Below are 137,616 nucleotides of genomic sequence, written 5' to 3'. Positions count from 1 at the left end.
TTTGAGAATGTTTTACCTACTTTTGAAGAACCTAGAGGCTGGTTATCTTGTGTGTGAGTGCACGTTTTGCTTCTCATTGTATCTTAGGGTTATTTACTAAACTGAATATTGTTGGAAATTCAAAGTGAATTCCAAATTTTAGGGCAGAACAGCAGAAGTGAAAACAGCTGAATTGCAGAATATTTCTCAATTCAGGAATTTTATTTTATAATTTGAAATTCACTTTTTTTTTTTACAATCTTTATTTGACTTTATTTGAGTTCAATCATATATGGAACAGTTACATAATAAACATAAGCTGGGTTACATAAATTAAATAAACTTCCATACACCAAACTTCCATTCTGCACATGAACAGGTAACGTTTTTCTCAGTTTTGTTCCTCTCCTTTTCTTTCCCCCCTTTCTCTCTCCTTTCCCACTCCCCCTTGTCTCCCCCTGCCCCCCCTGTATTTAACTCACATACATTATTTTTTTGTGTGTGTGGGGGTAAATAACATTGCAACGTTATAACGTCTGGTGAAAAAATATCTCTTCTATCACATTAAAGCAGCGATATCACTTCTGAGAATATAAAACTTTTAGGAAACTCTCATATTGGCTGTGTTGAAATTTAATTGAAATCAAGTCATTCAAAAGATATAAGAGAAAATTGTGTCATTGTTCCTCGTGTGACACTGGTGAGGTGGCTATATTACTACTGTGCCAAGCCATTGCCAGAGACCAATTGTTTCCTTGGTGCTCAATCCAGTGCACATAAGCAGCAATGTGTTGCAGAGTTCAACCTCACCGAATAATTAGTTTTAATGGACCACTCTAGGCACCCAGACCACTTCAGCTTAATGAAGTGGTCTGGGTGCCAGGACCATTTTTTTTATAAACATAGCAGTTTCAGAGAAACTGCTATGTTTATAAATTGGTTAAGCCTTCCCCCTAATCCTCTAGTGGCTGTCTCACTGACAGCCGCTAGAGGCGCTTGCGTGATTCTCACTGTGAAAATCACAGTGAGAGCACGCAAGCGTCCATAGGAAAGCATTGTAAATGCTTTCCTATGTGACCGGCTGAATGCGCGCAGCTCTTGCCGCGCGTGCGCATTCAGCCGACGGGGCTCCCCGCCCAGCGCTGGAAAAAGGTAAGTTTTACCCCTTCTCCCCTTTCCAGAGCCGGGCGGGAGGGGGTCCCTGAGGGTGGGGGCACCCTCAGGGCACTATAGTGCCAGGAAAACGAGTATGTTTTCCTGGCAGTATAGTGGTCCTTTAAGCGCCTTATTTCTTTAATTGTGTGATGTGCAGGCGTGTGAGCGCTGTGCAGTGCCCTGTGTGCTGTGTGTAGTATACACATAAGGCATTGTGAAACCACTACAATGTAAGGTATGTTCGATAAGAAGGAGCAGCAGCACCTCCACCACTGCTACCACCCTTAAGAAGAATTGGATGTGTGGGACAGCTTTATTCTCAGAGTGAAACGAGTGAGTGGATAATTAATAAAACTAACTTCACTCACTTAAAGGGACACTATTGTCACCAGAACAACAACAGCTTAATGTAGTTGTTCTACTGAGTATAAATCATTCCCTTCAGGCATTTTAATGCAAACACTGCCTTTTCATGGAAAAGGCATTGTTTACATTGCCTCTAGGGACACCTCCAAGTGGCCAGTCCTTAGATGGACACTGGAGGGGCTTCCTGGCTCAGGGCTGCATAGTAAGCAGCCCTGCCGTTCAGCATCCCCACGCTCTGTATGGAGACGCTGAATTTTCCTCATAGAGATGCATTGATTCAATGCATCTCTATGAAGAGGACCTGATTGGCCAAAACAGTATTTGGTCCCGCCCCTGTGCAGATTTTAGCCAATCCAATGCTTTCCATATGGGAAAGCATTGGATTGGCTAATAATCGACCATTTTGATGATGTTACAAAGGGGGGAGAGCTAGCACCAACAGACCCGTGGGGCGCTGGAAATACGGTAAGTTTTAAACTTTTATAGGGGGGCTAAATGGTGGGTTTAGCACTAGAGGGTCAGGAATACATGTTTGTGTTCCTGACCCTATAGTGATCCTTAATAGTGACCCTATAGTGATCCGCAAAAAAACAACAACTTAGAATTTTCATAGAGATGTAGGTTTATTTAAAAAAGTACAGTATAAAAAAAACAGCATCCCCCTCTACTAAATCCCAGTCCCCACCTCTACTAAACCACAGCACCACCCTCTACCACCTTGTGCCAAATCTGATCCTCCGCTGACACACACACACATACTCACAGACACACACACACACACACACATTGACAGATACACACATAGACACACAAACTAACACATACATACAGACACACACACACACACTGACAGACACACACACACACACTGACAGACACACACACACACACACACACTGACAGACAAACATACATACTCACTGACAAACACACGCACACTCACTGACAGACACACACATACTCACTGACAGACACACATACATAGTGACAGACAGAGAGACACATACTCACAGACAGACACACTCATACTCACATATAGACACACACATACTTACTGACAGACAGACACATACATGCAGCCACACACACTGACAGACACACACACATACTTTTCTTTATTTCTCCCTACCTTTTGGGGCCGATGTTGGGCATCTCCCTTGGGTCCTTCTATCTGCTCCTCACTGCTCACTTTAGTGATGCGTCCGGCTTCACTACAGACGGCAGTGAGGAGCAGGAACTCTGAGCTCCATCGCTGGCCCTTCTCCCTGGCCGGATAAGTGATAGCAGAGTAGGCACCTGCAATGTGGGGAAAGCAGGTGCCTACTCTGCTATAACACTAAGCATGTACTCGCGTCTCGCCGGGCTGCAAAGACGGGCCACAAGTTTGACATGCTTGCAGTACACTAATAGGCTGTCAGGATAATGCAGAGTTGTAATATGCAAATATAGAACATTTTAAAGGATAGTATGCATTACTGGTCCTTAGAGGGGGCTAGGCGTAACGTAATACAGAATGTATAGTTAAAGAACAGTCCAAGGTCAAGTGAGTACAGAATAGCAACAACTTGATTAAACAAGCCAATGCCAGGATTGAAGAGATCAGAGAAGACAAAAACAAGTCAAAGTCAATAACTAGGTAATTGGAGAAAAATAAGACAATTCTCAAACTATAAAAGATAATAATAGGGCACAAAGCTCCTTTTGGACTGAGGTTACATTGACCTAGCTTCTGATATCATCAAATGATGCCAGAACGTAATAGATGTGCAACACTGTAATGACGCAGTACCTGTGTCATTTGGTCTATATAAGGTGGTATGGTTACATTGTTCCCGAAACTAAAATGAAGCTTGACGTCATGATTATGATGTTGGATCATAGAAAGATAGTTTGCGTCATTTTCTATGCTGGAATGGTGCATTGTGTTATTGAAGCGGTGAACAACAGAGTTCCAGCATCAAAGTTGAAACTGGAATCATGCACAACATGACAAGGAGTAGGTAAAGGACACTGGTGAGATGTGGGTACCAGGACATAGGTGCCGTGTCACACACTTTTGATTTGTCAAATCAATTTTCCCAAATGGTCACATGAATGAAATTAGTTCCAACCAAAACATCATACGGACAAATTTCAGTTAATTTGAAATAAAAAATAAACAAAACTATCAATTCATGCCAACCAAATGTTTCTAGATATTTATAAACTGTTGAATAAAGATAAAAAAGTAAAAAATGTCTAGTAGTATTTTCTCTTATGGAAGTGTTCCTTGGTTTAAACGATATTTGGACATTTTTGGGGGGTTGTGTCCAAAACACTCATGTGAACGGATGTGTGCTGTAAGAACTCCCAACATAACTCACTATTAAGAACTGTAAAACTTGCTATGGGTAACAAAAAATGTTCCACAGCCTCTCAAAAACCTCTTGATCTAACACAACAGAAGAGAGCTGGAGATCTGGACAAATATTTTCGGGACAAAAGCAGAGTCCTAATGGAGGAGGCCGAACACACCCTTCAGGCGCCAGCTATACCATGCGACTCACAGACTGGCATTATAGCCTTTTGAAACCATCACCTGAGAACAGAGAGCCAGAAATTCACACTATCCTACAAAACTTACATCCCAGTTAAAATATGGCATCAATGCTGGCTAAACTGGAATCTTCAGTCCAGGAACAAATCTCCTTGTTGGCACAGGACATACGCCACGTGGGCCTCAGGGTTAGGGATCAGGAGGAATAAATTCAAGCACAACTTCAAAACAACAGCATCAACTTTCTACAGATAGCCGCATAACATAGAGACAATACACATAGATTACATGAGACACATAGATGACAATAATCTCAGGATTCAGGGGCCTAGAAAAATTGACCAGACCACAAGAAGATCTATTCCTTACTTTACAAACTCTGTTCAATAAAATTTTACACAGACCCATTGATACACTGGTCCTGCTGGACAGATCCCATAGAGCCTTTAAACCATGAGGACTCCCTAAAGACACTCCTAGAGATGTGATCTGTAGGATCCATTATTTTACCCTCAAAGAAGAGAGATTCCGCAAGGCCAGATCCTCTCTGGTCCTACGATCTGACAACACGGTATTACAAATCTTTTCAGAATTATCCTGGACCACCCTCAATGGCGACTCTAGGAATAATATATAGAGGGGAAGATGTTACAGTCAAAAATAACTTCCACCACTAAATTATACAAGTATAAAAATACAATTTGTGTGTGTGTGTGTGTGTGTGTGTAAGGGGTGACAAAGTGTGTGTGTGTGAGTGGTGACAGCCTATGTGTGTGGGTGACAGTGAGTGGGGGAGGATGACAGTGTCTGTAGGGGGAGTGACAGTGCATTTGTGTTTGGAGCGTAACTGTGTGTGTGTGCGGGGGGCTGGCAGTGTGTGTGGCAGGCGAGGGGGGTGCCACCGTGTGTGTGTGTGTGGCAGGGCCAGACTGGCCAATCCGGGAAATATCCGAAGGCTAGACAGCACTGATTATAAAGCTTCTGTAATTTAATAATTTTCCTCTCAGACTGTGCCAGCCTGGAGTAAAGAGGGAGGAGCAGGGGTCTGGTATTTTGGAACCTACTAAGGGCATACAATTCCATCCTAAGAAATGGGGTTTGTTCCTTTAAATGATAATCTCATCACTTTCTTTGCTAATTCTGACACATTATTTTGTTCTCTCTATCTTGTTCAGTTATTTGTTGCCTAACTATAATTCAGTGTTTGTTAAAATGTTTATTGTATAAGTTCTTTTAATTTAAGATATATATATATATATATATATATATATATATATTTATGTTTTTTATACTCATGTCTATGTTTTATTATGAGATTTATTATGAATCTAGTCCGGGGCTTCTATATGTCGTATACATACCCTATGTTGCTCCTGGGGTATTTAAACCAGGATCTACGGTTGCTATTTTGTCTTGAGAAAGTCCCGTGGGAGGGATGAAACACGTAGACTCGCTACAGCTGATCGCTTGATCTTCTGATCTGCTGTTGCTGGGAGTGTTCTGTGAGCTATTGTGAGCGGCCGCTCTTGTCCTTCCGAGACTGTATATATTCAACGATCCTATTTTTATTGCAGCGGTTGTTACTCACAGTTTATATGGTTCTGGTTTACAGAAGTTTGGGGTGTAGATAGTCATCTTTTGTTCCTGTCGGGGGTTTGCTTTTATCACACTTTTTAGAAGATCCCGACCGCGGTGCAACAGTTAACTCCTTACTAACGGATCCTGTCTGGGACTGCCGTTTTTTTTTTATTCAATACCGTCCACCGCTCATCCTACTGGTTATATCCTCTCCAGGATTTTATCATCATTTTTTATATACACCTCGTTGGGGGCCCACACCGAGGCAAGGTACTTTCTGTGTTTATATATTTGTTTTTTTATTTCACCTACATTGTAGGAATTTGAACCACCAGATACTTTGTTATACACTGTGTCTATGGTGGTTTTATTTACCTATTTTTGTATTTATATTTGTAAGGCTGTACTTGCTTCTTTCTGAATAACTCTCTATCAACCAGCATTAGATCAGTGCGGTCATGTTTTTATTTATGATTTCATTTATTCACATACAGGGAGTGTAGAATTATTAGGCAAGTTGTATTTTTGAGGATTAATTTTATTATTGAACAACAACCATGTTCTCAATGAACCCAAAAAACTCATTAATATCAAAGCTGAATATTTTTGGAAGTAGTTTTTAGTTTGTTTTTAGTTATAGCTATTTTAGGGGGATATCTGTGTGTGCAGGTGACTATTACTGTGCATAATTATTAGGCAACTTAACAAAAAACAAATATATACCCATTTCAATTAGTTATTTTTACCAGTGAAACCAATATAACATCTCAACATTCACAAATATACATTTCTGACATTCAAAAACATAACAAAAACAAATCAGTGACCAATATAGCCACCTTTCTTTGCAAGGACACTCAAAAGCCTGCCATCCATGGATTCTGTCTGTTTTGATCTGTTCACCATCAACATTGCGTGCAGCAGCAACCACAGCCTCCCAGACACTGTTCAGAGAGGTGTACTGTTTTCCTTGCTTGTAAATCTCACATTTGATGATGGACCACAGGTTCTCAATGGGATTCAGATCAGGTGAACAAGGAGGCCATGTCATTAGATTTTCTTCTTTTATACCCTTTCTTGCCAGCCACGCTGTGGAGTACTTGGACGCGTGTGATGGAGCATTGTCCTGCATGAAAATCATGTTTTTCTTGAACGATGCAGACTTCTTCCTGTACCACTGCTTGAAGAAGGTGTCTTCCAGAAACTGGCAGTAGGACTGGGAGTTGAGCTTGACTCCATCCTCAACCCGAAAAGGCCCCACAAGCTCATCTTTGTTGATACCAGCCCAAACCAGTACTCCACCTCCACCTTGCTGGCGTCTGAGTCGGACTGGAGCTCTCTGCCCTTTACCAATCCATCCATCTGGCCCATCAAGACTCACTCTCATTTCATCAGTCCATAAAACCTTAGAAAAATCAGTCTTGAGATATTTCTTGGCCCAGTCTTGACGTTTCAGCTTGTGTGTCTTGTTCAGTGGTGGTCGTCTTTCAGCCTTTCTTACCTTGGCCATGTCTCTGAGTATTGCACACCTTGTGCTTTTGGGCACTCCAGTGATGTTGCAGCTCTGAAATATGGCCAAACTGGTGGCAAGTGGCATCTTGGCAGCTGCACGCTTGACTTTTCTCAGTTCATGGGCAGTTATTTTGCGCCTTGGTTTCTCCACACGCTTCTTGCGACCCTGTTGACTATTTTGAATGAAACGCTTGATTGTTCGATGATCACGCTTCAGAAGCTTTGCAATTTTAAGAGTGCTGCATCCCTCTGCAAGACATCTCACTATTTTTGACTTTTCTGAGCCTGTCAAGTCCTTCTTTTGACCCATTTTGCCAAAGGAAAGGAAGTTGCCTAATAATTATGCACACCTGATATAGGGTGTTGATGTCATTAGACCACACCCCTTCTCATTACAGAGATGCACATCACCTAATATGCTTAATTGGTAGTAGGCTTTCGAGCCTATACAGCTTGGAGTAAGACAACATGCATAAAGAGGATGATGTGGTCAAAATACTCATTTGCCTAATAATTCTGCACTCCCTGTATATATGCGTTTTATACTAATAAATATATTTCTACTTCTATACTTCTACTTTATTATATTTAGGAGCTCACATACTGTTTTGACCTATGAGCTTACACTCATTCTCAGATGCTTGTGGATGTATGTAGCTGCCCACACTTTATTTTACGTTATTCATTACACCTACTTTCACTAGATTTATACCGCTTCTATTTAACATATTTATAAATGATCTTGACATAGGCAGTGAAAGTCATGTTTCCGTGTTTGCAGATGACTCAAAACTTTGTAAAGTAATAAAATGTGAGCAGGATATTGCTTTGCTGCAGCGGGATTTGGATAGATTGGGGGACTGGGCACTAAAATGGCAGATGAAATTTAACGTAGAGAAATGCAAAGTTATGCACTTCGGGGTCAAGAATGCACAAGCAACTTACACTCTAAATGGTACTGAATTAGGGATAACCACACACGAGGAGGATCTGGGAATTGTTATAGACAACAAATTAGGCAGCAATATGCAATGTCAATCTGCAGTTGCTAAGGCCAGTAAGGTTTTGTCATGTATAAAGAGGGCATACATTTTCTGGATGAAAATATAATTTTGCCTCTTTTTAAATCGCTGGTAAGACCACACCTTGAATATGCTCTGCAATTTTGGGCACCTGATCCTAAAGAAGGATATCATGGCACTAGAAAAAGTGCAGAGATGAGCTACAAAATTGATAAAAGGAATGGAGCATTGTAGTCATGAAGAAAGGTTAAAAAAAATTTAAATCTCTTTCATTTGGAAAAACAACGCCTCAGAGGGGATATGATAACATTATACAAATATATTCGGGGCGAGTACAAACCATTATTTGGAAATCTATTCATAAACAGGGCTATACATAGGACATGAGGTCACACATTTAGACGGGAAGAAAGAAGATTACATCTAAGGCAAAGAAAAGTTTTTTTTTTTACAGTAAGAGCAATAAGGATATGGTTCTATCAGAGTCCATACAGATGTTTAAATTGCAATTGGATAAATACTTGCAAAAACATAACATACAGGGATATAAATTCTAATTAGTCGGGTAATAGCTGCTTGATCCAAGGAGACATCTGACTGCTATTTTGGACGCAAGCCTCCTTTCAGCTATGTAACTATGTAACTATGTAACTATGTAATACAAACCCTCTTCTCCCTTAGGTCTGAATTGAAGATTATGCTAGCTTTAGTGTACAGATAATCTTAATTTTAATAATGACAGGAGGCTTTGTATTTTGCTTAATCTTTCTTTACTAACTCCATAGCAGCAAAGAAAAGAGTGACATAACTTTTAACCAATCACAATATAGAATAGGGTATAAGAGGTGTGACCTATGACATCATTTCCTCTTTAAAATTGCGACATCACAAGGTAATAATGTAGAAATAACAGAACATTAGAAAAGTCCATAAAATAAGAACTGGAAACTCAATCAGAATAAATTGAACCGGAACAGGTAGAATGCAGATGAAGGCATCCCATTTTCAAATGATGGTCTCCCTAGACCTGATGATAAATCTCCTGATGCGATGATGACGACATCTTGTATGGAGACTTTAAAGATTCCGTATAACTTCTGCTTAAGCTGAAACGAGAGTATAAGGTGCGTTAGAGTCCAGAAATGATTGTCTAAAAACAATGAGTGTCTGTCCCGTAATTCAACTCAATATTGACTAATAAAATGTGAATAGACTAAACGTCCTCCCCTAATGGTGTTAAATAAGTATCCCATCCCAAACAGTATATATATAGAACCATAAGTGAATGAAAATAAGGCATTGAAAACAAGTGTTACCGAGTAGGCATTATACCCCCATATGAGAGAGCCAAGTGTCATAAGTAGAGGTGAAGATGAAAGGGAGGGAAGAACGAAAGAGAACAGGGAGGGAAAATACTCGCCTCCTGTCATTATTAAAATTAAGATTATCTGTACACTAAAGCTAGCATAATCTTCAATTTTATCACATGACAGGAGGCTTCGTATTTTGCAATTTCAACGCTGTGAAAGAAAAGAAAAAGCTGGGTTATCAAGAGGACGAAAGTAGAATGTCCTAAAGGTAGATTCTCTGGTCCAGTCCGCTGCTCGTAAGATGTCCGAAAGGGACGCGCCTGCCGCATAAGCGGAAGAGGCCGCCGCCCCACGCACGGAGTGTGCTCCGAAAGCTTGGTCAATACCGGCAAGGGATAATAGCCATCTAACCCATCTGGCCAGTGTAGTGACCGAAACCGGACCATAAGGGCGGACGTAAGAGATGAGAAGCTGATGAGTGGAAGGCTGCCGCAACGTCACGGTGGCTTCCATGTATTGACGGAGGGTTGAGACCACGCAGAGTTGAGGGTCAGAAGGGAAGAAAGGGTAGAAAACCGAGTGAGAGTTGGACTTAGTGCGACGTGAGATCTGAAAGGTGACACCCGCCGGACAGAAGGTAAATGCGTTGGCGTCGAAGGCGCATACGTCCGATACCCGTCGGAAAGAAACCAGACAGAGCAGGAGGGTGAATTTTGCGGTAAGCTGGCGGAGTGACAGTTCTTCGTTGGGAGGCCAATTACGTAAGAATTGGAGGACCACACCAACGTCCCAAAGTCTAGAGTATTTGGGTTCCGGGGGGCGCCGTAGGCGCATGCCGCGGAGCAGTCTGCAGATGAGCGGGTCCTTACCCACAGGAGTCCCCTGAGTCGGGGTATGAGCCGCTGAGATGGCCGACCGTACCACATTGATGGAACGGTATGATTTTCCGGCAGTGAAGAGTGAGGTCAGGAAATTCATGATGGAGTGAGTAGGTGATTGAGGTCCCGTCCCACACACCAACTTGTCCAGGAATGCCATGCTGATAAGTAGCACCTCCTTGTTCCTGGTGCCCATGAATCCCATAGCAGATCCTTAGTTTCCTGCGTTATTTCCTCGGTTCTCCAGGAGCCCAGGAAAGAGTCCAGGCCACAAGGGGCAAGCGTTCCTGCAGGACTAGTGGGTGAGGTAGGCCCAATGGGCTCCTGAGGATGGTTGGGGCCTCTGGTAGGAGGAGGGGATCTTCGATTGAAAGTTCCAGAAGGTCCGGGTACCATGGCTGGCTCTGCCAGAACGGCGTGATGAGAATTATTCTCACTCCCTGTAGACGGATCCGGTGAAGGACCCTCGTTATCATTGCGAAAGGAGGGAATGCGTAGGCACCGTCCCTTGGCCACTGTTGGAGAAACACGTCCGTTGCGAGGCTCTCTGGGTCTGGGAGCCAGCTGAAGAAAACCTCTGTCTGTCGATTGTTGCGGGACGCAAATAGGTCTATGGAGAGAGGGCCCCTCTGTGCATCCAGTAGCGCGAAAATATGAGGGTCTAGCTGCCAATCGCTGGCGTCCCACCAGTGGCGTTAGTACCAATCTGCCATCGTATTGGAGTCTCCTGGTAAGTGCTCTGCCAGCAAGGTGATGTTGCGTGGAAGGCAGTAGTCGAAGATCTCTTTCGTGAGATCCGCCAGTGCTCGAGAACGAGTGCCTCCAAGGCGGTTGATGTATCTGACCACTGAGACGTTGTCCATGCGGAGTAGGATGCAGCAGTTGGATCGATCCTTTGCCAGGCTGTGAATGGCGAAGGACCCAGCCAAGAGTTCCAGGCAATTTATGTGCATCGAGAGCTCTTCTGAAGTCCAGACTCCTCCTGTGGAGGTGGTTCCCGATTCCAGCACAAAGTCTGGCTGGTTCCCGAATATGGCCCTGCCATTCCAAGCCTGCATGCAGTTCAGCCACCAGTGTAGTTCTTCCCGAACCTCGGCCGACATTGGAACCGGTTGGTCGTATGTTGGTTGCCTGCGAAGGAAACTTGCCTTGAGGCGCTGCATGGCCCTGTAGTGCAGGGGTCCGGGAAAAATGGCCTGGATGGATGCGGAGAGAAGGCCCACAATCCGTGCCAGTAATCGTAGAAGTATGGTAGTCCGACAAAGAACTTTTCGGATCTCCCTGCGGATTGCCGTAATTTTGGTAGCCGGGAGGTGGAGAGTGCATGATGTGGAGTCTATTACGAATCCGAGAAATTGGACTGATTGAGACTCAATGCGGACTTGGGACGGTTGACGACAAAGCCCAGAGAGTGCAAAAGGTGTAGTGTGTTTTCCGTGTGTCTCCGCAGAGTCTCTGCATCCTCGTCGAAGATCAGGATGTTGTTGAGATAGATGATGCATCTTATGCCTTGGGATCTGAGCTTTGCCACTACTGGCTTCATAATCTTGGTAAAGCACCACGGGGCCGAACTGAGGCCAAACGGGAGACAGGTGAACTGCCAGGGAATCCCGTGCCAGAAGAAGCGGAGGTAGGGACGGCTGCTTCACTGTAACGGAATGGTAAGGTACGCGTCTTTGAGGTCCAGATGAGTGAACCAGTCGTCGCGTCGAAGCAAGTCCCGGAGAAGATGTATACCTTCCATTTTGAAATGACGGTATACCACGTGAGAATTGAGCTCCCTGAGATTGATGACAGGGCGAAATTCGCCGGTTTTCTTCCTGACCAGGAAGATATTGCTGTAGAAACCGGTGGCATCCGGAGCCGGTTGGATGGCACCCTTGGAGCGAAGTTCTCGGAGTTCCGCGTCTATGAGGCGGGCATCTGCCCGTGTAGTCTGGATCGGACGTGGAGGGGCCAGCTGGAGCGGGGTCGAGTCGAACTCTATTCGATAGCCCTGCACCGTCTGGAGTATCCACGCGTCTGAAGATAGTTCTTCCCAGTTGTGGAAAAAAAGAGAAACACGACCTGCGAAATGACAGGAGGTTAGAGACAGAGTAAGATTCTGACTTACCGTTGGAGAATCTTGCCCGTGAGCGTCCTCGGCTGCCTCGGCCACGATCAGATCCCCTGAATTGGTGGAATCTATGTCGGGTAGATGAATCCGGGTAGTACATTTGCTGAGTCCTTGTTGTACGGGGGCCAGATGGCCAAAAACGGTTGGCGGCACGGCCCCTCTGCCATCCAGCCCTTCCAAAAACACCACGGGTATGAGAGCCGCGGAAGACTTTCCGCATCGAAGATTGTGCCTTGTTAAGGGACGTGAATATGTTGACCCTTTTATTTAATTCCTTAAGGAAGGCCTCTCCAAATAATTTACCCTGTGCTAAGGGTCCTAATTCCTTGTCCCCCAGTTCGACCAGTTTTTCGTCGATACGGTAAAGTGCTGCTCGGCGCCTCTCTGAAGAGAGCGCTACGTTGGTGTTCCCTAGAAAACAGAAGCACCTTTGTGCCCATTCCCGGGTATCTCGTGCCCATTCACGCACCGTATCTGGGGTAAAAGTATCAGCCCTCTCGTAGGCTTCATCCGCCATATCCATTATTATGGCTAGTGGCCCAATGGCGTCTAGCAGTTTGTCTTGCGCTCCTTTGAAACCGCGCTCTATGCCCTTGCGCGGATCCCGACCCCCTCGGGACATAAATGTAGTCATGAGCAGGTCAAATTCGGGGGTGTGCGTTATTTTGTCTGGGAGACTAGGCCGAGGGCATTCGGATCTCATACGGTTTCTAACCTCCTTGTCCAGCGATTTTCTGAGCCAGAAGTGCATAAACCTTGCCAGGTGCTCAGGTGGTGACCATTCTGCCGAACGGGGGTGCCGGATGTTTCATGGGTCAAACATTTGGAGTCCCGAATTATCGAGGAAAATCTCCATGCCCTCCTGTGGGTTATCCATGGGTGTTGCCATGGAGTCCTGGGGCTCACCCAGACCCTGTTCCCTTATACAGTAAGGGTCAGAGTTGGCCGTGGAATCCCTGTCTGAGTCCCCTTGGTCGGAGGCTGCCGCCTGCCATTCATCCAGCACAGCTAGTGCTTGAGTGGGTTCTACATCTTCCTCACCTGAGGAAAGTTGTGTGAGCTCGTGGGTTGCACGAACCGTGGCTTTCCTGCGATCAGCAGGGGCTTTCCCTTTAGCCTTGCGTGGGGTTACATTGCCCTTCCAATGGCGCTTTCGCCGTTGTGAACGCTCCTGGAGGAGTCGGAGTCTTCGGAGTCCGCTTTATAATGAACCCGTTTAGAGATGGGCTTGGGGACTTCAGAGTCTGTCTGGAGCGACTTGGAAGCGGCTTGTTCCATAGCTGCAGCCACGGCTGCTGTTGTCATGGCCTGGAGGTCTGAGGTTTGTGATTCCTCCATTATAAGGAATGAGAATTCGGGGCTCACCCGATAAATTGCGTGAGGGCACTTAGGCACAATAAGTGGAGAGGCCTGGGGACTGGGGTGGTATAGTATCAGGACTAAATAACCTGAGGTTAGAGACCAGTAGGTCGTAAAGAAGAGAGGGCTGTTTACTGGGGCTCACCCAGGTAATAGGAATCCTGCCTAAACAGGACCGTTTAGCAGCATAAAATGGGGGCTCACCCCTGCCAGAATAAGGTGTAGACCAACTGGCTAAACCAACCCCTAAAGTAAGGCACTAACCTGGTCCCACTGAATGAAAAGATCAAAGATATTCAATTGCTTGCAGGATTGCTGGAGCAGAAAAATCAGGCACTGTTTATCTCTTTAAGATGGCCGCCGGACTGACAGCCTTAGTGTGGGGAGGATAGTACCTCCCCTAGTTTGGGCGGCAAAACTGACAGTTCACCGTTCGTATAATTAAACTGCCGAACGTGCGAACTGTAAAATGGATGTGAATGCCTTAAAAAGGCGAACGCGTCAAACTACCGAACGAAGCGTTCGGTAGAAAGAAACGAAAGTCAATGAGCGATCGCATAGAAGAACCGCGGCATTCGCATAAAACAGGCGAATGCGCAAAAACTACCGAATAACGCGTTCGGTAGAAAACTACCGAAATTTTTGTGCGCGAGCGCACAGAAAAGGCGTTGGCAGACATGGAGGGAAAATATAGACGGCGGTGAAGCCGTGAAAGACACCTAGGGAGCCAGTCAAGGTCCCATGGTATACAGATAGGGTATGAAAATAACAGTGTAAATATTAAAAGGTACAGTAATAGAACAAATGCATGAATACAATATGTTAAGTATAGAGAACACAAAATATAGTACTTAGCTTGTGATTGAGCAGCAAAGAAAGAGGAAATGATGTCATAGGTCACACCTCTTATACCCTATTCTATATTGTGATTGGTTAAAAGTTATGTCACTCTTTTCTTTGCTGCTATGGAGTTAGTAAAGAAAGATTATGCAAAATACGAAGCCTCCTGTCATGTGATAAAATTTAGAATTCTCCTAAACTATTCGGCCAAGAAATTGTTACTATGAACCAAACAGAGATTCTTTTCCCAAGGCAACAACAAACAACCTACATCCCCCAAATTAAAAATAAACAAAACAGGTTAGTACATTCTACAGAAGATATTGCAGAGACATATCAGTATACAATTTAGAAACTACAGAGAGATCACCACACAGGACATAATTACATACTCACAGGATAAATTCCATACTGTGCTGACCCCCACTCTGGTTAACTGTCTAGATGAACCTTTCACAGAAGATGAATTAGGCCACGTCATTCTCTCCACCCTCACAGACAAAAGCCCAAGGCCAGACGGTTATTCCAACACATATAACCGAACTTTTATGTCAGACCTCAGAATCCATTTCCTTAAATCTAGAGGCTAGAGGCTAGAGGCTACGTTCACACTAATGAAAAAAATGAAGTGTCTATTGGGCTATGAAAGACAGAGAAGGCACAATGAGGTCCCTTTAAATAATAAAAAGAAATGACTTGAAAATCAGTTTATTGAATATACTTATAAATAAAGGGACTATGCAAAATTATTCACTAAAATGCTAGCCATGAGGCTCTGACCTTTGTTGTGTGACCTAGTCTCCACCCTGATCAAGCCATGTTTGTCCCTATGTGAGAAGCTAAAGACAACACTACCAAATTTATAAATTTCATCCATTTGGCACAAATCTCTTAAATCCCATTGATCATGATATCAATTGATGGCGAAAAAGCTTTCGATGGGGTGGACTGGTCATTCCTCATGTCGGCGTTGAAAACATTAGGATTCCACCAGACCTGACTCAACTGGATCTCTTCTATTTATTCCAATACCATGGCCCAACTTAAAGTTAATGGGCAACATTTCAAGTGATTTGCAATATGCAAGGGAATTGACAGGGGTGCCCCTATCTCTCGTATTGTTCATATTGACCCTTGAACTGTTATTACAGGTGGTGAAGACTCTCCCAGACATATTGGGATTCCAGGGCTCACACCATAACTGCATGTATCGGCATATGTCAATGTGATAGAATTTATCTTGATTCCAAGGCTCAAGCTTATAGGTGTCATATAAGGATATCCTATATTACAATTGGCTAACTTGGACTCAGGAAATGCTTGATGCTTAACACGACACTTAAGACCATATATGTCTAGTTCCGGGAGCAGAGAGCCCCCACCTGAGATGTCTCTTCTCTAATCTTTTTATTCTTTTTTACCTTGGAACTTATTTGTACATGATGTTCATCCCTATGTCTTATCTGTACTCCCTTTCCATTACTGTTCTATGAGTATTTGCACGTAAGCACTTACTTTTTAATGTAGAAAACTCAGCTGATGAGTAAAACAGCAGAGGCTTATTTTGAATACCAACAGGTGTCTGGTGTCTAATTCTCGCTTCTCCATGTGCACTTGTAATAATAATTTGGGCTTCCTCTGAATATAACAAAGATCATTATTTGGATCCACAACAATTTGGTGCTGTGAACCCGGGATCAGACAAATCCAGTTCATCCGGACCCAGAAGGGTTGGCTCGGAGCCCAGGCGGTTAATCAGCTGCAGAGGGTAAGAAAACGCTTTTATTTTTCTACCTATAAATGATTTTGACTCTCTGGTGCTCTTTGAGACCCCTGTCTGGGTGGGTAAGGATTTTAAAAACGTCTGATCTAAAGAACTTGTTTTCTGTGGTATTATGGTTATATTCAGGTGGATGTTGTGTTATGTCTTGTGAAAGGAATCTTGAGATAGTGGAATATATCTGTGGGTTTTAAGTTATTTTTATAGTTTGCCTTGTCATTTGTTCTATAATTTGAGTTAGAATCCTCCAAGGGCAGATCTCCTGATCTATGTTTAAAATAACGAAGACAAGACTGTGAAAATTCCACTGGAGTGGTTGTAAGTGTTTTAAATACACTGTTTTTGTACAGTTGTCTTGTGTAAGGACAGGGCCGGTGCAAGGATTTTTGCCGCCCTAGGCAAAAGTAAAGTTTGCCCCCCACCCCCCATGTAACATCACAATGCCCCACCCATATGATCTGCCATGTTAACTAACGCCAGTACTGCAGTGCCGCTGTGTTTACATTAAAAGGCCTGCAGGGACAGGCTATAGACACCAGAACCACTACATTAAGCTGAAGTGGTTCTGGGCACTATAGTGTTTCTTTAATGTGAGGTAAATTAGAGATTAGTGCCACAAATAATATACTAGATTGCCTACTTACAACCAGATGAGGATGCTGATGGGCTCTAGCTGCAGTCTGGCTCCACTGGTCTGGTGTAGAACAGACTCTCTGGAGGCTGTTTGTAACTGTGGTCACAAAAATCAATGTTCTGGGAGAACGGGAAGCAGCTCCATTTTTTTTAAGGCCCTTTACACAGCTCAAGGTCTGGGTCCCAGGGTCCACCTTCATGTTCCACCAATGAGTTTGTTCAAAGGGGGTGGAGTAGGGGATGTCCTGATATGTGTGTAAGGAATGCATTGTGTGAATCTGTGTTTGTATGTGTAAGGGCTGCAAGGTGTGTTTCTGTATATCTACGGGATGCAGTGTGTGTGTCTATAAGGGGTGCATTGAGTGTGTGTAAGGGGTGCATTGAGTGTGTGTAAGGAATGCGTTGTGTGTTTCTGGGTGTGAGGGATGCATTGTGTGTAAGGGTTGCATTATGTGTGTGTGTCTGTGTGTGTAATGCATTGTGTGTTTTTCTGTGTGCAAGGGGTGCATTGTTTTTGTGTGTAAGGGGTGCATTGTGTGTGTGTGTGATGGATGTCAATCTCCCCCCTTGTCACTCTTTTCCCCTCTCCCCCCTTGTCCCTCTCTTCTCCCCCCCTTGTCCCTCTCTTCTCCCCCCCTCCCTTGTCACTCTCTTCTCCCCTGCTTGTCACTCTCTTCTCCCCCCTCCCTTGTCACTCTCTTCTCCCCCGTTGTCACTCTGTTCTCCCCTCCCCACTCTCATTCCTCCTCCCTCCCTGTCAATTCCCCTCCCTGTCAATTTCTCCCCCCCACCCTGTAAATTTCTTTCCCCTCCCTTTCAATTGATTTCCCCCCACCCTCCCTGTCAATTTATTCCCCCCACCCTCCCTTTCAATTTATTCCCCCCCACCCTCCCTTTCAATTTATTCCTCCACCCTCCCTGTCAATTTATCCCCCCTGTCAATTTATCCCCCCTGTCAATTTATTCCCCCCTCCCTTTCAATTTATTCCCCCCACCCTCCCTGTCAATTTATTCCCCCCCTCCCTGTCAATTTATCCCCCCCTGTCAATTTATTCCCGCCCCTCCTTTTCAATTTATTCCCCCCACCCTCCCTGTCAATTTATCCATCCCCCCTATCAATTTATTCCCCCCCACCCTCCCTGTCAATTTATCCCCCCCTCCCTTTCAATTTATTCCCCCTCCCTTTCAATTTATTCCCCCACCCTCCCTGTCAATTTATTCCCCCCTCCCTTTCAATTTATTCCCCCCTTCCTTTCAATGTATTCCCCCCTCCCTTTCAATTTATTCCCCCACCCTCCCTGTCAATTTATTCCCCCCACCCTCCCTGTCAATTTATTCCTCCCCCTCCCTTTCAATTTATTCCCCCCACCCTTCCTGTCAATTTACCCCTTATCAATTTATCCCCCCACCCTCCCTGTCAATTTATTCCCCCCACCCTCCCTGTCAATTTATTCCCCCAACACTCCCTGTCAATTTATTCCCCCCTCCCTTTCAATTTATTCCCCCCACCCTCCCTGCCAATTTATTCCCCCCTCCCTTTCAATTTATTCCCCCCACCCTCCCTGCCAATTTATTCCCCCCCTTTCAATTTATTCCCCCTTCCTTTCAATTTATTCCCCCTCCCTTTCAATTTATTCCCCCCACCCTCCCTGTCAATTTATTCCCCCCCTCCCTTTCAATTTATTTCCCCCACCCTCCCTGTCAATTTATCCCCCCACCCTCCCCTACCTCTCTTGTAGCGTGGCCGAGCCCTGTATGGTCCGCGGGTACAGGGAGCTTTTGTTTCCTGTACCCGGCCGGACTAACAGGAAGTGCACACTCAGTGTGCACTTCCTGTTAGTCCGGTCGGGTACAGGAGACAGATGCTCCCTGTACCCGCGGACCATACATAGCTCGGCCACGCTACAGTGAGGGAGTGACAGGAGGGAGCGCTGAGCGCTTCCCTCCTGTCAGCCCCTCTCCTCGTGCTGGACACACCAGCACGGGCAAAGCTGCAGCCACCTGAGGCTCTCTACAGAGCGCTCGGGCGGCTGCAGCATGACGGGGGCCATCGCTCCTGGCGGTACCCCTTCCCAAGGGGCTCCCTAGGCGGCTGCCTAGTCCGCCTAACAGGTAGCGCTGGCCCTGTGTAAGGAAGTAATTAACCCTTACACGTTTTAAGATGGGTAGCTCTGAAAGCACTCATGGGGGATTTATGGCTTTGACTATTGTCAAGCATCACAAAGGACAAGGAGCAATTAAGAATATTAAGAAGTTACTTTAAAAAGCTGGCATGCCCTCAGAGGGCACTCTAGACCCACATATATGGAGAGAATTTATGGCAAATTACAGAGGTTGGTTAGAAGATAATGACTTAGTAGAAGTTGTCCAAAAATGACATGATACTGCTGTTGAATTTACTAAATGTGGTTGTAGAGAAACCACCAGAAAAGGTGTACCATATTATCAATGTTTTGGACCTCTAGGGTCCCAGAATGGGCAAGAAGGAGGGTAGTCCACCAGACTTAAGGGAACCCCTAGTTGCCCTCATAGACACCCTAGTTGGGCCATTGAGAGCGTATACCATGAGAAGAGACAGCCGAGCTCAGGTATTCAATACTGGGAAGAATATAAGCCCCGGACACCCAGTGAACAACTGGCAATAATACAGAAGCTGACGGATGTTGAAACTGCCCCCTTAGCTCTAGTCCAGTCTCTATCCACCATTCAAGCTACTTACCAGTGTACTTGGATGGATTCAAAACAGATTGTTATCCTAAAAGCTGGCCCCATGTGGGCTAGAATAACTACTAAATATACTGATGCCTCTGCTAATCTACTAGGCAGTGATATACTTAGTGCAAATATCCAGTATAGCCCCACTGGAAAAATAACATTATCTGTGCCTTTGGAGGACAAACAAATGATATCTCTTTCAAATGTTCTGGCAACTCTCACTATGCCCAGCCATGTGCCAGAACCTACCATTGACTTGTCCTCAATCCCTGATTCCTTATGGGCTACAGGGAAGACAGATACAGGCAGACTCACTGTGCCCGCAGTCAAAGTGAATCTCCTGCCCGGAGCCACCCTTCCCTATCAAAAACAATAACCCCTAAGCCCAGCACAGGAAAACGCTATTAATCTGTGCAAGAGTTTCTGCAGGCAGGGGTAATTGTCCAGACCACCTCCCCTTGTAACACACCATTGTACCCAATTAAGAAAAAGCAAGAGAAAGGGAAACCTGTGGTCTACCATATGGTTCATGATTTGAGGGCAATTAATGCTGTAAATGAACTCATTGTCTCTAATGTTCACAACCCACACACCTTGTTGGCACAGATACCACCTTACTATAAGGTATTTACTGTTATTGACTTGGCAAATGCATTTTTCAGTGTCCCCCTGGATCCCGGTAGTCAGTATTTATTTGCATTTACACATTAACACAAGCAGTACACTTGGACAGTATTGCCAAAGGGCACACAAAACTCACCCACTATGTACAGCATGGCTATGGCACAGATTCTTAAAGAGTGGAAAAGGCAGAATATTGTAATTTTATTGCAGTATATCGGAAGATGACGTCATATTCCAGCGCCGGCATCCTTATGCAGTGCGCGAAGGAGCTGAAGAGGAAGCACTCAGGGGAGAGTGCTCCCTCGGGCGCCCGCCTGCCTGCCCGCCCGCCGGGTAACACCACTGGACCCCAGGGAATCCCCTCAGCACTCCCACAGGTAAGGAGGCTGGGGGGATTAAATGTTTAAAAAAAAACGTGTGTGTGTGTGTGTTAGAGTGTCAGTGTGTGTGTTAGTGTTAGAGTGTGTGTGTTAGTGTTAGAGAGTGTGTGTGTTAGAGTGTGTGTGTGTGTGTGTGTTAGTGTTAGAGTGTGTGTTAGTGTTAGAGAGTGTGTGTGTTAGTGTTAGAGTGTGTGTGTGTTAGAGTGTGTGTGTGTGTTAGTGTTAGAGTGTGTGTTAGTGTGTGTGTGAGTGTTAGAGTGTGTGTGTGTGTGATAGAGTGTGTGTGTGTGATAGAGTGTGTGTGTGTGTTAGTGTTAGAGTGCGTGTGTATGTTAGTGTTAGAGTGTGTGTGTTAGTGTTAGAGTGTGTGTTAGGGTGTGTGTCTTAAGCACTTACCTTTCTCCAGCGCCGGACTCCCTGGGTGCTGGGGATCTCTCCGACCTGGTCCGCCTCTCAGCTCCATTTGCGCATGCGTGGCAAGAGCCGCGCGTGCATTCAAACCGCCCATAGGAAAGCATTACTCAATGCTTTCCTATGGACGTTCAGTGTCTTCTCACTGTGATTTTCACAGTGTGAATCGCTGAAGCTCCTCTAGCGGCTGTCAATGAGACAGCCACTAGAGGCTGGATTAACCCTCAGTGAAACATAGCAGTTTCTCTGAAACTTCTATGTTTTCAGCTGCAGGGTTAAAATTAGAGGGACCTGGCACCCAGACCACTTCATTGAGCTGATGTGAGCTGGGTGTCTGTAGTGGTCCTTTAAGTGTATGTGTATAAGCCCTGCGATCCCTGCGACCAGGTGCCCGCCGCCATGTGTTGTGGCCCCAGCCCACGCAGGGTGGGAGGGCCAACGGATCAGTTTTAGCACCGGGGCCCCAAGGGTTGTGTGTACGCCACTGATGGTAAACAAAGACCAATAGTCAATACTCCACCAGTTTGGACCCTGTTGCCAGGGGTGCCCCCTCATGTGTTAGGGCTGTTACTGCCCTCCTGGACAAAGCCACTGATATTGTCTTAGATAACCCAGTGACAATATGCCTTGCTTAAGCCACCTAATGTTACTCTGAAAAGGTGTATGGTGTTAAATCCATCTACATTACTTCACCTGGATTTAAAAGAGGTGATGGAGATTGTGGGAATGGTACTTGTACATCTGATCTTTTTGTAAATTCACTTTCACCAGATGAGTTAGCTAATATACCAACAAGTAGGTGTTTGATGGCCATAATAATGCCTGACCACCTGCCATCGATGGAAAGCCGAGGACCCCTAAAGGAGACCTCGTGAAGCTAAAAAGATCCAAACGCCAAGCTTCCTCAGGATTATTTGCCCATCCTGAGTTTGTGGTGATATTAATATTGACTAAATGATCCGAGTCCACCTACGCTGATGTAGCGTGGGACAGGTTTAATACTACAATGCATAAGCAAATGTGCCCTAGCCAAGGTTATTATGTCCATACACATAATACATGACAAGGTACTCTTGACACACCACATTCATGCTTCAGAACACAAAGAGGAGCACCCCTCTAAAGGGAAAGTTTGACACATATATATTGATGCCATAGGTGTGCCAAGGGGGGTACCAGATGATTTTGCAGTAAAAGGAAAGTTTGAGTCCATTTTCCCAACCGTCACTGCCAATAATAATAATATTTTGATTTGCATTTATTATATCTATCGCAACCAACAATGTTTACCTGTCACCATGACTTGTTGTGCCTATACCCCAGATAACACAGGTCCATATGGTAATGTAAGCTTGTCTATTTTATGATGTCCCTCTGAAGAACTAAGAAGACTTTAAGAACCGTTACTTCATAGGGTTTTGTGCCTTTGGGCTAACCTGTCTTCTGAAACTAACCAATACAGTTTATCTTTTTTAGAATCTAACATTTCATAGGGGGGACTGATGTAGAATTATTTAAAAATCTTTATTGCACCTGTATTGAATTGTTGTACTAACTCCATTTTAACCTCACATTATGACAGACCCTCCATTTTGTCTACATTACATGACAGAATTTCCTAACAGCATTTAGTATAATGAATAGAGACTGTATTTTCTATAAAGACATAGCTGACTCCGGAATTATTGAATCTCCTGTAACATGCAACAAAGTATAACCAAGGCCAGAGCCAAGGACATGAGAACACTGTACTAATGAAATGTTCTATTCATAAAAGAACCTTGCACCTGATCATGAGACTGACATCACTAACTACGTAAAATGACGCCCAAGCCCCCCTTTCCACCGAGTAAACCTCATGCTGGGAGAGATGGCGCTTGAGCCATCTGTTCACACCCGTGTCCAGAACAATACTACCTCCCGGTGGGAGGACACCTAGCTAGTCACTCAAATCCCTGAGCCAATTAATAATATTGATGGGTGGACACTGATATAGCCACTTAACATTTAATCCAATTAATGATGTTTATTTGTTATTATCTGATATTCAATGATGATGTCATTTTGCCTTTAAAAGGGTCTGTATACCCGTTTTCTAACCAGATGCCATTAAATTTTCTGAAGTGCTTTTAACCTGAACTCCATGTGTCAGTGTGAACTTACTTCTGCGTATACGCAATTTTAATCATCTCAGATTTGGACAGGAACAGATAAACAAATATGTTTAAATGTCTATCTGTTCCTGTCCAAATCTGAGATGAATAAAATTGCGTATACGCAGAAGTAAGTTCACACTGACATTGGTGGAAGGAGTAAGCGGGGGTGGGCAAGTAAGGGAGCAGACAGGTGATGTAGCAATGGAGGATACATCAGAAATCAAGACTAGACAGAAATGCAATGGAGGCTGCGAATAGCCCATGTACAACAACTATTAACTGGCCCTATGCTTTCCCTAGAGAAAAATAATAAAAGGCTAACATGCTCATCTTGTCTGCACAGGCCTCGAACGTTTCACTCCGTGGGTGTCCCGCAGTGGCTAGCCCACCACATCTCCCACACCAGACTTGTGCCCGTGGAGACAGACGCTATCCCTGACTCTCGTTCTTTATTTTATTAATTTATATCTAACATCTCAAAATGCAATTCCTACTCATATCACAAATATACATTATCACAATTTTATGTCTCGCAAATGGGATAAAATTTATTCTACTCTTCACTGATAATGTATTTTTAAAACATACAAAATAGACAAATAACATTGTCTTCTGCAAAATAAATGGAAAAGATAATGGAGATTTTGTTAAGCTTATAATTGGCTATACATTAATTCACATTTCTTGTTCTCCAGTTTCTGGCTGTTAATGACAATGTACAATGTAATAGAGCAGCAGAAAATGCTAGCAGAATGCTTGGTTGCATAGGGAGAGGTATTAGCAGTAGGAAGAGGGAAATGCTCATGCCATCGTACAGAACACTGGTGAGACCTCACTTAGAGTACTGGATACAGTACTGGAGACCATATCTTCAGAAGGATATGGATACCTTAAAGAGAGTTCAAAGAAGGGCTACTAAACTGGTTCATGGATTGCAGGATAAAATTCACCAGGAAAGGTTAAAGGATCTTAACAGGTATAGCTTGGTGAAAAGACGAGACAGGGGAAATATGATAAAAGCATTTTAAGTACATAAAGGGAAACAACACAGTAAAAGTGGAGACTATATTTAAAAGAAGGAAAACTACCATAACAAGAGGACATAGTCTCAAAAATAGAGGGACAAAGGTTTAAAAATAATATCAGGATGTATTACATTACTGAGAGCGTAGTGGATGCATGGAATAGCCTTCCAACTGGAGTGGTAGAGGTTAACTCAGTAGAAGTGTTTAAGCATGCGTGGGATAGGCATAAGGCTAAGCACTTGCTGCTAGTAACAGATCTAGAATTAATACACTATAATGCCCAAAGTCTCAATTCCTATGCATATGCAATAATAAAATATTTGGGCTTACAACAAAAATTATGTTAGTCAGTCTTTTAATCTTGGAGGCAAACATTATCCAGTAAAAAAACAGATTGGAACACACTCCCACCTTATTCATTTGTTAATAGTTATGCTTATAATGTTAACTGGTTCCTTTTCAATTAGATTAAGACATTTTTTTTTTCAATCCTTAATTGTATCACCATTTGTTCAAGAAATCTTGGTTTATTAGAACTTTCTTTTAGTAAATGTTCTTTAAGATAACCCTTCTTCCAGCATGTTATCAATCTTTGTATACAAAGGTCAAACACACTTGTTACTTACACGTGAATCGATAGACATATATATTCATTCTACATATTAACCATCACTTGTCACAGACACTTTCCTGATATAGGGAAACTAATAGCAGGATTATTTTAGTAATTGTAACTTTTTTGTTCATAATATGTGGGAATTACGGAAGACAGCATGTCTTAGGATAGGATGAGCGTAGTAGAAGTAGATCTCGTCAGCCTTGGATGGCCAGAATTGACACGATATATGTGCGGATATGACTTCACTAAGGGCAGAGTGAGGGCAGGAGGAGGCGTGGGTACTAAGGACAACCTTCTTTTGTTCTAGGGGCCATCTTCTTTTAGGGCATTTCAGCTTGCAGTAGCTTTACACTAAATTATAGCTTAATAAAAATAAATCAGAGAAGCAACATTCTGTTAGGCAAAATACTAAACTATGGACAGACTTGACGGATTAAATAAGACAAATTAAAACATTATACATTTAACAGCCCGTGAAGCTGTCTCTATACTTTGAAACAACACGATGCAAAATAACTTCATGGAATGCAACTAACCTCCCCCATCATTCACCAGCCATTATCACAAAACACAACAAATATATATAACGCTACGGAATCTGTTGGCGTCATATAAATGACAATAACAATATTCAAACCCTAGAAACCTCTCATACGACACATCACTCCTATGTAAATAGCAAAATACACAATTAGAATATTTTCTAGCAAAAATTACATTGCTAACACCGATGAGACAGAAACTGAATGCCACCCCCCCCTCACTCCCCCCCCTCGCGTCTCACAGAAGGCAAGGAGGGAGAGGCGGGGGAAGTGGGAGAGAGGAACTAAGCATGAATCTCTTTAACCATGTCAATGCTGGAAGGACAGTAACAAGACAGAAGGATAGCCACGTTACAGTTATTGCAAAAGCAAAGAGACACAAAAACACAACATTCAGTAATACTCTCAGTGAAACTCAATACAAAACCCCCACCCTTTACCAGGGTAATGGTTAGAGATCGAAGTACAAAAACAATTATTATGATATACATACATTCTTAACCCTTTGTGATCTAGTTCTTCCTCAACCCAACCTTCCTGCTGAATAGCATTGCTACTCTGTACCAGTAAGCTTGCTTTCTTCTCTGTCAGCAATCTACGCCAGCTCTCTGGCTGCAATCCACCACATGAAGGCACAGCAATTTTACACACTTTAGCAATCTTTTCAACACCTTTAACCATCTCCTCTCCCTCTCTGTCTTCAACTAAATCACATGCGAGCCAGCCCTTACTGGGCTTACTCAATTCCTGCCCCATATTCCCCTTCCCCCTATACAGGCGTCCCAGATATAGGGAAAGAAAAGAAAAATGAACCAGAACGTCTACAATGCTCGACTGCCACTCATGAAGGGTGGGTCCCCCTCAAGCGCATCTTCCCAAAACGTAGACCAGTCACTGAATCCGCCTACCCGGGGTGGTAGACACGGATTGGAGTGAGGTGAGAAGTGTGTGACCAATCACTTCTCTATCAAGAGAAATAGGAGTGGATAGAGTAATAATACAGGAAGTGTAGGAAAGGTAAAAAGTAAGGAGAAATTTTAGAGACAGACACAGGAGTTTGAATGACTCCTAATTAAACAAACAGGACAACAATACAATTGAAATACAGTGCATGCATCACAGTTCAAATAAAATCAACAGTAATTCCTTTCCTTTACTCGTGTGACCGAGGTCACCTCCCTCAACCTCGTAGTGTCCCCGCTCGGAGAACGACTTCCTCAAGTCTCACTACCAGCGGCCACAGGAAACAGCAACCATCTCCGACCCGAATCCTGTATAGCCTCCCTCGTTACAGCAGTCCACTAACAGTGGCCACCTCTATCCTCACTCCCGTAGTGCCCCTATGAACCCACTCATAAGTCTCACTACCACGTGGTGCTGGAGACAAGCAATGCCTGCTTGAATCCCCCTCTCCACAAATAAAAATCAGGAATGCCCCCAACTCAGCGCTCAAAGCTGGAGGGTTCCACCGCTCTGCAGCAGAGCTACGTGCACAATGAGGCTAGCTAGGCTATCAAAGTGACACAAGAAGGATCACAGGAAATTATGAGTCTACACAATCTCCACAGTTCCAACACACCTCTTTTTCCATACAGCCACAGCCACGAGGCTCCTAAAAGAGGTAAACAGGCAAAGAAGACCCCCAGGAAAACTTCCACAGGTCCACCCCCCTTTTTCCCTACAGCCACAGCCACGTGGCTCCTAAAAGGAGTAAACAGGCATCAGGACTCCAGGCAAATCCCCCGGGTCCACCCCCTCCTTTATCCCAAAAAGGGGCAACAGACAAACACAGGACCCCCAGGCAAACTACCACAGGTCCACCCCCCTTTTATCCCAAAAAGGGGAAACAAATAACACTCAACCCGGGCACTTAACTAAAACAGGCCAATTCAAACACACCCAGGCAACAGATAGACTAAATGCAGGTAAACAAGTGAGTAACGAGACACCGGGCAAGATATTACCTGTCTTTGATGTCCTCCCGGGAAGCAGTCACAGACACGTGGACGGGTCAATCAAAGGGGCCGGAACATACCGGTGGCTCTGCAGAAGTCTCTACCGTGTACTTGGAGGTGATCAGTCTCCCTTCCTTCCCCCCGGATTCCCCCGTCCAACAGCGTCTTCCTTAGGACGGCTCACCGGCCAGACATAGCCCGGTGCCCCACGTTGGGCGCCAAATTGATGTAGATTAATTTAGAAATAAACAAATATGTTTAAATGTCTATCTGTTCCTGTCCAAATCTGAGATGATTAAAATTGCGTATACGCAGAAGTAAGTTCACACTGACACATGGAGTTCAGGTTAAAAGCACTTCAGAAAATTTAATGGCATCTGGTTAGAAAACGGGTATACAGACCCTTTTAAAGGCAAAATGACATCATCATTGAATATCAGATAATAACAAATAAACACAAGTCTGGTGTGGGAGATGTGGTGGGCTAGCCACTGCGGGACACCCACGGAGTGAAACGTTCGAGGCCTGTGCAGACAAGATGAGCATGTTAGCCTTTTATTATTTTTCTCTAGGGAAAGCATAGGGCCAGTTAATAGTTGTTGTACATGGGCTATTCGCAGCCTCCATTGCATTTCTGTCTAGTCTTGATTTCTGATGTATCCTCCATTGCTACATCACCTGTCTGCTCCCTTACCTGCCCACCCCCGCTTACTCCTTCCACCAATGTCAGTGTGAACTTACTTCTGCGTATACGCAATTTTAATCATCTCAGATTTGGACAGGAACAGATAGACATTTAAACATATTTGTTTATCTGTTCCTGTCCAAATCTGAGATGATTAAAATTGCGTATATGCAGAAGTAAGTTCACACTGACACATGGAGTTCAGGTTAAAAGCACTTCAGAAAATTTAATGGCATCTGGTTAGAAAACGGGTATACAGACCCTTTTAAAGGCAAAATGACATCATCATTGAATATCAGATAATAACAAATAAACATCATTAATTGGATTAAATGTTAAGTGGCTATATCAGTGTCCACCCATCAATATTATTAATTGGCTCAGGGATTTGAGTGACTAGCTAGGTGTCCTCCCACCGGGAGGTGGTATTGTTCTGGACACGGGTGTGGACAGATGGCTCAAGCGCCATCTCTCCCAGCATGAGGTTTACTCGGTGGAAAGGGGGGCTTGGGCGTCATTTTACGTAGTTAGTGATGTCAGTCTCATGATCAGGTGCAAGGTTCTTTTATGAATAGAACATTTCATTAGTACAGTGTTCTCATGGCCTTGGCTCTGGCCTTGGTTATACTTTGTTGCATGTTACAGGAGATTCAATAATTCCGGAGTCAGCTATGTCTTTATAGAAAATACAGTCTCTATTCATTATACTAAATGCTGTTAGGAAATTCTGTCATGTAATGTAGACAAAATGGAGGGTCTGTCATAATGTGAGGTTAAAATGGAGTTAGTACAATAATTCAATACAGGTGCAATAAAGATTTTTAAATAATTCTACATCAACCCTACCCCCAACTCACTCTTGAGGAAGTACCTACATACCCATAGACCCCATAAATATCTACCCGAGTAATTAATGCTGTAGCCTGTTCCCTTGCAAAGGGTTTAAATGCCACTTCACAGGCCCTAGAAGAGCTACTTATGGACAACCAGGCAAATAAGAAGGCAATCCTTGAGAATAGAGCAGCCATTGATTTTACTAATTAAGAAAATTTGTTACTTTTTGCTATTAGCTATATTTGTTATAATGTCCATTTTTCTAACCTTTAGATTTTTCTCATGTCTACTAACCTCTCTATGTTAAAACAAACCTACTGACCCGCCGACGGGCGCTCAAACCCAAAACCACCCGCTCATTGGAGCAACCCTAAGAATCTGGCACTCAGCCAGGACTAAGCTTACATTATCTACCAACCCTGGCCCTCTGACCCCGATCACACATAACCCAGACCTAGCCGGGGACCTTACACCCCAAGATATCAAGGCCTTTGGAGACTCGGATTGGACACACATGCACCAGTGGTGTACAGAACACTCGCTGAAGCAACTACAAGACCTGCTGCTGGACAAGACACCAACGGGCTTGGAAAGATTCAGATACTTCCAGGTCAAAACCTTCTACCAATCCCAACGTGGAAGACATTTATTCCATAGACCCCTGACAGAATTTGAAAAACTCTGCACGAAACGCACACACATGATCAAAGGTATCTCGACCCTATACGCAATGCTCCTGACCTCAACCCCACCTGAACCCCTGAAGCACATAGCGCGCTGGGAAGAGGCCACGGGAGTCACGCTGTCGGCCCCCCAATGGACGAAAATCCATATGCTAACACACCAAAGCTCTATGTGCACCAAACAACAGGAACTCAATTATAAACTGCTGACCAACTGGTACAGGACACCGGAGAGAATACACAGAATGATCCCGGATGCCCCAGCGACCTGCTGGCGGTGCGAAGGTGAAGTGGGAACAGACCTCCATATATGGTGGTCATGTAGCGAAATAGCCCCGTACTGGTGGCAAATCCACACCCAGATCAAGGAAATCCTAGACACGGACATCCCATTCCAGCCCCTACAGATGCTTCTCCACCACACCCCGATGCCCCTCTCGAAATACAAAAAATCACTCACCAAGCGCCTGTTAAATGCAGCCAAAAGGCTTATCCCACTTCGATGGCGGACTACCCGAGTGCCCACCCTCCAACACTGGCTAGACAAGGTTGAGGAGATCCGCGGAATGGAACAACTCACGGCCTCACTCCGTGGAACAACAGAACGCTACCTACAGACCTGGACCCCATGGCTCACGTTTATCTCTGGGGACCAGTCTGAACCATTAAGACACACGGCCAGGACCGGACGTGAAACGCAGACGGAGGCGGGGCTGGCGATTGCGGATACAGGCCTCTAGACCACGGGCGTGGTGGGCCGGACTCTGGGGGGATGCGCGGGGGCGCCTTAGCACCAGAGGCAGCGATACCAACCTAACCAACCCTGTTCCCCCCCTACCTATACCCCCCTCATTCCCCACCGCTTTATACTCTACCAACTTTCTCAACCAAAACACTACACACCTCCATGGATACTACATTAGTCACCTCACTTACTGAATATACCACTGCTCAACATCCGACATAGACCGCAATACCGCACCTGAAAACAACACTTATACCGGATTGCCGGCTCAGAGCTACACCCACTTACAGCGGATCGCGAGCCCTATAACAGGGCCGCCCGACCTGGGGCATAGGGCGAACAGGCTAAACACAAGAGGCATAACGGATATCAAGACCCAACAGACAGAAGCAATACCCTAGCCCATCAACAAAAAAGATGGCGGTAGGACCCGACATAAGCCCTACCACGTAAGGGAACCTAAGCCCTACGGCAGACATAGACGTGAAAGGTGACACATGAACCGACAGGTAGTGACTCAGTTCGCCAAAACGAGACGGACACGAGACATGGTCCAAGGGAAGATATACAGATGCTCAGTTGAGGGGAAGTTTATAAACATATAGTTTGGAAGATAAGGGGGAAAGGAAAAGAAAGGTATAAGATAAGACAAGGAAAGAGCACTTCATGTGGTTAGCGCTGCTACCTAGATTCACGACGCCTACTTGTAAGCTATACTAATTACTGAGAATCTGACACACGCATGAACACGACACACTGGTTTTTGATTCGAAACGCAAATGTTATCTGTTATATTTGTATTCACAATGTACACTGTATACTCCCTTATAAAAATGAATATGGAGAGGGAAAAAAAAACCAAAAAAACAAACAAACCGCAAAGTATCTCTCCGCCTCTGTTCGAACGTGAAGCTTGCACTGTTGTAAACCGCTCAATGTCTTAAATGCCATTTGCTTTCTGTACTGTTCCATATAAAACTACAATAAAATAATGATTGACAAAAAAAAAAACCCTACTGTTGGTCGTACCTTAACTTACATTCCAGTTCCGACTTTGTAAGGGTTTTATGATGTTACCTCACCTAACAAATGAAGGAACTCTCCTCCGCTGATTCTGGTGGTCTATCAGTCCAAGGGAACCGTGGTGAAGCAATAAATGAAAGTCCCACAGGCTTTGGCTAGCAGGCCTGGAGATACCTTGGACATTTGGGTGACCCTTGGATCAAAAGAGGGGATTGTGATAGAATTTATCTTGATTCCAAGGCTCAAGCTTATAGGTGCCATATAATGATATCCTATATTAAAATTGCCTAACTTGGAACTTCAGGAAAGGAAATGCTTGATGCTTAACACAACACTTAAAACCATACATGTCTAGTTCCGGGAGCAGAGAGCCCCCACCTGAGATGTCTCTTCTCTAATCTTTTTGTTCTTTCTTACCTTGGAACTTATTTGTTATGTGTGCATGATGTTCATCCCTATGTCTTATCTGTACTCCCTTACTATTACTGTTCTATGAGTATTTGCACATAAGCACTTACTTTTTAATGTGTAAAACTCAGCTGATGAATAAAACAGCAGAGGCTTATTTTGAATACCAACAGGTGTCTGGTGTCTAATTCTCGCTTCTCCAAGTGCACTTGTAATAATAATTTGGGCTTCCTCTGAATATAACAAAGATAATTATTTGTATCCACAACATCAATGACCTTCTATTTACACTATCCCACCACGAACAGCCCTTACCCCATTTAGCAGTGGAACTGTAAAAATATAGCACTATGTCTAATTCCAAAATCAAGATAGATAAAAGCAAAATTATTAACTTAATTGTGCCAACACATATTACACCTGTCCTGCAAGATAAATTATGTCTTCGGTGGGCGCCTCAGTTCATAAAATACTTGGGTGTCAATCTTACCCGACGAGTCTCAGACCTTTACTCCACTAATTTTCCACACTTACTGGTAGAGATATCCAAAGATCTCACAAAGTGGAACAAACCACATTTCAGGTGGCTTGGTAAAATGAACATTCTTACTATGAACACCCTCCCCAAAATATTATATTTAATGTCGACGCTATCTGTTTCTATCCCTGTGTCCTTTTTAAAACAACTTCAATCTGTATGTACAAAATATATTTGGGAAAATGGGAGACCACGTATTAATTTTACTACTCTTACCCGACCATGAGACAGAGGTGGGGAAGGCCTTTATACATGAGACTATATCACAAAGCCATCACCTAGGACATATAGTGGATTGGTCCACTAGGGCAAGTTGTAAACAACAGATAATCCTAGATCAAGCCCATACAAAAGTCCCACTCCCTGCACTCCCATGGCTGATAGCACACACTTGTCCGATTGATGTTGCCTTGACACCCCACAATAACTCTTGTTAAAATAGCCCAACACCCAGATATCCCCCAGATAAGCGGTATCACATAACCCTCTCTTCCCAACTGGACTCAAGGGCCTTACATTCCCCCCCAGGCCCACAACACATGCATACACTCCTTTATATTATGACAAGACAATTGCACCATTGTCGGACCTCTCCCCAAATACCCACCATACTCTCCTACATATTTCAGTATGAACAGCTGAAACACTTTGTACAAACACCGCAGATCCCTTCTACAGGGCTTTGTGCATTTGAAGCTCTATATTTTGGCACCAAACTAGTCCCAAAACCTTTATCCACATGCTAGAAACTGTTACAACTATCACACGCACCTTCACCTTCACACGCACCTGGAATGACCACATAAGATCTTCTATAGCATTTCTCACTCAGGGCCAGCGCTTCCTATAAGGCAAACTAAGCAGGCGCCTAGGGCGCCATATAGGAGGGTGCACCCTGCATACTCATCGCTGGCCCTAATGCTGCAGCCGCCTGAGCGCTCTATAGAGAGCGCTCAGGCGGCTGCAGCACTGCCTCTCTCCTCACCTCCCCTTCCCAGTGCTGCACTTCCTGTCAGTCCGGCCGGGTACAGGAAACAGAAGTTCCTGTACCGCCAACTGGAGAGTAGCTCGGCCATGCTACACAGGGAAGGGGAGGTGAGGAGAACACAGGCAGGGGGGAGGTGAGGAGAACACAGGGAGAGGGAGGTGAGGAGAACACGGGGGGGAAGAAGAACACAGAGAGGTGGTATAGAAGAACATAGGGAGGGGGAGAAGAACACAGGGAGGGGAGGAGTGAGAAGAACACAGGGAGGGGGTGAGAGCACAGGGAGGGGAGGAGTGAGAAGAACACAGGGAGGGTGGGGGGAGTGAGAAGAACACAGGGAGGGGGGTGAGGAGAATGGGAAATGAGGAGAACACAGGGAGGGGGATGTGAGAAGAATAGAGGGGGGAGTGAGTAGAAGGAGAGATGAGGAGAACACAGGGAGGGGGTAGGTGAGGAGAACACAGGGAGGGGGCTCCCTGGTGGACTTATGTTGGTGGACTTTTGGGTGGGACTTATGGGCATACTCACCGTCAGGCCCTGGGGCCCAGACCTTGAGCTGTGTAAGGGGCCCCAAAAAATGGAGCTGCTTCCCGTTCTCCCAGAACATTGAATTGTGACCACAGTTACAAACAGCCTCCAGAGAGCCCATTCTACACCAGACCAGTGGAGTCAAACTGCAGCCAGAGCTCATCACCCTCCTCATCTGGTTGTAAGTAGACAATCTAGTATATTATTAGTGACACTAATCTCTAATTTACCTCATATTAAAGGGACACTATAGTCCCCAGAACCACTGCAGCTTAATGAAGTGGTTCTGGTGTCTATAGCTGGTCCCTGCAGGCTTTTTTAATGTAAACACACACTGTGTGCAGCACTGGTGTTAGTTCATATGGCAGATCATGGGTGGGGCATTGTGATGTCACATGGGGGGAGGGGCAAATTTGTATTTTGCCTACGGCATCAAAAATCCTTGCACTGGCCCTGTTCTCACTCACACCCCAGTGTTTCTTTATTGGAAGCAAAATATAAACTGATATCTAGATGTTACCATATCCCAGTAGACATCCATAGAAACATTCCTACAGTTAGAGCTTGTTACTGGAGATGCAGAACATAAGAGTGCACTCTCCACCATATATGGTGGCCCTGTGCTAATATACAATCTTTCTGGAAAGATTTACAAACATTCATTAAATAAGTCATGGGTGTTCAGGTGCCACTAGATATCTCCTTTTTTTTTTTTTATAAACTAGACATTGTACATAAAAAAATACAAATACTCCATAATCGTCTTTATCCTTACGGCAGCTAAATTAGCGATCTCCACTTTATGGAGATCATCTACTGTACCTTCACTGACTCATCTACTCAACAAAATCAAACATTATCGCACTCTGGTAGAACTGAGATGGTCTTCTTTAGGCAACTACCCTTGTTACAGAGCGATATGGCAACCCTGGATATCATATATGACATTAAGAACTAATGAACAGTAAATAATTCCCAGGGACACATGATAGGTACTCCATCACGAGATGGAAGGTGCCTACAGGGTACAGCACACATGACATTCTTACCCATATACTGATACGCTAACGCAGGTATAACTGCATGACATGCTATCTCTGTGAAATGTTTCCTATTGTATTGTACATGTAACAGGTTATCCTCATTTCTATTATGATGTGTTCAACTGTGCTCACCAGTGAAGTTGCTCCTAAGAGAACTGGTGTGAACACGCCACGACCCTCTATATTATACTTGTTTTACATAATTGCAAAGATCATCTAACCATGGCGGACCTGAAATGCCACATTAGAGTTGATCCCTAGTCAGTTGCACCTGATACCTGAATTGACTTTTCTTTTCCTGTTTAATATGTTTTCTACTCCCCTCCCTACTGCTTTCCTCTTTCCCCTACTTCTTTTTCTCATCTCTCCCTATTTTCTGTTTCTCTCTCCCCTCTGTTTTATCCTACCTTTCCCAATAAAACTCTGTGTTTTTGTTGACAACAGTCGATATTTGTGAGACATTGAATGATATCTTGTACCAATGCAGAACTTCACCCCCCCCCCCCAAACAACCAGTGGATTCTCGCTTATGTATTATAACATGTATGCATGGGACCAGGGACGGATTTAGATGAAAAGAGGCCCTAGGCTATTCCACTTATGAGGCCCTTTCACCTCCCATTTTTAAGTTTGTAAATTACATGAGAGACAATAAAATACATCATTACTGGGATATATATCAATATGTTAAATAAAACATGTTGTGATTGGTACTAACCTTTATAAAAAATGTGGCACGGATAATAAATAAAAAAAAAGTCGAGATGAGGAGAGGGGGGGTCAATTGTGAGAGGGAGGGGGGTGATGAGGAGAGGGGGGGTGATTGTGAGAGGGAGGGGGTGATGAGGAGAGGGGGGGTGATTGTGAGAGGGAGGGGGTTATTAGGAGAGGGGGGGTGACTTAAAAAAATACCTTAAATCCCTGGTGGTCCAGTGGGGGCTGCCTGGTGGTCCGGTGGGGTCCCTGGTGGTCCGGTGGCCCTCATTTCCGGTCTGCAGCTCCGCAGAGCTGCAGACCATGGATCTCGCGAGACCCAATCAGAGCGTTGCCGTGGTAACCCGCGGCAACGCTCTGATTGGGAGGTGCACGTGAGATCCATGGTCTGCAGCTCTGCACATTGCAGAGCTGCAGACCGCCAGTCTCGGCGATCGCGGCAGGAGGGGCATTTCAGTCTGCCCCGGGCACCCCCGTAGTAAGTGGCACCCAGGGCGGACCGCCCCCCCCGCCCTCCCCTTAGTATGCCACTGGTCATATCAAATGCGTAGAATTTCTCCTTATTTTCGGTTCAGTGTTTTAGTGTTCACTGTTTTTAGAATAGTGTAATTGTAATTTTGCTAACAATTTGAATGTATGCCCCTCTTGATCCTGAGGCCCTAGGCTGAAGCCTAGTTTGCCTCTAGGAAAATCAGGCCCTGCATGGGACCATATCATTGAACTGGAAGTTTTCTCTTGTAACTTGTCAATGTAATACTGTAACTGTAACCTTTGTTGATGTATAAGATATAACACTTATACTTCCTACATACGTCTTGCTGTATTGATGATTTCACTTTTGCTAAAATAAATAAAATACATTTTAAAACAATTTAAAAAAATAAGATTTGGAAGTGATTTGGACACAATTATTTTAGAAACCAGAGTATTAGAGGTTAGTTTCAGTTTCAGTTAGTTTCAGTTTCATTTCATAAGAAATACAATGAACAAAAGAGTGAATATAAACTGTCCCTTTCTGTCTAAAGAATTCACAGTGTAAGAAATGGAGCAGGTAAGCTGAACATAGCTCATCCCCCTCTTAGATATGTGATGTGTTAAACAGGTGTGTCTGCTTTATATATATAATAATTATATTTATATACAGTATGTCTGCTTTATATATATAATAATTAATAATATTAATTATATATATAATAGTGTGTCTGCTTTATATGTATAATAATAATAATAATAATAATAATAATAATAATTATTATTATTATTATTATAATAATTAATAATGATATATATAATAGTGTGCCTGCTTTATATGTATAATAATAATTATTCTAATAATTGATAATAATGATATATATATATATAATAGTGTGCTTTATATGTATTACAGGAATAAGAATTATATTTATTTCAGGAATAATAATGAACTCATAAGGTGTTTTTAAGTAAATCAGTCATGCAGTTTTTGATTTGAAATCAGTTTTTTGTTTGAAATCAGTATATTTGAAACAAAATATGTGTGTGTGTGTGTGTGTGCGCTGCTGAACCATTTGTGTATTGATAGAGGATCAGCACAGCAGTTTCATACATCTTTCAGCCTTGGAAATGGAAGAGTTCTATATATTGGACTTCTCCCAGTTGGATTTTCATGTCGGTGTCGGTGAAGTGTGAAAAAATAAATATGTGATTAATAGGGAGTAGTGATGTCGCGAACATAAAATTTTCCGTTTGCGAATGGCGAACACGAACTTCCGCAAATGTTCGCGAACAGGCGAACCGGGCGAACTGCCATAGACTTCAATAGGCAGGCTAATTTAAAAACCCACAGGGACTCTTTCTGGCCACAATAGTGATGGAAAAGTTGTTTCAAAGGGACTAACACCTGGACTGTAGCATGCCGGAGGGGGATCCATGGCAAAATTCCCATGGAAAATTACATAGTTGATGCAGAGTATGGTTTTAATCCACAAAGGGCATAAATCATCTAACATTCCTAAATAGTTTGGAATAACGTGCTTTAAAACATCAGGTATGATGTTGTATCGATCAGGTAGTGTAAGGGTTATGCCCGCTTCACAGTGACAGACCAAACTCCCCGTTTAACGCACCGCAAACAACCGCAAACAGTCCATTTGCACAACCGCAAACTCCCCATTTGCACAAGGTTGGATACCAAGCTAGCCATTTCCCGTTCCTTGTCCTCACTGATGTCATTGAAGGTCTCTTCCTCCACCCAGCCACGTACAACGCCAAGGGTCCCCGAAAGGTGACAACAAGCCCCCTGTATTTTTTTTTTAAATGTACACTACTGTTACACCAGATATGAGTTGCACTGGTGTGACACTGTGCCCTGGCAGGCCCTGAAACACACACGTGTGAAGGAAACTGACTGCTATAATTTCACAGTCAAATTTCTAGTTTTTTTTTTAATGTACACTACTGTTACACCAGATATGAGTTGCACTCGTGTGACACTGTGCCCTGGCAGGCCCTGAAACGCACACGTGTGAAGAAAACTGACTGCTATTATATTACAGTCAAAAAAGTTTTTATTTTTTAAATGCAAGCTATTGTGACACCAGATATGAGTGGTGGCACTGGGCAAGTGGGCACAGTATACGCTGTGAGCCTGACACACACGCTGGCAGGCAGGCAACTGCAATTAGATAACACAAAAAAAAAAAAAAAGCAGACTGATGTTCTAGCCCTAAAAAGGACTTTTTGGGGTGCTGTCCTTACAGCAGAGATCAGATGAGTCCTTCAGGACTGTAGTGGACACTGAATACACTAGCCTAGCTATCGATTTCCCTATTAAATCAGCAGTTGCTACACTGTCCCTCCTCTCACTAAGAATGCAGCTTCCGGGGAGCGGGGCATAGCTGTCATGGAGGAAAGACGCACTTCGTGTGAGCTCCCTCAATATCTCACTTTAAACAGCTATCAACAAGCGAATTTCACCCCAGAAGGGCATGACCCAGCAATGTTGCTCCTACCTGACCGACCCGACATGCTTAAAAGCGGTCAGCAACTCGACAGAGTCTTACTTACCTCCGCGTGGCAAGTGTGGCCTGGTGCTCACCGGGTGGGAGAGGGATGCCCAGGAGCAGCTACTTCCCAGCAGGAGCTCCGTTACCCCTCCACCCCTCGGACCGGTGGGGGTTATCCCGGTGAGAGGCCACCCCTGAGAGGCTGTCTGGAGCTAATGGACACACAGAGCACAGCCGCCCAGGCTGACATACTCATCTGCGACTCTCCCAATATGGCGGCAGCAGCGTGTCCTCCTGTTACCAGCCAAGCATGGCAGGATATTGAGTCTAAGCTGGACAGACTCTTTGATCAATTTTGGAAGCAAATAACAAGCAGGAAGCCCCAACAAGCTCCACCACAGCCCCAACAAGCTCCACCACAGCTAAGCGAAGCAGTCCCCATTAAAATCCACCAACGCAAAAGGCGTTGAAGACGGGACCGGAGGCACAAACAGAAATGCAGAGCCTGCCCCACATCAAGCACTCGCCTCCACCTTAAGCCACCACAATCCCGCACCGGACGTGAAGCACCACCGGGACAGATCCGACCACCCGACAAAACAAGCTTCCACCACCTCAAGCCGCGAACCCAGCACTCAGCCAGAGACTTGCCTTTGTTGTTCCTGGTATCAGGGACTTCCAGGGTCTGCACCTGGTGCCCAGAAGGGATCGGATGAGCACAAGCAGTAAACAGCAGCCTGCCAAGCATGTCCCACTATAGCCGATCCACACCATGCCTTTGATCACATGAACTGCTCTCTGCACATTAACTAATCGTAAAGTAGCAAGCGTTTAAACATGTCATTATTTCACCTCCTAAAGAGTTTATTGTCGTAGTTCCTTACATGCCTTTACCTTAACCGTTCATGTATTATGTTATTCACTAGTCTCATCTCATGGGGCGACTCACACTTGATTTATAACCAATGGTGGAGCTGCTGATATAAATACACAGTTGATAACGTGCAAGCTACACCCTAAACATGACAGCCATCTTTCACAACAATGTACTGCTATATACTCATACCCTCAGTGCAACTAGCCATGATATACGCACGTTCAGCCTAGCATGCTCAAATATAACACACTTCTGTCTAAAATGAATCTAAAATGGATGCTGTCTAGGAGGTGGGAGGGTCTGGGAGGGAGGGTCTGCTGCTGATTGGCTGGGATGTGTCTGCTGACTGTGAGGTACAGGGTCAAAGTTTACTTAATGATGACGAATAGGGGGCGCACCAAACATCGCATATGTTCGCCGTCCGTGGCGAACGCGAACAAGCTATGTTCGCCAGGAACTATTCGCCAGCGAACCGTTCGGGACATCACTAATAGGGAGCTAACTAAAAGAAAATAACAATGAGAGGTGTGGAAAAGGCTTAAAAATTATCCACCTCACTATGACTACTAGGACCTAAATATTTGCTAAATACATTCCAAGAGTAAAATAAAAATGTAACTTCTATTGGTATAAATAAAAACTAAATAAATATATACAAGTAAAAAAACAAAACAAAAAAATGTACATACAGAACTAATGGCATAATGTAATAAGTGATTAATAGGTTTTTTATTTTGTATGTAAACCTGTGGAACGTCTAGAATAATTCACCATCTCATTGTAATCATGTGTCACACAAGGAAAAGACATTTTTTTTTTTTTGAAGCTGCTCAAAACACTTCTTACACAAGGAAATTCAAGCTGCAATGTGAAGACACGCAACCCGGCACGGGTGAATTCCAAAATTAACCCATTCAACAGTTTACAAAGTTTACTATTGGGAAAATCAGGTCACACTTAGGAAAAAACCCTTAATTAGTAAATACCCTAAACATTGTAGTAAATGTTATAACCAGGATAAAATATAAACTAAAGTGACCAGTGATGTGTATTTACCCTTGAACGGCCACCACAGGCCATTACCAAGTGCTGTAACAACCATTTACAAATCACCTGTTTTACAGTGCACGTTACAGACAACCACAGCAGATGCGCTTAAAGGACCACTATAGGCACCAATGCTCAATGAAGTGGTCTGGGTGCCAGGTCCATCTGCCAGGTCCATCTAGGATTAACCCTTTCTGCTGTAAACATAACAGTTTCAGAGAAACTGCTATGTTTAAATTAGGGTTAATCCAGCCTCCAGTGGCTGTTTCATTGACAGTCGCTAGAGTCGCTTCCGCGCTTCTCACTGTGATTTTCACAGTGAGAAGACGCCAGCGTCCATAGGAAAGCATTGAGAATGCTTTCCTATGGACTGGCTGAATGCGCGCACGGCTCATGCCGCGCATGCGCATTCAGCCGATGACGGGGAAAGGAGGCGGAGAGTCCCCACCGCCTATGTTTATATAAAAAAGGGTTAAACCAAGCTGGACCAGGAACCCAGACCACTTCATTAAGCTGAAGTGGTCTGGGTGCCTATAGTCGTCCTTTAAGGGATGTCAATACTGTGATAGGCTCCCAGGGTGGTCAATCTACCTAGGGACCAATGTACTTAACATTGCATTGTTAGGGTTAGTGTTCGGGTTAGTTAGGGTTAGAATGATAGTTGGGTTTAGTTAGCGTTGGTCAGGGCCGATCTGCTAAACAGGGAACAATTAGTGTTCGGGTTAGTTAGGGTTCCAGTTAGAGTTACATAGGGTTAGGGCTAGATAGGATTACGGTAAAGGAAGTGTTAGAAAGAAAGCGTCAATGTTTGGTGGCACTTCATCAATCATTGTCAGCAAATACTTTCTTTTGGAAGCAAGTAAAAAGGCCTGTCAATATCTACTAAAATATACGGTGGTTGTAATGTTTTCAAATGCCTTTTTTGTTGTTGTGGCTTTGCCCTGCCTGGCAGAGTCTTGACGTGTTACAAGCCCTGCTACATCCCTGACACGGTTGTTATAAGCTGATGAGGGTAATGATGTTTTTCCACACTGAAAGGACGATCACTCACGTTTCAGACTGAATGTGTGGAGAAGCTTTGCTCTTCTCAGGGTAGATAGGGTGAGTGTGTCTTCAATTGCCCATCCACTTTTTTCTTTCATTTTTGAAAAATCCTCTTTTCCAACTCAAAATGACTCCTGCTGTTGCTGGGGGAGGCTTTTTTTTTTTTAATTAAAGGGACACTATAGTCATCATAGCAACTACAGCTTATTGGAGTATTTCTGGTGTCTATTAGCTGTCCCTGCAGGTTTGTTACTGTAAACACTGCCTTTTCTGCCTTTACCTTACAGCCTAGGGATACCTCCAATGGACACTTCTCAGGCGGCCAGTAGAGGTGCTGCATGACGCTCTGCATAGAGGCTCTGTACCTTTCCCGTAGAGATGCATTGAATCAATGAATCACTATGAGGAGATGCTGATTGACGCAGCACTGCGTTTTGCCACACATGCACAATAGCCTCCCAATGCTTTCCTATGGGAAAGCATTGCATTGGCTGAAATAATCAAATCTGATGATGTCAGTCAAGGAGGTGGATCATGGGTTAGGCCAGACACGAGGATGCCAATCTGGCACTGGAAAAAGGTAAGTAAATCACCTTTCTAACCTGTGGTAAGTGGGGCCTGACCACCTAAATGGTGGTTTTAGAACTATAGTGTCAGGAATATACATTTGTGTTCTTGACACTATAGTGCCCCTTTAAAACATGATTACAAAAGGGAAAAAAATGAATAATTATCAAACTGTCTGTTAATGGTTTTTCAATGCTGATTTAATAATATCAGTTTGACAACTGACAATTGGCATTGCAAAAATATCTGATATTGTTTAGTCTTTATCTTGTGGTTATTTTAATACTAATATGTACCTTTCCCCACCCTTTTGGCTCCTCCCATAATGTTTCCCTGTGAATGAATTTCAGACCATCTGAACGAACACCTTTTATTCAGGTGAATTGATTCGGACGAACCAAATTATTCTGTAGTGCACACGTCTAGATATTTCTAAGCTGCTATATAAAGTGAAAAAGTAAATAAAACAACGCCTTGGAGTTTATTGCCTCATTAAAGTATACATTGCTTTAAACAAGACTGGGAGCCACTTGATTAGAGATTACCGGTATATTCAGTTTCGTTTCGTCAGAAATAGCTCACTATTATGAAACAAAAGACTGAATATTTACTCTCCCTTGGCATAGCTGAATAATTCATAGAGGAAGGAGCAGAACAGGTGAGGTCAAAATATCGCTCCTCTCTCTTCCATACTGTATGTGATGTGTTAAACCGGTGTGTCTCCTTTATATCTCTTTCAGGGATATTAACGTAATATATACTTAGAAGGGTTTTGGAATTCATTTGGGGCAGTTTTTTACTAGAGACAGCCTAAAGTGAGAAATCCGTATATTTGATGCACAGATATGTATGTGTTAGTTAACCCTTTATCTATTGCCAGAGAGTCAGCAATGCAGTTTTCATACTTATTTTATTCCTGGAAACAGAAGGGTTAAATATATTCTTTATATTTCTCACTTGGGTTTCCATGTTAGTGAATGTGATGTGTAAATAACACAGATGCTTTTGAATGGTTAGCATGTTAGCAGTTGATGCATCGTTACATGTATTAAATGGATTTTTGCTAAAAAGGGATATTTTTTCAACAATAATCCCCCATTCCATTGCCTGTGGTTGTGTATCTTATATATATATATTTTTTTATGGGTTGTGCTCATGAGCGTCCGCAGGAATTTTTCCAAGAGGGGGGCATAATTGTAATGACATCCATGCTTGGTCCCTTTTTGACAGTGTCAAAGCCCCTCTTTCCTTTAACCCCTTAAGGACCAAACTTCTGGAATAAAAGGGAATCGTGACATGTCACACATGTCATGTGTCCTTAAGGGGTTAGGGGTTAAACCACTCTCAAATAGTTTAACCCCAAAGGCTTCCTCCAGCTCCAGATCTCCAGGTCGCTCAGTGGTATTCTGAAACGGAGTGTCAGGAAGTGCAGATTGACGTCAGGCATGGGTGCTGCAGATTGGCTAGAGTGGTCAATTGCTGCTCTAAGTCAATCGCTAGTTCCCGGTTCATAAAAATGTTTAACTTTGTTATGAATGGGGAGCTACTGATGTAAACCCCCGGACGTATTTTTAAATGCACAGTTTTCAGATAGACCCTAACTGAAACCTCTCTCTATCCTGCTAAGAGCCTGGTATCTCAATAAATAACATTGACTCGTTTTCGTTTTAAAGGGATAATTGTTACACATCAGTAGTTCAAGAAGATCGGCATTTAAATATCATATATATATATATATATATATATATATATATATATATATAAAACGTGCTAACCGTACACAGGGTGTATTTGGCAACACTATTTAGTGAATATACTTTTATATTAATTAGTGTGCTGTAAACTTACCTACGGATTTTATGTTAAAAGGTACCCTTTATGTGAATGGTGTTCCCATCCCACTCTATTCTCCTTTTTGTTAAATCATCACTTTGTTTATACAGCCCTAGTCACACCCCTCTGAATGTAACATGCTCAGCCTTCCTAAACACTTCCTGTTAAGATAGATCTAATGATTAAACTTCATTTATTGCTCAGTCTGTTTAGTTTAAAATATCTTATCTCCTGCTCTGTTAATAGCCAGGGGAAGTGTGGCTAGAGCTGCATAAAAAGAAAGATAAGTGAATTAACTTCCTAAATTACAGAAAATTGACCAGGGAGACTGCAAGGATATGATCTATACACCAAAACGGCTTCATTAAACTAAAGCTGTTTCGGTGCCTACAATCCCTTTAACGTTAAAGGTTCAGCATATAAAAAAATTATTGACATTCTAGACGTGTAATTTTACAATTAGGACTTATACGTGAATATATATTCTCAGTTATTTTTCTTTATTTGCTCTAATTGTGTAGAAGTTATTATGAGCAAAACTGTAAAAACATTTAAAGAAAAAAATATTTTCTTATATTTGTTTCTCTACTACTGTTGTGTTAAGTACACATATATAGTATCAGAAGAAAGTCCTGTCTGTCTTTTAAAGGGACACTATAGTCCAGGGATAGGCAACCTTCGGCACTCCAGATGTTGTGGACTACATCCCCCATAATGCTCTTACACCCATAATTTTGGCAAAGCATCATGGGAGGTGTAGTCCAAAACATCTGGAGTGCCGAAGACTGCCTATGCCTGCTATAGTCACACCTCCCTGCATGTGACTTGCACAGCCTTCCATAAACACTTCCTCTAAAGAGATCCCTATTTAGGCTTTCTTTATTGCAAGTTCTGTTTAATTAAGATTTTCTTATCCCCTGCTATGTTAATAGCTTGCTAGACCCTGCAAGAGCCTCCTGTATGTGATTAAAGTTCAATTTAGAGATTGAGATATAATCAATTAAGGTCAATTACATCTGTTTGAAAGTAAAAACCAGTTTTTTTTTCATGCAAGCTCTGTCAATCATAGCCAGGGGAGGTGTGGCTAGGGCTGCATAAACAGAACCAAAGTGATTTAACTCCTAAATGGCAGTGAATTGAACAGTGAAATTGCAGGGGAATGATCTATACACTAAAACTGCTTTATTTAGCTAAAGTAATTTAGGTGACTATAGTGTTCCTTTAATAAAAACATTTTTTTTTTTTTTTTTTTTTTAAAGTATGTCCACTTAAATAGAAAGATTTAAAATTACAGTGGAAGAAAAGTGTAGCAAAAGTGATAAAAAAAAAACCACATCAGTCGTGTCTGCACAGAAGCTTGAAAAACATTTGATGAAAAGGGTAAACATTAATTTATAACACGTTATACCTTTATATGTGAGTCGTTCTCACTTGCTCACCTACTTACAATTAAGTGCTCTACAACCATATACCAGGGTAGAAGACGTAACACTGCCTCTTGCATATGGACCTAATGCTATGGATTCACAATGGATGACACAATCAGTATATTTACATTACAAATGATTACATTGTTTTGTTTTCTTTTATGTTTTTCTTCTAAAGGCTGTCTGAAATAAAACACATTTTAACTGCTCAGAACCTCATAAAATATTTCCAAAGACACAATATTGTGTTACCCTGACAGAGCATAGAGTGTGATCCGTGACAGCACCTTAGAGGAGACTTACATTCAGGTATGGAATTTACCGTAACAATCTGTCTGTGTCATGTGATTTCATTGAATCTTATTGGCTGTTACAGTAATCTCAAGTGTTTAAATGCCAGGTGTTGCAGGTACATTCCACAGTGCAACTGGTCTGCCCTCTGCTTTAATTGTTGACAATAATTAATTGTTGGTAATACTGTTAACATTCTGAAATTTTATTTATAGAATTGTATTAGTGTTAAAAAGGTAGGACTACATATTAACCTGCAACCGCAAACAAAGAGCAGGCATTAATGGGTAAATAACTTTATAGGGATTCTATAGTGCCAGAAAAAAAACCAACTGTTTTTCTGGCACTATAGGCTCCTGCAGTGCCATCCTTGCTCTGGGATTAAAACCTCTTCAGTCACTGATCTGAATGCAGTGCCGATGTCCCTCGGCAATGGGTCAGGCTCCGTCCACGCTCCTTCCCCACTGACGTCAGCCAGAGAGCTAGTGCGCATGTGCGGCAATGTCCACGCTCTCATTAGGATTTCCCCATAGGAAAGCATTATTCAATGCTTTCCTATGGGGAAAATCTGACGGTGTAGGTGCTCATGCAGAGCGTCAGGATGTCCAGCGTCAGATAATGGACCAAAGGTCCGTTTCGATTCCGGAAGTCCATCCAGTGGACAGCCACTAGAGACGAATTAACCCTCAAAGGTAATTATTGCAGTTTCTCAGAAACTGCAATAATTACCACTGTAGGGTTAAGGGACATGAGACATTGCACCCAGACCACTTCAATGAGCTGAAGTGGTCTGGATGCCTACAGTGTCTTTCTTTCTTTCTTTCTTTTTTTTTTATTTAAGATTTTTATTGTGCACATAGATTTTAACATATAAGCTTGTGGTGCCCCAACAACAGTCCTCAAGCACATATATTTGTGTTACATTAGGAGCAATATGAAAAACTTGCACATTTTTTTTTTATAATTATACGAGATGTTCAAAAAGCATCTGTGTCATGTTGCTTAGGGTTACAGGTTAAAGATGCATGTTGGTAAGCTCGCTGTGTGATTGTGTGAGTGTTTTTGTTTGGTCTGGAGGCTGAGATTTCCACGGGTTCCAGGCTCCAGGGCTCAGAGTGTCGATGAATGGTGCCAGTCCCTGTGTCTGTTATAGGCTCAGGTGGTGCTCGTGTGTGGGTGTTTTCAGAGCTGATGGTTGCAAGTATGCCAGTGTATGTAGTAGCCTATGCCTGCTGTGCGCTGCCTGTCGTCGAGTTGAGCAGTGAAAGGGTGCCAGTTAGTCAGGTGTGTTTGGTGTGGTATGGCAGGTGTATAGTGGTGCTCAAGGACAGGTGTGGTTAAATTATGGCACTTCAGGTTGGGGATCAAGTCCCGGGTCAGCCGACCCCTCTGCTTGGTGGTAGGCTTAGGTTGCATAGTGCGTTTAGATGGCAGAGTTCATGTGGGTTCCCCCCCAGTGCCCTGGGCAGTCATGAAGGCCTGCATCCTCTGGTCTTGAACTAGGGATCTCTCATGGAAGGCCAAGTTCTGCCCTTGTGGGGGGCCGCAGCTTGTCCCGATGGGGTGACTCTCTCTAAGGCGTTGGGTCATCTGCTTTTGTGACCGATGCTCTGGGGCTGTTCCCCTTGTGGTCTTCAGCCCAGGTGGGACCTTCGTGAGAGACTGGGAGCTTGTTTTATAGGGATTGCCCAGGGGGGATCTGCTCTCCGCCCGCCCTCTTAGTCCCGCTTACTTGTCGCTGCCAGTGCCGCTGGTTTCATTGTGGATTCTGCAGGTTTATCCTGGAGGCAGTCGTAGAGTGCCTGCTCAGTTCGCAGTGAGGGCGCCCTCTCGCCCTTTAGGCGTGCACATGTCTGGAAGGCGTCGGCCATCTTGTGATGAGCTGCCCCGCTTGCACTGCGCTGTAAGGCTGGTGCTGGAGCCGTGCCGCAGCCCTGGGTTGTCACCCGTGGGGACCGGGATAACCCCCACTGGTCCATAGGGGGAGGGGGACAGTGATACACCGATCGGAGACCTGGGGGAGCGGCCGTCTCGCCCCAGCTCAAGCTCGGGTAGGCCTCAAACCTTCATCTGGCAACTCTGATGCCGTGTCGGGTCGAAAGTGGTACCATCGTGATCTGCACCGGCTTGTGAGTGGTTTGGTAACCATTGTGGGTCTGTGCCCTTTTGTGGCTCGGGTTTAGTTTCAGTTTAGCCGCTCAGACGCGGGAGCTCAGGCAAAGCATGTCTCATCCGGCCAGTGGTCAGGCTCCGCCCCCTACAGTGTCTTTCTTTAACTATTTAATTCCTCTCTATGTTTTTACTAGCTCTGCTGCAATCACCAAAACTTTCTATTAGGCATCTTAGTTTAGCCTAAAAATATCCCCTAAATAAGATGACAATTCAAGGAAAGATGGCATATTGACACTTCAAAGATACGCATGCATGATTTAGTTTAATTTGACTCCCGCTCTCACAAATTGAAATGGTTAATCTGTGCTTTATGCAAAAAAATAAAAAAAATTTATGTATATATGTATGTGTATGTGTGTGTATATATATATATATATATAAAAATAGGACATAACAATATAAAAAGTAGAATTGCAAAAACAAACAGTAAATGAAACTTAGGAACTCTTAAATCACAAAATCCAGTATGTTAAGGTGATATCTGTGGGAAAACCTATAATATTTGCTTTCTTGATGAAACAGTGATAGAAACAGAGATTTGAATGACCATTTTATGGGAGCTTACAGTCAAACCTACCAGGCTCAAGCAAACTTTAGCAGGGATGTCTTCTAAAAACTATACAGAAGCTCCAATTGAATTTATATAGTACAATTGACTTTCTACCATTTAAAGTCAAACTGTTTGAAAACTGTGCTCCGTTAATTTGAGAGAGCTTATCAATATTTATGAAACTGCATATATCAAGTCCTCTAGAAAATGGAACATGATTTTTTTTTTTTTTTATCTTCACCCAGAAATGGATAACTTTTTGTGCAACCAATATGAAGAGAAGATACGGCCTTGTATTGACCTCATTGACTCGCTGAGAGCTCTTGGGGTGGAGAAGGACCTGGGTTTACCAGCGATCGCTGTTATTGGGGACCAGAGCTCCGGGAAAAGCTCAGTTCTTGAAGCTCTGTCCGGAGTCACTCTGCCAAGAGGCAGCGGTAAGTTGCTCCCTTCTTGTAGATCAATGTCTACTGTTACAGCTTTATGAGTGATGCACAAACTGTGGTGCACCCAAAATAACAAAATGTACTCAATGTAAATAAACATATTAAAAGGAAATTTCCATTTCAATTTTAGTAAGTAGTTTGTTTTAGAAGACACAAATAACTAGTAAAACTGACAAATACAGACAATGCTGGTTAGACTAAACATAAATTCAGAATCAATCAATGGAAGGTTGCAAAGGAAAAGTCCTGTTTATTAATCAAGTGTAAGCTATGCAAACTATTTATTTAAACTTACTATTAAGCCATTTTAATGTTTTTTGAACTGTTAATTCATATTTTTAAAGCAAATTTTCAAAAACACTTTAGTTATAGTTTCCGAATTCTTTTGACCACTCAAAAAAGACAGTTTAGAGTCCATGTGGAAATGTACTCATCGTTAATTGCCTGGGTTTTACCGTGTTCTGATTCCTTCCTCGATCGTTGAAATAAAATACTTAAGACTCCAAGAGTAATCACTAACTTGTTTTTTTTACTTTAGAGTTCTGAGTAGGTAGGAGTGAGTCATGGGTCACTAACCCCTGGTTGCAGTTTTTTCTCTTTTTAGCCTACTCTTTTTATTTTTAATTTATTGTTATGTCATGTGTACTTTATTAAAATGGAATTGGTGGAATGTGTCTTGATGTCTGTGAGTTGGGAGGCCAGTTAGGAGGATGTGCAGTAACTTATGAGAAATATAAATCCGAGTTAATTTCAGAGGACATTGCCACCAAAATCAAGTAGCTTCTAGTCATCTCAAGTTTAAAAGCAAGACTCTTTTTTTTAAATTTGTGTTTTATTGGTTTCGTACACATGGGTATACACTTATATCAATAACTAAGAAATAATATAACATTTATATAATAAAAGTAACAGTTGGTGCGAAGCAGCCCAAACATTTTCGTACAAGAAACCTGGGTAGCCATGTAATTGCACTATGCAGTATGTAGCACAAATTCAGTATACCAGGGCTGGTGCTCCCTATAGGCAAACTAGGAGGCTGCCTAGGGCGCTGCTTAAGGGGGGGTGCCAGCCCTGACAAGTCAGATAATTTTGAGTATGCCGCCGTACATTTTACCAGGCACTCAAAAGCACTTACATTGTTGCTCACTAGCACCCGGTAGAGCACAGGTCCGGCGGCATACAGATCAGTCCGCTCAGCCAGGTCCCCCTCCTCCCAGGCATGCATTGCAGCAGTGCGCAGGCGCTTCAATTCTTCGCTCCCGCCCCTTCCCCTGTACGTGGGGAGAAGTGGGTGAGAGCATAATGTGCAGAGAAAGGAGAAAATGCGCAGAGAAAAGCAGCCAGGTACAGGGAATGAACAGTAATGAAGGTAAGGTATGTCAGAGAATGTGTGTTAGTCTGCTTCAGTCAGTATGTTTATATATGTCAGTGTCTCTGTCTGTATGGGTCAGTGTGTCTGTCTGTATGGGTCAGTGTGTCTGTCTGTGTGTGTCTGCATAGGTCGGTGTGTGTGAGTCTGTGTGCATCAGTCTATATGGGTTAGTGGGTGCATGTCAGTTTGCATGGTCAGTGTGTGTCTCCTTGAGTCAGCATGTGTGTTAGTCTGCATGATTAGGTGAAGCAAATGGGCGGCAAATTTGTTTTTGCCTAGGGTGCCAAAAATGCTTGCATCGGCACTGAGTATACCTAACTAAACTGAAAAGCAGAACAGGGAAACATTTGGAACAATGTTATTGAGGACAGCACAAAGAGGCCTAGTATAAGAGCTATACTATCATTGCCGAGCACTTCATAGCTGCTTACGGTTTGGACGGGGTCAGTGAAGTGCCCTCTCCTGTGTCCCTCCATGCTGCATCTTTTTTCTTCCTAGTTATGGCTGCTGCTGGGTATTTAGCAGTTGCAAGTTCCCCAGGAGTGTCTCAGGTTCCTGATCTGATGTAAAGGTGAAAGTCTTATCTCCATGTGGGACTGTTAAAGCTCCATCGGAGCCCCAGAGATATTGGACTGATCGGTCTCTCAGCATCCTGGTTACCGGAGACAATTTGGTTTGACAGCGAAGGAGATGTCCTCAAATAGTGTCACCACAATGCCTTCAAATTCTACACTTCCCAATGCCCTGGAGCGTGCCATGATCGTGGAGCAAATCACTATATTTCTGGTCACTACAATTATGTCTCTGGTGGTGTCAGCTGGAGCTGTGGCAGCCTTTCGATTTTGGAATGCTGACCGAAGCGTGGATGGGTCCACACCTCCTATAAGGCCCATGGAGGTAAGCAGCCTCTCGGTGTAGGGCAGTAGTGCCTCCCAACGGACCTGTTATGGGACTCCCCTTAGGCGGACATTCAGATGTCTGTGCCAAGACGCCATGCAGACCTTTGCAGTCTCTGAACCTGTTGGGTAGGCCCCTCCACATGGGTCCCAGGGGCCTGGAGCCAGTCATCCCTCGCTCTCTCTCTCCTACACTCCTTTACTCTTCTGGGTTATGACACCCCTTTCTTTTTGAGTGTCCTAGATATCTACTTTCCACACCTTGTATAGTTCTAGGAGCAGCCTCTTTATGTTCCCTTTCATTCAGGGCGTTGAGTCTTCATCTGACTCAGATTCTCGGTCGGCTTCACTTTGGTTGGGAGAAGTAGGAAAGTGTGCATCCTTCTGTGAGTCCTCCTCCATGGCTCGTGCTGCAGGTGCCATCTTGGGAGTCTCTCACAGTGCAGGCCTCTCGAAAGAGAATCTACTATCTGTCATTTGTGGACTCTCAGGTGCGCACATCTATGTTTACGCCCCATTTTATCATCTAGGAGGGCAATAGAATAGGTTCCCCTTGCAGCAACCATACAGGATAAAACTGTCTATTACGGTGCTGTGCAGAGTTCCACGGGAACATGTCCATTCAGTTTCTTAGTCAGCCATGCCCCCCTCAGCCTACTCCTTTTATGTGCCCCAATTGGTATAATAAATGACATCAAAGGAAACATAGGCCTCAATGTAATTTGTCTGAACCTAAAACAGGAATTATTATTTTCTATTAGAAAAATAAACTTCAAATAATTTATCCAAAAAGGTTACCATTAACGATTATGAGAATTAGTTACAGATAAATCCTTTGAAAAATATTTTCTAACAAAATGGGCTAATTTATGATTCAAATTAAATCGAGGCCATAGTTCTCAAAAGTTTAGCAAAATGTGGTCACATGATTAATCATACCGCTGGAGATGCAGCCAGTTTAACTGCCTTGGGGCCTGTAAGCTTGAATGGCCTATCAAGTGACAACCACTCTAAAGGTCATTCAATGAGCATCTCTGATAAAGGATCCGATCAGGTGCCACAACCCTTTATATGCGCATCGGACCAGGCCCCTGTCAGTTAGACTGTTCCCCTGTGCAGCCGTGCTGATTTTGGGGGAAGTCACTCCCTTCCAGCACATGCAATAGAGAGACAGTCCTACCCAACTCCCATCAATACCAGCTATTGGGGTGTCTCTCCAACAGACATTTGAACCGCAAATCTAAGAGTCCAGGGCAGCCTGCCGACTGCCATCAGCTCTTGGCAGGCTGCGACTCCCCAAGCCGATTCGTCGGTTTCATCCCCTGGCCAGGAATACCGCAAGCTGTGACAAAACAAGAAACAGACAGCACACAACCAGCCAACAGCAACATATACATTTCACGGGTGGGAAAGTTAGGCTCCTTCAAAACTTCCTCGGCATCTGGTGAGTCCCAGCCCCTTGGGCACCCTTATATCAGCCCCAATGTTGCTACAAAAGTACCCCCCTTGGCCAGCCCCTTAGCCTATCCAGCAGTCACGTTCTCCCTTCCTTAGTGTCCAGGGAGATTCAAGATGGCAGCAGCAAGTACTTACAACAGTTTATTCACAAACTTCAGGGTTAAAATCATATCATGCCACACCACCTCCAGCTTTATAACTTCTCTTCCTGCAATCCAATACAGTCCTTAGAGCTTTGCCTAGTGCTGGATTTCAGGTGAGAAAAAAACGAATTGTATTGATTTTTTAAATAATGTTTAATGTTTAATGGTGAGAAGTGACCAACAGAAGAAAAAAATAAGGAACATTGAAAAAAAATCTAAATGTATGATATATTTCATATTTATATAACTAAATAAACACATCATTTTTTTATTATTATTACTGTTCCTTTTTTTTCTTCTGATGGTTACTTCTCGCTTGTACCAAATGGTGCAAAAATGTACCTATCATTGTAATGTAAAATAAATAAATAAATATATATAGAGCCCCGCAATTATGGAATAACCTCAGGGACACAGTCAAATCTTCATTCAATCTAAAATCTTTTAAGAGATCTATGTCAATATACCTCAGCACAGAATGCACCTGTCATGGTTGAATATCACCTGTTATATGTAAAATTTATATATGTGTGTGTGTGTATGTATATATTTATATATATATATATATATATATATATATATATATATATATATATAATGTATTTTTTGTAATATTGTATCCTTTTGTATCAATGAAATGTTTTGTGGACCCAGGACATATTTGAAAACGAGAGAAATCTCAATGTATCCATCATGGTAAAATATTTTATAAATTAAGAAATATACATACATATATACATACATACACATATATATAACGTATACTAAGGACATTTTTTTTTTGCTCTTTTGGTTCGTCCAAAACGTTTGTCCCAAAAGGACTCCATGAACAAAATGTATCCAAACCAAAATGCCAGCTGGACAAATTTAGAATAGCCCAGAACAAATAATTTTTTTTCAGATGAACAACATTTTTTGTTTGTGCATAAAAAGTCAAATGGTTGGGGGATGGGTATGTGAATTTGACTGCAAATATAGATTGTTGAATGTGGGCAGATATGCGACTGGGTCAATTGGTAACTACATGGGTAGTGATAAGTAATCGGGGAGGTGTATGATGGGTACGTTTGATAGGATGAGTAGTAGAGTGAATGTGATTGGGTGATGCTATGTTACAGGTTGGGAGTATGTGACAGATTGTATAACAGATGGGGACTGTTGAGAGAGGCATGATGGGTTCACATTACAGCCACCAACATTGTTAACAAGATAGTTTGGTAAGTTACTGTAAAGACAATCCACGTGAAGTTCAGACAGGATACAATAATTTATAAAAGTTGATTAAAAGCTAAAATTTCCATAAGCAACAATGGGTGTACTTAAAGGGACACTATAGTCACCAGAACAACTACAGCTTATTGTATTTGTTCTGATGAGTAGAATCATTATTGTCATGCTTTTTGCAGTAAACACGGTCTTTTCAGAGAAAATGCACTCCACTGGCCACTCCTTAGATGGCTACTAGAGGTGCTTTCTGGGGCTGTGCTGCACAGTGTGACTCCCATTCAGTGTCTCCACCCTCTGCATGCAGACACTGAACTTTCCTCATAGAGATACATTGATTTAATTAATCTCTATGAGGAGATGCTGATTGGCCAGGACTGTGTTTGACTTGTGCTGGCTGTGCCCCTGATCTGCGTCCGTGACAGTCTCAGCCAATCCTATGGGAACGCATTTAATTTGCTCACAGAATCACTTCTAAAGATGTCAGTCAAGCAGGCAGATCAGGGACAGAGGCAGCAGCTCCAGACTTGAATACAAGTAAGAGTTTGCTATATTTAGGGAGGTAAGGGGGGGGGGGGGGGGTGGTGACAGATGGTAGTTTTAACACTGTAGGGTCAGGAATACATGTTTGTGTTCCTGACCTATAGTGTTCCTTTAACATGAGGCTTGTTTTGGAGCTACTCATACTGATGTCAAACTTGGTAAAGAAGTAATTTACCAATAACTCACAGGTTGCGAGCTACTACCCTTACTACTAGTACTACTTGTACTTCTCAACTATGATGCACTTTTTTTTATTTTCCTTTACAGCCACGATGTAAGTGCTGGCAACAGAAACTATTGGTATTTCTCATTATTTCTTTTTTTTTCTCAAAGGTATTGTTACTCGTTGCCCCCTGGAACTGAGGTTAAAGAAATCAGGAGAAGGCTCAGACTGGAGTGGTACAATTCGTTATGGGGATCATGAGAAACCTCTTTCAAGTTCAACAGAAGTGGAAGATGAAGTCAAAAAAGGTTCCTATTTTTTATTATCCAGTTCTAAAACATGACACCGATTAAAAGCCAGACCGAGAGAACAACCAACCAAGTCATAGAATTTTAGGGTGTTAGGGTGTACCCCTTCTCTGCTTATATAGCAATATTGCTGCCTATGACTGGCTTTTATCTGGGTTGCTATAATTTATTCATAAAGAGTCAGCACATCATATGGTCTAGATAGACCTTTCAGCACACTGTATAACATGCTCTACAAAACATCAAAAAATGTTTAAAAAATAAAAAAAACACTCAAACTCAGAAGACATTTTTTTTTAAAAGTCCTTCCAATTATAAGGGAGATTCAAATTTAAATGTCATCAACATTTATTGACAGATCATCATTTTGAACATTTGTTTTAATTTATTGTATTTAGCCCAGGACTGCATGGCGGGTGCTGGTAATGGCGTCAGTGATGACCTAATAAGACTGGAAGTTGTCTCTCCGAATGTTCCCGATTTAACACTGATCGATCTCCCTGGCATCGCAAGGATCGCCTTGCCTAATCAGCCTAAAGATATTGGAAAACAGGTATATCCTGCACTTTATGTAAACCTTTATTTAGTACACTAGTAAGTAAGTAATATACATTTTCAAAAATATTGTAGTTACCATTTCTTATTTACAAATTATCAGCTACAATAAATATAATACAATGTAGTACATATGTGCCATATTTCATGATCTTATTATTGATTTTAACTCAGGACACAGGCTATGTCACTCTACTTACCCTTTTACGTAAAGCTCATTCCACGCCCTATTAAAACAGCACAAAATGTTGTCATTATTCACACTTCTTCCCATTCATACATTCTTTTCTTGCTACACATATTTTTACTTCCTGTTTAATCCATATGATGTTTTTCTTTCTCTAAATTCTTATGCTACATTTTCCTTTAATTGTTATTTTTTATCTTGTTTCCATCTTTTCCCAAGTTTTCTGTACTTCGTTCCATCTATATTTTCTCATACTTTGATTGACTACAGCTTCTTGTGTGCAGATACCATTCTCTATGTCCTCTCTACATTCTTTGTCAGTTCTCAGATTCTTATACTGATTGCATCTAATTGTGTGTCTAGTGCCTATCCCTTTTCACATTTTCATAGGTCGGTTGTTCCTCACCCTGGTTTTATTTTTATCCCAATCCCAATTGCAATAGAACTTTCGTTCACCTCACTTTTATGATACTTCCTTGATCACTAAAGACAGCCATATGGCAAAAGCTAGACATCAATCAGAGGTTTGGCTTGAATTTCAGTTATTACCAAATATGTCCCAGCCAAGATCACATAAGGTGATTAGAGATTTGCATTTTAAAATGAACATATCTGAAGATGGCATGCTGATATTGTTGGATCAATGGAAACTGTGGTGTACTAACATGTCAACCATCATTCTGAGAATCTAAAGCAGGGAGAGCGGGAGATGGAATCTAGGTACTGGATATGACCAGGTGGCAGGCCATGATGGGCTAGTAGCCTAATCTTAGGGCATCCTTAATTGAGAAGGTTATCTGTCAAAATGTTTTATTAAAAAGTGCAATCAAAGCACCATAGCATTTTATTGCTCTTTGCATAAAGAATGTTTCAAGGACCCCCCAGGTCCTCTCTGCTTGCAAAATTCACACCAGCTCAACTAATGCAACTCCTTCATTTACACACATCACACAGTAAACCTATGCTGGCCTACAGTGTATGGCTTATGGTCTGATTTCCGTTATCATCATGTGGTAGAACAGGATGGATGCTTTTTGACAGCTTTTTGGTCTGGGCAGAGCAACAATAACACTGTATGTAGTGTTTTTGCAAGTAATAATTAGATTTTATAACTGTGACATTTGTGACCTTTGTTTTTAAAACTCATGTGTACCCTCCATTTTTACTCAGCAGATATTTCCGTAGTCTAACTTGATTTAGTTTATATACATCATGTGTATGAGGTTTTTGTTCCCAAAATCCTTACTTACATTTTAAAACGAGTCAGTAATGAGGAGGCAAAGTGTGAGGGGTGATGGTACAAGAACAATTGGAGGGGTCCTTGGCACCTCTCACAATGGCAAGCCATACAGGGGCCAGTGCCAGGTGGTCTAATGGCCAAAGCTTTCTAATGGTCTAATGACACTTCTCAGTTGAAGTGACAATGACTTTTTAAAGTGACCATGGATTTACTACAACTCGTTGTTACCCGTGTTTTAAATCTGGAGATTATTTTAAGGTAGTATATTCTCTGTATCCGCAACCTTCTAAGAAGTGTCTTTGCTGAATATTGATGATAATTGTGGATACAAACTAATGTAGTATTGGATGTTTTGTAACTATATCCTTTTATTTTAATGACAAATATGCAAACACACACACATCACTTTGTTCTAGAACTGCTACACTATAAAAATGTTATCAATTGCACCCATGAATATTTTACTTTTTTTTTTTAATTGTAGATCAAGAATATGATCACCAAGTACATCAAAAGACAGCAGACAATAGCTTTGGTCGTGGTCCCCTGTAATGTTGATATCGCAACAAATGAAGCTCTTGAGATGGCTCGAGAAGTGGATCCCAGTGGTGAGAGAACATTAGGTAAGAACACATATTTCTCGATATATGAACAGCAATACGTTTATTTCCTGATAATTCCTATCTGCAACAAAGATTGTGTTTAGTGTACATACATTTCTATAAAGGAGTGCACATTTATGGACTATTTAGAGTAAATTCATGTGATATGTCTGCATTCCTCCACAAAAACAGCAATTGCAGCTTGATTTCATATGATGGCTTCACTTCTGCCTACAATTTCCTTAACACGTAATGGTCATTAGAGGAATGTATATGCCTCTGTACAGATATTGCTGATTAGAAACAGGTCTTCAAGAATTGACATCAATATGTACCATTTAAAGTAACACTAACGCATTGGGAATATGAACCTGTATTTATAATGCCTTAGTGTCTCTATGTACAGTTGCAAGAAAAAGTATGTGAACCCTTTGGAATGATATGGATTTCTGCACAAATTGGTCATAAAATGTGATCTGATCATCATCATCTAAGTCACAACAATAGACAATCACAGTCTGCATAAACTAATAACACACAAAGAATGAAATGTTGCCATGTTTTTATTGAACACACCATGTAAACATTCACAGTGCAGGTGGAAAAAGTATGTCAACCCTTGGATTTAATAACTGGTTCAACCTCCTTTGGCAGCAATAACTTCAACCAAACATTTCCTGTAGTTGCAGATCAGACGTGCACAACGTCAGGAGTAATTCTTGACCATTCCTCTTTACAGAACTGTTTCAGTTCAGCAATATTCTTGGGATGTCTGGTGTGAATCGCTTTCTTGAGGTCATGCCACAGCATCTCAATTGGGTTGAGGTCAGGACTCTGACTGGGCCATTTCAGAAGGCGTATTTTCTTCTGTTTAAGCCATTCTGTTGTTGATTTACTTGTATGCTTTGGGTCATTGTCCTGTTGCAACACCCATCTTCTGTTGAGCTTCAGCTGGTAGACAGATGGCCTTAAGTTCTCCTGCAAAATGTCTTGACAAACTTGGGAATTCATTTTTCCTTCGATAATAGCAATCCGTCCAGGCCCTGACGCAGTAAAGCAGCCCCAAACCATGATGCCCCCACCACGATACTTCACAGTTCGGATGAGGTTTTGATGTTGGTGTGCTGTGCTTCTTTCGCCACACATAGTGTTGTGTGTTTCTTCCAAACAACTCAACTTTGCTTTCATCTGTCCACAGAATATTTTGCCAGTACTGCTGTGGAACATGTTCTTGTGCAAACTGTAAACATGCAGCAATGTTTTGTTTGGACAGCAGTGGCTTCCTCTGTGGTATCCTCCCATGAGATCCATTCTTGTTTAGTGTTTTACATATTGTAGATTCGCGAACAGGGATGTTAGCATTTGCCAGTGACTTTTGTAAGTCTTTAGCTGACACTCTAGCATTCTTCTTCACCTCATTGAGTAGTCTGCGCTGTGCTCTTGCAGTCATCTTTACAGGACAGCCACTCCTAGGGAGAGTAGCAGCAGTGCTGAACTTTCTCCATTTATAGACAATTTGTCTTACTGTGGACTGATGAACAGCAATGCTTTTGGGGATACTTTTATAACCCTTTCCAGCTTTATGCAAGTCAACAATTCTTAATCGTAGGTCTTCTGAGAGCTCTTTTGTGCGAGGCTTCATTCACATCAGGCAATGCTTCTTGTGAAAAGCAAACCCAGAACTGGTGTGTGTTTTTTATAGGGCAGGGCAGCTGTAACCAACACCTCCAATCTCATCTCATTGATTGGACTCCAGTTGGCTGACATCTCACTCCAATTAGCTCTTGGAGATGTCATTAGTCTAGGGGTTCACATACTTTTTCCACCTGCACTGTGAAGGTTTACATGGTGTGTTCAATAAAAACATGGCAACATTTCATTCTTTGTGTGTTATTAGTTTCAGCAGACTGTGATTGTCTATTGTTGTGACTTAGATGATGATCAGATCACATTTTATGACCATACTTTTTCTTGCAACTGTATATATATTCAGCACCCTCCCACCAAAACGGCAACACTTTACACTGCAGGGCTAATGGGACAGGACCCACTGCACCCAGGCCCCTCTATTGAGCTGAAGTGGCCTATGTGAATTTAATGGTCTTTTAAACTAATTTTCCTAACAAAGATAATAAAGCAATACTTTCAAGGAAAAATGGACAGTCTGTACTGTTGGCATCTAAACCCTTATCCTGTATAAAATACTTTTTAGGTGTGTTTAAAACTACAAGGGACCCTCCTCTAGATCCTTCTTCCTTCCACTTCACGTGTTTAGAGACAAGTGCATTTTCTCTGTACCATAGAGTCACAGACTTTGCAATCCATGTGCAAGGACAATATAGGGGTTATATCCAAATATTGTTTATTTAAAATCCACAATCAAATGTAATGAATTATGCAAAATCTGGCAGAAAAGCAGTATTAAATTATAATAACTTACTGATGGACATAAATGGACACTCCAGACCCCTTAAGTCATTTAGCCTCCTGAAAAGCTTTATGTGTGAAGAGTTTTGACACTTTCATGAATTTACTTAGTTACATCCCCCTCCCCCTCAACGTTCAAGCAGACAACAGGTGCTGTTACTTCCTGGTTCTGTCAGCTTACTTGCACTGAATTCAAGAGGCAGCAAATGCCCAGTGCACCTGCCTTGCAAATACTTCTCATTGAGCTGCATTGGGAGTCTGTGATTGGACAGCCACGGAAAGTCTGGGCGGGGTAAGAAGGGGAGGGCCTGCAAAGGCTGCAGACTAGAGAACTACAGGTTTTGCAATGAAAAAAATAAAACTAAATTATTAAATGTATGCACATTTTCATTTATACATACTAAACAGTGGATTTATATTTATTTTATATCTGGGCAGTGGAGTGTCCATGAGATATGGGCTCATTTTGCACCTCGTACAGAAAAGTTACTATCTCTGTACCACCTGTGTCTATAGAATGTTAAACGTTCTGCAGCTACCCAGGCTTGTGCCCCAAAAGGTCCATTTAAAGTGAAATGTAAACATTTGCTAGCTTCTCCATTTACTACGAAATGATTGGAGCAACATTGGCAGGTGTCAGGGTACCTGAAGCCTCTACCTCTAAGAGAGGTAGAGACTTAGAAGTTTATCCGTCCGGACGGCATGTCTCCTCGGTTCCTCGCGGTTCACCCGGTCTTTCAAACGCCGGCCGCGAGGGAGCCACTTCCTTTTATAGCAGGAGGCCCAGAGGCCGACGTCATGACGCCAACCCGGAACGCCCTGTCACTCAAATCTGTGGAGACGAATCAGGACTCGCCGGAGGCGTGTCTTCTCTCCCTAACCAGCATACTTAACAGTGGCTATCTCATTTACTCATTGCCCTGTCGTGGTTCTAGTCTGCCTAGTCATACAGTGCTCTGATATTCTCTTGCCTTTTGGTTCTGACCCGGTTTTGGTATTTACTCTCCTGTCCTTCTGTTATCCTTGACCCGGCTTGTCTCTCGCTTACCTGTCTTCTCGTTCCCTCGACCTCGGCTTGTCTCTGACCATTCTATTGTAGTTTTACGTTAAGTCCGGCCATTCTAAGGACCGGTATACGTATCTGCTACTCTTTGTACTCTGCGTGTTGGATCCCTGACCCGATCCTGACATTACGACAGGGCCATGGATCCTGCAGGTACAAATTGTCAGCTTGGTTCTCCTGATCCTAGGTTTGACGCCATGGATCATAGGATGGATCAGATGGCTCTAGCACTACAGGCGCTACTATCACGTCCTATTAATCCACCTGAGGAGATGCGTAATACGTCTGCTTCTTCTGTGGGTTCAGGACTAGAGGTAGCTAATGTAGGTGCTTCTTCCCGAGTTACCCCACCTGTACGTTATGCTGGTTCTCCTGAGAGGTGTCGGGGGTTTTTGAACCAGATCAGTATCCATTTCGAGCTACAGCCCCGCTCCTACCCTACGGATAGGGCAAAAGTGGGATTTATTATTACCTTACTCATTGAGAAAGCTCTGAGATGGGCTAATCCGTTGTGGGAGAATGATAATCCATTAGTCTATAACTATAATGCCTTTGTAGCTGCTTTTAAAAGAACTTTTGATCCCCCTGGCAGGAGGGTCAATGCAGCCAGATTACTGTTGCGCCTTAGACAAGACAACCAAACACTTGTGGATTACGCACTAGAGTTCAGGTCTTTGGCGGCAGAGGTAAAATGGAATGAACAGGCTTATATAGACGTATTTTTAAATGGATTATCCGATGTAATACTTGATGAGGTAGCGACAAGAGAGCTTCCCGAGAACCTGGAAGACTTAATTTCCTTTATCTCTCGTATTGACGAACGTCTAAGGGAGAGGCAGAATACTCGAGATAGAACCGGTAAATCTTCCTTTAGACTAGCACCATCATTTCAAATTTCTGAAACCCAGACTCCACAGGTTTCAGAACCTATGCAGTTAGGTCTTACTCGTCTGTCAGAGGAGGAGAGACAGTACAGGAGAAGGGAGGGACTATGTATGTATTGTGGAGTCAGAGGTCATGTACGTTTGAGCTGTCCCAGTCGTCCGGGAAACGCTCGCACCTAAGTTTCTCTAGAGGACAGACCTTGGGTGTTTCGATTTTGTCCTCTACTCATAACTACAAAGAACATAGACTCCTATTACCGGTCTCTTTAACTTGGGAGAAGGGAACCTTAGAGACTATGGCATTGATAGATTCCGGCGCTGCTGAGAATTTTATCGACCAAAAGTTTCTCACCAAACACGCTATCCCATCCCAGTTAAGGAAGACACCCTTGGCTGTTGAGGCCATTGATGGTAGACCTTTAGTTGAGCCTGTGATCTTCCGGGAGACCACACCTCTTAACTTAACTACTGGTATTCTACACAAGGAGGAAATATCCCTACTACTCATTTCATCTCCTTCTGTTCCCATAGTCCTGGGATACTCCTGGCTTAAGAGACATAACCCCTTTATAGATTGGAGATCAGGGGAAATAGTTTCGTGGGGTCAGGATTGTCAAGAGAATTGTTTAAAGAAAGTGTCACCTCTCTGTAGTGTCAACGCACTTAATAATGCTACCGACTCTACCAAAGTACAGATACCGTCCTTGTATCAAGATTTAAAGGCAGTATTTGACAAAGGAAAGGCTGATACCTTACCGCCACATAGGCCTTTTGATTGCAAAATTAATTTACTTTCTGGTACTATGCCCCCCAGGGGTCATGTATACCCTTTGTCTACGAATGAGAACTTAGTTCTAGAGGAGTATATTCGTGAAAACCTAGACAAGGGCTTCATTAGAAGATCCTCCTCTCCTGCTGGGGCTGGATTTTTTTTTGTTAAAAAGAAGGATGGTTCTTTAAGACCTTGCATTGACTACCGAGGGCTTAACAAGATAACCATTAGAAACGTATATCCCATTCCCTTGATCACCGAGCTTTTTGATCGATTAAAAAATTCTAAGATTTTCACTAAGTTAGACCTTAGAGGTGCTTATAATTTGGTGAGAATTCACGACGGAGACGAGTGGAAAACTGCATTCAATACTCGATATGGGCACTATGAGTATACTGTAATGCCTTTTGGCCTCTGCAATGCCCCGGCGGTATTTCAGGACCTTATTAATGAGGTTCTTAGGGAGTTTCAAGATGACTGTGTGATTGTATACCTTGATGATATACTTATACATTCCAGGGATATTGAAACTCACCACGGACAAGTCAGAAGGGTTTTACACAAACTTCTTCAGCATGGCTTGTACTGCAAATTAGAGAAATGCAGCTTTGACCAATCCCAAACTACCTTTCTTGGTTACGTGATTTCTGGAGAGGGGTTTGAAATGGATCCGGAGAAGCTCCAATCCATATTAGATTGGCCTTTACCCAAGGGTCTCAAGGCTATCCAGAGATTTATTGGTTTCTCCAATTACTACAGACGTTTTATTAAGGGATACTCCTCTATCATTGCTCCCATCACCAATATGACCAAACAAGGGGCTGATACTAAGAATTGGTCTACTGAAGCACTTCTGGCTTTTAAGACGCTCAAGGAGCTGTTTGCTTCCGCACCAATTTTAGTTCACCCTGATACTACACTACCTTTCCTACTCGAAGTTGACGCTTCTGAGACAGGTATAGGTGCCGTCCTGTCCCAAAGGTTGGGTGTAGATAAACCATTACACCCTTGTGGATACTTTTCCAAAAAATTGTCGGGTACTGAAAGCAGATATGACATTGGTGACAGGGAACTACTAGCGGTTATAATGGCCTTAAAGGAGTGGAGACATTTATTGGAGGGTACTTTGCATCCTGTTACTATTTTGACAGATCATAAAAACTTATCCTATATTGGAGAGGCTAAACGACTATCATCTAGACAGGCGCGTTGGTCCATATTCCTCACTCACTTCAACTACGTACTCACATATAGGCCAGGTTCTAAGAATTCTAAAGCCGATGCCTTGTCTCGCCAATATGAACCTGCTGCCGTGTCTGAGCCGGTTTTGTCCTCTATAGTACCTAAGTGTAACATTATCGCTAACACTACTCTCAAAGTCCATTCTCCGCTACTTGATCAGATAAGGAGCTTGCAGCATCTGGCACCTAGACTGACTCCGGCTTCCAAACATTTCGTTCCTCCTGAACTCCAATTGGAGCTCTTACAATGTCTTCACGAGAGTAAGGTGGCTGGTCATCCGGGGGTTCGCAAGACGTATTCTTTGATCTCCAAGGATTTCTGGTGGCCTTCATTACGGAAGGATATTAAGGATTTTATCGGAGTTTGTGAGGTCTGTACTAGAACTAAACTACCGCATTCGCTTCCTTGTGGTCTTCTACAACCTCTGGTAATTCCTGACAAACCTTGGTCCTGTGTGGCAATGGACTTTATTGTGGATTTGCCTGTTTCTAAAAGGCACACTGTTATCCTCACCGTAGTCGATAGGTTTACCAAGATGGCACATTTCGTACCTTTGCCTAAACTCCCGACTTTTCCTGAATTGGCGGAGATCTTTGCTAAGGAGATTTTTCGTTTGCATGGGATTCCTTCGGAGATCACTTCTGATAGAGGCTCCCAATTTGTTTCACGTTTTTGGAGATCATTCTGTTCTCAATTAGGCATCAAATTGAATTTTTCGTCCGCCTATCATCCTCAGTCTAACGGAGCTGCCGAGCGTACCAACCAGAAAATTGAGCAATACCTACGTTGTTTTGTTTCCGAACACCAGGACGATTGGGTCGGTTTGATTCCTTGGGCGGAGTTTGCGCACAACAATCTCGTTTGTGACTCTACGCATTCAAGCCCCTTCTTCATGAACTATGGCTTTCATCCATCTATTCTTCCCTCGGTTTCTCCTTCCCAAGGAGTGCCGTCGGTTGATGTCCATGTGGCCAATTTGAGGAAGTTGTGGGATCAGACTCGACAGATTCTTCTACACAATTCTATGCTGGTTAAGAAACATGCTGACAAACGTAGAAGGGCGGCTCCGAATTTTGTTCCAGGCGATAGAGTTTGGTTGAGTACTAGGAATATTCGCCTTAAAGTTCCTTCCATGAAATTCGCTCCTCGTTATATTGGTCCCTACAGGATCTTGACTCGAATTAATCCAGTGGCGTATCGTCTAGCTCTCCCAGCCGCTTTACGCATCCCGAACTCCTTTCACGTGTCATTGCTGAAACCTCTAATCTGTAACAGATTCTCCTCCACAATCGCCCCTCCGCGCCCTGTTCAGGTGGAGGGTCAGGAGGAGTATGAGGTTAACTCCATTATTGATTCTCGTGTCTCCCGGGGGAGAGTACAATATTTGGTTAACTGGAAGGGTTATGGTCCTGAGGAGAGGAGTTGGGTACCACAAGAGGATGTTCATGCTCCTCACCTTCGCAGGGCATTTCACTCCCGCTTTCCATCTCGCCCCGGCTCCTTCCGCCCGGTGGGCGTATCTGAGAGGGGGGGTACTGTCAGGGTACCTGAAGCCTCTACCTCTAAGAGAGGTAGAGACTTAGAAGTTTATCCGTCCGGACGGCATGTCTCCTCGGTTCCTCGCGGTTCACCCGGTCTTGCAAACGCCGGCCGCGAGGGAGCCACTTCCTTTTATAGCAGGAGGCCCAGAGGCCGACGTCATGACGCCAACCCGGAACGCCCTGTCACTCAAATCTGTGGAGACGAATCAGGACTCGCCGGAGGCGTGTCTTCTCTCCCTAACCAGCATACTTAACAGTGGCTATCTCATTTACTCATTGCCCTGTCGTGGTTCTAGTCTGCCTAGTCATACAGTGCTCTGATATTCTCTTGCCTTTTGGTTCTGACCCGGTTTTGGTATTTACTCTCCTGTCCTTCTGTTATCCTTGACCCGGCTTGTCTCTCGCTTACCTGTCTTCTCGTTCCCTCGACCTCGGCTTGTCTCTGACCATTCTATTGTAGTTTTACGTTAAGTCCGGCCATTCTAAGGACCGGTATACGTATCTGCTACTCTTTGTACTCTGCGTGTTGGATCCCTGACCCGATCCTGACAGCAGGTCCCTTTTGTGCAGAGGCTTTGCTGTACCTACATCACCAATGCAGGTCTGTCTATGGTGAATCTCTTAGTTTAGTTCCAACAAAGTGACATCTGGGGAGAGAGATAAGATATTTTGAATTGTGATGAAGCTTGTCGTAGCAGCTATCGTAAATATATCACTCTCAATAATTCTTCTATCTGAATATTTTTACAGGAATATTAACAAAGCCTGACTTGGTTGACAAAGGCACAGAACAGGACGTAGTCAATGTAGTGCTAAACCAAACGTATGTCCTGAAAAAGGGTTACATGATTGTCAAATGTCGCGGACAGCAGGAAATACAAGACAAACTCACTCTCCAGGAGGCTTTGAAAATGGAGACGTCTTTCTTTGAGGAACATGAATATTTTAGGTAACATTCATATGGCTATTTGTGTCAAAGATACAAATTACAGAACCGAACATGAAAAACGTTATTTTTTATTTTTATGTCTTCTTATTTTACTGTTTTGAAGAGCAAACGTAAACTAGCCTCAAATAATAATTTTGAATAAGCCTAGAATGACCGCAAAGAACAGGTTTCCAGAAAGAACTATCAAAAATTATCTTTGGTCAGTTCCTCCAACAATGGGTGACAGTTCCGGACTACTGTGTGATTGGGAGGACTGAGGCAAATGCAAATTGTAGGTGGGCACCACTTCATGTGTCACACAACATACTGTGTGATATCACACATCTGATTACATCAGGGATGGCAAGTCATCCAGGACACTCTTACTCTTACGTTTCCTGTGATGCAGAAAGTATTTCTTAAAGATTATAAACCAGAACTATTAGAATAGGTATGCCAAATACATATTATCAGAGCAACACAAAAATACAGCTTTAAATCTTACAGGAGTACTTAACATCACCTAAAAAGAGAGAGGTGGGTGGTGGTGTTAGTCACTGTTAGTCACATTATATTACTAAACCATGTTTAAGCCAATCCTGTAAAATGGTATCTTGGTGTGTGCTGCTCCTGTACCTTAATGTGTATTTTTGTATATATTTAGGTCTTGACCACTGACCCACACATACATTTAAATACCCCATAGCCCACTGCTCCTTAAAGAAACCAGTAAGGGCAAGGGCCACAACTTTATTGAACAACATTCACAAACTAGCCAACATTAACCACCAGTCGTTTGGGGATTACTAAGTGGACAGATCATCCACCCTACATCCAAGAGTCCTGCTTAGCCTACATTCCACCATCAGCCATCAGTAGACTGAAACTCCCCAAGTCCAGATTGGGCAATAAACTGCAACTTCTACTTTTGTGCTGGCCATTATATCCACCCAGCTATGTAACAACAACAAGAATAGACAACAAAAATACCAAAGCAGCAATGACAATAGAGTGTGGGTGGATTGCAATTACAGTTAGCGTTCACTCAACTGTCCTGCACTGCCTGGAAAGTCAGTCCCCTTGCTGACCCACTATCAAAAAACTTGGGGGTTTGCAATAGCACTACTATTTAGAAATACATGTTCGTGGTCCTCCATCGATTCCCTTTTTTCTTTTTTTTTTTTACAAGAAAAGCTAATGGCATTGATAAAAATGGATATGTTTTTCCTTTCAAAAGTTTCTTTTTACATTCCCTGTACAATATCCATCTATTTCGTAAATTAATTCACTTTTTTCTTTAATGTTTTGATTTGTAGACCAAACGTGTGAGAATACAATAAGATTATGTCTCTAGTATTTGCTCTCTGATTAACCGTTGAATATATCAATGTTTTCTTATAGATGTCTTTTGAGTGAAGGATATGCCACTATCCCTCTCCTGGCTGAAAAACTTACTACTGAACTAGTGGAACATATACATGTAAGTAATTCATCCAACACAAGGACTTGGTTTGTCAATATCAGTGCTACAATAGAACATACATGGCTTGGGCCACATAAAATTGATACAACATATGGACCAAGATATAAACCATAAGGAGAGCATTAATAAAAACAACAGCAAAATGCTCTCCTGGCAGGAAGACTAACTCATATCAATCTCAGGCAACTCAGGACTTGTGTGTCCCAGTACAGCAGCAATAAAGAGGAAACGGATTATGAGAGAGAATGCGTGTCTGTATGTGCAATTGATTGTTACATTCCAGAGAAACTAGAATTCTAAAAAGCAATATATGTGGCCAAAATGGCAGTGGTTGCTGTGAAACATTTAGGACACTGGATGTGACCACTGGGATTTCACTCTGCCCACTTTGACTCTGTGTGCTTTTCCTTATGGATTTATTATCTTCAAAACAAATGTGTGGTCCAAATACTCTGAGGGTAATAGAACCATATAGATTTATATTCCTATTCACAAGTAAAGACACTGGATCATTTTATAGATTCTGAGGCTAAATGTTGTATTACAGGTAGTTGTAATACAAAATGTAAGACTCAAGATGTCACCATAGGATCAGATACTTATCACACTTTCCCAGAATTAGAGATCAGCTTATCTACTAAGCAACAGAAACATCAAAATTAAGAAACAACAAAATGTTTCTGTTTAAGATGTTTATTAGATTGCTCACTAAATTGGCTATTCCTAATGATAGGAATCCCACATAAGGATACCACATTAGGGGTAACCTACTAAAGAGCTGAGAAAGACGAAAAAAAACCATTTTATTAATTTTCATACTTTAGCTGTGTTTAGTAGGTAGCTCCATAATTTGGTACCCTAATGTTACCATGTTTAAGAATATCAAATTAGGGAGGTATCTGCTAAACAATGCCCTAATTTGGTATCCTTTGAAAATATAGGAAGCATTTTTCACTGCACAAAAACTTCTGAGATTCTAATTTTTCCAACTAAAATGACATGCTGATATCTAGGACAAGAGATGTGTTTTACTTAAAATTGTTCAAATGTAATGTTCAAATGTACAGTATAATTCATAGTTTTTCCCCTTATCTTTTGTCCAGGTAAATCTTCCCAATTTAGAAAATCAAATCAGAGCTAAACTTGATGAGGCAGAAGAAAAATTGAAAAGGCTTGGGACTGCTACCCCTGACACAGATTTAGAAAAACGCTCTTTTCTCATAGAGGCAAGTGAAAGGCATTCCTTGAAAGACCTACTGTTACATTGTAGTTTGTCCATCTCAATGAGATGTTATAGCCCTAACATTTTAGTTAAGGACTACAGTGCACTGCACAAGTATCCACACCTTTTGGATATTTTTAGAATGTTTGCTTATTTATGTACACAACATATGTAATGTAACACTGGTGTGAAATATTTATTTTTTCCATATCGATCACAAATTAAAATTCACATGTTAATTTAATATCCAGCTATTCCAAAATGTAAATTTCATAGCTGATATTTTTTGACACTAATGGCTGCTGGTGAAATTGATGCAGTTATCACCTCATTGCGATCTGTTCCGACACCACGTTTACCATTATCTGATCAATAAAAGATCCTATACTTTTCGTTAAACTACTTACAACTTAGCAAATTCAACAGCTCAAAGGACTTCTAACCACTAATCAATGGCCCCCAAAGATTAGATACATTCTTTTCATCAAAGGGAATCCAAAGTGACACTTAAAGGACATTTCGGAACCCTTAAAGGGACACTCCAGGCACCCAGACCACTTCAGCTCATTGGAGTGGTCTGGGTGCCAACTCCCACTACCCTTAACCCTGCAAGTGTAATTATTGCAGTTTTTTTAAAACTGCAATATTTACCTTGCAGGGTTAAGTCCTCCCCTAGTGGCTGTCTATTAGACAGCCACTAGAGGACACTTCCTGCTTCATAGCACAGGTTTTCTGTGCTAGAGCGTCGCTGGACGTCCTCACGCTGTGTGAGGACCTCCAGCGTCGCTCTATTCCCCATAGGGAAGCATTGAAATTCATTTTCAATGCTTTCCTATGGGGTGCGCTAATGCGCATGCGCGGCATTGCCGCGCATGCGCATTAGGTCTCCTCGGCCGGCGGGCGAGATCAGTCTCGCCCACCGGCCGACGTAACCAGAAGGAGGAGCGGCGGGGGAGGAGGAAGCAGCGACGTGGGACCTGTCGCTGCCCCTGGTAAGTGACTGAAGGGGTTTTCACCCCTTCAGTAACCGGGGATTGGTGGGTGGGAGGGAGAGGGACCCTCCAGTGCCAGAAAAACGGATCGTTTTTCTGGCACTGGAGTTTCCCTTTAAAAACTTTAGCTTGCTGAAATGCTTTATATGTGAAGAGTGTGTCCTCTGTTTTCATTTGACAAAAAGTACAGATTTCAATAGAAATTTACACTTTTATAAATTACTTTTATTGATTTCATGCAGACAACACATTCTGTTACGTCCTGGTTGTTAAGCTCAGTGGCGATAACCTCAAGAGGAAGCAACTGTCAAAGAGCACCGGCCTTGTAAATTGTGCTGCATTGAACAGTCTGTGATTGGACAGCCATAGAAAGTCTGGGTGGGGTTAGAATGGGATAGATTGCAAAGATCCGATATTAGATCAATATGCACTTGAGTGCTTGCTCGTTAAGATAATTGAGGGTGAGACTCTGAAAGTCAGAAAATATTATTAACCAGTTACAGACAATGATTTGAAATATACCATATTGTAAGAAAATGTTCTTGACTTAAATCCATATAAAACAAGGACAGTCCAAGTGTAGATTTATTAGGACACATGGAGAAACATTCTGACTCTACAATTAAGCCTTTAAACAGGCTTGATAGAGACTCTATGACACTGGCAACCACGAGAGGCGCTTCCGTAAAAATAGTGGGGTAAAACTCAGAGATAACATCTGTTTGGCGCACCATGGCATTTTGTTGCGCATGGGCACTAGCTTCCCAATGTTTTCCTATGGGAAAGCCTTGGATTGGCTGAGATCATCATTCTTGGTGAAATCAGCTAAAAACACAGAGAGGAACAACAGAGACCAGCACTGCAATGGAGAAAAGGTAAGTAAAACTTACCTTTTTAACCCTGGTAGCCGGGATCCAGTCACCTAAACATTGACTAGGGCACTATACTGTTACACTATACACATTTGCATTCCTAATGCTTTAAAGGAACACTATAAGGTCAGGAACACAAACGCATATTCCTGACCATATAGTGTTAAAAACACTCTTTAGGTCCCTGGCTCCCCTCAAACTCTTAACTAAGCACACAACTCGCCTTATTTTAAGCACCTCACCCTCGATCTTCCTCCTTGGTTGACATAATCGGACTTGGTAATCTTAGCCAATCCAATGCTTTCTCATAGGAAAGCATTGGATTGGCTGAGATTGTCAATTCTGATGATCTCAGCCAAGGAGGTGGAGTGAGTGCGGAGCCAAAAGCCTCCCCAATCAGCATCTCCTCATAAAGATGCATTGAATCAATGCATCTCTAAGGGGAAAGTTCAGTGAGGGGGGGAGGAGAAAGAGACTGACAAGGAGGGAGGAGGGGAGAGAAAGAGACTGACGGGGGGGGGAGGAGAAAGAGACTGACGGGGGGGGGAGGATAAAGAGACTGACGGGGGGGGAGGATAAAGAGACTGACGGGGGGGGAGGATAAAGAGACTGACGGGGGGGGAGGAGAAAGAGACTGGCGGGGGGGAGAGGAGAAAGAGACTGACAGGGGGGGGAGGAGAAAGAGACTGACAGGGGGGGAGAGGAGAAAGAGACTGACGGGGGGGAGAGGAGAAAGAGACTGACAGGGGGGGAGAGGAGAAAGAGACTGACATGGGGGGAGAGGAGAAAGAGACTGACAGGGGGGGAGAGGAGAAAGAGACTGACATGGGGGGGAGAGGAGAAAGAGACTGACATGGGGGGAGAGGAGAAAGAGACTGACATGGGGGGAGAGGAGAAAGAGACTGACAGGGAGGAGGGGAGAGGAGAAAGAGACTGACAGGGGGGGAGAGGAGAAAGAGACTGACATGGGGGGGAGAGGAGAAAGAGACTGACGTGGGGGAGAGGAGAAAGAGACTGACATGGGGGAAGAGGAGAAAGAGACTGACAGGGAGGGGGGGAGAGGAGAAAGAGACTGACAGGGAGGAGGGGAGAGGAGAAAGAGACTGACAGGGAGGGGGGGGAGAGGAGAAAGAGACTGACAGGGAGGGGGGGGTGACATCCATCACACACTACACCCCCTGTGAACAAACTCATTGGTGGAACATGAAGGTGGACCCTGGGACCCAGACCTTGAGCTGTGTAAAGGGCGTTAAAAAAATTGAGCTGCTTCCCGTTCTCCCAGAACATTGATTTTTGTGACCACAGTTACAAACAGCCTCCAGAGATCCTGTTCTACACCAGACCAGTGGAGCCAGACTGCAGCTAGAGCACATCATCATCCTCATCTTGTTGTAAGTAGGCAATTAGTGATGTACCGAACTGTCCGCCGGCGAACAGTTCCTGGCGAAATTAGCGTGTTCACGTTCGCCACGGCGGGCGGACACATGCGCAGTTCGATCTGCCCCCTATTCGTCATCATTGGGCAAACTTTGACCCTGTGCCTCTCGGTCAGCAGACACATTCCAGCCAATCAGCAGCACTCCCTCCCTTCCACACCCTCCAACCTCCCTCCCAGCATCCATTTTCGATTCATTCGGAAGATGCATGCTTAGTGAGAGGAGGGAAAGTTTAGCTGCTGCTGATTAGATAGGGAAATTGATAGCTAGGCTAGGGTATTCAGTGTCCACTACAATCCTGAAGGACTCATCTGATCTCTGCTGTAAGGACAGCACCCCAAAAAGCCCTTTTTAGGGCTATAACATCAGGCTGCTTTTTTTTTTTTTTTCCTGTGTAATGTAATTGCAGGTGCCTGCCTGCCAGCTTCTGTGTGAGGTTCACATTGGATACTGTGCCTACTTGCCCAGTGCCACCACTCATATCTGTTTTAACAATTGGTTAAGCTTTAGATTTAAAATAAATAATTTTTTTTCACTGTAATAGAAGAGCAGTTGCCTGCCTGCCAGCTTCTGTGTCAGGTTGGATGCCTTGCCCATTTGCACAGTCAGTGCCACCACTCATATCTGTTTTAACAATAGCTTAAGCTTTAGATTTTAAAGAAATCACTTTTTTTCACTGTAATAGAAGATCAGTTAGTTGTCTGCAAGCATCTGGGTGTCAGGCCTACTTCAGCGTGTGCTCTGCAGACCTGTGCCAGCGTGCTTTGACAGTTGCCAATCATATCTGGTGTCTCTTTAGCGTGCTTTTACAAATAAAAAAGGTTTCCAGTGTAAGCTAATAGCAGACAGTCAGTGTCCTTCAAGCGGCTCTGTCAGGCCTTCCTTCAGCGTGTGCCCTGCACAACCCTGCCAGCGTACTTTGACAGTTGCCACTCATATCTGGTGTCTCTATAGCGTGCTTTTACAACCAAAATTTAGTTTCCACTGTAATAGAAGAGCAGTTGCCTGCCTGCCAGCTTCTGTGTGAGGTTCACATTGGATACTGTGCCTACTTGCCCAGTGCCACCACTCATATCTGTTTTAACAATTGGTTAAGCTTTACATTTAAAATAAATATTTTTTTTCACTGTAATAGAAGAGCAGTTAGTTGTCTGCAAGCGTCTGGGTGTCAGGCCTACTTCAGCGTGTGCTCTGCAGACCTGTGCCAGCGTGCTTTGACAGTTGCCACTCATATCTGGTGTCTCTATAGCGTGCTTTTACAACCAAAATTTTGTTTCCACTGTAATAGAAGAGCAGTTGCCTGCCTGCCAGCTTCTGTGTGAGGTTCACATTGGATACTGTGCCTACTTGCCCAGTGCCACCACTCATATCTGTTTTAACAATAGCTTAAGCTTTAGATTTTAAAGAAATCATTTTTTTTCACTGTAATAGAAGATCAGTTAGTTGTCTGCAAGCGTCTGGGTGTCAGGCCTACTTCAGCGTGTGCTCTGTAGACCTGTTCCAGTGTGCTTTGACAGTTGCCAATCATATTTAGTGTCTCTATAGCGTGCTTTTAAAACCAAAATTTGTTTTTCACTGTTATAGATTGAATAGCAGTTACTTGTCTTCAAGCGGGTGTCTCAGGCCTACAGTGTGTGCTCTGCAGAACTGTTCCAGTGCACATTGCCAATCATATCTGGTGTCTCTATAGCGTGCTTTTAAAACCAAAATTTGTTTTTCACTGTTATAGATTGAATAGCAGTTACTTGTCTTCAAGCGGATCTGTCAGTCCTTCCTTCAGCGTGTGCTCTGCAGAACTGTTCCAGTGCACATTGCCAATTTACGTTGCACTCATTAGAACCAAACACAGTGGGGTGATTTCACCAAGGACCACACGACGGAACAGGATCTGATTTTTAGGGTCCTTCAAATTGAAAAGGAGGATCCGGTATTTATTCTTATATCTGCTGTCAGTACACAGGAAAAGTTTAAATATTTCTTGTTCTACGTTCTCTGCAACTCCACGCACCGACTCATCCAATACGTGAAGATCTGGGGTTTCTCTGACTCTCCTCAGTAGTGTATCAAACAGAGTCTGCACTGTGGTAACACGGACATCTTCAGGACATAACTCAACTATTTGCAGATAGGCAGTCTGCAGCTTCTCTTTTTCACCTGTTCTCTTCTTTCTCTTATGCGTATTCTTGTCTATATGCAGGTGGTCTCTTGCCTTTCTTTTAACCAATTCGTTCCTTCCATATGGTTTCAAAAGATCTCTGGCATCATTACTTTCTTTTTTTTTTAGTCAATCTGATTTTTATTAAGGCATATAATATGGGGTATAAAAGAGAAGACGGAGGTAACGTTAAAGCGAGTTACATTATAGGGTTGGTACAACAATACACAATGTTAACGTACATATCCAGATTATCAATGCCTAATTTTTAATTTTTGTAACGTAATAATAGTAAGGTTGCGTCAGACGGTTAAACAGTTGCAAATTTTTAGAACACATGCTAGGACTATGTTAAATTAACAGAGTTAAGTTAAGGCAAGATACACAGGCTGGCCCGTGACACAGTACAACGTCTTTTATGCAGGGCCGTCTCATGAGGTACTATGTGAGCAAACTAGATGATTATTAACAAGATCAGCTTATTTGTAGTAGTTTCAGCGGCTTTTCTGCCTAGCCCAGTCAGGGCGGCTGAGAAGTGAAGGCTATTCTGCGGTCGAATATGGCGTGTAAATGCGAGCGTAATAAGACAATAAAATAACGTACCCGTATATACCCCGCTTATATCTGTGGTGCAAGGCCTATCCAACATTATAACAGCAAACGTAAGTTAGCAGAAACAGGCGAGGGATCGCTACACAGAGTAAGGGACAATATAGGAGCAAGGGGCAGCAGAGTGGTTTACATTGCGTTAACAACTAAGGTATCACAACAAGCACTTGTTAATCGGAAACAATAGTAGGTTAAAGTGATTAGCAACCTCAGTGTGAGGTTAAGCTAACGTGAGATGCTACTGAGCAGCCTTGAAATGTGCCCCCTTGGAGGGGATATGATATGCGTCGCTTACGGCTGGTGCAGTGTACCCTGGAGAAAGTCTCATGCAAAAGTCCAAAGTTCTGTTGGTCAATCTATGTTCGCTGTGCTGCGGGTTGAAGTGATGGCTGTGGGCCGTAGTCCGCTGAATACTGGGTTGCCTCACCCGATGCCCATTCTGGCGGCCTTGTGTGCAGGGCTGTGTAGACGTGATCTGGGGGAGAAGCTCAGTCCAGGACTGCTGCTGATGAGGGGCAGTGGTCGTCGAGTGTGGGGGAGGTGTGAGGGCGGTCGGGTCTCCCCACGGCCCCAGGCTTTTAGTGGGGTCTGCATCCTGGTTCCACGAACTCGGGTGCTACAAGAGGCCCAGTTCTTCCCTGTGAGGGCGCTTCGGAGAACCCTGGTGTTACGGCGCCGCCAGCGGCGGTTAGGCCTCCGGCGATGTGGCTGATGCTGTGGAGTTATCCTCCTGGTGACCCCCGGCCCGGGTGGGCGGTCGGCGCTCAGCTTTGGCGTTAAAGGGTGTGTAGTGCCCGTGGAGGGCCCTTTCCGCCCCTGTTTCCCCGGCCCACATGCTGTACCTCCGTGTTGTACGCGGGGTGTTGCAAAGAGTCTGTCCAGCTTGTCCATGAATTGTTGGAAGATTAGATCCAGGCTTGTGGCTTGTACGGGTACCAGTTCTGTACGGCAAGGGGCTTCTGCAGTAGTGCTAGGCCCGGAGCCCGAACCAGTGTGGGCTGATGCCGTCCGTGTAGCCATGGGTGTCGCTTCAGTGGGGACCGGGATAACCCCCGCCGGTCCGTAGGGGGGGGAACGGGGTTTCCAGCTTTGCCTTGCCGTGTTCGTCTGCAGCGGGAGAGCGGCCGCCTCTCCCACCGCCACCATGCTTGTAGGCCGCAAACCTGCGTGGGTCGGGCCCGGAACATAGGGCCACTCGCTTGGTGTCAACATGACGGGCTCGGTGTCCTCTATCACTTGGGAGCACCGGGTCATCGGTTTGCTGCCTCTGGTTACCGGGAATCGGCTTTAGGTAAGTTGAGACGCGGGAGCAACAGCGACATGCGTCCGCTCCCCTCCGCAGTCAGGCCCCGCCCCGGCATCATTACTTTCAACGCAAATAACGTCATCATAGTTAGTCTCCTCATTATTCACCGGGAAGAGAGTGTTTGCACGGACTACCCACAGCATGCTCTTGCCATTGCCTACTCCACCTTCAACGACAGGGTGCAAGTCCCAAGGAGAAGGATCATTCACTTTATTATCTGTCTTTATTTCACAAGTAGTGCCTGGAACATCCTCATGGGTCACTAGATGTAAATCTGGACTAATGTCAACCCCAGGGTCTGGAAAATCATCAATTTGAAATTTTTCGAATAATCCCAGTGGGCTGACATATTCTTCCTCCTCTGATGGTATTAAAGTTTGCAGAGATTCACTATGGGGTGGTGTCAAGCATTTTGGAGAACAATTAAGCATCTCCATCCCAATACGTTTCAGATGTCCTATCAGCTCTTCCACCCTATGCGATCCTATGGGCAGGCTACCCGTGACGTCATTACTCACGGCCCTATTTCACGCGGACACTCTGTGTCAGTGTGTATCATGGTCTCTGTGGACAGGGAACAGTCTCTATTCTGCTCTGTGTCAGTGTGTATCAGGGGTTTTGAGGACAGGTGTCAATCCATATCTGCCAAGTGACCCTATGTAGGGGGTACAGTCCCTATTCTGCTCTGTGTCAGTGTGTATCATGGTCTCTGTGGACGGTGAACAGTCTCTATTCTGCTCTGTGTCAGTGTGTATCAGGGGTTTTGAGGACAGGTGTCAATCCATATCTGCCAAGTGACCCTATGTAGGGGGAACAGTCCCTATTCTGCTCTGTGTCAGTGTGTATCATGGTCTCTGTGGACAGGGAACAGTCTCTATTCTGCTCTGTGTCAGTGTGTATCAGGGGTTTTGAGGACAGGTGTCAATCCATATCTGCCAAGTGACCCTATGTAGGAGGAACAGTCCCTATTCTGCTCTGTGTCAGTGTGTATCAGGGGTTTTGAGGACAGGTGTCAATCCATATCTGCCAAGTGACCCTATGTAGGGGGAACAGTCTCTATTCTGCTCTGTGTCAGTGTGTATCAGGGCTGGGCTTTGAGGACAGGTGTCAATGTTAGGTGATTTCTGCCCTTTATGGATTAAAAGCAGACTCTGCATCAACTGTGCAATTTTCCATGGGAGTTTTGCCATGGATCCCCCTCTGGCATGCCACAGTCCAGGTGTTAGTCCCCTTGAAACAACTTTTCCATCACTATTGTGGCCAGAAAGAGTCCCTGTTGTTTTTAAAATTCGCCTGCCCATTGAAGTCAATGGCGGTTCGCGCGGTTCGCCGGTTCGCGAACATTTGCGGAAGTTCGCGTTCGCCGTTCGCGAACCGAAAATTCCGGGTTCGCGACAACACTATAGGCAATCTAGCATATTATTCGTGGCACTAATCTCTAATTTACCTCACATTAAAGAAACACTATAGTCCCCAGAACCACTGCAGCTTAATGTAGTGGTTCTGGTGTCTATAGCCTGTCCCTGCAGGCCTTTTAATGTAAACACGGTGGCACTGCAGCACTGGCGTTAGTTAACATGGCAGATCATATGGGTGGGGCATTGTGATGTCACATGGGGGGGCGGCAAACTTTACTTTTGCCTATGGCGGCAAAAATCCTTGCACCGGCCCTGCCTGTAGGGACAGGCTATAGACAACAAAACAACTACATTAAGTAATGAACAAAGTCTGTGCAAACCAATTTAGTTTTTTACCGTCATGGCTGGTAGCTTCAGGTAATCCTAACATTAGGCATAGTAGCTCGGGAAATGTCATGGAGCACTCCCTCAGTCTTGGGGTAATAGATGTTAAATGCTGGATTTTCTCAATCATATTAAGGCAGTAATACTGGACATTTAGCTATCTGAGCTGTGTGGGAAGAAATAGAAGTAACTGGTGTATTCTCTCCAGTAATTTCCAGGCAGAGTCAGGCAGAATCAGTAGGAAAAGGCAGAGTCAGGAACAGTCCGTGTCCCAGCGAATATTCACCATTAAAAGCTTATCAGGGACTGATATATATCTGATCAAATATTATCAGTTTTCGAAAAATATTGGAAATCAATAATATACTTTCTATTAAAATGATAAGATTCTGCCTTTCAAGGACATTTACCCAGGACATAATCTTGGAAAAATTGCCTTGGAATAAAAAGACAGATGAAATATCTTGAATAATGCATTTTTGCCCACTGGCAATAACCTATATAAGCCTCTTCACGCTAACAGTAGTGAGGGAGGACAAGGAAACTAATAACTGTGAAAAAATGATACTTACCATTAAATGTCATCTTTCTTAAAAGGCCAAATAAAACTCTCAAATTGCTAAAAAAAAAAAAAAAAAAAAAATGAAAGCCATATCGCAAAAAAGAAGCGACAAAACAATAGAAATGTGATGCAATAAAAATAATCCACCTCACCACAGGTGAACTTGCATAGCAGGAAAAACCCTGATAAAGAATTTCCCATGTTATTCAATTTAATTCCGAGCACTCTGATTGTTCGGATTCTATGCACTCTGACAGGGAAGTCTAACTTATTTCGAAATTTGCATGGCCTTATTTCACCCCCATTAAATTGAATAGATTCCATTCGCCACCTATGGGTGGAGGATGAGGGGGGACAATAGAGACCCCTCCTGATAGCTGCCCAGTCACCAGTGGCTGCTCACTGTTAGGTGGACATGCCCCCATTCTTGGCATGGTGAGTGGGGGCAAGGGGGAAGACTAAACCTCCCCTTGTACTAATGTGGGGGTCATAGTGCCTCCAAAGGCTTTTATCTATTTCATTTTTTTTAAAAAGGTTGATAAATGTGTTTTGGTAGCACATTTATCAGATTTATTTTTCTCTATCTACCAACCTATTTATTGGGTTTGGCTACTAAAAAAATCTGTCCAAATCTAGTCAATAATTTTCAACAGAGTTTTGCACCCATTGTACAGAGCTACAGGATTTTACTGGCGCTATATAAATAATAATAATTAAAATAGTAATATTGTTGAAATAAGACCATAGTTAGAAGAGAAAAACACCTAGGGTAAGCTTATGTGACATCTGACTTCTCATTAAAGGAACACTCCATTGTCTAAATAAAAATAAATACACAATCTCTGTTAAATAGATATACCATCAATGTAAGCATGCATTTGTTCAGTGAGGGTATATCTATAAACAGCTTAAAAAAGTTAGATCTCTTGTATTTAGCCTTTGCAAGTCTTCCCCCTACGAACCCCCGCCCCAACTTTCTGTGGCTGTCCAATCATAGACTTCCCAATGCAGCTCAATGAGAAGTCTTTGCAAGGCAGGTGCTCTGGGCAATTGAATTTAACTCCACTGAACTGACTAAACCAGGACCGGCTTTCTGCTCAAGGGAATGTGGGTGTTAATAATGTTAATTTACAAAAGTGCCTGTTTCTAAAAATGAATAAAAGAGGACACACTCTTCGCACATAAAGCACTTAAGCAAGCTGGAGTGCTTTAGGGTTACTATTATTATTGGTATTTATATAGCGCCAACTCATTCTGCAGCGCTTTACAATATTATGAAAGGGGGTGAATTTACAATACATGAGAAAATTACACAGTGACATAGGAATAATAGGTAGATGAGGGCCCTGCTCAACCAAGCTTACAGTCTAGAGGAGGTGGGGTACAAATACATAACAGGGCTGCAAGGGTGACAGCCACCAAACAAGGGGGAAAAGTATCAGAGCTGGAGGTGAGAGTGGAGTATGGCTCTTTTAGGAGAGCGAGTGACAAATTTGGATAAGTATAGATAAGTTACTCTGGGAGTCCATAAGCATTTCTCAACAGATGTGTTTTGAGGGACTTCTTAAACATTTGAAGACTAGGGGAGAGTCTGATGGGGGTGGGCAGGCTCTTCCAAAAAGAAGGGAGCCACCCGCGAGAAGTCCAGCAAGCGCGAGTTAGCAGTAAGGGTGCGAGCAACAGACAGGAGAAGGTCACTGGCAGAGCGGAGAGACCAAGAAGGGGCTTATCTATGAATCTGTGAAGAAATGTTAGATGGGCTATAGTTGGTTAGAGCTTTATAGGTAAGGGTTAGTATTTTGAATTGACACATGATACAGTAAGCCAGTGTAAGGATCCACAGAGGGACGAGGTATGGGAGGAATGACGGGTGAGAAAGGATGTAAACCAAAGACTCTTTTAAGTGGTGGCTAGTAGACTTATCCTAATTTAGGCGATCATTTTTTCGTCCAATTTCAAAAATATAAACATAATATTTGTTATGTATATATTTTGCAGTACACTAATAGGCACATTTTCTTGCCGTTTTGATTTTAAAACGATCACATGGAAAAACATGTTTCTGCTGTGTTTCCCATAAGATGCTATATGCTCAAGTAGCCTAGATGTTTTCTAACTGTATTCCACCTGTCCTGGACTTGTGCCTGAGAGATATTTACATCATTTGTATGTTCCTCTAAAGCTATTTGAATTTGAAATATAAAAAGGTATAAATAAATGATCTATCTATATGTGCATGCATGTATATATCAAAGTACAATTTAAAAATTGCTTAGAAGCTGAATAGTGTTTTGTACATAATTTAACCCAAGTGTCTGATTAGTTATGGTAATTTTCTTCTAGAAAATTAATCTTTTTACAAGTGAAATCAAGAATGCAACAAAAGGAGAAGAAGAGACCATAAATGGCTGTTTAAAACTTTTCACTAACATTCGAAGGCACTTCAGTTATTGGGAAGCTACTCTACAAAAATCTTGTGCAAAATGTAAGTACTAGTTTGCAGACAAAACAAGAACAGCAAAGACAAAAAGCTTATAAGGGGGCCCACCCGGCCCACCCAGCAATGAGATCAAAATTTATATTCAATACAGATAAAGGAACAGTGCACACATAAAAATGCAGTTTTAAATGTTATAAGGCTACTTAAAATCACGTCAGCAAAGAAATATTGGGATCCAGTTCCACCATATGGCCATATTGTGTAAAGTATAAATTTGAGGTTTTGGATGGTAATGTCACTTTAATAATAATTTTCATTTCGTCATTTTGCATTATATATATTCACAATGTTCTTCGACAGATTATTATAATACACTTTAGTTTATTTAGCACTAGCACTATTTAATTTGGAATTTAAGCTGGAATTTGTAAAGGACCCACCGATATTGGGGTACTGTGAAGCAGTGGTGGGCTTAACACAATATGGCCATATGGTGGAACTGAATGTTTGTTTGTTTGTTTGTTTGTGAGCTGTTCATTTATCTGTATTAAAAACATAAACAGCGTCAAGCACAAATGCAGAGTTAAAGCAGCACTGTCATGCCGAACTTACCTTTCCCATATCACTTCCTGTTCTTCGTTTCTTTGTAACTGATCTAGTTTTCTTTAAAACATAAGACAAAGTAGGGACTATTTTGTCTTATGTATTTTTTCTATGCTTGATCAGCTTTAACCCACTTCCTGTGGGTGAAATAAATTTTCCCACAATACTCACCCTTTCCTCCTTTCACTATTCCCAAACGTCCTGTTATATAGACACAACGCCGACAAAACTGTCGAATTTCGTCTTAACAGAATGAGTATAGTTTGTCCATTCGTGTTAGGTCGGCATTCGGTAGTTTTAGGTCGGTTTGAAATTTCATGTGAATGAAAGCATCCACTCCCAGGGATGCTTGCTGCTCCTGGGATGAGGGATCGACAAAGTCCTCTCCCGGTTACACTGTCTGCCGCCGGGGAGAGAGACCGTCTCCACTCCCTGTAACTCACCATGCCGCTGGGGACGGTGGACAATACTCTCCTCTCCATGTGACTCTGTCTGCCACTGGGGAGAGAGACTGACTGTCTCTTTTCCCAATAACACACTCTGCTGCTGGGGAGGAAGGACGACACCTTCCGCTCCCTGTAATGCGTACTGCTGCTGGGGAGTGAGACCGATTGTCTCCACTCCCTGTAGAAAACACTACCGCTGAGGAGAGAGACCGACTGTCTTTTATCCCAATTACATACTCGACCGCTGGGGAGTAGGACCGACTGTCCCTACTCCTGGCAACTCCGGCTGTAGCTGGGGATCTGAGCCGGCTGCCCAGCATCCCTGTAGGGCGGTGTAGAAACTTCGGTCGCATCTCCACCTGCCAGTTGGGGTTCCTCACAGGACCAGTCTATGAGGTCTTCTAGTTCGGGTACCTCCGGCTGCCACTGGGGAGAGAGGCTAACATCCTCTGATGTAAAGTCAATTAAATCGGTGGGCGCCTCTTCATAGATCAGTTGCACCACCCCTGCCAAACGGCTGCTACAAACCTCCTTTCGCTGGAGACTTCCTCCCCCCATTTAAGCCATCAAGAACGTGTGGTTTTGCTTGGCTTGTCTCTCGATGGTCACCTGGTTCCAGATCGCCTGGAAGGTCTCCATCGACACAATAGGACCATACCAGGCCAGTCGCTGCCGCACCTCGAACAGCAACTCTGAGCAAGAGTCAGAGGACACCATACTTGCCTGCTCCAAGTTTGTGGGACCTCTGGGGACCTCTGCTTCCAGGGGCGCTGCACGAATGCTAGTGTTGCCCTCAATATAATCCATGTTACCGGTGTCTCTAGGATGCTTCTCCTCACCCTAGGAAGCCATCTCACCGCTCCTACCAATGTGACAGACCTATTGGCACCCTGACCGGATAACTCCGTAATCACTGCTTCCTATGTACTTGCGAGCACCATAAGCACTGTACTGGAACACCATAACCACTGTAAACCCCACAAACCGCTGCAGATTGGTTGGGGTCTCACTGTCCTCCATCCACCCTGGACCCAATACCAGGATCCAGCTTCCAGTGGGTAGACCTCTCCTGGTTCAGAGAGTGTAGCAGTAACAGCTCTTATAAGGTCTAGTGATTATTAGTGATGTCCCGAATAGTTCCTGGCGAACATCGCTTGTTCGCGTTCGCCACGGATGGCGAACATATGCGCTGTTTGGTCCGCCCCCTATTCGTCATCATTGAGTAAACTTTGACCCTGTACCTCACAGTCAGCAGACACATTCCAGTCAATCAGCAGCAGACCCTCCCTCCCAGACCCTCCAACCTCCTGGACAGCATCCAATTTAAATTCGATGTGAAGCTGCATTCTTAGTGAGAGGAGGGACAGTGTAGCTGCTGCTGATTTGATAGGGAAATTGATGGCTAGGCTAGTGTATTAAGTGTCCACTACAGTCCTGAAGGACTCATCTGATCTCTGCTGTAAGGACAGCACCCGAAAAAGCCCTTTTTAGGGCTAGAACATCAGTCTGCTTTTTTTTTCTGTGTAATGTAATTGCAGTTGCCTGCCTGCCAGCCTGTGTCAGGCTCACAGCATATACTGTGCCCACATGCCCAGTGCCACCACTCACTCACTGGTGTCACAATAGCTTGCATTTGAAAAACACAAAACTTTTTTGACTGTAATATAATAGCAGTCAGTTTCCTTCACGTGTGTGCATTTCAGGGCCTGCCAGAGGATGTAGATAACAGGGATATGTCTCAGTCAGGCAGCATTACACACATGGATGCACGGTGTGATGATAATGATGTTGTACCCACTGCTGCTTCCTTTGCTTAGTTGTCAGATACAAGTGAAGTGGTTGATGATGACGTCTGTGGATGTCACGTGGGTGCCCGCTAGAAGAGAAGAAGAACAGGGGGAAAGTTCAGATGGGGAGACAGAGAGGAGGAGAAGGAGACAAGTTGAAAGCAGGGGGAGGTCGTCGCAAGGAGCTAGTGGCACAGTCAGACAGCATGAATCGACACCCGGGGTCAGCCAGAAAGCACTCCAAGCAACGCATGCTGTTGCCACCACCAGAATGCCGTCATTGCAGAGCTCAGCAGTGTGGCATTTTTTGTGTGTGTCTGCCTCTGACAACAGCGATGCCATTTGCAACCTGTGCCAAAAGAAACTGAGTTGTGGGAAGTCCAACACCCACCTAGGTACAACTGCTTTGCGAAGGCACATGATCGCACGTCACAAATGCCTATGAGTACAAGCAGCACACAAACTCAAAGCCGCCATCCTCCTCCTGGTCCAGCATCTTCAGCCACGTTACCCACTGCTGTCCTCCTTGCCCCCTCTCAACCATCTGCCCCTCCGTCTCTCGCCTTGTGCAGTTCCTGCTCATCTGCCCACGGTTAGGTGTCTGTCAAGAACATGTTTGAGCGTAAGAAGCCAATGTCACAAAGTCACCTCTTTGCCCGGCATCTGACAGCTGGCTTGACTGAACTCTTAGCCTGCCAGCTTTTACCATACAAGCTGGTGGAGTCTGAGGCGTTCAAAAAATGTGTAGCTATTGGGACACCGGAGTGGAAGGTACCCGGCCGAAATTTCTTTGCACAAAAGGCAATCCCCAACCTGTACTCGATTGTGCAAAAGGAAGTAATGGCATGTCTGGCACACAGTGTTGAGGCAAGGGTCCATCTGACCACTGATACCTGGTCTGCAAAGCATGGTCAGGGCGGGTATATCACCTACACTGCACATTGGGTAAACCTGCTGACGGCTGCCAAGCATGGAATGCGTGGCTCTGCAGAGGAGTTGGTGGCAGGCCTGCTGCAACCTCCACTACTCCTCCTACTCCATCCTCTTCCATAACCTCCTCGGCTGAGTCCTCTTCTGCTGCTCCACATCAACGGCACCCCCCAGCTCCCCAGGTACTGTTCCACATCCCGGATATGGCAGTGTCATGCCGTCTTGGGGTTGACTTGCCTGAAAGCAGAGAGTCACACCGGACCAGCACTCTTGTCCGCCCTGAATGCACAGGTGGATCAGTGGCTGACTCCGCACCAACTGGAGATCGGCAAAGTGGTTTGTGACAACGGAAGAAATTTGTTGGCGGCATTGCATTTGGGCAAGTTGACACATGTGCTGTGCATGGCAAATGTGTGTAATCTGATCGTACAACGCTTTGTGCATAAGTACCCAGGCTTACAGGGCGTCCTTAAGCAGGCCAGGAAGGTGTGTGGCCATTTCAGGCGTTCCTACACGGCCATGGCGCACTTTTCCGATATCCAGTGGCGAAACAACATGCCAGTGAGGCGCTTGATTTGCGACAGCCCGACACGTTGGAATTCAACACTCCTAATGTTCGACCGCCTGCTCCAACAAGAAAAAGCCGTTAACGAGTATTTGGATGACTGGGGTGCTAGGACAGCCTCTGCGGAGCTGGGATTTTTTTTGCCACGTTACTGGACGCTCATGCGCAATGCCTGTAGGCTCATGTGTCCTTTTGAGGAGGTGACAAACCTAGTCAGTCGCACCGAAGGCACCATCAGCGACATCATACCATTTGTTTTCTTCCTGGAGCATGCCCTGCGAAGAGTGCTGATGAGCGTGAAGAGGAAGAGTTGTGGTCACCATCACCACCAGAAACAGCCGTGGATGAGCGTGAAGAGGAAGAGTTGTGGTCACCATCACCACCAGAAACAGCCTTATCAGCATCGCTTGCTGGACCTGCGGCAACGCTGGAAGAGGATTGTGAGGAAGAGGAGTCAGTGGAGGAATGTGGCTTTGAGGAGGAGGAGGAAGACCAATCACAACAGGCATCCCAGGGTGCTCGTTGTCACCTATCTGGTACTCGTGGTGTTGTACGTGGCTGTGGGGAAGAACATACCTTCAGAGAGATCACGGAGGACGAGGAACAGGACATAAGTAGCTCGGCATCCAACCTTGTGCAAATGGGGTCTTTCATGCTGTCGTGCCTGTTGAGGGACCCTCGTATACAAAGGCTGAAGGAGAACGACCTGTACTGGGTGTCCACGCTACTAGACCCCCGGTATAAGCAGAAAGTGGCAGAAATGTTACGGAATTACCGCAAGTCGGAAAGGATGCAGCAGTTCCAAAATCAATTAAAAAGTATGCTTTACACAGCGTTTAAGGGTGATGTCACAGCACAACGGGAATCTAACAGGGGAAGAGGTGAAAGTAATCCTCCTCCTCCCACGACCATGCCGGCAAGGACAGGACGTTTTACAGACGTGTTGTTGATGGAGGACATGCAGAGCTTTTTAAGTCCTACGCATCGCCACAGCCCTTCGGGGTCCACCCTCAGAGAACGACTCGACCGACAGGTAGCAGACTACCTCGCCTTAACTGCAGATATCGACACTCTGAGGAACGATGAACCCCTTGACTACTGGGTGTGCATGCTTGACCTGTGGCCTGAGCTATCCCAATTTGCAATAGAACTTCTGGCCTGCCCCGCTTCAAGTGTCCTGTCAGAAAGGACCTTCAGTGCAGCAGGAGGTATTGTCACTGAGAAGAGAAGTCGCCTAGGTCAAAAAAGTCTAGATTACCTCACCTTTATTAAGATGAATGAGGGATAGATCCCGAAGGGTCTGACAGTGGGCGATACATTCGACTAAAAAAGGCTTGATGAGGGGGACGTAACAGGGTGTCGCGGCTGCCGGCCCGCTGCGTGATATTTAAATCCCTAGCTCACCCCAGTACCTTGCCCTGTCGTGGTTTCCTGTTCCTGGTTTCCTGAGAGTGCTTTATCATTGTGAATCTGATTTCCTGGTATCCTGATCTTGGCTTTTACCTGGTTATTCTGAATTCTGGTTTCCCTGACTTGGCTTGTGTAAACGGTATTGTGTATTTTCTGGCTTCCTTGACCTCGGCTTTCCCTTTGACCATTCTCTGTCTCTAGCGTATTAGTCCGGCCATTCTAAGGTCTGGTTTACGCTCTGTCCTTTTATTTTCCTTTTGTTGCCTATGTATATGTTTACATAGTTTCTGCGTGCTGGACCACACTAGTAGTCGTGACATTGGGATTAAACTGATAAGAATAGTACTAATTAACACACCACTCCTATCTGGTGGCACATTAGATTGCATGCGCAGTACCCCAAATTTGAAGTAGGAGGACCGACCAAGCATCTTTTTCCATCTCCCGGTTCCTAAAATCGATGCCTTATATACACGTCCCCTGATAGGGGACGTAACAGGGATTAAACTGATAGGAATAGTACTACTTAACACACCTTATAATAACGCAGAGAGAGGCAATGCAGAGAGAGGAGTCTGAAGAAGAGGAGTCAGAGGCGGAAGGTGGCTTTGAGGAGGTGGAAGTCCAAACACAGCAGGCGTCCCAGGGGGCTTGTTGTCACCTTTCGGGGACCCTTGGTGTTGTACGTGGCTGGGTGGAGGAAGAGAGACCTTCAATGACATCAGTGAGGACAAGGAACGGGACATGGCTAGCTTGGTATCCAACCTTGTGCAAATGGGGAGTTTGCGGTTGCGCAAATGGACTGTTTGCGGTTGTTTGCGGTGCGTTAAACTGGGAGTTTGGTCTGTCACTGTGAAGTGACCTGATGTTTTAAAGCACGTTATTCCAAACAATTTAGGAATGCTAGGTGATTTATGCCCTTTATGGATTAAAACCAGACTCTGCATCAACTGTGTAATTTTCCATGGGAGTTTTGCCATGGATCCCCCTCTGGCATGCCACAGTCCAGGTGTTAGTCCCCTTGAAACAATTTTTCCATCACTATTGTGGCCAGAAAGAGTCCCTGTGGGTTTTAAAATTCGCCTGCCTATTGAAGTCTATGGCGATTCGCCCAGTTCGCCCGTTCGCGAACATTTGCGGAAGTTCGCGTTCGCCGTTTGCGAACCGAAAATGTTATGTTCGCGACATCACTAGTGATTATACTCAGGGGAGTACTGTGATATAGCAATCACCAGAGTGAATATAGTTCTCCAATCCCCCAAACATGAGCCAAGAGTTCATGAATGGGTAAACAAATCTCTGTTTAATGGGAGCCACACTTGGACTTATTTGACAATCCCCATGCAAGGGGTACGCCCACAGGGACCTTGTGGAGGACAATTTGCAACTTCACAGACCAATAACAATAAGGTTACAAGGCACGACACTCCCACACACAGCACACAATCTTTCGCCTCTGCTTGGGAGACAATTGTATCAGTAACTGTACAAGCACAGAAAAAAAAAAAACACTTTTTTAAAACACCCTAAAAATACATAAAACCCCACAAATGTTACATCCCTGATAGCCCTGATCTGGGTGACCAACATCCAAAAATCACCCAGATCAGTTCAGGGTTTCAGGAATTTCCTGGAAATCTTTTTGACCAACCATGCACATGGTCCCATGCCCCCAAAAAGTTCCAGAGAATTAGTGCTAACGGTCAGTCTCTCTGTCTGGAGTACAAAAGTACATACTTCACATGAACAGAGCCTTTTAAAGTCACAGGGTAAGAGGCTGGCCAGCAGGCTCCTCCAGGAACCAGTGACAAGGTTCAGTACGTAAACCCCCCCAACAAAAAAAAAAATTAAAAATAAAGCCCAACCTACCCCCCTCACCCTTAAAATAGAGAGGGGGAACAATAAAACTAAATACCTGTAAATAAAAAAATATATACTTACCATTTGATGTCTTGTTTTTTCTAAAAACTTATCTTTTCAGCCCTAGAAAAGGCCAAATTAAACTCCAAAAAGCCTGTAGAACTTATAAATAAAAGAAGGCCCGAGGGCAAAAAAAAAAAAACACGCTGAAAAAACAAATCCGGACGCTAGGAAAAACAATCCATCTTCATTCAGCGACTGCGCAGACTGAGCTCCGCAGGCTTATAAAGCCTTTCCATGCCCTGCAATTTGACTCAGAGTGCTCTGAGTCTGGGTAAATAGTGAGCCTTACAGGTAAACAATTAGGTAATCCCCAGTCATGTGAAGTGCACTTTTCTCAAGACAAGAGCCCAGTGTGGATACAGCACTTCCTCTATTGGAGTAACAACCACTCTCACAGAGACTTGGGGAAGATCCTTGCAAAATGACTTCAAGTGGTAGAATTGTGAAGCGACCAGCGTGCTGCCGAGATAGCAGTATAATAAGAACAGTGACTTGAAGAAAGGGCAGAATAATTCCATAGTCACTGTTGACTAGGGTAGTCTACCCCAATGTCCAAGATAGTATAGTTATTACAGTATAGTATAGTTATTTCTTCTGTTTATTTGTTTTGTTTGTCTGCTTTAAAAAAAAAAAAAAAAAAAAAGTATTGTCACTAAAGAGAAGTAGATGTGATGAAAGGCTGGTTGACATTACAGAAAGGTGGCTGTTAGTACGAACTGTCATTTGTAATGCTGCTGCTGAAGATGGTGTCTCACCTCAATTAAGCTCTGCAATAAAGACGTGTTGAAACCAGCTCACCGTGTTATATGCATTTCATGACACAAAACGCGCACAACACCAGCAGTGGTCCCACTCTTCCCACAAACACATTGTTCCCACACAAAACAAACACAGGCTACCAGCATTCCCACACACAAAATACATATCCTACCAGTGTTTCTACATACAGCCTTTCAGTTTACCAAAAACAGACCTCCTACCACTCTCAGATTTGGAGGGACAGTCTTGATTTGGGCTGATGTTTGGTTTATTCTCTGTTTCCTCGCCAATAGATTCATCAGTGAAATGTCTTTATCTTTAGACATGTTTCTGCTGTGCAAACTGAGCTCAGGGCATTCAGCCCTTATAAGAGTGCTTCAGCAGCGCTTTGTACATGAAATGCTCTGAACTGGCCTAGTCAATGCAGTTACTTTTTGCATTGGACCCCGGGTAACCCGACCAGTTACCTCCACTAATTCCTTCCTTCAGCCATTCTAGAACCACTTAGAATAGTAAGAGACCCATTTTCCCCCAGTAACTGGACAACACCAAGTTCTGGAGGTACAACACAATTTTATTGGTCACACACGGCTTTTATGCATAACCCCATGCAAGGGATTTACCACACAACCATACAGGGTCCCATCCTAGGATACTCCCCCCCTCCCCAGGGACCACTGAACACAGGGATTCCCACCCCAGCCACCAAGGTGTCTTCTTTCCAAGAGCCTCTGTGCCTGGGAGTTCAGGTGCAGAAAAAAGGGCTGTCCCTTTGTCTCTCAAGCACAGAAAAGCTCGCCCATGGGAAAAAAGCTGGTCTCTTTGTCCCGCAGGCTCAGGAAAGCCTGCCAAACTTGCCAGTGCCCAAAACATGCCCACACCAATCTCAGTGACCCTCACAGTGGTCCTTCTATTGTTCACGAGGTCACGGTGTGAAACCCAGACAAGGTAAGCGTCTCCTTTCGAGGGTATGAATGGTTCCCCTAGCTGGCGTTCGGCTGTTCAAATGGTGACCACCCAGGGGAGCACTCATTAATTACTTACCTTGCTGTTTCAAACCTAGGTTGCGAGTGTGAGCGTTCTCATTAATTGGTGTGAACGTTCTAATGGCGCGCCGGGGAGGCCCTCATTCGTGAGAAGAACGAGTCGGGAAACAATCACAAATGCTCCTCTTGGCTGACGTTCATCTAACGAACTGGTGGCCACCCAGGGGAGCACTCATTAATTGTTTCCCTTGCGGTTTGCGGTTTGACACTTATGTTGTGAGGAGGGAACGTTCTAACCTAACATTCTAAATGAGATATCGGGGTGGTCCCCGTTCGGGAGGGGAATGGATTCCCTTCGTGGGAGCGGGCACAATACACGAAAACATAGGCAAATGCACATAATATAAAAAGGAATCCACAAACAGGCAGGGGTTCTGCCACACTTGTCAATCTGCTATGCATGCACCTAAGGCTGACAACCACCATTTTGGTAGACCCCTCCCCACTTTCCATATTGAGATAGTGATAGGGAGTCTGGTGCATATCTGCTTTAAAATCAGTTTTGGATTGCAACAGCAGTGGAGGAGATATTAGAAGACTAACAATTTAGGTTATGGGCATTGATGAGAATACTGGCTTTGTGGTAGCAAACTGTGTAAATCTAACTTTGATTGTATTTCAGTTCCACGTTCATTAAGAGATGATATGGATACTTATGAGTCTCAACATCGTGGCCGAGAACTTATTGGATTTGTAAACTTTAAAACATTTGAGGACATTGTACGGAAACACATCAAGACCTTTGAAGAACCAGCTATCCAGAAGCTGAAGGAAATCACTAGTGAGTTTTATTTAGCTTTCAGGAAATTTAAAAATGTCAGTATTGGTCTTAAAATAACTTTTTTTTTCCTAAAATCAATAGATAATGTAGTAAAAATAATACCAGAAAATAAACATGATACCGCACTCCACATATAGTATTCACAAAAAAAAATTGTTTTTGTTATTCATTGATAAAGTATTGCCACAAACTGTCAGATCTGAAGGTATAGAAACAAAAATATATAAGCGTAAACAAATGGACTTGGAAAACTTACCATCAGAAGACAAAAAGTGTCAAATAAATAAAGTACACATCTAAAGTGACTAGTGCTTCAACATACCACTGTGGTGTGTGTGTGTGTGTGTGTGAATACATAAAGTGCATTAAAACGTACAATGTACAAGAAAAAACATTTTCTAATACACACAAAACACATATCCTGATACCTCTCCTAAATACTCTAGACAGACTAGAGTTCCCCAAATCATAATTAAACACTCTATTCTGTGAAGTGTCTAAAATATGGGAATGCAGAGAGTTCCTAGTGAAAACTGTTCAGTTCATGGTTATAATTGATGTACCCCATAGATATGTAGTAAAAAAGTCGATGAAAAAAAATTGAAAAATAATAAAAAAAAGTGTGTGTGTGTATATATATATATATATATATATATATATATATATATATATATATATATATATATATATATATATATATATATACAAATAAGCAATATACATATATAAGTCACTGATTAGTCTATTGAATTCTATATAGTAGCCAATGCCATTTTGAAAGAGGAGCCAATGTAATGTTTGATGTATAAGAGGAGCAATTGGAGAGAAAATAAAGCCTGGCAGCAGCATTCATTATGGAATGTAGAGAGGCAGTATGATTTCAGGATGGACCAATTAGGAAAGAATGACAGTAGTCAATGTGAGAAGTATCAAGAGTATGGACCAGCTCCTTGGCAGCATCTTGTGTAAAAAAGGGGCAGATTCATGCAATAAAGGTGGAATTAGCAGAAATTGGTAACAGACTATTAGACTTTTGAACAGTCCTTCAAAATGATACATTTTAGATTTTCAAATGTTTTGGTGCTGAAGAATTTCAGTTGAAAATGTTTCAGTTTGATTTTTTTTTTTTATGTTTTTTTATTTTTGGATAAATCTGAAACTTGCCAGGAAAGCCCTAAGATGAATAAAAACCTTGCCCATAGTGTTCCTTTAACAAAAAAGGAACAACAACTCTCTGTAAATTAAAAGTTGGTATTGGCTACTATTGAGCTATTCAGTTTATTCCGAATTTGGGTGAAGTTTGATAACAAATTTAAAAACTCAAAAGGACACCCAATAGGTTGAAATTCTGCCAAATTTCAATTTAGACCAAACTGGACAGAGTGGGCACTTTCCTTCAGGCGTCTTGGTTTCAGCACTTTCTGAAGCTTAGGTACACTGATGTGGAGAAGAAACTACCAGGAGCTTTGTTCAGTGTCATCTGCAGTCCAGTAGCCTCCTATGCTTGATAGTAGAGCTGCAGGAATAGTTATAGAGTGTATAAAACGCAGTTCTGTCCCAGCTCCTCCAGTGTCTGTTTGTGAGGCTGGGCAGGAAGTGGGAGAGATCACTTCCTCTCTCCTCACTAACAGCCTCTCACACAGGAAGTGCCTTGTAGGAGCAGGGCAAGACCTGGTGGATGTACAGTGTAACCCAGTGGCGGACCCCGGCGACCGGGTAGCAGCTGCCATGCTTTGCGGCCCCGGCCCGTGCAGCAAACCGCCGGGGCCGCATGTTAAGGGGTTCATCGGGTGGCCCATGATATCAGGGCCACCCGATGGACATGGATTGTAAGGGGGCCCGGTCTGCGCTGGGCACTTTAAGAGCGCGACCGGGCCCCCTGTGATTACGTCATCATGGCTGGGAGGAAGTGACCGCACGTCACTCCTCCCAGCATACTGAGAGCCCGCGCGGGAGGAAACCGAAAGGAGAAGGGAGTCAGAGTGGGAACTCTGACTCCCATCAGGCTGAGCCACCACTGGACCCCAGGGAAAGTCACACATGGTAGGAAACATTTTGTGTATTTGTGTCTCTGTATGTGTGTATGTATGTGTGTGTCTCTGTATGTGTGTATGTCTGTGTCTCTGTATGTGTGTGTGTATGTATGTGTGTGTGTCTCTCTGTATGTGTGTATGTCTGTGTCTCTGTATGTGTGTATGTCTGTGTCTCTGTATGTGTGTATGTATGTGTGTGTCTGTGTCTCTGTATGTGTGTGTGTGTCTGTGTCTCTGTATGTGTGTGCCTGTGTCTCTGTGTGTGTGTATGTGTGTGTGTCTGTGTCTCTGTATGTGTGTGTGTCTGTGTCTCTGTATGTGTGTCTCTGTGTGTGTATCTGTATGTATGTCTGTGTATGTATGTGTGTGTCTGTGACTCTGTATGTGTGTATGTGTGTGTCTGTCTCTGTGTGTATGTGTGTGTCTGTCTCTGTGTGTATGTGTGTGTCTGTCTCTGTGTGTATGTGTGTGTGTCTCTGTATGTGTCTGTGTGTGTCTCTGTATGTATGTGTCTGCGTGTGTGTCTCTGTATGTATGTGTCTGCGTGTGTGTATGTATGTATGTGTCTGTCGGGGGTGTGTGTATTTGTTTGTGTCTGTATGTATGTGTCGTGGGGGGTCCACAGTCAGGGGGGAGTGGGTCAGGGTAGGGGGGGCCACGGATCAGTTTCGCACCGGGGCCCCATGGAGTGTGTGTACGCCACTGGTGTAACCTGCATCTCTGTTATCAATCATAGGAAGATGACTAGACTTAGAAGATAGAGAGTACTTTGAAAAATAACCCTACAAAAACGGTGCAATCTGGGAACACGTAAGACCACTGAGAAGAGTATTGCAGTAGTCCAGGTGAGAGAGAACAAGAGCATGGACCAGCACCATAGCCGCATCCGGGGTTAAATAGGGGCAAATGCGCACTATGTTTTTGAGATGGAAGCAACAGGATTTGGCGATTGATTGGACATGAGGGATGAAGGAGAGGTTGGAGTCAAAAAGAACACCCAGTTAGCGAGCCTGCGAGGTAGAGGTGATGGTAGCGCCGTTGACTTGGAGGGAGACAGACACGGGAGTAGTAATACTTGAGAGAGGAAAGAACAGAAGTTCTGTTTTTGACAGGTTGAGTTTAAGGAAGTGAGCAGCCATCCATTTGGAAATTGAAGAGAGGCAGTCAGAGACACGAGTCAAGATGGGCGGAGAGAGATCAGGAGAGGACAGGTAGAGTTGCATTTCATCCGCATAGAAATGATAACAGAAGCCAAAGGAGCTGATGAGTTTACCAAGGGAGGCAGTGTAGATAGAGAACAGTAGGGTACCAAGGACAGAACCTTGGGTGACGCCGACAGAGTGTGGTTGGGGGGGGGGGGGGGGGGGGGGAAGTGGTAGAGTCAGAGAAAGAAACACTGAAAGAGCGCTGGCAGAGGTAGGAGGAGCACCAGGAGAGAGTAGTATCCCATAGACCAAAATTACGGAGAATGCGAAGAAGCTGTTGATGATCGACAGTGTCAAAGGCAGAAGAAAGATTCAGATGAACTGTAAGGCTGCCAAAATCAATGTACTGCAAAATATAAATATTTTCTCAATTTGTTATCCCAGAAATCTACTTTGGAGAACATAAGCAAAAAAAGAAAAAAATGCCATTCTACCTGTGTATGATTTACTGAGAAGAGTGTAGGCTTAAAAAGTAACTTTTAATAAATAAATCTAAAATAAAAATAAAAATATAGAAAATAAAAATAATATGAACAGCAGGAGTGAGTGGAGACTATACAGCGTGTAAAACTCTGTTACTACGTATACAAGCTGTAAAAGTGTATACATAATAACACTAATGCTGAAGCAATACTGTTTTGCTAAAATATAACATCAGTGTATTCCCAAGTTATAGAAGTGATACTGTATTATATATCACTAATAAAATTAAGAAAAGGGGTAGTAAATAAATAAATCATTCTATTTAGTTTTATCTATTATATTATTAATGAATAAGTAATATATAAAAATGTATTTTATTTTTACTGATCTGCTTTTTTCCATCTATTAGTTATTTCTCCGAAGTATTAGATGAAGAAAACAAAAAGAATTAACCTAGGACCAAAATTTAGATATCACAAGATAGAGGGCACAAAAAAGGGGGGTAACCCCTAAATGGTGAATATCATAGAGAATAAACCAAAAAAGAAAAAAAATGCCATTCTAACTGTGTATGATTTACTGAGAAAATTGTAGGCTTAAAAAGTAACTTTTAATAAATAAATCTAAAATATATTAAAGAAAAATAATAATATGAACAGCAGGAGTGAGTGGAGACTATACAGCGAGTAAAACTCAGACTACTTATACAAGCTGTACAAGTGTATACATAATAACACTAATGCTGAAGCAATACTGTTTTGCAACAATATAACATCAGTGTATTCCCAAGTTATAGAAGTGATACTGTATTATATATCACTAATAGCTGTAACAAGAGGGGGGAGATAAGGCAACTGCTAAACCAGTGCTGTCAATAGTTAAAAGATTTATGGATAAGTAAATCCCTACATGATAGTACAACTAACGACACGGGTTAACTCCACATCCAATAATTGATAATGTTCTATGGTGCTTAACCTCAGAAAGATCAAAGATAATGGTTCAGCTAAGACAGATTTCTGACAGACGGCGATTAGCCAGTTAAATATCACAAAAGCTGCCTAGATCATAGCAGCGTATGGATAATAAATTAAAGGTTGCTGTCAAGCAGTAAAGTATAAAATAAGGGGTTGCTGACCTGACTCCGTTTTTTCTGCAAGATACCTAGCAGTATATTCTAGTGTAACAACGGCTGCCTGCACTGAATGATGTTATCTTATGCTTGACCACAGCGGAGCACAAAGTAGTAGCTCACCTGTGAAGGACTGCTGACAGGCAGCAGTTAACCGGTTAAAAATCACACAAGTTGCCTAAGTGCTAGCTGCATCTAAATAATAGGTCAAAGTATAAAGAGAGGGTTTACAAACAGTTTTGTAACAGGTTGCCTAGGTAGAAAATATACAGACAGTGACAGAGGAAGGCGTATAGAATAAAGATTCCTGAGTCTTGTGCCTTCGAGGGCACCCTTTAATAAAATGCCTGGTCTTATCAATCTCCCCCCCATAAACATAATAAAGGAAAAAGAAAGAGAAATAAAGTATGTACAGAGTACACAAAATTAGTGTTAAGAGTCTCCAATATGCACTCCTGAGATGCTGGACATGAAAGAACTTGATGTCGGTAATTTAGCAATTGATAAGCAGAGAGTTAGGTGCCGACACCAATAATGTGTCAGTATGTGTCCAGAGCCCCTGACGTGCACGTTTCGCCAGTGAAGCTCATCAGAGGGGAACCAGATGCAGGCAAGTATAGGAGTATTTAAATCATAAGCTCTTAATTGATTGGGAGATTTTCAGGATTCTGACCAATGGTAGCTTGGGGAGGGAATCTCAACCATTAAGAAATAATTGACAAATTAACCCTATGTTTACCTGAATCTTATGTTTTTTTTTTTTTTTTTTTTTTACTGAATATTAAAATGATTGATTATAAGAAAGAAAAAAAAAGTGGAAAAGTGTAAGTAACAGTGGTTATCAAAATGACAGTAATGTCATTATTTTAACTTAAATGTGATTAACAATAGTGACATAGTTAGTTGAACGAACATAGCAACGTTTATCTGCTAAACTATTTACTGATTAGTGCAGATATATTAGTGGATTCCTAAACTTGTTGACTAAAATGTAACATTAATGAAAGTTTTTAGGATTTTAAGATTTTAGAAAATAGAATGTTTGTAATAGACCAAAATTAATATTAATAATGAATAATTATGCATTTATTTGTGAAAGAGGGGGTAAAATTAAATTCTTCATTTAGTCCTAAGGGGGATAAGGTCTTACATTCATGTATCCATCTGGATTCTTTCCTTAATAGGGTGAGATTAAAATTACCCTTTCTAGTGTTCAGGTGGATACGTTCTAAAACCTGAAACGTAAGATGAGATGCATCCGAGTTCCTTATGTGATTGGAGACAGGAGTGGAAATGTTTAGGTTTGAGATGGAATTCACATGTTGTAGGACTCTCCTTCTCAGTTCTTGGAAGGGTTTTCCTATATATTGTAGTTTACAGCTACAAGTAATGATGTAAACTACTTTTGTGGTGCTGCAATTAACAAAATCATTAATCGGAAGTGTTTTCTGCGTATTGGTGCATAAGACTGATTTTGATGGTTTGATAAACCTACATGCCTTACATTTCCCACATCTAAAAATTCCCTTTGTTTCTTGTAGCCATGTCTTATGTGATGGTTTTGGTTCAAGATGACTATGAACTAGCAGGTCACGCAGATTGTTAGCTCGTCTTGCTGTGATACTTGGGAATATAGAAAGATTAGTGGCCACCTCTTTGTTGTGGGTGAGTATCGGCCAATTGTCTGCATAGATTTTTCGAATGGGATTCCATAGCTGATCATAAGTGCCTATGCATCTAATTGTAGGTTTAGTATCCTTCACTTTGTAATTTCTGAGACTAGTTGATCTGTCCATACTAGAGACTCGTTGGAATGCCTTTTTAAGGATTTTGTTTGGATAGCCTTGCTGTTTGAAGTGAAGCCTTAGGTTCTTAGCTTCTTTTATAAAGGTTTCTTCTTTCAGGTAGTTTCTTTTTGCCCTCAGGTATTGCCCGTAGGGAATACCTGCCTTGAGTTTGTAAGGGTGATGGCTGTTCCAATGTAAGAAATTGTTGCACGAAGTAGGTTTTCTGTAAAGTTCGGTATCTACTTCACCCCCTTGGGATAGATTAATAACCAAATCCAGAAATTCTAGTCTGTCCTCACTGATGACATGAGTTAATTGTAGGCCAATGGTGTTGATGTTCAGTATCGAGACAATTTCCACGAACTGTGTTACTGAGCCAGTCCAAAATACCAGGACATCATCAATGTAACAATGCCAACTAATGATGAATTTATCAAATCCTGTCTGTAACGTATTTTTCAAAATTGTGGCTTCCCACCACCCTAAATACAGATTAGCGTAACTAGGGGCACAAGCACTTCCCGTGGCCGTGCCCCTAGTTTGCAGGTAGTAGGTGCCGTTGAACACAAAATAATTGTGAGTTAGTATAAAGTTCAATAGTTCCATAAGGAAATCCTTTTGGGACGCTGTGATTTTGGATGATTTTTCTAAGAAATATTGGGTGGCTTCAAGGCCTACTTTGTGAGGGATGTTATTGTAATAAAGAGACTACATCCATGCTTGCTAGAAGAGTGTATGGGGTACAGTGAGATTCTCAAGAGTGAGTAATGTCTGTTTGGTGTCCTGAATATAAGATGGAAGATCACTTACAAATGGGTGGAGTATTTTCTCCATGAATTTGCTCGCTTGTTCTGAGAGTGAGTTATTACCCGAAATTATTGGTCTTCCTGGTGGATTATTTTTGTTTTTGTGAATTTTGGGTAAGCAATAAAAAGTCGCTACCATAGGTGTGTTATTTGGACAAATACATTTGAACTCCTCTTGAGAGATTCTCACTATCTCTTGCTTCAGTAAGTATTAACTTGAGAGTTTTCAGGTATGAAGCAGTAGGGTCATTTGGAAGCTTCTCATAGCATGAGGTGTCAAAAAGGTGGACCATACACATTTCAATGTATTTTTCTTTTTCCATTAGTACAATATTACCTCCTTTGTAATATTGTTTAATTACGAGGTTGGGGTTTGATCTCAATTCTTTTAAAGCACGTGTCTCTTCATGTGATAGATTATTAATTTGTATAGGTTTGTGAGGAGGGAGTTGTTCAATTTCATTACATGTCATTTGAATAAAAAGGTCAATGTTTGGAGTGTATCAGCTTTGTGGTTTTAGATTTGTGAGAGGTGGGTCTTTGTCTTGATCGTCCAGTAATGTGACTAGTGTTCTCAAATGTGGGTAGTCTTCTGGTGCTACACCCATGTCCCTGGCGAGTAGAGTTTATTTTCTCTTATGTAGAGCACTCAATGCCAGCTTTCTACCAAATAGGTTAGTATCTTTTAACCAGTTAGATTTGTCAGTATTAGGTGTGGGTACAAAGGAGAGCCCTTTGTTTAGAAGGGACAGATGTGTAGTATTTAGTTGAAATTTGGATAGATTTATGACTTTGTTTTTTGTGGGAACCATTAGAGCTGCTGCTTTTAACGATTCCTGTTTCCCCTGTAACCCCATTTTTTCCTCTCTCTTAATTTTGGCTTTTGAGAGTTTTGCCAAGTTTGGTCCAAAAAAGGAGAGGGAGAGGAGGAAGAGGAGCCTGGTCTAGATTCCAATTCTGTATCAGTCAAGGGGGGTTTATTCAGAAATGATACTGATTTATCCTGATTTCGTAAAATACCTTTAGGTGTTTGATTATAATTCATTGATCTGTCGGAGTTGGAGCTTTTACTATTACTGTTGTTTGCAGACTCTGAGTCTGACCAATCCGTGTAATCAGAAGTGGGAGAGGAGTTTCTACTGTTAGTTCTTTTTCTTGATTTGGGTATAACTTAAAAAATGTTACCCTCACTGAAGTCTTTATGGTCCCTCTGGAATTTAAAATGTTTATTTCTCCCTAATAAGTTTAGTGAAGCTTTCCAGATTTTTTTGGAGTTGTGCCTCCATGGGTTTGTAGTCAGGTTTTGATTGAAATTCTTTAGTTAACGGGATTTGATCATTAAGGTTTTTGTTAATAGTCTCAAAATGATTTTGTTCTAGCTGGATTAAGTATAGCATTAATTTAAAGGAACAGTCAAGAAGAATGTTGTTCCAACCTGTCAGTTTCTCTTCTGTGTTTACTTTGTCTGGTGTGGAGATATTTAGTCTTAACCCACGGGGTACCAGCTTTTTTTCAACATACTGCTTCAGACTTTCAAACTCCCAAAAGCCTTTAATTTGATCTTTATAAAGATTCTGAGTCGAGAAAAAGATCTAATTTATATCAGTTGGATTAGGGTTAGGGAGTGGGTTCGATGAGAAAACATCTATTATCTCATTTGAACCAAAATCTAAGTTTGGAGTCTGTGTTAAATAGGATGCCATCCCTCAGGGTGTTCGTTCTGATTTACTTATAAGGTGGCTCTTTGGTTGTGGTATTAAAACCTGGGTCCTAGGACCCTAAAATTATTATACGAAGAAAACAAAAATAATTAACCTAGGGCCAAAATTGAGATATCACAAGGTAGAGGGCACAAAAAAAAGGGGGTAACCCCTAAATGGTGAATATCATAGAGAATAAACAAAAAAAGAAAAAAATGCCATTCTGCCTGTGTATGATTTACTGAGAAGATTGTAGGCTTAAAAAGTACTTTTAATAAATAAATCTAAAATAAAAATAAAAATATAGAAAAGAAAAATAATATGAACAGCAGGAGTGAGTGGAGACTATACAGCGAGTAAAACTCTGACTACTTATGCAAGCTGTAAAAGTGTATACATAATAACACTAATGCTGAAGCAATACTGTTTTGCTACAATATAACATCAGGGTATTCCCAAGTAATAGAAGTGATACTGTATTAAATATCACTAATAGCTGTAACAAGAGGGGGGAGATAAGACGACTGCTAAACCAGTGCTGTCAAAAAGTTAAAATTGACAGTACTTATCAATTGCTAAATTACCGACATCAAGTTCATTCATGTCCAGCATCTCAGGAGTGCATATTGGAGACTCTTAACACTAATTTTGTGTACTCTGTACATATTTCATTTCTCTTTCTTTTTCCTTTATTATGTTTATGGGGGGAGATTGATAAGACCAGGCATTTTATTAAGGGGTCCCCTCGAAGGCACAAGACTCAGGAATCTTTATTATATATGCCTTCCTCTGTCACTGTCTGTATATTTTCTACTACTTAGGCAACCTGTTCCAAAACTGTTTGTAAACCCTCTCTTTACACTTTGATCTATTATTGAGATGCAGCTAGCACTTGGGCAACTTGTGTGACTTTTAACCGGTTAACTGCTGCCTTTATGATATTTAACTGGCTAATCGCAGTCTGTCAGAAATCTGTCTTAGCTGAACCATTATCTTTGATCTTTCTGAGGTTAATCACCATAGAACATTATCAATTATTGTATGTGGAGTTAACCCATGTCGTTAGTTGTACTATCATGTAGGGATTTATTTATCCATAAATCTTTTAACTATTGACAGCACTGGTTTAGCAGTCGTCTTATCTCTCCCCTCTTGTTACAGCTATTAGTGATATATAATACAGTATCACTTCTATTACTTGGGAATACACTGATGTTATATTGTTGCAAAACAGTATTGCTGCAGCATTAGTGTTATTATGTATACACTTTAACAGCTTGTATACGTAGTCAGAGTTTTACTCGCTGTATAGTCTCCACTCACTCCTGCTGTTCATATTATTTTTCTTTTCTATATTTTTATTTTTACTTTAGATTTATTTATTAAAAGTTACTTTTTAAGCCTACAATCTTCTCAGTAAATCATACACAGGTAGAATGGCATTTTTTTTTCTTTTTTGTTTATTCTCTATGATATTCACCATTTAGGGGTTACCCCCCCTTCTTTTTTTTGTGCCCTCTACCTTGTGATATCTAAATTTTGGTCCTAGGTTAATTCTTTGTTTTCTTCGTATAATACTTCGGAGAAATAACTAATAGAAGGAAAAAAGCAGATCAATAAAAATACAATATTTTTTTATATATTACTTATTCATTAATAATATAATAGATAAAAATAAATAGAATGATTTATTTATTTACTACCCCTTTTCTTAATTTTATTTTTGCTCTCCTGGTCACTTCTCAGTTGATCTATAAAACTTTTAGCTGCTATCCCCATCAAAAATCACATTAACCTTTTTTTCTTTGCGCCACGTATGGAAATTTGAATCACGAAACAAATGAAACAAGTTGTCAATTCGTCTGTTTCATATACTTTGTGATTTGTCTATATGCTGTTTCAGAATTTGGTATTTCGGACGAGTTGCAGATAGCCCAAAATTTGTACGAATCATAATTCATGAAGAACTGAATGCACAAATCTAACATCTACTGTATTTAAATATGAATCATCTGATATATAAACTTCTTGTTGCAGGGATTGTGCTGTCTGCTTTCAGTGACATAGCTTCAAAACAGTTTGTACCATTCCCAAATCTTCTCAGAGCGGCCAAGGTAGGATTGACCTCTCAACAATATAACTGTTGTTAATGAAAGAAAGACTCAACGTCTGTATGTCTGTCTATCCATCCATCTCTGTAATAAGTACAGAAAGTAAATGAATAAGACATTACATAAAGTAGATGCTACATACCACTAGAGTAGATGCTGCATAACTCTATAACTCTAGACACTGCATAACTGCTCAACTCAAAAGGAATCTGGTCTGAATGCAAAATCTACATAGAAAAAAACCTGAAAAAATACACAATGTGAAAGATAGAAGAAAGAGTGGATGAGTATGGTTATGCGATAACCTACCCTTTGGAGCTGCAACTTTATATCACATTAGAAGCCTGGAAAGAGTATCTTACCAAGGGTTCCATTAAATAAATAAATAAATGATAATATACAGGTATAAGAGGACCACAACCAATGTAGAAACGATGGAAGAGACTTAGCAAAGTGATTTGTTCTAAAACGTGGTGCAAACATGTAAAAGTGGTAAAGTCACCAATGCAATGTGCCGACTAATCCCACTTGTTTCCATGGTGATTGTAAGTGTTCTGTACAATTCCTTTTCTCAACATGAATGGACTCATCACTAGCTATTTATTTACTTATTTATTTACTCACTCTTATCAAGGTCAGAATGGAAGATATCTGCAAGGTCCAGCAACAGGAAGCTGAAAACACAATCAGAACATATTTCAAAATGGAAAATATCATATTCTGCCAAGATACCATATATGGTGTAAGTCTAAAGGAGGCACGAGATAAGGCTCCCCAACCTGGAATATTCGTGGTTCCAAAAACTCAACTGCAACTGACAGTCGACGAAATGGCCAACCACACTGAAGCCTATTTCACGGTAAGCTTCCCTAGTCAATAGGGTATATATTTATAGACTTGAGCCTTTGGTTCTGTTAGAATTGAGATTTGGCTGAATTTGGGTCGTTTGGCTGTTTGGTCACATTTTGTATCTTCGAAGTGCAATTCAGATGTAAAGCTGACTAAACATAAAGAGTTGATGCCCAGATATATTTGGATGCTTCAGGACTAGGAGTTCCCCATGTGGCACCAAAAGAAATAGATGATTGATGGGAAATAAAGGTGGGACAACCACTAAATATTGAATTTATTAACACATCAAGTTAGAAGTGACCAATAGAGGGGAAAAAAAAGAAGTAAAAAAGCTATATGATACTTATATATGTATATAAAATCACTTGATCTGTGAACCAAATTGTGAGAAAATGCACTGATCAGTGTACTGAAAACTATACACATAATATTTTCAAAATGTATATATTGAGCATTATACTGATGAGCCCATTTTCGCACCCTTTTTGATTTGCCTGAATGTTTCCTCAAATTGTTTAGTTTTTGATGGTTTAGTGAACAGTGGAATTGAAACATCACATTAATGAGCATTGAACATCCTAAACAAGATTTAGATTTTGGAAAAAATAATTTGCCCATGCCCAAAAATCCAACCATGCACAATAAAGTACAAAAAAAAAAAAAAGTAGATGTGGAGCAGTGCTAGATAATAATATACAAAGGCAGAACCCTTGAAAAAGATGAGTTCTCTTAAAAAACACTTATGAATATAGAGAATAGAAAAAAGAGAAGGGCGTGCCAAGGATGAGTCAGATAGGATATTATACAATGCAAAAAAATACTTAAAACCACAATAAATATTACAACAAGTACCCAAAGGAGAATAAGCAGCAGTCCCAAAAAAATAAAATTATTGAGGGCGAATGTGGATTCTTAATGGAATCTTTATTCTTGGACTAGCAAGTCACCAAGAAAAAAAAAAAAACTCCAATAGTGTAATAAGTATGTAAAAGTTATAAAAAAGTAAAATAATTCCAATCGAAGCACATATTCTAGAGCTTTAGCCAGCTCTGGTGTATTGTGCATGCAGTGGTATTGATCCCCCACTTATACGATATCTTGGAAGGTAGAGTTTGTTGTCACCGGATGAATGCCAGACTGAAAACAGAAATAAAAGGGCAACAATAGTGCTTACTGTGTCAATTAAACATACCAGCAGTAATGCTAGGAAAACATACTCACATATTCCTGAGCAGGTAACACTGCTCACTTAGTACAGCGTAGGTGGTATAATCCCCACCTGGGATTCTTGGTGAGGTCCTCACTGCCTGGAGACACTCACACTCCGCAGGAAGAATACACTGTGTTTTGTCTCTGCTGTCCGGACACTGCACAGGGAAGGGGGAGTAAGCAATGATGTCACCGCTCTGTGTTAGTAGGAAGTGTAGGAAGTGGAGCTGGGCTCAGATTGGGAGCTGGTTGTTCTAACTGCTTCTCACTGCTTGGTAACCCCCTAGTTCGGTGGAACTCCAGTTGCCCATGTAGTCACTCAGACATCCTGTAATAAGGGGTGCAATCATCTCTTCCCCAGTGGTATAGGATTGACCTTAGTCCTATTCTTTTATTTACCCTCATTACCCTTATTCTTCTGCCTCTATTTTGTCTCTATTCCTCTTCTGCTTTCTTGCCTAGCTTCCTCCCACAGCTGCAGGGGTGGGATGGATGGGGGTTGACACAATCTGAGAGGACTCCCCCTCTGCCATCCTCACCTCCATCCATCCTGCGGACTTTCAACTGCCATAGTACATTAGCTCATTAGCATTACCGGCTATGAAACACAACTTTTTATATTGCTTGGGTCTCCCACACAACAGGGGCGATATCATGGCATATACACATGCCCCATTAAGGATTCTGACCCAGAACTACAGAGGCCCAAGCATCCCAAATCGGAGGTCCTCTCTACTCAGACAACTGCGTCACAGGCACGTCTCTATAGCATTTCTACTGGAGGCACACTTTTAGGTGGAAGCAAAACCTCTGCTGAGAAGCAAATATTACCCAGTGCCATATCTCAGCAATCATCCCACGTCTCGAAAGGCATGAGTAGCCATTTTGATAGAGTCCTCTCTACGCTTTGCTGAGATTGATACTAAAGTGGACCCAGAGGATAGGTACCTCTTTGTGAGGGGCGTCATCGCTGGTAAATGGTACACTCTACCAAAGATATGTCACCAACCACAATCAACCTCAATACATCCGCTTGGTCCTCTCCAAGCTTCGAGCGTTTACTGAAGAGATTCCAGTGCTCAGAGGAGAATTCAACGGTCCGCTAAATTCAGCACTGGACTCCTCCACAGGGCACAGTAGTATCCCCCAGATAGCTATCAGTTGCAATCACAAATCATTACGTGGGCACTCCATCCAGCAGACAGAGACTACACTATTCTTCGTGGTACATTAACGCTACTCTTGGATCAATCTTTTATTCTTACAATAGGAAGGCCTAACCAGCCTGCAAAAGGCGTTCATTGGTTCATCAACATGGTCCGATCACAGCCCGGTTCAAATTGGGATTGACTCGCCGATACATTGCCCATCATCATGGACATGGCGATTGAACAAAGCTCTTATGTCAGACCTTGAGATACGGGAACAGGTATCACAGGAATTGACACAATACTCTGAGGAAAATAATTCTACAAATCTTTCTGATGTTACCATATGGGAGGCACACAAAAGTTTCCTACTGGGACGACTCAAAAGGATCGTGACTCGTGAGAAGAGGGACATGCAGCAATGCCTAGCTACCCTACTAGAAGACATATCTAGTTTAGAAGCGGCACATAAGTGGTCACAAATTGATAATGTTTACAAAGACCTACTGGAGGCACGTCGACAGCTAAACTCTATCCTGCAACAATGTTATCACCACAGTCTACAACATACTAAACACTATCTTCATACAAACAAAGAAGGGAAATACCTGTTTCGCTTGTTTAACGGTTAACAAAGTCATGCCCACGTTCATAGACTCAAACGCAATTCCCTCAACTATATCACCGTCCATGTGGGGATACTGCACTGCGGTACGTAGATAGGACGCACCACGTCACACAATACCTGACAGAGAACACACCCAAAAATAGCTTAGCAGAGAATGTAGAACTCATGGACGCTCAATTTACTGAAGAGGAATGCAAACTAGCCATTAAGGGAATGAACGATTCTACCCAAACCAGGGAACGTCCCTGAGCTTTGTGGGAGCTATAGGCCAATCTCCCTCTTAAATGTCTATACCAAGCTCTTCACAAAGGTTCTGGCCACCAGACATATATGGTTCCTGCAAGCTGCAGTCTGGAATTCCAGCAAAGTGATGACTCGAACAATGTGAAGTTCTTTCCTCATACACCACACCATTTGGGTGGTGATACGAGGTACTCTGAACCTTTCGACAAGACCTAGCCCCCTCATTTTGTTTACAAACAACCCAGACCTGAGTGACGGTTATCCACCCATCGTGTAGAAATGGACCACGCGGAACACATTTCACTGAAGGTGGTCATGAAGGATACTGGCCTGAAGACCCTGACAGAGATTCTAGGAGATATTGTCCCGACCAGACTTTAAACATACCGCTACACCCAATTACAACACTTTTGTAGTGCAGTGAGAGATAGTGCCACTCTTCACTGAGACATGACCTGGTTTGAAGACATCTGCATGAATCATGACACTATCTAATAAAGCTTTATCGATCTTGTATCAAGTGGGTGGTCTGGACAACAAGCGCACGTTTAAAAGGCAATAGGAAACTCTGACTGAGAAAACATACTTGGAATCACAATGGAAAAAGATTTTAATCCTCCAATACAAAAGCTCTATCAGTTTGTGTTACCAAGGGGTCAATTACAAATTACTATCCTTCTGGTACAGTACTCCCACACTTCTACATCGCATCTTCCCGTTGGTCCCAAATACATCTGATTAATGCTGCCAAGTCCTTGATCCCAGTCCTATGGAAACAATCTGTGGTTCCCACCAATGCATTGGCTGTACCAGGTGGAGAAGATCCATTCTGGATGTCATTCATTGCTAAGCATACTTATTGGGCGAGGGACATGTCAGTGGATGGATATAGGGCGGGGGCAGTATGACGGAGATCATCCTTCTGCTCCTTTTTACCTTTCCTTTTTTCTAGTTTCATTCTGATTTTCTCTTCTCATAACCGGAGGTTAGGAGGAAGGTGTGGGCTCATTAGAAAGCATAGGGAATGTATACAAATAAAGGGAAAAAAAACAAACAAAAAAACACTAATACTTAGGGCAGAGAACATGAATGGGAAACAAATCTAGTGCAGAGGTAATAGAGGGCATGAGCTACGCGACAAGCCCTCCTCAAGCGGCTTAATCTTGATGTAAGATGGACAGCCCTCTGTTACACCTTTTGACGGGGACCCAACTCACTCACTTAGTACATCGGTAGTTCCACCCTCTGACTGCACACTCTTCTTTGCATGTATAAGCACACACACGCCCCGAAACAAAGAACCTCCCCTCACATGACCGCTCTATAGCACAGAACCTCATCCCTGGTGCAATACATGTTTTAAGGTTGCTGCCTAATCTCTCTATTCACATTTTTGTCTATTGAGCATGGAAATTCCGCATCTCCACTGGAAACATATTGCCCCATACATCGATACACACATACATAAATACTGAATCTATCAGGAAAACACACTTGGCTTTATTGTATACAACATCACATCAACATTGACCTTGTGCAGATAAAAGGTTGATACGCTCACACGTGAAGAGGGCCTACTTCTTCCCCCACAACCAGCCCTTTAAACCTATATATATATTTATTGCTATAATGAGTTGGTTTCCCACACTGAATCTGTTCCCGATTCACCAAACGCTCATTGTCAGGTTAAACTCCTTTGTGGACTACGTATTCATCTCAGCAATTTACGCTCAAACTTAGACTGTTGCTAAGCTGTCTCCTAAGTCGTATCATATATGCTCTGCCAAACTACCATGCTTCAAGTATTTTGATATCACTATGCATTTTTATAACTCCTATTACTTATGTGATTACCGATGCTGGTCCTGCGGGTCCCACCATGTCTCACCGTATCTCCGTAAAAATCTCTCTTTCAATAAACTATATTTACATTAAAAAAATTGTTTATCTACATTTTTAAAATATCTTCAAAATGTTAAATAATTTGAAAAGTGTATCCACAAATATTAAATTGAGGCCTTAATGGTTCAGTTATAAGAGGGTTAGTCTTTAAAGTGTGAATTTTCAAGAACTCAAAGTGGAATCGTAATGGATTTTGTATTCTAGCCCAAAATAGCCAAACATTGCTGACTTTGAAATTTACTCATGACCATTCACATATAGACTTCGATTTAATAGTCTTTCCAAATGATTCAAACTTATTTGAAGCATCTTTCAAATGATTTATCTACAGAAGTCACCATTAAAGTCTATGGAGATATTTGTAGAAAAATAATTTGGAAACGTTTTACTAACCGTATTGATTCCTTTGGAAAGCTTTATTAAATCGAAAGTGCAACTTACAACATAGGGCACGATTGAAGGCATCTATAATAAACTTAAGTATGTAGCATATTTTCTCAGACAAAATTAAATGTTTTCATCAAAAATGAAGAAAAGCACTTAAGAAACCACAGATAATGATATGGCTACATGAGCTACTGCTCACCCAAAAATTAAGTCTGCCTATATGGGAAGTCATCTGCTATGACTATTATCTGGGTTCACACAACTGTACTTGGGGGGGGGGTTCACACAACACTAGTACACAGGGGTTGTAGGCTGCAGCCTTACACCATTCTTCCTTGCATTACTATAGCAGGAGGTGTGTTGGGTGTGTTTTAAAGAGGAAGCAGGCTGGAGTTTGTTAGTCCAGCACTGTGTGGGGTTGTGCATGGGCTGATGGACCTCAATTTCAATGTTCTCAAGGACTGGACTGGCCCACATCATATTTCAGTAGCAGTCAGGTACTTTATCTATATAGATCTCTGCAAAAGCCTGTCATGTTGCGCAGTTCATACTAACGGAAGTCGCAGGGACAGCTCACCACTTCCGCTGTCTCTACCTGTCATGTTCTTCATGTATGTTCCACATGAGTAGAATCAGGGCCGGTGCAAGGATTTTTGCCGCCCTAGGCAAAAAAAAAATTGACGCCCCCCCCATATGTCCTGCCCACCATGTGACATCACAATGCCCCGCCCATATGCTCTGCCATATGGGCCAACGCCAGTCTTCACAAAGGGTCTTTTATCTGAAAAGACAGTGTGTTTACATTAAAAAGCCTACAGGCACAGGCTATAGACACCATAACCACTACATTATGCTGTAGTGCTTCTGGTGACTATAGTATCCATTTAATGTGAGGTAAATTAGAGATTAGTGCCACTAATAATATATTGGATTGCCTACTTACCACCAGATGAGGACAAGAGGCTGATGATGGGCTCAGTCTGGCTCTAAAGGTCTGGTGTAGAAGAGGCTCTCTGGAGACTGTTTTTAACAGTGCTCACAACAATTAACGAACAGGAAGCAGCTCCATTTTTAGGGCCCCTTACATAGCTCAAGGTCTGGGCCCCCAGGAGGCATACGCCCACCCATAAATCCACCTACATGGCCCATCCATGAGTTGGGGATGTTTTATGTGTGCAATTTGTGTAAGGGATGTAGTGTGTTTATAGGGGATGTAGTGTGTGTTTGCGTGTAAGGAATGCATTGTATGTTTCTGGGTGTGTGTGTGTGTGTAAGGGGTGCAAGGTTTGTTTCTGTGTATGTAATTGAATGCAGTGTGTGTCTGTAAGGGGGGCATTAATTATGTAAGAGAACGTAATGGATGCATTTTGTGTTTCGGGTGTGTCTGTGTGTGAGTAGGAATGCATTGTATGTTTCTGTGTGTGTGTGTGGGGGAGGATGCATTGTGTATGTGTGTAGTGTAAAATAGAGGGTTTGTGGGGTAGGGTAGGGAGTGAGAGGGGAACAGTTCTTTATTTAATTTTTTTTAAATTCATAGTGCTCTCCCCTCCGGTCAATTATTGATTTCCGCCTCCCTTCTGTCCCTCCGTGTTCTCCCCTTCTGTCACTTAGTGCTCTCCCTTGGCCCCCTGTCCCTCTGCAGTCCCCCCTTGGTGGTCTTCTCACTCCCCCCTCCCCCCTTAGTGGTCCTCCCTCTCCCAAACCCCTTAGTGGTCCTCCCTCTCCCAAACCCCTTTGTAGACCTTCCCCTTCTCCCCCCACCCCGTTAGTGGTAATTTCCCCCCCCCTTAGTGGTCCTTACCCTCCTCCCCTCTCCTTATTAGTCCTCCATCCTTACCCCCCTTTGATGGTCCTTCCCCCCCTTAGTGGTCCTCCCTCTCTCAAACCCCTAGTGGACCTCCCCTCCTCCTCCCTCAGTGGTCCTTACCTCCCCACACCCGTTTACCCTGTGTTCCTTCACCCCCCCGACACACCCCTCCCCAGTGGTCCTGACTCACCCCTCCCCAAGTGGTCCTTACCCTCCCCTCCCCTAGTGGTCCTTACCCTCCCCTCCCCTAGTGGTCCTTACTTCCCCCTCCCCTCCACTAGTGGTCCTTACCCTCCCCTCCCCTAGGGGTCCTTGCTCCCCCTCCTCTCCCCTACTGGTCCTTACCTTCCCCTCCCCTAGTGGTCCTTAACCCCCCCTCCCTCCCCTAGTGGTCCTTATACCCCCCCCCCCTTTCCCCCCTAGTGGTCCTTATCCCCCCTCTCCCTCCCCTAGTGGTCCTTATACCCCCCCTTTCCCTCCTAGTGGTCCTTAACCCCCCTCCCTTCCTCCCCTAGTGGTCCTTATCCTCCCCCTCTCTCCCTCCCTCCCCTCCCTAGTGGTCCTTACCCTCCCCTCCTGCCCATGTAGCGTGTCCGGGCGGCACGGAACGCGGGACAGGAACCTCTGTTTCCTGTACCCGGCCGCCGGCGGAATGACAGGAAGTGCTCACTGAGTGAGCACTTCCTGTCATTCCGCCGGCGGCCGGGTACAGGAAACAGAGGTTCCTGTCCTGCCCCACCCGGCCACACTACTTGGAGAGACTGGCAGGAGGAAGCGCTCTACGCTTCCCTCCTGCCGGTCACTCAAACCCGGCCGCCCTCCATGCAGCAGTGCTGCGCCACCTGAGGCTTGCAAGAGCGCTCAGGTGGCACAGCATGAGGAGCCACACCGGGCACAGGGATCCGGCGCCCCCTCCTAAGTTGCGCCCTAGGTGGCTGCCTAGGTCGCCTTACAGGTGGCGCCGGCCCTGAGTAGAATGATCCATTTGTTGACTCAGAAAACTGACTTCCATGGAAAAAAAAAAAACAACAAAAATAAACACTTTGTTTGTACTTGCCCCCCTGGCAAATGATTTCCCCCACCCCTCGCTTTCCTTCTTTATTGGTGAAACACTAGTGAGAGGCAACCATTATCTCCAGTTAGATATATTTGTATAGATGCTGGCAATTTAATCCCATTGTGTCATCATGTTATCTTTTCCAGAGTGCAACTAACAGGCTATCCAATCAAGTTCCTCTAATCATCCAGTACTTTGTTCTTCACGAGTTTGCAAATAAATTGCAAATACAGATGTTGTATTTGACACAGGATTTTGAAAAATTAAATGTCCTGCTTCAGGAAAAGCAAGACTTGTCTAGGATCAGGAAACAACTGCAAGACAAAATCAAACGTCTTAATGCCGCACGTCAACGTCTGGCCAGATTCCCAGGTAAAACACTTATTAACTGTTTCATTAAAGTTGATCTGACACCTCAAATATACATTGTTCCTATTGATTGATCTTCTTCCTTCAGAATCTGTTATTTTCTTTATTTCTGATCTATTTCTCTTTAAAACGGTCATGCTTCTGATCAGGTCAAAAATGAGACTGAAACTAGGGTTAATTTCAGGGTCTTTATTCTTTATCTTAGGGATGATTTATCTTGAAAATAATAAAAAAAAAATAGAAAGACTTTTAGGAAGAGAGAATGTAGAAAAGGGAGAAATAGAAGAATGAATGTAGTTAAAGAGAAGTATTGTGTACTAAGAAATTTAGATTTTTTTAGGCATTAAGCCCTAGATGATAGTAACAGGTAGTAGGTAGAAACTGTACCTAGGAGATTTATAGGTAGTAATAAGAATGAGAACCTATAAAATAAGTTATAGTCAAGGTAATAAGAGATTCACCGAAATAAGAGGGTTAGGCAATATGCCACACACAGGATTTTTAATAACAGGATAACAGAATAGATATTACAAGAAATGAGAGAGAAGAAAACCTATAACTGAGAATTATATGTTACAGGAAAAACAAAATACAATAGACAGTACTAAAATAGAATTATAAAAGGATAAAGTAAAACAGGTAAGACAGACATTTAGTTGATATGCCTCTTTTGGTTTGCAAGGTTGTATGGTAGGTTTTGGATGTATGAGTTAGAGTCCTTTAGGATAATTATAATCTTCAAGGGTATTTGGAATCTCCACTTTGCTTAAGTAGTTTTCCTTAAACGCAGTGACAACTCAATATTAAATTCAAGTCCAATAATGTAGAATACAATTAGCTTTCGGAGGTTAGGTAACCTCCAAGTGTGTCGTTAGTAAGTAGGTTTTCTCCAAGTAGATTTTGTCCAATTGTATGGTTAATAAGCAGGTTTTCTCCAAATGTATTAGCAATATGTAAGCTTGGAAAGTAGCAGGTTGAAAGAAATACTTCCAGGATATAATAGGTTTTTGTACTGTAGAAGCTAGGATCTGTAGTCTTGCCAGTATCAGAACACAACTACGTTCTATGTCAAGGCAAATTGTGTAGCGTGGCCTCTTATAGTAGGTCTAACTGATATGAGAGGCAGGTGAAAGAAAGTTTGTTTAGTCTAGTGGCTAGGGAGGCCACTAGTGGAGAAAACTGGAACTTGTTTTACAGAAACAAATAAAAGAAACAAAATTCTCTGTCGTCAGGATAGGATCCTGACAAAAACATGAGGCAAAGTATGTCTTATGTATTTTTGCTAGGCCTGACAATTGTGACAAAGGGTGGAGCTTGCGGCACGCTCAACTTCATTTGTTATACGGGTGGTCCTTGTTTTGCGACCTACCTGTTTTACGACGGCTCGCACTTACGACCAGTTTTCTCGTGGAGTGGTAAGTGCGAGCCGACGTGGGAATTAGATGGATTCCCTGCTTTACTGAATTTCCCATGAACATAGACAAACACACCATAGCAGGGAATTCCTCTAATCTATGTTGAGGGAAATTTCCCCGAACATAGACGAATGCACCAGAGCAGGGAATCCCCGAACAAAGACATGTGCACCAGAGCAGGGAATCCCTTAAATCTATGTTTGGGGAAATTTCCCCCGAGCATAGATTATAGAAGGATTCCCTGATCTGGTGCATTCGTCTATGTTCGGGGACATTTCAGGGAATCCCTTAACTCCTCACTTACCGACCAATTCGTTCTATGACCGGGTCGTAGGATAGGAACCTGGTTGGTAAGTGAGGAGTACTATCATGGCCCCCGGCTCATGGCTGCACATGGTCGCACCTGATCGGCTCGCGGCTGCACGTGGTCGTACCAAATCCCAAGAGTGCATTTTCTTGTCCTTGTTATTGACTTTGGCTTTTCTTGACTATTCTGATCTCTGGTTTCCCTGACTTGGCTTTCTTATCGATCTTGTGTCTTTCTGGCTTCCTTAACCTCGGCTTTCCCTTGACCATTCTCTATCTTTCAACATATTAATCAGGCCATTCTAAGGACCGGTTTCTGTCTATTTTTCTATTCTATGTAGATGTTACATAGTTTTGCGTGTTGAATCACAGTAGTCGTGATAAGTAGCTGTAATAATAATAAGCCTGCTGAGGTGTTTCCTGGATGATTCTAATGCCCTCTTCACAGTGTGAGCATGTCTAATGATGCGCTTGCGCTGTTCTGCCCAGGTAATGTTCCCTGGTGTCTCCTGATGTGGAATACCAGGTAATTGAAGTGGAAAGGCACGACAGGGCACTGAAATTGTGACTTTCCTGCCAAAAGCGGGATTGTTGGGAGGCAAGCACCTTACCTTGTATCATCTTGATCCATTGTGACCATTCTTGCTGACCTATCTCATTAACAAGATGATTAATGGTTGATATTTGTTCTTTTAACTATTTCCTGCAAAGGTTAGAGACTGCTTTGTGTTAAAGGGACATTATAGTCACCAGAAAAACTACAGGTTATTGTATTTTGTTCTGGTGAGTTGAATCATTCCCTTCAGGCTTTTTGCAGTAAACACTGTCTTTTCAGAGAAAATGCAGTGTTTACATTACAGCCTAGGGATACCTCCAGTGGCCACTCCTCAGATGGCTACTAGAGATGCTTGCTGGGCAGTGCTGCATAGTGTGCAGCACTGCCATTCAGTGTCTCCACCCTCTGTATGCAGACACTGAAATTTCCTCATAGATATGCATTGATTTAATTAATCTCTATAAGGAGATGCTGATTGGCCAGGGATGTGTTTGGCTCTGCTCCTAATCTGCCTCCCCGACAGCCTCAGACAATCCTTTGGTGAAGCATTGTGATTGGTTCAGGCTACCACTTCTGATGATGTTAGCAGACAGAGGCAGTTTAGAGACAGAGGCAGCAGCTGCAACCTTGAATACAAGTAAGATTTTACTATATTTAGGGAGGCCAGGGGGGCTAGATGGTGGTTTTAACACTATATGGTTAAGAATACATGTTTGTGTTCCTGACCCTATATTACTCCTTTAACCCCTTAAAGCGGCACTGTCATGCCGAACTTACCTTTCCTCAATCTCTTCCTCTTCTCCCCCTCTCTCGGGATCTGTTATTCTTTTCTTCCTGTCTTCTTTAGTTTTCTTTAAAATCATAAGACAAAGTAGGGACTCTGTCTTATGGAGGATTCCTCCGCTTGACCAGCTCTGACCAGCGGAGGAGCAAAGTGTGCTTCATTTCCGCTGGTCAGACCAATTTTCCCATGGTCCCTAGCTTTCCTCCCAGTTCCCACAATGCTTCCTGTCAGTATTGCCGAACGTCCTGTCACTTAGACAGAACGCCGGCAAAACTGCCGAATTGCATCCTAACAGAATGAGCACTGTTTCTCCATTGGAGTTAGGATGCAATTCGGTACTTTGTTCGGATCGGAATTTCATTCTAATGAATGAAACCCCGATCCTATTCATTGCTGTGGCTGCATCTTGCAGCCGCTTAGTAGATAACTCCCTAATTCCCACGGTATTAGGGAGCTATCTACTAAAAGGCTGAAAGACCTAAACTGGTCTTTCAGCCAACTTTACTAATACTAAGTAAAAATGACTTGGTATTAGTAAATAATATGTCCTCCACCCCCCGGCCCCCACCCCTGGGCGGCGGGTGGGGGCCATAATATTAATAGGTGGGGGGGGGGACCTACTGTCCTCCCCCCCCCGGCCCCCACCCCTGGGCGGCGGGTGGGGGCCATAATGGTAATAAGAGGGGGGGACCTACTGTCCTCCCCCCCCGGCCCCCACCCCTGGGCGGCGGGTGGGGGCCATAATAGTAGTAGAGGGGGGGGACCTACTGTCCTCCCCCCCGGCCCCCACCCCTGGCCGGCGGGTGGGGGCCATAATGGTAATAAGAGGGGGGGGGACCTACTGTCCTCCCCCCCCGGCCCCCACCCCTGGGGGGCGGGTGGGGGCCATAATAGTAGTAGGGGGGGGGGACCTACTGTCCTCCCCCCCCGGCCCCCACCCCTGGGCGGCGGGTGGGGGCCATAATAGTAGTGGGGGGGGACCTACTGTCCTCCCCCCGGCCCCCACCCCTGGCCGGCGGGTGGGGACCATAATGGTAATAAGAGGGGGGGGACCTACTGTCCTCCCCCCCCCGGCCCCCACCCCTGGGGGGCGGGTGGGGGCCATAATAGTAGTAGGGGGGGGACCTACTGTCCTCCCCCCCCGGCCCCCACCCCTGGGCGGCGGGTGGGGGCCATAATAGTAGTAGGGGGGGGGACCTACTGTCCTCCCCCCGGCCCCCACCCCTGGCCGGCGGGTGGGGACCATAATGGTAATAAGAGGGGGGGGACCTACTGTCCTCCCCCCCCCGGCCCCCACCCCTGGGCGGCGGGTGGGGGCCATAATAGTAATAAGGGGGGGGGACCTACTGTCCTCCAGCCCCCGGCCCCCAGCCCTGGGCGGCGGGTGGGGGCCATAACGATAATGGGGGGGGACCTACTGCCCCCCCCCCCGGCCCCCACCCCTGGGCGGCGGGTGGGGGCACTAAGTAAATTCCCCCCCCCCCCATCAATGTGACTAGGGGTGCCCAAGCCCCTAGTCACCCACCCCCCACCCAAATAAAAAATGCCCCTACCTACCCCCCTCACCCTAAAAAAGAGTGAGGGGGGAATAAAATTGCTAACCTGTAAAGTAAAATTAAACTTACCATTCGACGTCTTCTTTTTTCTAAAATCTTCATTTTCAGCCCCCAAAAAGGCCAAATAAAAAACCATCATAGCCGTCGAACTAAAAATAAAATAAAAAACCCGAGCGCAAAAAAAAAAACCTGACGAAAAAGGAAAAACCCGAGCGCACAAAAAAATAATCCATCTTCACCCATGGAGGGCTCCGCGCAGACTGAGCTCCGCAGGGCGGGGCAAGGCTTATAAAGCCTTGCCCCGCCCTGCAATTAGCCTAAGAACACTCTGATTGGTGGGTTTAAGCCAATCAGAGTGCTCTTTGTCATTTTACAAGCGTGGGAAAGTTCTTTGGAATTTTCCCACGCTTGTAAAATGACACAGAGCACTGTGATTGGATGGATTTCAAGCCATCCAATCACAGTGCTCTGTGTCATTTTACAAGCGTGGGAAAGTTCTTTGGAATTTTCCCACGCTTGTAAAATGACACAGAGCACTGTGATTGGATGGCTTGAAATCCATCCAATCACAGTGCTCTGTGTCATTTTACAAGCGTGGGAAAATTCCAAAGAACTTTCCCACGCTTGTAAAATGACACAGAGCACTGTGATTGGATGGATTTCAAGCCATCCAATCACAGTGCTCTGTGTGATTTTTTACAATCGTGGGAAAGTTCTTTGGAATTTTCCCACGCCTGTAAAATGACACAGAGCACTGTGATTGGATGGATTTCAAGCCATCCAATCACAGTGCTCTGTGTCATTTTACAAGCGTGGGAAAGTTCTTTGGAATTTCCCACGCTTGTAAAATGACACAGAGCACTGTGATTGGATGGCTTGAAATCCATCCAATCACAGTGCTCTGTGTCATTTTACAAGCGTGGGAAAGTTCTTTGGAATTTTCCCACGCTTGTAAAATGACACAGAGCACTGTGATTGGATGGATTTCAAGCCATCCAATCACAGTGCTCTGTGTCATTTTACAAGCGTGGGAAAATTCCAAAGAACTTTCCCACGCCTGTAAAATGACACAGAGCACTGTGATTGGATGGATTTCAAGCCATCCAATCACAGTGCTCTGTGTCATTTTACAAGCGTGGGAAAGTTCTTTGGAATTTTCCCACGCTTGTAAAATTACACAGAGCACTGTGATTGGATGGCTTGAAATCCATCCAATCACAGTGCTCTGTGTCATTTTACAAGCGTGGGAAAGTTCTTTGGAATTTTCCCACGCTTGTAAAATGACACAGAGCACTGTGATTGGATGGCTTGAAATCCATCCAATCACAGTGCTCTGTGTCATTTTACAAGCGTGGGAAAATTCCAAAGAACTTTCCCACGCTTGTAAAATGACAAAGAGCACTCTGATTGGCTTAAACCCACCAATCAGAGTGTTCTTAGGCTAATTGCAGGGCGGGGCAAGGCTTTATAAGCCTTGCCCCGCCCTGCGGAGCTCAGTCTGCGCGGAGCCCTCCATGGGTGAAGATGGATTATTTTTTTGTGCGCTCGGGTTTTTTCTTTTTCGTCAGGTTTTTTTTTTTGCGCTCGGGTTTTTTATTTTATTTTTAGTTCGACGGCTATGATGTTTTTTTATTTGGCCTTTTTTGGGGCTGAAAATGAAGATTTTAGAAAAAAGAAGACGTCGAATGGTAAGTTTAATTTTACTTTACAGGTTAGCAATTTTATTCCCCCCTCACTATTTTTTAGGGTGAGGGGGGTAGGTAGGGGCATTTTTTATTTGGGTGGGGGGTGGGTGACTAGGGGCTTGGGCACCCCTAGTCACCTTGATGGGGGGGGGAATTTACGTAGTGCCCCCACCCGCCGCCCAGGGGTGGGGGCGGGGGGAGGACAGTAGGTCCCCCCCCATTATCGTTATGGCCCCCATCCGCCGCCCAGGGGTGGGGGCCGGGGGCTGGAGGACAGTAGGTCCCCCCCCCTTATTACTATTATGGCCCCCACCCGCCGCCCAGGGGTGGGGGCCGGGGGGGAGGACAGTAGGTCCCCCCCCCTACTACTATTATGGCCCCCACCCGCCGCCCAGGGGTGGGGGCCGGGGGGTGGAGGACAGTAGGTCCCCCCCCCCCCCTTATTACTATTATGGCCCCCACCCGCCGCCCAGGGGTGGGGGCCGGGGGGGGGAGGACAGTAGGTCCCCCACCCCCACCTATTAATATTATGGCCCCCACCCGCCGCCCAGGGGTTGGGGCCGGGGGGTGGAGGACAGTAGGTCCCCCCCCTTATTACTATTATGGCCCCCACCCGCCGCCCAGGGGTGGGGGCCGGAGGGGGGAGGACAGTAGGTCCCCCCCCACCTATTAATATTATGGCCCCCACCCGCCGCCCAGGGGTGGGGGCCGGGGGGTGGAGGACAGTATGTCCCCCCCCCCTTATTACTATTATGGCCCCCACCCGCCGCCCAGGGGTGGGGGCCTGAGGGGAGGACAGTAGGTCCCCCCTCATTCCCATTATGGCCCCCACCCGCCGTCCAGGGGTGGGGTCCGGCGGGGGAGGACAGTAGGTCCCCCGTCCCCCCCTTATTACCCTTTTTTTTTTTTTTTTTTTACAGTGAGCAGCCACAGGCTGCTCACTGTTTAGTGGACATGCCCCTACTCGCGGTATAGCGAGTAGGGGCATTGGGGAGATTTTAATCTCCCTTGTGCTATTATGGGGGTCATATTGACCCCCATAGAGTGAGGAGGGGACCTGGGGGGCTTATGAAGTGGTGGGGAGCACTGCTCCCTGCCGCTTCTGTCTTTACATATTACAAGGAGGGGGCTGCGTGCCGGTAGCTCCCTCCTTGTAATAAACCGAACAAACAAACGAACACTGATACACAGTGTTAGTTTGTTCGTCTGATTTTTTCTATTCATTCATTCGTCTGTCTGATGAATGAATGAATAGGTGAAATTCCCGTTCGCATGTCCAGATGTTTCACTGGGCATGTGCGGGAATCTCAGGGCTATCTAGTGTGGGTAGATGACGTGTCCCACAGGGACTTCACCTACCCACACAAAGATGGCGGCGCCCTGAATATAGATCGGGGCAGAAAATAAAGAATAAAAAATAGGTAATGTGGGGGGCATAGGGGCATTTGGGGGTGACTAGGGGGTCGATTGGATGTAGTTGAGGCGGGAGGGGGGTTAAAAAAAAAACGGAATTCGGCATGACAGTGCCGCTTTAAGGACCAAACTTCTGGAATAAAAGGGAATCATGACATGTCACACATGTCATGTGTCCTTAAGGGGTTAAAGTCATGTTCACAGTCAAAATCACTTAGATCACATTTCTCCAACTGTATGATGTCTGGCTTAAAGTGGAACTGGAATCACCTATAATTTGTGATAAACTTTTTCATGCAATGTTCCATTTCCATTTAATTTATATCAGAGATTAAGAAAATTACATCATAATCCAGTTCAGACAAGGCAGAGCCAGGGAAAACATTGCAAATGGAGAGTGGAAATAGAAACATTATTCCATTCCTCTTCTTCTCTGTATGCTTTCTCCATGCTGACTGCCAGGCGCAAAGGACGGAGTTTATAACAATGATTGACAGGGAATAAAGATGGAGGTGCTTTTGCAGGATAAAGATGGGGTGGATTTCTACATTTAATTTTAGTTTTCACACTGCACACATATATAAATACCTAAATATAGAGACAAGTTAACATAACATTCTAATAATAAACATAGATAGACAGACTCATTTAAATGATCTGTGTAGTAAATTCTATTACCAGAGATTATGGGTTACTCCGGTAATTGAATAGCAGTTATTTGAGTTATTATGGAAAAAAGCATTTTGATCCAATGTGAGCTAGAAATCCTACACCAAACCCTGGATCCTGAACTGGTACCTTGAATAAAACAAAAGATTTGTTTTCAATTAATAAAAATGAAGGTGAAGTACATTTGACTCCTTTCTTCAGATATAAAACACTAAATCTGGTAACTAAAGACATATTAGAATGTAGCACTAGAATACAGCTCTCAGCTACTTATTTCCAAGAACTGGAACATTGTTCTGCAATAGAGAGAGTGAGGTTTTAAGATTGCCGATGGTTGGAGATGAATGACCTGCTGAGGTTCTCTTTCCTCTTCAGATGTTGATTATTTAGGAGACACTTCACGGAAGCTTGAAACCCAGACAAATGAGAAGCTGCCCAAGAAAAGAGCCATACAAGAAAACGGGAAAGTGGGAACCAGTACAAAAAGGAAGTCTTTTCAAAATTGGACAAATTAATATTTCATCTTTTTAATCCTTTGCCTCCTCTACATGAGGGATTTTAAATTGTGCACTCCTCTAGATTTTATTGGACCTGCAATCGCATAATTCCATAATGCTGCTGTTCTAGTCTATTCTATGAAAAGTAAAGATGTAGTAAATAAAGACTAATATATTATTATTTAGTGTAAATGTAAAACTGTTCTTCCAGATGCAAATGAAGCTAGCCCTTACTATAGCAATTACAGAGCAATACAATGTGCAGAGAACACACATACTGGTCTGCCCCCTTTCTTCTTGACTCTCCAAAATCCTTATCACGGTAAGGCCAAAGGTGAATTTTGAAATTAGAATTGCTTTCACGTAATGGCAAATACCACCACCGTCACAAAGCATTTTATTGATTCTATAATCAGTATGGCATCCTTGGTTTATGGACCTGACTTATTTCTTTGCACATTGAATGAAACCCGTAAAAAGCTAGTGATATCCGATACTTTCCTATGAGGACATTTGATGCACAAGTGGCTCTCAGTGACTCCTCTATGAGAAGCATTGGATAGAACATTTTTGGAGAAGGCCATGCCTCCTCAATGATTTCAAAGGCGGTGGAGAATTAAGTAGTACAGCTTCAGTGATGGAAAAAAGTGAGTCAAGTAGCTTTTTTAACCTTTTTTTTATGCCAAATGGAGTAAGGACCTAAAATATTAGGGACATGAACACTACAATTTTAGGAATGCAGATAAGTATTCCTAATGCTTTAGTGTTCCTTTAAACTCATGATAACTTTAGTGTCCAATAAATGTGACTATCTGGTCTAAGGTTACATCCATATGTTTGCACTATTTATCGAAAGTACAAATTACATGCATAAAGTGTAATAAGACACATACTTCTCAAAGGATGTCTCTCACTGAAACAGTTTGTGAGGAAGCCCCACTCCTTGAATCTAGGTTGTGACACAATCACAGGCTCAGAAAATCCAACAAAGCAACACTCGCTGACGAAACACAAAATACTTTATTGTTGCACATAAAAATAAACAGATTTTGGACAGCCAGCATTAAAACCGTGTGCATTATATATATATATATAACCTCCATTGTTCTAAGGAACAATGACATTTGTTTTGTATTCCTCCAGTAAGCACTGTTTTGTTTGTATACTTGTTGTGCCTTGCTCTTAATTACTAATCTCTCATCTTACATTCAAATGTACAAACTCACATATACAACCCTGCAAATGGTAGATCCCCAGCTGGCATAGCATTGTGGGGGTTGCACAATAGAGGAGGATCTACCTATTGGCCACCCTTGAGCTAGAAGAGGATTAAATTACAATCTCTCTGAAAGCAACAGGAAAAATACGACAATATTCATCACATATGCCTTGCCACTCCTTCATATATTTAATTGCTTTGCAGTTCTATTGTGTACATATCCACAGCCTCAAGTACAGCTTCTATGACAAAAATAATATAATGGAAACTAGAAAAGACGTAAAAGTATTTTAGAAAATAAATAAACCATGTTGCATCTTCATACATTCACTTTCCCAGACTTTGTGTATGTATTACAAAATTAAGCATCAGTCATGTGAATTGTGTTAAATCAGCTTGTTTTCCTTCTTTCAATAAATGGTGTGTATGTTATTTGCGTGATTTTTTCATGTAGAAATCTTAACATGCTGTAATATCTCTTGCAAACGTTACTTATGCATTACCCTCAATAGTATTTTCAATAAATGCAACATAAAGATTCTGTAATGTTAGAAGGACCCTTCAGACCCCAACACAAGCATTTTGCATTTTATAATTATTGCATGTCCAACAGGAGCCATGCAGTTAGGGCCACCCCTTAGTTATTTCTGAAAAGTGGCCCTGTCAGGCACCATGGACCTTTAACAGTGCCCTGTTGTGTATTTGTACCCCACATTTGTACCCTGGAAGCTCGTTTGAGCAGGGTCTCATCTACTTATTGTTCCTGTGTCATTGTGTAAGCCTAACCAATAAAATGCAAACATTACATACAAATAGACCCCTACATGCAGGGCCGGTGCAAGGATTTCTGCTGCCCTAGGCAAAGATCCATTTTGCTGCCCCCTCATGTCACTCACTCACTGACAGACACACAGACCCTTGACAAACATACACTCACTGACACACACACATACAAACTCACTGACAGACATACACACACACACTTACTAAAAGGCATACCCTCACTGACAGTCACTCACTCACAGACACAAACACAGCCACTTGCTGACAGAAATACTCTCACTCACTGACAGACTGACACACACACACTGACAGACACACAGACACTGACAGACACACAGACACTGACATACAAACACTCTTTGACAGACACACATACACTCACTGACATACATACACTCACTCACTGACAGACACACACACTCAAAGACAGACACTCACTGACAGACACACACACACCCACTGACAGTCAAACACTCACACACTCACTGACAGACACACACACACACACAGGCAGACACTCACTGACGGACACTCACACAGACAGACACACACTCACTGACAGTCAAATACTCATACACACATACTTACACAATTTGTTTTTTTGAAGCCCATCCCACTCACTGACAGAAATATACTCACTCACTGACAGACTGACACACACACACTGACAGACACTGACATACAAACACTCACTCACTGAAAGACACACACAAACACACTCAAAGACAGACACTCACTGACAGACAGACACACACACACACTGACAGTCAAACACTCACACACACACACACTCACTGACAGACACACACACACATACACAGGCAGACACTCACAGACATACATACACTCACTCACAGTCAAACACTCATACACACAGGCTTACAGAATTTTTTTTTTGAAGCCCATCCAATCTCCGTACCTCCCTGGGGTCCAGTGTGGGGCAGCTCCTCATTCCTCCCACCTGCTGTTTAGTATGCTGGGGTCGGAATTATGTCACATTCAGACTCCCGGCATCACAGAGGGTGCGCAAGGTAGGAGTGAGAGGCTTCAAGGAGAGTCTCTCTTGCCGTCTGCCTTCTCCATCCCCCTCTCCTCCGGTCACCGGCATTTGTTGGCAGAGCAGGCACCTGTGATCAAGGTAAGCAGGTGCCTGCTCTGCCTTACCTAGCACAGCTTTGGGGGTGCCCTGAGGTTGCTGGGTAGCCACCTCCCGGGCCCCCTGTGACAGGGTTCCTCTGGGCCACCTTTGGGCACCTGGAGGATTGGCCCAGTGGGGGGTGGAGGCGGCTCAAGAGCTGCTCGCCCAGCTCTGCGGCCAAAGACAAGGGGAGCCCACCAGGAAATATCCTTGTGGGTGCCCCCAGCAGGCCTGCGCCATTGGCGAATGCTTAGTTCGCCCAACGGTTATGCCGGCCCTGCCTACATGCACACACTTACTCTATACAAAAACATGCTTACATTTAAACGCACAAACTCACATATGCAACCCTGCAAATGGTAAACCCCCAGCTGGCATAGCATTGTGGGAGTTGCACAATCTACCCATTGGCCACCCTTAAACTAGAAGAGGATCCAAATTAAAATCTTAAACCAGGGCCTTCTCTACATTAGTTGATAACCAGTTTTATATATTTTAAATTCCCGTGTGTAAATTTTGGATTAAAAACACAAATAAAACACATTTACTTCTGCATTGTAAAGACTAGTGCACTCCTTTTTGGAAAAATAATTTGTTGTCCAGAACATAGCACTGTGGTTGTGACTTCAGGAGACACTGAGTGCAGATATTTACAAAATATGCTTCTTAAACCTGTCTCCTCTGACCTACCTCTCACACCTTAAAATACTGGTTCCTGAAGAGAGGTACATGCTGTCATAAACCAAGATGTTATCAGCAAAGCTTTTCACGATTCGTAGTTCATCTAACAGCTTGCCCAGAGAGTTTGGAAAATTACTAGTCAGCTCCTCCAACAACATTTTACACACTTGAACACATTAAAAATAACAAGAAACATAAAAACTAACCCAACTCCCCTTCCCCACCCCCGAACAAAATGAAGTTTTAATGCTTTATTCGGGTAGCCTTCCAAATTATTTCTAACGATAAAGAAACTGCCTACATAAGCTGCTTGTTTTTGTTGGACAGTTCAAAAGTGGGGTGGATCTTCATTAGAAGCCAAGACCTGTTCTGCAGTTAATGGGTTTCTTTCCAACCTTGATGGTAAATAGCTGTCACAATTAAGAAAAGCCAGTGAGTAAATATAAAAAAAATCATAACAGGTACCAGTTTGGATTGATAAACCTCTTCTTTAGATTATAATTGTGTCCTCTTGTGTCTGTACTCAAACTTTCTTCCGTATTATCACATACACCTAAATCGTGATATATTCTTCTTGACGCACTCTCCTTCACAAACACCCACAGCTGCTAGTAGTGTTACAGTATGCTTCAGAAAATGTGTGGCTCTCGGGGAACGTACGCACACATGTGGTGGACATGCTTACCACTCACTGTGTTCTGGAGGGTGGTTCACAGATTATGTGAGATGTTCCTCTTCCCTTTCCACTCACAACACCCTCAGTCCCCTGATGCAAGGAAATGTATTTCCCTAGAACAATGTAATCTCAGCAGATTTTTACTTGTTATGCAACACTTCTACACTCTCCACATCTTTTAGGGATTCCAATAAATCCCTCCAGTCAGGGCCAGATTAACAGCCCAGTGGACCTGGTGCTGACAATTATGATGGGCCTAATTACAGAATCTTATCGACCAAAAACACTAAAACAGTCATACCTACCAATCGTCATGTATCTGGCGGAAGTGGTGCTGAAGGGAAACTCATAGGATGCAGCTATGAGAAAACACACACTCTATGCTAATCTCTCTCTAATTTATGCTTTCATCTTTCAAGTAAATCCATAACCCCTAACAGCAGTGTCCAGTGAAGCAGGCAGTCAATGGACGGGGTAAAAGGGTGGGCCACTGATGCAAACCATGTAATCAGGACTGCCAAAAGAGGCGAACATGCCTTAAAAAGGGAGCATGTCTGCCTAAAGAATTAGGTTATCCTGGCATGAATGCATTTCAGGCTTCCTGCCAATCATGCAGGCTGGCCAACTAAGGGCATACTATGCAGACAGCACCCTGAGCTTGGCATAAATGCGCCTAATGATGAGTTCGCTCCACGCTTTCCAAGGACTGTCCCCTAGCACTCGCTGGTCCATTCCTCTCCTCACCGTCTTACTAGCAGGCAGAAGCTCCTGGTATACAGTCTGGGACAGAGGAAAGCTGTATGTAGTGAGTGTAGAAGACAGGGAACATGCCACAGTGTAAGAGAGACTAAAGCAGCAAAAGTATTTGCATAGTGCACAAAGTCAGCTTTACCTCAACTAATTTCATTGTCAGCCAGTCCACACAAGTTTTGTTCCCATACATCCCTCTAAAGTTTCCATGCTTAAAAGGACACTCTAGGCACCCAGACCACTTCTGCTCATTGGAGTGGTCTGGGTGCCAACTCCCACTACTCTTAACCCTGCAAGTGTAATTATTGCAGTTTTTTATAAACTGCAATAATTACCTTGCAGGGTTAACTCCACCTCTAGTGGCTGTCTATTAGACAGCCACTAGAGGGAACTTCCTGGTTTCTAGCACAGGAAACCTGTGCTAGAGCATCGCTGGACGTCCTCACGCTGTGTGAGGACTTCCAGCGTCGCTCAAATCCCCATAGGAAAGCATTGAAATTATTTTTCAATGCTTTCCTATGGGGAGACGTAATGCGCATGCGCGGCATTGCCGCGCATGCGCATTAGGTCCCCTCGGCCGGTGGGCGAGATCAGTCTCGCCCACCGGCCGATGCAATGGATAGGAGGAGCATCATGGAGGTGGAGACAGCGTCGAGGGACATCGCCGCTGCCTCAGGTAAGTGACTGAAGGGGTTTTTACCCCTTCAGTAACCGGGGATTGGGGGGTGGGAGGGAGAGGGACCCTCCAGTGCCAGGAAAACGGATTGTTTTCCTGGCACTGGAGTTTCCCTTTAAGCAAGAGTATGTGAAGGATAGTTAGGGTTGCCACCTTTCTTGGAAGAAAATACCGGCGTTACTATTTTGCATAATTAATGATTATTAAATCACAAAGAGTGACCTAAGAGAAAATTCTGTAAAATCACCAAAAAACTACTTACATTTATTCTGCGTAATAAAAGATGGATTGTTCCCAGTGTCTCCCTGTCTCCCAGTGTTTTAGTGTCCCCTAGTCTCCCAGTATCCCCTTGTGTCTGTGTCCCCTATGTATCACAGTGTTTCAGTGCCCCATGTGTCCCAGTGTCCCCATTTCTCAGTGTCTTCAATGAATCACAGTGTCCCTATGTAGCACAATGTCTCAGTGCCCCATGTGTCTCAGGGCCCCATGTGTCCCAGTGTCCCCTCGTGTCCCCATGTTGCCCAGTGTCACTTGGACACTAGGAAACACTTAAGAGACATGGGAACACCGTGAGACATTGGGACACTAAGGGCCACTGGGAGACATGCGGACACTGAGACACTAGGGACACTGGCTGGGAGATATGGAGACACTGCGAGACTTGGGGACATTGGGAAACATGTGGACACAGACGCTAGGGACACAGTGTCTCAGTGTCCCCATGTCTCCCAGTGTCCCCAAGTGCCTAGTGTCTCACAGTGTCCCCTAGTGTCTCAGTGTCCCAATGTCTCCAGTGTCCCCAGCTCTCTCAGTGTCCCCATGTGTCTCAGTGTTCCCAGTTTACCCAGTGTCCCCTAGTGTCTCCCAGTGTCCCCTAGTGTCTCCCAGTGTCCCCATGTCTCCCTGCAGCCTTTACCCCATCCCTCACTTCCCTGATTTGTAGGCTGTCTCTGCAGGCTGGGAGCTGCTGTCTGGACTCTCTGTGCTGTGTAGCTGCTCCCCCAAGGATCAGTGAGTAGAGAGTGGCAGGGAGTTGCTGTAACTTTCTATCCCTGCCTCTCTCCACACACTGACCCCTACTGACCGGTGCAGGTATTGCAGAGTAATCTCTGTTTATACATAGAAATATGCCAGCATTTATATTGCCGGTTTTACTGCAATTCTGGCACTGGCCAGGCAGCCTGAAATACCATAAAATACCAGCCAGGTGACAACCCTACGGGGATATGTGTAAAAAAAAAAAAAAAAAAAAATTAAAAAAATAAATAAATCAATGGGCATTCCATGGGCCTGGGCCTGGAGCTGCAGCTCCATGGGCCCCTATGTTAATCCGGCCCTGACTGCATCACAATACTCCAACTCGTGGACCACCTCTCACCACTACACACAAAACAAACACAGCCTCCCAACGTAAATCCAGCTTTTATTGTATTTCAGTTTCACATTCATTAAGCAAAATAAAGACCTTTGAAGAACCAGCTATAAAGAAGCTGAAGGAAGTCACTGGTGAGTTTTATTTAACTTTTGGAGGCTTTAAAAATTATAATATTTGTCTTCAAACATTTGTTTTCTCAGTTCAATCGATAATGGAATGATGATAATAGTAATATATTGTACACACATTGTACATGTGTAAATCATCTTTAATGTGAAATAGTTCATTAATATCATGGATTAGGATTGTAAAAATTGTACTAGACAATGATGACTATAACCCAAAAGCTATAGACTATGAAGTTAAAGCAGCCCCATGTTTGTTTTTCTTTTGGTTTTCCTTCCCTTCTGCCCTCTCTATCTTTATGAATTTCCCCGTCCATTGCCACTTGCTTTTATTTATATTTTTTATCTTTTATTTATTGTGCTTGATCGCAATACCTCTATGCAACCATATTGTTTTCCTATGACCACAATGTCTGCTGTTTGCCCTTGTACACTAATATTACCTAGTGGAAACAATTATTTGGCATTTTCCTTTTGAAGTTCTGCATTTTGTTCGATTGACTTACGGGTCTTGTTGGTTCTGGTTACTTAACTGCAGGGGGCAAGCAGGGAAACCTCTAAAAGGTATTTTCAGACCCTGGGGGTCTCCCTGAAACTTAAGGAGTCTGTGCCAGACTCGGGGGGCTAAAATACATTTTAAATTAACCCTGGTTTTGCAATTGTGCTACCGCAGCATTTCAAGGGCTACGAGCAGTCACTTTGTCAGTATGGGGCCACGAACTGTGACCCCAACTGACATAGGGGATCCCCAAGTATCAAAAGATACCTAGGGATCCTTGGTACCTTTACTGTTTCTTGGTCATTAAAGCCCTGCACTGCATGGACTGTCATGTGGTAATTAGATGGCAATTACACCACGGTTGGAAGCCCAGATAGTTTATGGTTATCAAGAAAATAAACAAAGCCAAACTTCTACAAGTGGTTTTCATGTACAGAGGCTCTTAAAAAGATTTTTAAAATGGGGACAAATAGTAAACTGCATAACCTGCTTAGAGGATTTGAGAACAGAGGTGCATTAAAACAGTGTTTCCTTAGCTTATGTGCTATATGAAACCTTAAATCCATAGATGTGGCATACTGGTAATTAAATCCCCTGAAAAAGCCCTTCAAATCTTACTTCAAACTTAAAAGGTTTAATTTATCCTCACAAAAGTATGATTTTACTTTGGAAAGCATGATTTGAGATATATAGGTTTTATTTCAGGAGGTAGAACCTACCTAGGCGTTATCCCTCGGAAAATATGCACGTCACTCCTTAAGTGCCAAACACATGCTACACATGACACAATTATCAAGATATTGGAAAAATGAAATAAATGTTACACATGTTGTGCACAGATAAGGTTATAACCCCCATGAAGGGAATCATAGGAGTTATAAACTGTCATAACTATGGCAATGCAAATGCGCCAAATTAAAGTCCAAATAAGTCTCATAAAGTGAAAAATAAATATGCAAAACAGTATTATATTCTGATACATTTAGAATACCCCAAAAAACACATGCACAGACCTATATGCATACAGAGGCATACAGAAACAAACACAGACAGGTACATACAGACAAAAAGGCACACTGCAAAAAAAAGTATTCTCCCTACCTGAAAGCATGGTTAGCAGCTGCAAACCTCTCCCTCTATGTTACATAGAGATTGAGGGAGAGGAGACATAAAGCCATCAGGTCCATTTCTAGGTCTCTGCACCATTGCTAATGTGCTCCTTACCTGACCAGTCTTTTTGTCGAGTCCCGGACAGGAGTGGAAGCCATACACTATGACTTTCCATGAGTCAGTGTGCTGCTTCTTCTCCATGAGACAAGTCATTGGGGTGATCCCATCAATAATTCTGCACTCCTGGTACTGACCTGACTGTCAGCAACTTAACAATTATTTAGTATATTGCAGATTCGTAAATATACAAAATAACTGTAATTGGGGCATCTCAGTCTGGCTAGGGTGCCCCTTGACAGACAACTCCAGGGACATAGAAAAGTACCAAGGGTAAGGCTATAAAGAAAAAAACACATTCAGGGTTAAGAGGGCAGTAATCTATATAGAAAATATGGTGGAATTTTAAGAAAGTGATTTGTTCTAAAAAAATAAAATAAAATGGTACAACAATGTAAAAGGGGAGAAGGCAGTAACTGAATATCTATCTGCTGGTTCCTTTGGTTTCAATGATAATTGATGCACTTTTAGTTCTTTAGACCACTTTTTTAAATCTCCACCATTGACTCTTTTGCTTGAGGGTTCCAAAAAAATAGCTGTAAGTGTTCTGTGCATTTTAGAGTTCATCCTTTTCTCAACACGTATCAACCCATCACTGGTTATTTAATTATATAGTTACTTAATTATTTTCACTTTTCTTAAGATGGGAATTGAAGATATATGCAAGGTCCAGCAACAGGAAGCTGAAAACACAACCAGGATGTATTTCAAAATGGAAAATACCATATACTGCCAAGATAGCATTTATGGAGCAAGTCTAAAAGAGGTACGAGAAGACGGTGTGGAATTAAACCGGACACAAAAAAATGAATTGCAGATGACAGTTGAGGAAATGGCTGACCATGTCAAGGCATATTTCAAGGTAAGCTTCCCTAGCCATATTCCATGTTGGGTTTCTCTTTCCTAGGGTGTATACATTAATTCCTATAAAGAACTAATGAAAAAAAATAATTAAATTTAAAATATGGTTTTGTGATTAAGATCCAGCTGTAGAAAATATCACCTACTGGCCAAAAAGTGAACTAATTCTAATTTTTATTTTTTTTTTAAAGTACATAATGGAGTTTTAACTATTAGAACAGGGTGCAGTAGCAGAAACGGTAATTAATGCCTAAAGCGACAATATCTTTCCAAAATGTGTTGTTATTTTAAATAAAGTGCAGTAAAAAACAAAAACAAAGGTGATGAAAAGGTCACAGCAATAAACTTAATTATCCAGTACTTTGTTCTCTATGAGCTTGCAAATAAATTGCAAATACACATGTTGCAATTCACACAAGTTCTTGAAAAAATAAATGTCCTGCTTCAGGAAAAGCAAGACATGTCTAGAAACAGGAAAAATCTGAAAGACAGAATACAACGTCTTAATGCCGCACGTCAACGTCTGGCCAGATTCCCAGGTAAAACATTTGTATTGTCTGCTTCATTAAGAAATATTTATAATCCTATGTTACCGAATTAGACATCGTTATATTAGCCTCTCCACTACAGAGTACTTTCTGATGATAAATAATTAAACAAATGTAATGTTTATTTTAAACGGACACTATAGTCACCCAGACCACTTCAGCTCAATGAAGTGGTCTGCGTGCCAGGTCCCTCAGGTTTTAACCCTTCACATGTAAACATAGCAGTTATATATATAAAGATGGAACTCCTTTACTGCCCATACTATTGCCAGAGCCTCTTTATCTATTTGAGAATAGTTTTTTTCTGCAGCTGTGAGCGATCGAGAGGCAAAAGCCACTGACCTGTCTGTCCTATCTGCCATGGAATGAGACAGGACTGCTCCCAGTCCGTAAGGTGATGCATCACAAGCAATGGAAACAGGCATTTCCAAGTCGTAGTGTACTAAAAGACGTAAACTACGCACTAGTTCTTTTGACTTATGGAAAGCTGAAGCACATTCTACTGACCAGCACCATTGTCGTTTACTCTCTAGAAGACGATGTAAAGGGTACAGGACATGAGCTAAATTTGGCAAAAAACGGTTGTAATAATTTAACAGACTATGATAGGACCTTAGCTGTGTCACATTTTGTGGAGTTGGAGCATCCTGTAATGCCTTGAGCTTTTCATCTGTTGTATGCAGCCCATGTTTGTCAATTACATGAACACAAAATTCAAGACGATCCTGCATGAATTGGAATTTATCCAAATTCACCTTCAATCCATATTCCATAAGTCTTTGCAAAACTGCCTCTACATTCTGTTTATGTTCCTCCTCTGATTTACCCGTCACCAGCATGTCATCTAACAGGCACTGTGTTCCAGGAATTCCAGCTAACAGCTTGTCCATTGTTCGCTGCCAGACAGCTGATGCAGGTGAAATGCCAAAAACCATAAGGTTATACCTGAATAGCCCCCGATGGGTATTAATCGTAAGTAGTGGTCGAGAGTCTGGATGTACAGATAACTGTAGGCATGCATTTTTCAAGTCAATTACCCCACTCCCTCTAGCATGTAAGCTCATTGAGCAGGGCCCTCAACCCCTCTGTTCCTGTGTGTCCAACTTGTCTGGTTACAACTACATGTCTGTTCGTGCACCCATTGTAAAGCGCTGCGGAATTTGACGGCGCTCTATAAATAATATAATAATAATAATAATAATAATAATAATAATTGTTGGCCACCTGCCAATGATTCAAAAATATAATTTACCCTAGGAAGGGGATACTTATCTATTTTAAGTTGTGTGTTAAGAGCCATGTGGAAATCCCCACAAATCCGTATCTCCCCATTTTGTTTTCTCACAGAAACAATGGGCGAAGCCCACTCACTATTGTGAACCTGGAAGATGATATTCAGTTCCTGTAATCTCCTCAATTCTGCCTCCATTCCAGCTCTTAGAGCAAAAGGCACACTTTTTGCTTTAAAAAAATTTGGTGTTGCTCCTTCCTTTAATTCTAAGGAAACTTGTTGTCCCTTTACAGTCCCCAATTGGCCATCAAACACTGGTGCATACTTTTCCTGTAATTCCCTAATCCAGTCAAGTCTGGTCTGATTATCATTCAACACGTGACATGGATACTTATGCACTTGAGGCATCCCGAGAGCCCTTATCCACTCACTACCAAAAAGTGGAGGTCCTCCATTCTCTAAGATAGAGAGAGGTAGTTTCTTCTTACACTTGTTGAATATAACTGTGACTGTCACACAACCCACTGGTATTAACAGCTCTTTAGAATATGTTTGCAGTCTCGGTGTTGTCTGAATTATTGGCCTATGTATTTTAAGGCGTTTCCAGTCTGTCAAAGAAATCACCTGTGTCCAAATCCATAGTCCGTTTCTTTCCATTTACAACAACCTGAACTGTGAATGCAGCCAGATTAGAACCTATTTTATATATTTTTAAATTTCAGACAGGAAATAGTTCATCCGAATCCTCAGAAGACTCTCCTGCATTTGTACTCTATAGGCATTCTTTGCTCTGTCTCTCAAGCGATTACTGCCTCTCTCTGCTGTGGATTTACACACTCTTTGTAGGTGGCCAATTTTACCACAAGCATGACACTTGGCATCTTTGAATCTGCAGGTAGTTGCAACATGTGTAGCAGCTCCGCAGCGATAACATTTGTAATGTGAATGTTCCTGTTTTGAAAGTCTCTTTCCCTGTGCTTCACTCTGTGCTCTAGCATCTAATTTTAAAACTTCTAGCTCTGCCTCCTGTGTGTTGTCCAGTCTGCTGTGTAATAGATTAGCATTCTTAGAGGCTTGTTCTTTAATACCTGACATGTTCATTGCCTTTTTAAATGCTAACTCTTCTTCTGTAAGCAGTCTCCTTAGCACCTCATCACTTGCAATGCCCATTACAAACTGGTCTCGCAGAGCAGTGGGCAGGTAGTCCCCAAAACAGCAGGTGCTGGCGAGTTTCTGTAACGCAATGGCATATGCTGAAACTGATTCACCAGGCTCTTGTCTTCTTTTATAGAATTTAAATCTCTCTGCTATCTCTAGTGGTTTTGGTTGGAAATGGCTAGTTAACAGAGTAATCAAGCTTGCCAATGGCTTGCTGGCAGGTTTCTCTGGGTGTAAGAGGCTCCTTAGTGTATCATACGCTCTGGCTCCTATAACTGTTATGAAAACAGCGACCTGTTTATTGTCAGGAATGTCATTAGCTGTGAAATATTGTTTTAGCCTTTCAACCCAAGAGGCCCATAAATCCGAGTCAGGATCAAAGTCCTTTATAGTGCCAATGGCTGCCGTGTCAGTTTGGGTTCTACAGCCTCGTCACCACTGTGATGTTTTGTACAAATCAGCCAATAATTCCTGTATAACAAAGTACTCACGTTATCAATACGCATATAACAGCATCTTCATATTTCAGCCTTGTTACACAGGGTTCTGCAGCCGCCATTTCAAATCCCTCGAACATTCCACCAACCGCCAACAGGAACAGGAAGTAAAGAGTCACAAGAAAGGAAGTGCATCATTCGCAGCCAACAACAGCCCAACTGCATATACATCACAATACATACACTCATACACTCACACACTCATACACAGTCCAACCGCCCATACATCACAGTATTTGTGAGTGTGTTTGTGTGTGTGTCTGTAAGTGCATGTGTGAGTTTGTGTATGTTTGTCTGTGTGTATGTGTTTGTCTGTGAGTGCGTGTCTGTAAGTGTATGTGTGCGTTTGTCTGTGAGTGTGTGTCTGTAAGTGTATGTGTGTGCGTTTGTCTGTGTGTGTGTCTGTAAGTGTATGTGTGAGTGTGTATGTGTGTGTGTGTCTGCAAGTATATGTGTGTGTGTCTGAAAGTGTATGTGTGAGTGTTTGTATGTTTGTCTGTGTGTATGTGTTTCTCTGTGAGTGTGGGTGTCTCTGTAAGTGTATGTGTGAGTGTGTATGTGTGTGTGTCTAAGTATATGTGTGTATGTGTGTGTGTATGTTTGTCTGTGTGTATGTGTTTCTGTGTGTGTGTGTGTGTGTGTCTGTAAGTGTATGTGCGAGTGTGTGTATGTGTTTGTCTGTGAGCAGAGTACTTGTAGAATAGAAGAAAGAAGAAGAAGAGTATTTGTAGAATAGCAGAAAGAAAGAGCAGAGTACTTGTAAAAAGAAGAAAGGAGGAGCAGAGTACTTGTAAAATAGGAGAAAGAAGGAGCAGAGTACTTGTAAAAAGGAGAAAGAAGGAGTAGAGTACTTGTAAAAAAAGGAGAAAGAAGGAAAAGGAGAGAATTGTTGTTGGCTAATAATAGTAAGTGGGCTACCTAGCTCAGCCTTCCTACTGGGCATTGCTATAAGGAAGGTTAAAAAATAGAAAAAAGGGGAAAAAAGGTGGGGGAGGGGAATTGAGGAGGGAGAGGAGAGGAGCTGATGCACAGCTGAGAAATCATAGTATGAGCAAACAGAGAAATCGACTGAATATCACCACAAGAGGAGACCTTCATTTGTTCCTTACGAAAATCAAACCAGATATCAAATATTTAGTCTCGCAGCATCAACCTCAAGGATCTCATTAATCACTAGTAAAGGTAATTTCAATTTACTTTATTGTTTTCTCATTAAACTTTATAAAGTTAAAAACAGTATAAACATGCATAAAGTAGAAATAAAAAGATCAATGTACATACATTTATTTTTTTTTAAAACACCCTCCTTTCTAAAAAATATTCCGCACCTCCGGTTCACTGCTGACACAGAGAAGATAATTCACAAATTAAAGTTAACTTTGACTTTGGCAGCGAAAGTTGTGGCTTTATGCAGCTGAGGTCAATAAAAGTGACTTTCTAGTTTAAAGTTTCATTAATTTTTCTGTATTATCTATAGAAAGTCTAAAATATAATAAGATATGTTCTTCTAAAGGGTGTTTCTTCCCCAGTTTCTAAACTACCTATAGTGAAAAATTTAATCTGGTATTTAAGCTACTTACTAAGCTCAAAAAAGAGAGAACAGGGACAAAGGGTAAAGTAATGTACAGATAAGGAAATGAGAAATGTGTTCTTACCACTGAAACTGATGCAAACAGTTTGTGAGGAAGCCCCACCACTCCTGAGATTTAGGGTAAGACACAATGATGGACTCATAAAAGCAAACAAAGCAACACTCCCTGACAAAACAAAAAATACTTTATTGTTGCACAGAAAAATGGACAGTTATTGAGGAAATAGACAGCATTAAAACCTTTGCAGGGTCCTCATAAACTGATCAGCCACAGCATTAAAACCACTGACAGGTGAAGTAAATAACATTGATTATATCATTACAATGGCACCTGTCATTGGTCAGATATATTGGCCAGCACGTCAACACATTGAATTTCATGTGTTTGAAGCAGAAAAAATGGGCAAGCAAAAAGATCTGAGTGACTTTGACAATGGCCAAATAGTGATGGCTTGGCGACTGGGCCAGGGCATCTCCTAAATGGCAAGTCTCCTGGAGTATTCTTGGTAAGCAGTGGTTAGTACCTACCAAAAGTGGGGAGCAGAAAGACAACCTGTGAATCAACATCAGGGTCATGAGCACCCAAGGCTGCACGTGAGGAACGAAAATTGGCCTGTGTAATCTGATCACATAGAAGAGTGTTGTAGATCACATTGCTGAAACTTAATGCTGGCCATGATAGAAAGGGTTCAGAACACACAGTGCATTGCAGTTTTCTGTGTATAGGACTGGGTAGCCGCAGGCCAGTCATAGTACCCATGATAATCTTGTCCACCTCCAAAAGCATCTTTAATTGTGATGTGCGCATCAGAGCTGGATCGTGGAGCAATGGAAGAAGGTTGCCTAGTCTGATAAATCACTTTTCCTTTTAGATCAGATGGATTGTCAGGTTTGTGAGCATCATCCTTGGAGGCCCCACATGCAACAGGTTCTGCTGCTTATGTCTTTGTGACTGATACCACTGGACACCTTCAGAGATCTTGTGGAGTCCATGCCTTGATATATCCTAATTGTTTGGCAGTACGATGAGGACTTACACAATATTAGATAGGTGGTTTTAATGTTGTGGCTGATAAGTGTATGTATGTATGCATTGGATGCATCGGGCTGGCGGTGCAATCTCCAGAAGATCGTCAGGAGGGGAGCGCACGGCACACCTTTCCCCCTCATGCCAGTCACAGCATGTAGCGTGGCTGAGCAGACGGCGGTAAAGGATCTACTGTATCCTGTGTCTGATCTGACAGGAAGTTGAGGTAACAAAACATCCTCTAGTGCGGTCCGCTCGGCTACGCTACATGAGGGCAAACAGGTGGGGAGAAGACACCACAAAGGGATGGGTGGTACAGATGAACAAAAAGACAAACATAAG

General features: G+C 43.1%; 1 protein-coding gene across 1 annotated transcript; it reads left to right on the top strand.

The window, feature by feature from the left end:
* The first annotated feature begins 48,716 nt into the window (after positions 1-48,716).
* Positions 48,717-122,863, top strand: LOC134602290 (interferon-induced GTP-binding protein Mx3-like). The gene is made up of 13 exons (XM_063447040.1): positions 48,717-48,906; positions 54,885-55,022; positions 55,421-55,575; positions 57,489-57,627; positions 66,286-66,484; positions 67,865-67,943; positions 69,050-69,172; positions 81,186-81,327; positions 91,374-91,532; positions 102,656-102,732; positions 103,364-103,588; positions 112,109-112,334; positions 121,091-122,863. Exons 1-13 carry the CDS (start codon positions 48,717-48,719, stop codon positions 121,228-121,230), a joined length of 1,992 nt encoding a protein of 663 aa, XP_063303110.1. The 3' UTR covers positions 121,231-122,863.
* Positions 122,864-137,616: the final 14,753 nt, after the last annotated feature.

Source organism: Pelobates fuscus, chromosome 1 (genome assembly GCF_036172605.1).
Source record: "Pelobates fuscus isolate aPelFus1 chromosome 1, aPelFus1.pri, whole genome shotgun sequence".
NCBI lineage: Eukaryota > Metazoa > Chordata > Amphibia > Anura > Pelobatidae > Pelobates > Pelobates fuscus.
This window is presented reverse-complemented; position numbering and strand designations above follow the sequence as displayed.

Bases quoted from the DNA above. Each gene is read 5' to 3' on its own strand.
- LOC134602290 (XM_063447040.1), top strand. From the start codon at position 48,717: ATGGATAACTTTTTGTGCAACCAATATGAAGAGAAGATACGGCCTTGT. The intron at 48,907-54,884 runs GTAAGTTGCTCC...TTTTTCTCAAAG, and splicing joins CACTCTGCCAAGAGGCAGCG to GTATTGTTACTCGTTGCCCC. The intron at 103,589-112,108 runs GTAAGCTTCCCT...TATCTTTTCCAG, and splicing joins ACACTGAAGCCTATTTCACG to AGTGCAACTAACAGGCTATC.